The sequence below is a fragment of the Ammospiza nelsoni genome, chromosome 5 (genome assembly GCF_027579445.1).
Source record: "Ammospiza nelsoni isolate bAmmNel1 chromosome 5, bAmmNel1.pri, whole genome shotgun sequence".
Classification (NCBI taxonomy): domain Eukaryota; kingdom Metazoa; phylum Chordata; class Aves; order Passeriformes; family Passerellidae; genus Ammospiza; species Ammospiza nelsoni.
Genome location: NC_080637.1, coordinates 39,095,284 through 39,217,179, shown reverse-complemented (window position 1 = coordinate 39,217,179; position 121,896 = coordinate 39,095,284). Strand labels below are relative to the sequence as shown.

At 37.6% G+C, this 121,896-nt stretch overlaps 2 protein-coding genes across 2 annotated transcripts; both read right to left on the bottom strand.

Moving 5' to 3' along the window:
- Positions 1–9,320: 9,320 nt before the first annotated feature.
- On the bottom strand, positions 9,321–100,922 carry OTOGL (otogelin like). Its single transcript, XM_059472559.1, has 57 exons — positions 100,844–100,922; positions 99,846–99,885; positions 98,712–98,760; positions 96,567–96,624; positions 94,767–94,865; positions 93,978–94,132; positions 91,171–91,292; positions 89,811–90,016; positions 86,970–87,097; positions 86,233–86,339; positions 83,947–84,053; positions 83,126–83,251; positions 82,312–82,420; positions 82,032–82,078; positions 80,523–80,668; positions 78,813–78,936; positions 77,076–77,253; positions 76,205–76,329; positions 74,214–74,423; positions 73,225–73,390; positions 72,073–72,147; positions 71,479–71,531; positions 70,636–70,798; positions 69,842–69,949; positions 68,667–68,805; positions 54,813–54,947; positions 54,215–54,361; positions 52,421–52,540; positions 50,090–50,206; positions 47,209–47,365; positions 46,658–46,684; positions 45,051–45,218; positions 43,207–43,485; positions 42,461–42,578; positions 41,209–41,288; positions 37,509–40,321; positions 36,662–36,839; positions 35,639–35,781; positions 34,965–34,988; positions 34,734–34,826; positions 33,924–34,113; positions 27,854–28,068; positions 26,629–26,770; positions 26,112–26,297; positions 25,390–25,602; positions 24,442–24,546; positions 24,025–24,132; positions 23,560–23,661; positions 22,205–22,309; positions 22,076–22,116; positions 21,061–21,124; positions 19,934–20,112; positions 19,466–19,570; positions 17,843–17,962; positions 16,201–16,246; positions 11,965–12,044; positions 9,321–9,521 (listed from the first exon to the last, which is right to left on the bottom strand). The coding sequence occupies exons 1-57, from the start codon at positions 100,920–100,922 to the stop codon at positions 9,321–9,323; spliced, it is 9,720 nt and encodes a 3,239-aa protein (XP_059328542.1).
- Positions 100,923–106,151: 5,229 nt separating this feature from the next.
- Positions 106,152–109,913, bottom strand: RPS16 (ribosomal protein S16). Its single transcript, XM_059473055.1, has 6 exons — positions 109,827–109,913; positions 109,683–109,738; positions 108,874–108,975; positions 108,063–108,159; positions 106,476–106,523; positions 106,152–106,348 (listed from the first exon to the last, which is right to left on the bottom strand). Exons 2-6 carry the CDS (start codon positions 109,728–109,730, stop codon positions 106,203–106,205), a joined length of 441 nt encoding a protein of 146 aa, XP_059329038.1. The 5' UTR covers positions 109,731–109,738; positions 109,827–109,913; the 3' UTR covers positions 106,152–106,202.
- Between the last annotated feature and the right edge of the window lie 11,983 nt (positions 109,914–121,896).

Below are 121,896 nucleotides of genomic sequence, written 5' to 3'. Positions count from 1 at the left end.
ACATAAATAACATGAATGAAAAAAATCCAGTACATTTTGTCCAAACTTTCGCTCTATTTGCTATTTTACTTTTTTTTTAATTAGAAAAACCAACAAACCAAACAAACCCACTATTAATTACTGATACCTCCATATTAAATAACATAGAACAACTCATTGCTTAGATTGATAAAATATACTTTTTGACTCAAAGCATCTGCTTGCTGGTATGTCAGAATATAATAGTCTGGATCCTCTCCTTTGGCCAGTTCAGTCCACTCCATCAAAACTATTCTAGGAGGCTTTTTCATTTGGTCACAGTCTACACACTGTGCACCCTGTAACACAAACATACATGAATGCAACTTAGTAGAAAATGCAGCAAACATACCTCCAACTAAATAATTAAACTCTGTCAATTTTAATTAATTTTACACAGAACTTGTCAGCTAGCAGCAGTTTTTACATGGATCAGTATCACCAGCTCTACTGTGTGACATACAGAGACTTCCTAATATTTTACATGTTCTGCAGATACAGGTTCTAGTTTTCTTTCTCTCTCCAGAGGTGGAAAAATCATGTCAACTGACCCAAATATGACAGAAACCTGTCATCATTTTATATTAGAAACAATGTCAGAGATTTCACTTGCAATGTTCATACTGCAACCACAGTTACAGGCAGACAGGAGTTAGAGATCTCAGTCCTGCTCTTACATGTCAAAACTTTAGTGGCGTCACTTTCAAAATTTTCAACTATTTCAGAATAATAAACAACCACTTTCAAGAGGTAAAGAAAGAATTTATTAAACATCTCCCTAGCAATCTAGTTTAGCCATGGCAATGCAAATTTCATTCAGTGCTTCAACTTCTTGCAGAAGGGAGCTCATTCTAGACACAAGACTTCTGCTTTTTTTACACTATTTTTTTTACAATTTTGCCTGCCTTCAAAGGACTTTGGCTCAACACCTCAGATAAACAGCTTCCTTCTCTAAATTTAATTTTGAATCAAAAACTTATGGGCTGCTTTGATCTAATTTAAGATAAACCGGAATCACATGTAACATTCAAAGGAATCGATGTGGGTGATGTCCATCCCTATCAGAAAATATTTATAAAATGCTGCAGTTCTGTCTTTTGTGGTCCATTTTTGATTTCTTAATGAATTGAGATGACAAAAAATGCCATCTTGGTAATGAACTTAAAATCTAGTTTAAAAGAGTAAACCAAAATAAAAAATCACATACGAACCCCTAGGACACTAAAATAAAAGTTAGGAGTTTTATTTTATTATTATATTACTTTCTGTTGTCCTGTAAAGCAATCTACTATGCAAAACAAAACAAAACAAAACAAAAAAACCAAAAAAAAGAAAAACCACCAAATCCAAACCATAAAAAACAAAAACCTCCATTATTTATATTTTTTAACATAACTTCCTTTAAATAATGAATAACTAACATAACTATATCAATATCTGAATGTTCAGAGTTCAGATTTTACATTGTGAAGTATAAACTTTGTAAAGCTTATAAAGCCTTTAAAGTCTATAAATCCTTTAGAAGACGGTATATACCCCACCTCTGGAATAAACTGACACAATGGACTTATAGTATGGCATACACAAAAGTGTTTAAGGAATATTTTTCCAGGAAAATTTAAGATTTTTAATTCAGGGTATTGGTTGCATAGCTGGATTGCATTCCCTGAAAACACAATCTGTCTAGCCCAGACAATTCAAAGGATAGCAAAATCTTATTTTGAAGATAAAGAAATATATATTTGCCAATAATTGAATTGACCATTTTTGATAATTTTCCACCAGCAGCAATTGTATGCCATTTTACTATACATAAATACATCCTACTTAGACCTAAAAATCAAGAAATGCATTTTCAAGTGTGCACAAAAATTCTTCCATACTTATACCTAATGAGAGGGATTTAGAATGTTCCCTTTTGTTGCCAGCACCTTGTCATCACATTTTAGGCCCTTATCTAAAGACTGAAACAATTTTAATAAAAATAAAATTATTAGATTGTCCAAAAATACCTAAGCTTCAGATCTATCCCCAGGCTAGCTACACAGGAACCAGCAGAGCTAAACAACAAACAACAACTTATTGACTTCTGCTATCAACTGTGTCTCAACATAACACCCAAGGAGGCTTCTCAGTCTGAAAAAGAAGCACTTGAGGGGAAATACAGCAGAGATCAATAAAATCTTAAGTAGCCAAAATGTACAGAAATTAATTTTCATTTCTCTTCAAGTACAAGCACTGTGATGGATCAAATACAGCTGGTATGCTCCAGATTTAAAGAAGAGGGGGGGGAAAGACAGTTATTCACAAAATAAATAGTTTATCTGAGAGGAGTACTAAAATGAGTACTAGAAGTTTTAAGGGGTGTCAGAGGAAGCCCATTCATGTTTGCAGAAGTTCAAGTTCATAGCAAAAACCACAATGAAGCTCACAAATGGCACTACAAATGTACCCATCTCAAGAAGTCCTTAAGCTGCAAATGGTGGAAAACAGACACAGTATACGTAATTTTCTTATGCTATTCTTACAGTCCTCCCCAAGGGTCAGTTTTTTACATTGTAAGAGGCATGATAATTACCTCATTAAAACTTTTAATTCACACCATACCTGTCTAAGAGGTGACTTAAAGATGCTGGGATCTCTTACTTCTTCTGAGGAACAACATTAAACCCAAAGCAGCAGGCAACAAAGCAGATTAAAGATCTCAAAAGAGCTTCCAACTACTTAAGTAGAAACAAGACTGGGAATGTTCAGTAGCACTAAATGAGAGCTCCCTGTGAACAGAGAGCTAGAACACTGGGGAAAAGAACAGTCCAAACACAAACCATCAACTTTGACTAGTTATCCACCCCCAAAAAACAGAGTATTTTCCTTACCTTAAATAAACATTTTAATAAAAGCAGAAGAAGAATTGGTTGATCCATAGAGAAAGAAATGTTATAGTCCCAGTATCTCTTAAGTGCTTGTATCACCACAGCTTCAAAGCAAAATCATGTCAGAATATCCTAAGAAGGGAAAAACTAATACACACATTTATACTTCACATGGATACAGAGGTAGCCAATGGTGCAGCTGAGATGTGTCTTTGCTTTGGCCCTGCCTTTTCCCAAGGCTCATCTCAAGTTTCCTGAGATCCTTTCATTTCAGTGACCTGTGGATATGCCTGTTGTTCACTCATCATTTAAAAATCCCTCAGTATAAAAAATTATTTTTAGTTTCTGTGCAATTACCAGATCAAAGTTCATTGCAATCAGTGCTAGCCCTCCCTTATTTCCCTTTAGACTCTGGTTGCTTTCTACACTACACCTTTCCATCCAGATGTCCTGTGCTAAGTGTACAAAATAAGCCTGAAAACACTTTTCTGCAGAAACACTAAGCACAGCTGCAGAACCATTAGTGTGCCTTATGACCTTAGAAAGGTCCCACACAAAGTCACCAGTATAAGCAACTATAAATAAGAATAGACAAGAACTCATAGCAGTAAGACCACTGAACTATTTCCCAAAGGCTGCTGAACAAGAACTTGGCTCAGAAAATATGTACTGGGTGACATTCATCTTTGGCTAGATCTCAAGCAACAATTTCAGAGTTGAACTTACCTCAATATAATTCCCAGTGCCTTAATATTCCCTTAAATAACATTTTTAATTAAAAAATATTTTCCACTGTGATCTTTGAAATTAAATCTGGTTACTAAGCTGATAAAAATTGTTTACTGATTATAAAATTAATTAAAAATCAATGTCATGGTATACATGTACCATAAAAAAGAGCAACAATCATATTATATACTTTGTATTTTCTTAGGTGCTCTCATCACATCATACTTCTTTCTTGAGATACTATCTTGTTTTTCAGTGTGCTGTTCCTAATTTTTACTTAAAAATTAGGAATTGTGGATTGTGAAATAAGGAATAAAATTTTCAACTAAAGCTTTATTTAGAAATTGTAGTAAACAAGGCAGGCTTACTCTCACCAAAAAAATACCATTTTGGAGCTTTTATGTTATCCAGACTCAAAGACACACATAGTAAAACAAAAGCTGCTGCAATGAAACCCTTGATCTCAAAACACCGAGTCAATCCCCTGTCAGAGCAGCAGAGCACATGGGTCTAATCAACTGAATGCTATTTTAGCTACCAATGACAAAAGTAAACTACTGCCTATTCAGCTGTTTTGCAAAGCAGACATGCTCTTTCTTTTTTTCCCAGAGCAATTTGTAATCATCAGGCACACAGGGAGACTTTATTAACAGGGTGATTTTCAAAACACCAGCAGGAGCCCTCTCTGTGTTAACCCTGATAAATTAAGTGCGCATGGCACATTCCACCTTAATCAAAAGAACACTCCCCAAAACATAAGTACATTCCTTTTATTCAGCATTTCTAGCGATAAGTCATGACACCATTCACTACTGGTGTTCTCCAGAGTGTGAGTACATCACTACAGAAGCATCTTTTCAAGCTCCTCCACAAAATGTACTCATAAAATTAGGAACTACACATAGAAGACATTTTTTTCAGACTATCTCCTTGGAGCAAGACTCTCAAACCTCTCATCTTAGGGAATCATTTACCACTGATTCCATCTAATATAGGACTACCTAATTGGTCTTTATGTAGAATTTTTTTCCAAATAGACTAAAATGGCAGTTCCTAAATGATCAGTACATTGCTGCCAAGATCTAATCAATGTATCTTATTTGTTACAGTCCAGTGTCCTTCAGCTCTGAATATGTCTTTCTTCCCTAAAATCTGGTGACCTGTTAATGGAGAGATAATTTTTAAAGTTTTCTTATTCTATAGACTGGTTGCACATTCCACTTGGCATTTAAAGAAAGTTTAGACAAAATTTAGTACACACTGTTGTGCAGAAACCATCTCCAACCATAACCTTTTCTCAAAAAAACCCTTTTTTTCTCTTGCAATAATGTGCTGAAGTCTACCCTTCAAAAGATTTTTTAACTACATTTTGTGATTTTTTTTTAAATATATTCCAGAGAATAGTTGGGAGTGTGTAACTGTACAAATTTTCTGCTAATGTTCTGGCCTTCATGCTTTGTCCTCCATGATGGTTGCATTTCTGTGGTCACATGTGACAACTCATTTATGTTTTGTTCCCTAGAACACATTTATGTAGGATTTTTCCTTTGGACATACACCCATACATGATTACAGCAGCAGCAGCATCTCAAGGTAACATCTAAAAAAAGTTTTGAAGAGACAGAACTTGAAAAAATTGGTTCAAGTCACTGTTTTCCATTGCCACAGTGTTCCTGAGCGGCGTCTATGTGTTTATTTGGCAGTAAGTTTTTACACAAAGGTGAATCTCTGTAGTTTATGGAAATTGCAGTTGTCCTTTAAATTCTTGCAAAAGGCAAGATGGAAGAAAAAGAGATAGGAAGAATTATACAGAACTAAGGCATAATAATAAAATAATTATCAAAAAATAATTACAGTTGCTATAAGCTAAGTTTCTGTAAGCTAAGTTTATCAGCAGGGCAGAAGTTCAAGACAAAAAAATAGTGTCAGGAAAAATGGATTGTGAAAGAAGGAGGAAAGGAGCCACATCTGAAACAGAATTTTGTCACTGCTGAACAACACAGTGGCCATTTGTAATCCCAGAGGGGGTTGCTGTAAATGCCTCTGCCTCTCAGTACATTGTGTGACTTGTTACTGTGCTTTTAACTGTGTTCAAACACCAAACCTCAGGCCTGATCCTGCCCTAAAATTTCACCAGTATCAGGTGCAATATACTTGGGAAGAGCTCTGTCTGCAATGTGGAAATAAATCATGCAAATGAATTATGTTTTACTGCTAATTTTTAGTATACAGATTTGGCTAGCTAAAAATGGGAATATTAGCTGCCTGTATAGCTGTACTCCCAGATTTTATTAATGAAACCACACAGTAAGTGCCTTATACCTAATATTAAAATCTGTGCTTCAAATTCTAATTGTATATTGGGGCTGTAGTTGGTCTTAACAAATTACGTGGTAAAAAAGGCAATGGAATTATAAAAGTCTAAAATAAATAACATGGCAGAGACTTACCATTTTATAGAAGAACATTCAGTTACAATCTGATTCTAACTGTAGAGATACTTTCATGTTAATCCCTAAAATATCTGTATAGTTTTATGGCTAGGCCTTTATAGTGTAGGTTTTCTTTTTAAGCACAGGTAGAACAGAACTGTAGGAACGAAGGGCCCCTGGAAGCAGTTACAAATGGGACAAATGACAAGGCATGGTGGGACTGCAGCACAAGGCCTCCACTGCATGGTGCACAGCTCCTTGCATTTCTCAATGGCAGTGTGGGAGTTCAGGAGCATGCCTTCCCAGCTTTCCTTTTAGGGCAGTAGGAATTATGCTAGCCTTAATTTCAGAGCAGGTAGAAGGGAAGGAACTCTGTGGCTGTTAAAGCTCTTTTGGACAATAAGAAACAACTAATTAATTTTGGTATTTGACTAAATAAGATTTGAGTTGGATCCAACTCAAAAACAACAAAAAAAGCTACTTTCCAAAGCAGCTCACAAGACACCTGCGCAGACAGAGTTAACAAAATTTGAGGATAGGGCAGAGTTGAAGAGACACGAGAAAGCCAAGACAAAACCGAACTGCATATGTGGTTACATGTAGGTTGCAGACAGAGGAAATGTGGAGCAGAAGAGTCCTGCCACACTGCAGGCTCATTCAAGCCTTGTCTCTGGTGCAAGGCCTGCAAGGGCTCATTCGCATTACACAAAACACATCACATTCTGCCAGGGCCACCTTCCTGGAGGCAAAAGGGCTGGGTGGCCCTCCAGGAAATGGTTCCTGGATTTTAACAGATGTTCATTTTCTGACAAAGCCAAAGCAGCCTAAGTTTGAAGTTTAACTGTAAAATGAAAGAAAATCTTAGAGCTCCCCCCTATCCAGCTCCACTGAAGATGTGAGATTTTGCTGTAGGCTCCAGGGACAATCCTGACACAGTCCCTACTGATTGTTTTATCTAAAAAACCCAAATTATCTTACTGAGAACAAAAAAAGTTTAATAGCATTTACCTTATTTCAGGTTTCATGAAGTTACTTTTAAACATAACTTCTTTTATAATTTCCAGGCTTTCCTAAGGTTTTGCATTAGCATTCATCTTAGTGGCAAAGCTTAATTAATTGCATCAACATTGATTTATTATTACTCTGCAAAATAATGTTTATTAAATTATTTTCAATCACAAACACAGTTCTAAATCTTAGAAAAGCAAATGGTCTGCATGGTTTATAAAATACCAGAGCTGTTCAATTAAAATGTTTGATGATGACACTGAAAAACTATATTTTGAGAACTTTCTTTTTATTAAATACTAAATTCGCTTAGTAGATTTGGGCCAAAATGTTTTAATGCAAGTATAGGATACCTACTTCTATCCCAAAAAATCAAAAGTATGGGTTTTTTTAAAGTTGTCCTTTAATTTGCTGTACAAGTACACCAACATCACATCTATGACTATGATTTAACTTTTATTTCTTGCCTGCATGAAAAGTTTCTATGCACAAATTCTGACAGGAATATCAGAGAATATTTTGGTTCTAGGCCCTGGTATGTAATACAACTTGAAATATCTGCCTTACAAATATAAAAACATGCAGATGAAGCACAGGCTTCCTCCAAGTGTCAGTGTAAGATCACTAGTTGATCATTATTTAATCATTATTTCTTTATAATGGTTAAATGTTTTGCTGATATTTTACAATGGATTGTTATTTAATTTTTAAACCAAGTCAATATTTTTAATGATAGGGATGAGTAGACGGATCTAGTTAATAACAGATTTCTCTGTACAAGCTATTGTCTTTATTAGCCATCAGACTGAATGGAGCAAGCAATTAAAATTTGTCACACAAAGTAGAAAAATAGCCTTGGACTTTAAGGCAGTTTTATTGCTTATATTTCACTGTAATAACCCATCTGATAATCCAACCTTTTCATCATTAAATTATGACAGCTTGAAATCAAAACTGTCAGAATATTTTCAAACTTACAGACTTAAGAATTTCAATTTTGACACAGTTAAAAGGAAAATTGATGAGGAAAATACTGTCATAATTAATATAATTTTCATTCAGTGAGTTTATAAAGCAAAGTAATCTTCTAAAAACAAGTTTAAACTTGTACCCTTTATTTTTAAAAGCAGGTTATGTAGTATGTTGAGTAAAAGGAAGATGATATTCACCTTAAGGTACTGAATCATCGATATTTACAGCTTGATTGAGCATGAATAACTCACCTAAGTTCTTTAAAACATTTATTTTATCTGAATTTTTTCCTGGACTCAAAAATTATGAATCCTGAATTCAGGCAATAGTCTAAATATCTGTATTGAAAAAAAAATTAAAAATACATTGAACACAATCTTCAGACTGGAAAACAAAGACAAAACGCATTATGAATATTTAAAATGTGCAGTATTGTGGGGGTTTTTAAATAAATATATATACATATAATCTTATTCTATACTAGCAAACAGCCAATTTCTTTTCTGTGAAAAGGGAAAAAATAGGTATAAAATGGAAACCTTCATAGCAGAAATGGCTTTCAGATATTTTTAACGCACAAAAGCTATCACTCTTCAGCCTTTGCCGATTCATAATTAATATTTATAATATACATAAAAATTAAACATATCTAAGTTTCAAGATATTATGATTCTGCTATATACTCTGGAGGTTTCCATCAAGTACTTACAGATCACAGTCGAGTTGTACCTCAGTGGCTTACAGTGTAAGCAGAATCCAATCATTGACAATAGCTAACTGGACAAAGGATAGATTTTTGAGCAAGGTAAAATTGTTACAGTTGAACCCACTATTTTTAAAATAAATTAATTCAGTCATTTTCAAAATCCTAATATACTTCTTTCCAATTTAAACATAGGACTGGTGATGGTTTTCAGCTGGAGGCCTCCAAGTAAATGAACTACTGAGAAATTGTTTGAGAAATTCTCTACTTTGATAGGTATCCATGATCCAAAATTTTAAAATACTGGAAATACTAAACAGCTTTTTTCACCACCTCAACAGAAAGCCACTGAGTAGAAATAAATGATGGATAAACTACATCTTGTTCAACAAGATTTATATTTTTCTTTCTATTCTTGCCAATATTTTCAAGGACAATTTGAAGAACAACCATCTTTGCTAAATTTGGGAAAAGTTACATTATAAAGCATAACTGATGCCTTTTCTATTTCCCTGCAGAGTGCTATACCCATCCATGACCAAAAAACTGTGTCTGGTGAAAGCCAAATCATGTCCACAGCAAGGTTCAGTTCCACTGGCACGAGCAGTCTATGGGCTCTTGAATGACGTACATAATTTCGGTGCCATTTCCTGAGCAGCGCAAGGGCACAGTCACGACTCGTGTTCCGATTTCTCGACAACATTTACAGAATCTTAGATGGCTATCAATATTGACATTGTAAATTGTTGCAGATGGGCATTTGCCATCACATGAAGCCACATTGACCTATGAGTAAAATAGAAGAAAATAAGAATGAGAATTAAAACTAGAAATCTGAAATTTTATTATAAAAATATTGCATTTCAAACTTCATTGTGATTAAAACCCATTTTTACATTTGAAAAGGACTCTGGTCTTAAAAATTATTTTATCTTCTAAAATTCATTCATTCTAAGTTTAGCCACATTTAAAATATTTTTAATTAAACTTTTCTTTATTGTTTAATCATGTGTTTTGTTTCAATCTTGTGCTATGGATACCAAAATTGAATCCCCATTGATAACTTTGGAACAGCACAGGTGAATCCATGTCCTTTTCATGTTCACAGATAAAAAGTTAAATTATTCTATGTAAAATGAAGGGAAGTTTATCTTTCTCCTTGAAAGAGAAAAAGCATATCAGTGCAAAAGCTTTTCCCTTTCTTATTTGTTCTGATTGTGACTGAGGGCTGTGTTATCACTCAAATAAATATATCCAAAAAGTACGTGCAGTAACAAACCAGCTTGGGCACAAGCTATCCAGAAAATTATTTGTGCTCTAGATTTCAGCAGCGCAAAGCTTTCTCTTACTGTTACATTATGTGAGGAATTTTCTTAGCTGATATGTTGACAGGGAAAAAAATACTTTTTAATTAAACTTAAGCAGAGTTCAAATGCTGGGAAATCGAGGATGGCTATACAAGGTCTAGTTCTCTTTGTGACAGACTTAAATCTCATTTCTTCTGCAGGTGATGCATATGAAAGATGCTTTGATCTACTCCTATGCCTGTGATGAAACTCCCCATACCTATACAAATTAGACTAAAAGATTACTTTTATAAGTTTGAAATTACCTGAGATTTGGCAGGAGTAAAAAAGACTTTTTCCTAGGCACTAGCAATCCCAGTTATTAATTATAAAACATAATCATGCTCAGCCCTATCCAAAGTTTGACAGCAGTAGTCTGGCCAAGAACACGTATGCAGTTTCCAGTCAGTCACAGCAGATACCAACATTTGATAGGGCAAAATCACATGATGGAAAAAGAGTGCCAGTGGGGGAGCTGGAGAGGAGAGGGAGTTTAGGGCATGAGGACATGAAAATCTGGAGGTACGTCTGTGGGAAGAGTAAGGGAACCTGGACTGTATGAAGGATATGCAGCCACCAAGGAAATTGGGAACAAGGAGATACTGGGAAAAGGGGGCTCTAATAAAGGTGGGATGGTGGCAGGTGTTTTTGGAAGGTAGAGAGGGAGGAAATAAAGAAAAGTTTACAACAGAAAGATGAAAAGGAAGGCCTTATTTGATGTACCATTCAAGACATGACCTGGCCAACATTCCTGTTGCTCCTCTCTGAACACTTTAGTTCTGCAGCAATGTAGAGGGACCGCAGCTGAACAGAGCCCTCTCTCATACTGCAGAACTTATTCATAAAAGACACTAGAATGAGCTTGTTTCCACTGCCTATCTATTTGCCTAAATGCCATAATTTTAGCCTTTTTGTCAGCAGGAAGGCAGAGCTTGTCATAGAACTGGATGAAAGGGCAAGGATCTTTTCACCTAGCTTAAAAAAACCTATGAGGCTTGACTAAATCTTTCATTTTAATATTCTTTATTTAGTCAATACCATGTCTTTATTTTGTTGTATTACTGTCTCTTACCCTAGGTTGTTGAAGTAACACTGAAACTCTCCAGACTCATCTCTTAACTATGGCAAATTACTCTAATTTCATCTATTTATACTTCCTCATTATCAATCCTTCTAAAACTAAATAAATACACCTACAATGCATTCCTACAATTAAAATCTGAACACGTCACCACTGACCTTCTATCAGGATGGCTTTTAACATGTGATGACATTTTGCCTCTTCCCTAATGACTGCTTAGATTCTCCAACAGAATCTTGCCAGAAGATTTTTGGAAGTCTTGAGATACTTTGTCAATTGCTGCCCTTTCAAGTGCTACATGAGAAGCACATTTGCTGCTCAGAAATTTCCTAGGGTCTGTAGATGGGGCGACACCAAAGCTGAGAAATAAGGTGTCTTAAGCAGACCCATAAATAAATGGCATTATGAATTTATGATATGGAAACCTATGCAATGTGAGGGAAGACAGAGAGCATAAAGGTCTTCAAAGAGGAATACAGCAGTTTCATCACATTTTAAGTTGGAACATTTCTGCTCCTCTTTTAGAGCAGGATATTATTTCACACTAAGGAGTTCAGTGCCTCCATTAGTTAAAGTAATTTTAGTCAGTATTTTTCATCTGAAGCCAGGTGTTCCTCCAGGTGGGAGGGCTCAGTAATAGAAACACCTAGTTTTACTCCATTTATGGTAGGATAACATTCCTAGAATCAAGTTTGCTTTTGAGGAGAAAGCAGCACATTTTGTTGCTTGTTGTTAGCCATAACCAACTTTCTAATGCTTGGCTTTTCATGCCATAGGCCCAGCATTGAAATTTTATGCTTACCGGGCTTTGACTTATACAGTCATTTTTTCTTATGGTTGTCCTAATTGTCATTTTCTGGCAAATCCTTTCTTCCTTTTTGCCTGATAAAATACAAAAAATGCATACTGAATCAATATATCTTCTGTAATGTATTTGCTTCTTTAAAAAATTAAATATATTAACATAATTTAAATAGTTACACTTTGTTTTCAATAATGTACACACAGAAATTGTTATTTCCATAATTTTCTTTTTAAATATAATATAATAATACATAGATGCTGTGCAGTATAACCTATTTTTTTCAATGGCACATGTGAGCATCAAATGCCCCAAATAAGCTATACAAATTTTTTAAAGTATGAATATGCTTCATAGTTTATAAAACTATAAGCCATAAACAATTAAACTATGAATATATTTTTAGATTGAACATATGACAAGAGAAATAGATGCAATTAGAAAAAATGTATTGAGTCATTTTTAATAGTATTAGAATTAATTCTGTTTTATTTGGAATGTTGAATGCAAATAGGATTTTGGTCCCGCCTTTTAAAAAATTATCAAAACTTAACATCCAAGAAGGCGAAAGTGTGAACGTGATTACAATCTTCATGCTATTTTTCATGACTAAAAATTAAATGTAATTATATTATTTAAATATATTTTGAGAAATATGTCCTTTTATGAAGCTGTGAAAGAAAGACATGCATTTATTTGCTAAATATGGTGCACTTTTTATCACCAGAGCTGAAACATGTAGCATATGAGGTCAGCATACAGGTCTAGGATGAGGGAAATACTGAAATTTTATATTCAGTCCTGGAGATATTGATAGGAGGGTTTTGGGGTTTTTTTATTTTGAAAAATAAAACTGTACAGTGAAAAGCCATTTTTTAACATATTCGAAGTCATAATACAATACTGAAACAATTAAACATATAATTTTTCATGCTTCACTCTGTATCAGACCATTATTACTATCAGTATAACAGCAGTTATTTAGATCTCCTTATCCACCACCCATCAAAATGATCTGGTAGTTTTGCTGTGTAACCATTCTGGACGAACAGTATATAAAATAATAAGCACTATTCAGCACTTTCTTGACCTTCCTTCAAGGTTGGGTGTACAGAAAAGCAACTCTTCTGTTCCCCAGAAGCTTGAGAGCACTTTTATAAGATAAATGATCTCTGAGTAACGAAAATATTCTGCAACCACAGCTCCATTAAGTACTGAAAATTAAGCTGGCTGCAGAGTACAGCTAGATTTTAACAGGTGCCTTAAAGAATCAAACTAAATTCTCTTACTGAACGAGCAGATCACTACAGGAGAAAAGTTGTTAGACTATAACATCTCACTTTTCCTTCCTCAGAAACACTTAAAAAATTTCCTGTAATGTTTCAATCTGAAAGTGTTTGCCAGCTTATGTGTAGACAGTGCAATCCTTGTACTGCTACAAGTCATACAGAGATGTATATCTAACATTTCAGCATACAAAGTGCTGATCTCTTACAAAAGCTCTGCTGCTATACTCTGCTCTCTCCAGCCTTGAACTGTAAAGATCTGCATTTCAGTATCAGATGTGCTTTGTTTACTCACTCCTTATTTGAGGAAGGAGTTTTTGTGACTCATCTATCCTAAAAAGCACAGAATTATGAGTGTACTGCAACAGTTCTGTAACATTCTGTAACATCTGGTATAAAAACTGTGTATTGCCATGGAGTTGCAATTGTATGCGTTGTATCCCCCTCCCCACCCCTGGCCTCAATATTTTTGTAACTCTGTAAAATACATTATTTGTGACAAAGAAGAAACACAGCATGAATCCATATCTGCAAAGGTGAGACCACACAATAACACACATTCTTGCTCTATTTTAAGGCAAAACGATTTCCATCATTAAATTTAGAGACCTAGGATCAGATTCAGAATCTCTTGGTAACAGAATTCAAAATTATGATTTTTTTTAAAGTAACATTTCTTATTAAAACTATCCTGTACAGTAAGTTCATGTGATAAAACCAGTTTCAGCAATGAGCAGCAGAAATAACCATCAACAGCATATATCAGAAATGGATGAACCTAATTCTGACAGGTGCTGAGCAGTGAATCTTAACCAGGTTTTAGAAAATCACTGATTTGGGAAGGCAGCAGAGGATCAGCATCTCTCAGTATCAGGCCCAGAACCATTAACTGCATGGTAATATCCAGTAATGATGACAGCTATGACACATATATCAAGCAGTTCTTATATTATTTAAAAAAAAAAAAAAAAAAAAAAGGAAAGAAAATACATTATTAAAAATAATACCTGGTTCACAATTAATACTATCAGTAGGCACTACTGGACTAATGGCAAAGGGTAATAGACCCAATCCAGAACCTGGCAGAATCATTAGGAATAGAAGATTCTCATGAAATAAAAACATTTCTGTATAAATGGTACTTCATTAATTCTTACACTGCCAACTGCAATTTTTCTTTTAGCAAAAGATGATGAGCTTTCCTGTAAATCTTCTACAATTTATAAACTCTGCAGCTGCTTCAAGTCTCACTAAAGATGGCCTGTACTTTATTATTCTCCTGGTTAACACAAAACTGGAATGCTTACTTTTAAACCAAACTTTTGGAATTAGTCTGTCTATGGCAAGGTAAGAATTAAATATATGCACTCGCTTTGCATGCATTAAATCAAGCTCTTTCAGAAAAGTTATTTGCTCCCATTAAAATCCCAATGTGTTGCAAGCTCTATTCATAAGTACTCTTATCTTAACTGCTTCCCCACAGGGCACATGCTTTTAGTTAAAAATAAAAATAAAATAGCATATAATTGTATGAATGATATCTGGCAGTTTTAGCAGCCACCTCAGCAAGTATTTCTGAAGTATAACAATGCCTTTCCTGAGGCCACAGAATATGGCCAAAATTATAAATCTTGGTCAGCAGAGAACCAGCAGTCAATAATTTTAATAATTTTTAAGACTAATTTTCTAAATAATGACAACCAAATTTTTTGGGGGGTAAGGGGGGCAGATTTTTTTTTTCCACACAGTTTATCTCATGAGAGAAAGATTATTGATTAGTAAGATTTTAGTAAAATTCTGGTGTGTTACTTCTCTACGGTGATTCTCGATAATAAAACATATTCTGTTGCATTAAAATAGCTTTAATTTTCCATGTTTTGGTTGCAATGGAACAACAATATTTGCAGTTTCCTTTTTAAGAATCACATAGCTTGGAAGTTTGGCATTGTTCTGTATTTTATAAATATCACTACTTCCCCTATTTCTCCAACTTATATTCAATATATTGCACTTCAGTTTTACATAATAACAGTGCAATATATGGTTATAAGTCTGCAACTAGCTATTCAATAATATTAATTAATATTGTTTGTATACAAAAATTCCAAAGACTAATTTGCTTTTACTCTAATGTTGAACACAAAAAAGGCCAAAACAGAGGGTTAAGATTTTCTGTAATGCTGAACATGTCCCTGCTCTACAGAATTACTTTTAAAAAACATAAACAGATATATACATACACACGCATGCATAATTATATAAGTAGATAATAAAAATTAATTCTAGTCAAAACTGCAGAGAAAACCAGTGTGTTCTCAATCTATTTTTAAAATTGCATAAATTGTGAAAGCTTTATGTCATTTTGAGTCACATTTAATCATATTTTAAAGTTACACACAGAAAATGTTAATGTATTACCAGATATTAAAAGGCTGATTTTATATAAGCATTGCTATCATCAATATTTCTCTAATTTTTCCTCATTTTGGATTTAAGAAAAAACATTTCAGTATTTTGGACCTAGAAAATATGTATTAGGCATACAGAATAAATTGCTAAGTTTGAAGATGCATTGCAAAATATCATTGAATCAAGAATCACTTTTAAGAGGAAAATTCTTGTCTTTTAAGGTGAAGATCATATAGGCACTATTTGAGAGCCAACTTAAGAGAATGTTTTAATTGTTTTAATTGAGACAATTTTAATCTTCCATGGGTTATATTTGGAGAGATTTGATTATACTCCAGAACAATAATGTTAAAAATCACCAAGTCAGCAGCCAAATTAAGCAAGATCTCTTAAGAGTTGTTAGGTAACTACAACAATTTTATGAGATTTGCAGGGGGAACTGCATGCTTTTTCCCTCTTTATGTCCCAGCAACAGAGGTTAAAAAATAAGCCTTCCAAAACCAAAGCTAAACTAGCACATATTGCAGCCTTCATCACTTACAGGTCTTGCAGCAGCCATCATTATACGTCTGCACAATTCCTCCATTCTAGGAAAATAAAAGAAGAATATAGCAAAAAAGTCTGAACCTAATGCAAAGGGAAATTGTATCTCAAGATATTCCACATTTTAAAGACATCAAACTAATACAAAGTAGTGCCACTGAAATCAACAGAATTACACAGATATGTATCAGCTGAAGGATTGTTTCATGAATTATTTAGTGCCTTTGACACTGAAAATGAGCTCATCATGATGACAATTTCAATTGTGTTCAGTTGACATCTGATTTAGTTTCTTTTGAAGAAATCATTTCGTTTCTATAAGCATGTTTTTATATAATCTACTATCATCCATTTCCCCACCACGGAGATTTATAAGGATAGTTTCAAAAATTCGTGTGAGTAGCCCAGATCTGCACATCAAGCAGACTACAGAAGATTAATAGATGCTATCTTTTGCTGATGTTATCTTAGGATAACAAGAGACAAAAGACAGACATTTTTCAGCTTCTATCTTTTCATGCAAGCATATATTTTTTACCTCCTTACATTGAATATGTTGTTCAAGAACTTCTTAAAAGACCACTTAAACTCAGATATTCCTGAATTATCCTGAATTGCCTGTGAGAAAAATTTTCTTCTCAGCTAATGCTCAGCCTATGCTCAGCGTCTCTCAAAAACAGGTCAGACTGATTCAGAAAGTTAATTTTAGGGCTCTGTTCTTTAAAATCTTAACCTAATAGATCTGAATGGTGTCAGAATGGTTCCAAGGAAGAAATTCAAGCATTAACTCAAAGTAGTACAGGCATTATTTTTAAACAGAATACTTTCTTCAGGACTGGAAGAAATAAGAACTTTTTTAAATAAATGGAAGGGATAATTAGGACTAGTACGAAATGCATAATCTGTAGCCAAGGCAACCATGGTACTTATCCTTTCTACATATATATTTACTATTATTTGTAGCTCATATTAAATATAAAATGTACTGCAAGTGAAAAATTTGGCAGGCATTATAAATTTAGAGAATTATTAAATTAGAAATTAAACCATAAACAAATATACAACCTTTGTGAAGAATACACGTTCTTCAAAGCAGTTGATATGGATAGGCCACCTTAATATTTTAAAATATATGATGTAGGTAGATACCCTGGATATTTTTTGTTTGGTTACACAAATTTTAGTTTAAGAGCTAATAAAGTTTATATATACTCAGTCATCTCCCTAACCATTGCACAACTTAAGGGTTTTTTAATATAGCTGACATTTATATGGAGCATTTTTTTTTTATTTATAGATCTGATTTATTTATTGTGTGTGTTCTATGAACTTGGCAAAGTATTATTCCAAAATAAGGCAAGACATAGCGATTACCACTTTTTATAGTGGTATGTCAAGCATGATTCCAGTTCTAAAAGCAGTCATCAACAATACTCAGGCCAAACTTTTACACTCCTCACAGATAATTTGTCAGTTGGAAAGAAAACAGGAGTATAGGAAATGACTGCAAATTGCTCATTTACATGTTTTTACTTACCACTTTTTTAATTTAAAGAAAGTGCATGAAGTTTGCCTGAATTTTGGCGTGTAAGTCAAACTCTGGAGCAATTATTGTCACTTACCTTACTCAAAGTACAAACCTTTGTACACTCAGTGTCATTAAATGGGGGGCAGACAACACTTGATCCCAGTGCAATAACCCCTGCAGCAGTCTTAACACATTTGTAGTTGGTGCAGTTGGAGGTCCAGGTGCTTCCTTCCTGAATATACAAAACAAAGCTGTTGTTAGGAAAACCAAAACACTTCAGCTTTATTTCCAACCTGAAATGTCTATAAAAGCAGTGCCCTCATGCTGTAGCATCCACTGGAGTGGAAAGTCTGCTGCAGACCACGAGTAGGTGGCAAAAGGAAAGACCATCCTCTAATTACAAGAGGCTACTCCTCCCTGGAGCCATGGCTCTACTGCCCATGCTGAGCATGCTGCTGAGCATGGGTGCCCTACTGCAGAATGAAAGGACTTTGTGCCAGTTCAGTCATTTCTTTTGCTCTGAAATCAATTGGAATTATGAACCAAGTCATGGCCACATCTAAATTTCTGTGCATGCGGATGCTGGAGCACACCACTGTAAATTTTCCAGCGTTCTTCTTTGTTTCTTTGCTGCTGATTTACGTCCGGCTGATTTATGTCCTGAGATAGCTCAGGGATGACATTTGCTCGGTTTCTCGGCTGTTTAGGCTTGTAGGTCCAGGGAATTCTCAGGGATGGCCTTGGAGAGCCGACGCTTCAAAGGACGAGGAGAGACTTCTGATCTTGTCTCGGTCTCGGTGTTTATTAATTGTTTATCTAAAAGATTTTCTTTCAGCCCGACAGAGGTCTGCACAGCAAGTCAGCCATGGGCACACTCTCAAGCCCCCGGGCGGTCGCTTATCTTTATACCCAAAGTTACGTGTACAATATTTATCATTTTACTCCAATACCTTCTACCCTTATTAACCGGTGCACTTTTAGTAATGACCAATCCCAAAGTGCCACCATCACCACAGAAGATGGAGGCCAAGAAGAAGAAGAAGAAGGACAGGACACGCCCCAATTCCTCCATCTTACTTCTCTAGACCCCCCTGTACCAAAATCCTAAACCCTGTGTTTTACACTTTAACTAACTTATCCCTTCACCATTCACCCAGTGGAATCCTCCCAGTCCTCATACAGGTCTCATCTCCTGTGTAGGATCAAAATCCTGCCACCAGACACTTCTGGCAACATTCCAGGATTCCCGAGCCCCCCAAGGGTGGTCTCGGCCTCTCTGCACCTCCATCCTGAGGTGCTGAGATCCCACACACCACCAAGACCCTGAACCCCAAAACCTCAATTTGCACTTCTCCTTTTTGTAGTAACCAGCAGAAAGAGAAGAGTGGCCCTCGGAAGAGGGGTACATAGAAGTCCTGATGTAGACTTAGAAGCTCTCAACACCTCTAAATAGCAATACCTAATATAGAGTCACAATTCTGCAGTTAGAGCATATCCAGCCTTAAGTAAATGATGACATTTGCAGATCTTTGCAGGAAATATTAAAAGCTATGAGATATTTACATGTGTGAAATGGCAGGTTCCAATCATACACCAGAAATAGTCTAAGCATGTAATTCGCAGTAAGGAGAAGATGAAGCAAGAATGACTGCATGAGTTAACTTAGAAATGCCTGTCAGACTCCTGTCTATTGTATCATTACAGTTACTTCTTATCTCTGTTCAGAGGCACTTACCTCATACAAAATCAGTGTTCCATTCTCTGTATGAAAAGAGCAGGACACATTTTGACACATACCACAACATGTATCGTGACTGAAGGAAGGAATATATACTTGATGCTGGAAAGAAATGAAAGGAAATAGACAAGCTAGTACTTTTTAAACATACATTATATGAAAATTCTTTGATTTCTGAAAATAAAAGCACCAAGGAAAACAATGGATGGATGGATGGATGGATGGATGGATGGATGGATGGATGGATGGATGGATGGATGGACAGTTAAGACAGATTTGTTTACATAGGCTGCTAGAAACTGCCTCTCAAAATAATTGTGCAGACACATGATACACATCATCACTGCTAAATTCTCAATTCTTGCTGAGTAAACAGGACTAGCAAAAGTCTTCACTACAATTTTTATCCTAGTTGTGCAGTTGTGTTCACAAATTGCATAATTCCTGCATTTTAAGAATACTCACAGCTTCACATTGCTGGGAGCAGTTCATCATTGTGAAATGCATGGCATTGTAGCCTGTCTTCTGATCTTTTTCTTGTAAACACTGTACAGTGTAACAAAGGTCTCCATCCAAGTACTGAATCACTGACTGCCCAGGATTCAGTACTGTGACCTCTTGGAAGATGCACACATCATCCTTCTCTAAAACCAAAAGAAATAGATGTTAACGGGGGGGGGGGGGGGGGGGGGGAAATAATCTTTAAACAAATTAACAGAAGCACTGGTACGACAGAAGTAGGGCAAATTCCTATTCACTGCAAAAGTATTCTATCTTTTAGACTAGATTGGTTTGTGGTTTTAGTTACCAAACAAGATGGGGAGGAATGATAATTCAGTTTTAGAAAATGCTTCAAAATGCAAAACTGCCTAAAACTGATAGTGTTCCTACTACAGAAGTAAAATGTCTGTTGTTCTTATTTTAAAAGTATTCTAATATTTAACATTGAGCTATTCTGCACATCACACAATGTGGCCCTTCTGCCAATTAAACCACTCAGCAAATACCTGTGGTCCAGTAATCTGTTCAAGCTGTACTGTAAATATGTGCTTGGCTCTTGGAGGCAGTTCAGCCTGGGCTGCTGCCAGGACTGCAGCTTGCCTCTGCACCCCCATGCAGAGTGCAAATGAAATCTGCTGTACATGGGTAGCTGAGTGAGCGAAGGGAGCAGAGCTCTGATCTTGAGCTGGCTACCTCTTGTGCTGGCTGAACAAGTCTGTTGCTCTGGGCAAGATTTTTTCTCATTTGTGTTGAAAGCAGACTAGGAGCAGCTGCCCTGCTCACACTCAGCTACTGTTCACAGCCTGTTTCCTTCTTGTCTCTCACCAGAGAGACTGTACCTGACTCTGAAAGCATGGGCAGTTCTACAGCACTCCCACATTCTGCCAGAGCAGGCACAAAATGGATGGCATAGCAGGCAAAGCACCATATTCAGAAAATAAAGTATCATTGCATAACTACAGAGACACACATCAAATTAAGATAAAAGAGTGTTTACATTTGAGAAGGTGACAATGACCTTAGTTCTGCTTTCTTTGCACACACTTTTAGCTAAAAAATAAAACACAATTATGAGGAATATAAAAAGTTACCACAAATATAGTGAGTGCATCCACAAGCACTGGAAACACTGCTATCTATTTTTTTAACTTCTCCCTGTGTACAGAAAGATAAAAGTTTGCAAAGTCATGCACAATTAAATGTAGTGCTACACAGACATTTTTTCTCTAAAAATGTAAAATATTACTTTCATTACTTCCACCCCTGGTTTCATAAAAGAGGAAAATTGCCATGTATTAAAGAACAGTAGCATATTGAGAGTTATTCAGTGTATTTATCTCTTAAAGCAGAAAACATCATTTTCTGTAGGGGTACATAGAATAGCAGAGTCAATAAACAGCATTTTTTTCCTGAGACACAAAATTATTTCTATAATGAGTATATTAGCAAAAGATTGCCTCCTAAGGATTTTCTTTCAAAAGATAGGTGAAAGCTATTTAAATCTAAAATTCCTTAATACACTTTATGTTATGCTGTCTTCACATGAGGAACAAAACTTCAGGTATTGGATAAGGAAAATATGGTCACTATAGCATTAATGGGAATTTGAACATACAGTCACATTTTTTTTTCCAGATCACATCCCTATTATGAAAAACTACATGAGGAGCAAAGTATTCATGACTGCTCATATCAGCAAAATTAAACAGCATGAAATAATTTTAATCAAAAGCATAAATTATTAACAAAATTACACATTTCTTCAGATGATACATATAATCATATAGCTCATACCTCATTAATTATTTTAAAATGTGAATTATTTATGTGGAAAGCCTTACTAGCATATTGTTTCATGTCAACACTGAACAGGATAAAATTACAGTAGCTTTTTTTCTTTTTCCACCTTACAGCACACAAAGTGAAATTTCTCCAAGGAACGGTTGACAACGCTGTGCAGACACTTGGAATTACATGCTTGAGCTGGGACTGCAGGGCAATCCCACCCTGTCCCTGTTACTCTTTACAACTGAAACAAGGAGTGTAAAAGAGAAGAGTAAGACAGCTCAACACCATTACTAACAGTATTTAAAAGACATCACGTACCAATTTACAGGTCAGCATGGTAGCATTTTCACAACTACATTCTGAGGAGAGAAAGAAATCTGTGTTAATCAATTAGCTAACTGTTAGCTTTGATTAAGAGTTGTGACTAAAGAATAAAGCTATAATTACCACAGTGCCATTCTGGACAACATTGCCCGAGTATTTTTTCCTTCACAGGTGTCATGTCATCTGTGCAAATCATAGGAGGCTCAGAACAAAGATTTTCGTCACAAACTAAATGAGGGAGAAAGACATATAAGAACTCATTCAACTTCCCTTCATATTTTCCAGCTTACATTACTTTCGATAAACTATTTTTAAAATAATTTTATTTTATATAAAAGTTATTGTGTTTCTTAAGTATCTGAACTATACTTGGAATGAAAAATGAAACAAAAATTTTCAAAAGTGATTTTAGTTGTCTTAGAACATGTTTAAATTTTCAGAGAACATCAAACAGGAATCATTTAATATTCTTCCTACTTCAGAGTTACTCAAGAAAACAACCACTACCAAAGACATCTAAAATCATAATATTTGGGAAACATAGACTTGATATATACTGTAAGTGCACTTCTGTAAGATAACAGGGAGCAACTGCTGTAAGATGCTAATAAGAAAATATTGCCTCCCTTATCAGAAGCAGCTTACTGGCAAGCACTAAGATCTAATTTTCTCCCGGCCAGAAGTGGGAACAAAACAATGCCAAAAGGTCTTTGCAGAAAATTTCACCTGGGTAAAACTGCTAGGAAAAGGAAAGGACCAAAATACAGAAACAACCAAAGTAAAAATTGCTAAACTCCAAACTTAGTGGAAGTCAATTTAATTATGTGAAATTAGCCTGAAAACTGCAATAGGATGAAAGTTAATCTAAATTAAGCAGCTGTACTTTTAGATGTTACTTAAAAATGTATTGCACAATTTATATGTTTTATGAGACTAGGAAAAGGACCAAGTTACACTGCAAATATTTTTCTTGTGCCTGCTCATTGTTTGAAGAGTAGTCAACCCAGCAGTATTTGAAATCCTTGGTCTACTCCTTCCCCTAGGAGCTAAAAGTGCAAAGAAACTGCCTAAACATTAGTGACTTGTACAACAGAGGAAAACCAGCGTGGAAGCTGTTTTATTAAATGTGTTATAATATGTGAAAAACTGTGTATTTGTACTCCAAGGATGGGATTCAGGGCCAGATTAATATATTGGTATTTAAATCACTGTGAAGACAACCATATTTCTGTCTGGTGAACTGAATAACTGAGTCTCAGTCTGAGTCTCCAGACTCCACTGATGAGGTTTGTTAGACCACCACTGGGCATACCAAGAACTTTGTGTCAAATTACGTACCTCTACACTCTCATTTTGACCCCTCAGTCTGTACCGGAAGCCCACTCTAATTGCCAAACCTAAACAAATCCCTGCAGAGCCATGCACTGTCTTTTTTACTGAATTTGGTGATGTATCAAACTCTCAGCAGTTACACTCACCGCAGTAGTAATGAGGACAGCAGTAGTGTATGGTATTAAGGTCTACAGTGAGAATTTCCCCTTCACTACACAAGGGAACAGGTTCAATACAGGATTCACACACTAAATAAAAAAAAAAAAAAACCAAAAACCAGACATGTACAAAGTTTAAAATAGTAAAAAGTTAGCACATATGAATTCCATCTAATTGACTATATGAAAAGTAATACTGCATTTGTTACTCAGATAATAGAACTTTTAAGCATTTTATGGATATTAAAGCTAAACAAAGTTCAAATATGATGTTCAAAATTGTGTTGGAAAAAAAAGATCCCCAAACCCAAGAATAATGATCCTCCAGTCCACCAGATCTGTGTGAAGTCTCACTCCAAGAATTCCTGCCTTGGGTTATTTTAGAATTATAGTCTGGTTTTGTAAATATTTGATATTCTTTAGCTCTCCATAAAAATATTTGAGGCATCTTACCACAGAGATGAGAGAAACAACAGGGGTCCTCCTGTTTTGCCTCAACAATAAACTGATCTTCTCTGCAGTCAGGCTGCGAGGCATTGAAACAAACTGAAGGATCACATTCTGTAGGATGTGAAACAAACATTGTTTTAAAAGAAGTCACTGAAACAATATGAAAAAGATAAAAAAATATATTCTTCATATGCTAATTAAAATAAAATACCCCAAATTTACTGTAAATAAGATGTAACACAAAACACAAAGACAAAAAAATACTAGAGAATGTTTAAAAAAACACACATCATTGCCTGGTGCTATTTACAGAGTCCCATTCTGTTAACAACCAAGACAACTTGTAATGCAAATTTTCTTCCAACATATAATACATGTATGGAAAACTTTCCACTGACTGTGGTTTTGTATTTCCCTTACCACATCGGTACTGTGGGCAGCAGGACAGGGGGTGGTAGCCTGCCACTAATTTTTCATTGGGTTTGCATGTTGGAATAATGGCATCACACAATGACATGTTACATTCTGTGGGATAAAAAACAATTTTGATGTCTTTAGACAGATACTAGTGCAAGTCCTATAGTTCAGGCTATTTATACCATCTAATGCAGAGATCCACAAAACAAGAGCAGCCCAAGTCAGCTTAAAGTTCACTCCATACCATCATGTAGATTTTTGTGCTCAACCCAAGCAAGCAGTTATATCCCTCTCCAAACTGGTAGTTACTTGCTCTGCTCCCTGTGCATGAAGCCAGCTATAATGTCCCACTGATATTCCTTGAGCAAATTGACAATACAGCATTGGTTACAGGCATCTAATTAAGCAAAAGCACCACATCAGCTGGACCATATGTTCTCATTTTCCTTGAATATGTTATGAAGAAATTAGTATATTTTTCTTAGTATTTTAGGAGCAATAAGCTTATTCTTTTTCTTAACAACCATGGCTAGGCAGAATATTAGTATTCAGTGATCAGGTCCCAGAAAAAATCTTCTGGGAAACAGCAATAGATCAGACACTGCTCATCACACCAAAGTACTAGAAAGAGAAGCAAGCAATCTCTCATGACGTCCCCAAATACCAAGATACTTCTATCACTGAATATAAATCAATTTATTATTAAATTCTATGCAAGAGCTTTAAAAATATTTTTAACAGAAGTTTTGTTGAACTGGTGGACTTCTAAGAAAAAATTTCAGTGAATAATTCTTATAATGAATAGAAGCCTCAATTTCTGGCCTAACCAGCCACAAGTACTTGAAAATTAATTCTAAAAAATGTTACCTTGAATCTTAAGTTTGTCATCTGCCTGTGAATGTGAAGCACTTATTTTATACTTCTGTTACAGAGAACAAGTTTGGTACATACCACAAACTTTCTTGGGACAGCAAGCTCTCTCTTCAATGACATGGAGTAGAACTTCCCCTTCTCTTTCACAGACTGGTGGTGGATCCTCACTGCACTCAGGTTCTACAGCAATAATGCTTCCATTTTCTAAACAGCTGTACATGCAGCACCCTCTCATGGACCCATTCCAGATCTCCCCAGCAGAGCGAGGTTGTCCTTTATTATCTGTACATGCTGGAAGAGAAGAAGAACCCTTTCTATCCCTTCAACAAGCAGACAGCTCCCATTTCCTGCAAGCAGCTGTGACTTGCATAAAATTATTGCATAAAAAACTATGGCTGTGGAGCATTACGATAAGAGTCCAAGAAAGGATGATGACCTTAAAAGCCCCAAAGGAACAAATGCTTTTCTATGGGTGAAAATGGGTGAGGGCAAGGGACAGAACCTGCCCATGTTATTCCTTCCTAAGTTCCCAAGGGAGGAAAGCCTGGGAGCTATAGAAGAATGGCCATCACTTTTCCCCCAGCAGAGGCACATCAGCACCAGCTCTTAAAGCCAAGTTAACTGAAAGCACAAACTGCTGTAGCTTGAGAAATGTTAGGCTCTGTTGAAGGGTCCTTTACCAGATTCACATTTACTGGGGATTGACACAGAACTTAAGCTTCTCTCTTACCATGAACTGTTAATATAACTGTGGTTAATATGATCATAAGTGCAAAACTACTCTGTCCTACTGTACTTACTACATTTTTCTTCTGGTATACAGAGGTCTGAGTCTGTTCTATGCAGAATGGTGCCGTTTTTACACACACAATCTTCCCTTAAATAGGAACAGGGAGAATCCTCATAGAACCATTTATTCAAGCACGTCTTGGCTTCACAGGGTTGCACACAAGGCTGGTATTCCTTGCCCTCAGGGCAGCTCAGTGCTGCAAGGAATTAAGAAAGGATATTGAGTGTTTCTGTATCCTTTCAGCATTTCATTGGTTAAACAGGTTGTAATAACAAGTGAGCACAGAAAGCACACATTTGTACTTTAAACAGTACTTTAGGTAAGCAACAAATTCAATAGAGATTAAAATTAATTAATGACTAAATGATATATTCTCATCCTAAGAACTTGTACCCTGATTTACCAACACTGTGATAAAATGAGATTTTACTTACAAGAATAATAGAAAGAAATATAATTTTAACTTATCACTAGAAGACCTCGTCACTAAAGCCACATAAGCGTACAGAATATGGCTATCTGCTTACAACAGTAATTAGGTGTCCTCCATTTAATGCAGATGTTGTGCTTGTTGCATAAAGCCACATATGCAGAAAGTGCATCACACTCATAGTTCCAAAAATTAGTACTGTTGATCCACATCTTCTCACAAAATTCCTGTGGTGACACCTAGGAATATATTGAAATTGGGAATTAACAATTATAAGGACTTCCTGTAACTAAAATAAATCAGCAATTAAGATAAGTAATACAGCCCCAAGGGAAAAAATCACTAACAGTGTCTAAATTTAAAAATATCTTTTTTGTCAGAACACTCATTCTGCAAAACTTAAACTGCCAGATGTAGTGAGATTTTTTATGTGACAATCTCATTAGGATTGCATTCTCTCTCTACTGATCAGCATAAAAAAGTACTGATCATTACTTTGAAGAGCTTTTCAGCATAGCCCTGTCAACTAAAATTGAACAATCTCAGCTAAACATTGCTTCTATGCCTTCAGTACAATCCTGCTGTGAATGAATTACCTCTTACTCTGTTTCTGTGCCTGTAGGACCTGATAACCTATTTTACACATCTATCTCTCAGAAAGAAAGGGCTCCTTGAGTAATTAATCATTTTTATTTTAAATTAAGTTGGAAAAGTCAGTTATACCTCAGAGATTTGGGGCTTCCTCATTTGCTGTTCTGGAAAGCAGATGTGCTGCACTACCAACCTCTAGTGACCTATAGAGGTCTACTCATCTCTATAGCTGCATGTTATAGCTAGATCCCCATTAGAAAGTACAATTTGTAGAAGTAAATTCTAATTATTTCTGTAAGAAATGCTACAAAATTTTCAACATAATATTGGCTATGTCAAAATATTTTAACTGGAAATTTCTTTAGTCCAATAAGTCTGCAACTGCATGAATTCCTGTTGTGCGGAGCAGAAGCATGAGGCTTTTTTAGTGATCCTCATCAAGCATTTAATAAAAATAACATCTCTAGAACATGTTTATCTTGACATGATAATCCAGTGTGTCCCCTTTGAAAAATGCCCATTAAGTAATTTCAAAAAACAGCATAATAGCACAGGGATCAAAATAAATGTGTGTTTTCAATGGACAACATGGCATTTCAATGGACCCATTCCACTGTAAAATTATAAAAATAAGCAAAACATTAAAAATGTGCATGTACCAGTCACTCTTTTCTTAATTATACAGCTATTACATGAGTTGGTCCTGCAGTTTTTCTGATCCTCATACTCACTTTCTTATGACAAGGGATGAAAATGCTTCTGTTTAACAGTTCCATACAGTATGTGCAGTTATCTTCAGTACAGTTTCTTACTGGCCTCCTAGTTGTTACATCAAGTGATTTCTCAATTTCCCAGCTCTTAATGAACATTTCAATTTCCTCCATATTTGTAATTATGGTCATGTTTTGCATTTTCAGGTCATCACTAGGATCTCCATTACACACCCCTGGGGACAGAGCATCGTATTCAAAAATTCACAAACATTCCTTCATTCTGGAAAGAAAAACTACCTGATCAATTATGATCAACACTGCACCAGGTGACCTGTGAAACTCAGTCACCTGAGTAAATAAATTAAAGGAGCTGTATGTCCACTGTAGTTCCAACCTCCTGCTTGTGATTTTCGTTCTCAGCTCAATGGCTTGCTAAAACAAGTAGAACTCATTTTACCTTTCACAACAATTAACTTTTGAGAAAAACTGCTACCAAAATGTGCTGTTGAGTGTATCAAATTCACTGACATGGTGCTAGATTCTGATCTCATTCTACTGAATGGCAGTCAGCTCCTTGGCAGTAATAGTAGATGGTTTTGAGATAAATTGCTCATCACCAATGATTTCACACTGTATTGAGATTTAATTGAACATTCTAAATGAAAGAAGTTATTAAAAGAATCTTTTGATGAACAAATTGCATTATCTAGAGAAAATATTGTTCTTACTGAAGTTATTAATACAAAGCCACTGTAAAAAAACTGTAGTAGTGTGTTTGTTAAGTTTATTGTATAGCTCTCCCATTTTGTATTGTTCCCCGCTATGTTTGCAAATGGTTCTGCCCTCCCCAGTTTTCCCGCCATTGGCATAAGTTTTCAGTTGAGTTATATAATTCCTCCTCCCCCTTATTCCCTTATTTGTAGACTCTCTCTCCTCCCTGAGCCCAGTCAATCACCCCCCACTCCTCCCAACTTTCCAGAATCTTCTCCTCTCTGGGGGTTGTGGTTGGCTGTGGTCCCGGGGCCCCTCCTTTACTTTGTATTTATTGGTTTCCCTTTTATGTCAATTATGTTAAGTTCATCCCTCCACCCTTCCTGATTGGTTCAATGTAAACCCCTCCTTGGTACACCCACCCCCTTTATAACCTCGTTTCACCCCCATTTCTTGGTCTCTCCTTGGGGTTCTTCCTTCGGATCCTTCCCCGGGGCCTCTCCTTGAATGTCATCTTGGCTCATTCATTAAACCGGTCTTAACCCCATCGAGAGTCCAGCTCCTTCTTTGCAGTTGCACTGGTGGTGAGACCGGTCCATAGTGCGAGCACAGCCCGAGGCCCTCAGACACCAAGGGGTGCTCGCACTGAATTGCAGCAGGGTGGCACTGAATTGCAGCAGGGTGTTGGCCTGCCCACTGCTAGCCGGACACTGACCATTCCAGGCCAGATACACCCTCGCTGCAAGTTGGCGCCCAACGCGGGGCCCTGAGTGGACTGCTGGACGTCTGGACGCCAGGTCACTGGACCCCACGGACCAGATTTACAAATCCTTTTGGCTGCCAGCTACTCCTGGTAGTAGCAGACCCCGTTCTAGGGGTAGCACTCCTAGGAGACCAGAAGCCACAACTCCAGGCATCTAAGGAGGGCTTCTGCAACTGTGACCACCCCCCCGAGTTTTCGTTGGCAACGCCGCTGGAGCAGGTAAGCCCTGGCCCTGAGCTGAGGACTCTCAGGGCTTCCCCCCTGTCTTTTTAACTTCCCCTAGGAGTTCATGCCCTGCTTTGGGGACCGCTCCCAACCCTTTTTCCTTTGAGGGCTGATACCCAGGTCTTCCAGGGACAGTCCTCACCCCCTATCGTTTTTTGCTTTCTCTTCCCTGTGAGGTCTGTATCCCCAGACTTGGGGCCAGATCCCACCACCCAAAAGTCCTTTATTTCCCCTTGTTGAAACCCCAGACTTGGGGACAGCGGGGGGAGCAGGGGTCCGGCGGTGTGTCTTCTTGTTTTAGTTCTCGTTCCCCTTGGGCGGGTTGAGTTTCCATCAAGGGTTTTTGCTCCTCCTAAGGCAACCTTGCTTTGAGGTACCTTAGGAGTAACCATGGGTGCTGGTCTGAGCAAATTCCAGAAAGGAGTTTTTTATGTTATTAAAGGTTTATTGCTTGGGGGAGGGTTTGCTGCCCCCAAGAAAGAATTAAAGTTGTTGGTTAAGTGGACTTTTTCGCATTTTCCTGAAGTCACCCCAGTACTTGTAAAAGAGTCACAGTTTTGGGCAGCCGTTGTGGCAAAATTAGATAGTGAAGTCAATTCCGGGGAGACACATTTATCTACTGTGGCGTATTGGGTGGGCAAAGTGCTAACCACACTGCGCCCACCTGGGAATTTGAGGAAAAGCCCATCTCGTTTCGGTTTGCTCCCCAGTTCTCCTGGTTCGTGTGTTCCTACCCCCCATTCCTCTCCCTCTTCCCTTCGGCAGGAGCCCTCTCGAGGGATCCTTAAGGCCAGCAAGAAGCAGGGGGTCCACCCTGCCCCTGCTCCCTCACAACTGGCTTGGCCTCCCCCTCCGAAGAGCCCTGGCCAAGCTCTTCAGAGCTCTCTTCCCGATCCTCCTGTACCTCCTCTCCCCAAGTCCCCGGTTGTAAACCCTAAAGTTGTAAGGTTTACTGAAGTTCCTCAAGATGGCTCCCAAGGAGTCCAAAATGGCAGAGACCGCATGGTCTTTCCCGCCTTTGCTCCTTCTTCTACCCTGAATCCCTTTCTCCCTAAAGCCAAACGCTTCCTTTCCCATGACCCGTCCTCTTTTCCCATAGTTCCACTCTCGGTTCCTCCCTCTGTTCTACCCTTTTCTCCACTCTTGGTTCCTCCCTCAGCTCCTCCCCTCGCCCCACCCACAGTTCCACCCTCCATCGACTCCTCCCATGTCCCACCTCCTTATTCCACTCCACCTCCTAACTCCACCTTGGAGGTGGAGAAAAATGAGTCACCACGCCCCTGCTGGTGCCCCACCCAGAGACCAAGCCCCGCCTCAACCTCCTCCAATTCTGGTTCCCACGCTCCCCCTTCCGGTTCCCACGCTTCGTGTTCCGGGGGGAGGGGGGGGGGGGGAAGTGGATGACCGGAAGCTGGGACAGGTGCCTTTATTGGAAGCCGCCCTGGTCACTTACCACCTCAGCGGGGAGGGGAGTGCTCAGGCCCAATGGGTGGCTATCACCCAGGCCCGGATCAAGGAACTGTGCAAGGCCCAGAGGGAGTACTCCCGGGAATCTGAATATTTCCGGGGGCTCCTTCGGCCGGTCCTTGCACAGGGAGATCTGGTGCCCGCGGAACTGAGGGCTTTCTTCTCCAGCCTTTTAGGCCTGATGGAATTCAGGGTCTGGGTGGGAGAATGGAGGAGGGAGATTGTGGAGGTTCTCCCAATACTTTGGGGGAATCACTCCACATCTCATGACACCGAGGGCTTGGTGATCTCAGAAGACCATCTAGTGGGCACCGGGCAGTGGGCAAGCGGAGCAGCTCAGGCCAAGGCATTGTTTACTGTACAGCTAGTTGAAACAGGGAAGGCTGCGGAACACGCTTTTTACAAACTAGAAACAACCACCTCCCACACGGAAGAGGAAGACATCAGGCAGGGCACGCAGGAAACTTACCTGGCGTTCATGGAAAGGTTGTACAGATTCGTCGAGGCGCAGGTTCCGGGGCAGAGGGAGAGAGAGGAGATGTTGAGACAGATGGCCTACTACAACGCCAACACGGCGTGTAGGCAGGCCATCCGAACTCTCCCTCGAAACCCCCGGCCAACAGTGGAGCAAATTATTGAAGTGTGCGCCAGGGAGGTTCCACTACAAGACCCGAAAGCGCGCCCTAAGAGAGCGTCCGTAGCCTTCGCGGAGTTCCCAATGCCTGAAGACCCTGAAGCCGAAGCTGCCGCCACTGCCGGACCAATGACACCAGGGTCTGGCAGAAGAACAGTGGCGACTCACCCTTGTCACCTTTGTGGCAAGGTAGGGCACTGGATGCCCCAGTGTCCTATGCGTCAAGATTATATGGAGTATAGGAAGAGGAGGGAAGAAAAAGAGAGGGAGCAAAAAAACTAGAATTAGAGCGCAGTCCCTCTCTGCGCGTGGACAAAAGTGTGGCGGGCATATTAACATCCAGTGGGGAGGGAGGAGAGAAGGGAGAGCCGCCACACGCCTTACCTGACTTGTCTTTTCTAATAACGGACTTGACGCACACCTGTGGTATTCAGCCCCAACCTGCACTTAACACCTTGTTCTCTGCTTCCCCATACAGGCTGCAACTCACTAGGGATCTACATCTCCCCAGTAGTGATTTACAGCTGGTGTCTGTCGACCTCCAACATCCCAACATTCATTGTCTACCTGAATTCATTATTCTATTGATACATAAATTAAAATACATGATCTCTTTAAGCATATTACAAGTGAGTAATGCCAAAATTTAATCTTCATACTAGTTTTACATCTCAGGAACTGATCAGGCAAAGTTCCTCTTTTGTTTCCACTTTCCTTCTGCACTGTTAAACATACCCTAAGACCTTGCCCTCCTGTTTCCAGCCCTGCAGTCTGATGCTCTCCAGGGTCCTTTGTTAGAACTGGACTAGCTTGGTGTGGCAGGCTATTATTCTTTCAGACAGCATAGAGAAATACCGAAGATGGCACTTAAATAACAAGTGGTTTACAGTAGCACCACTTTCCTGTATTCTTAGCTCTTCTGCTTCTTGCTGCAAATCACAAACTGCTGGCAGTAGAGCTTGTAAGGCCATGCTGCAGAACTGCAGAATCAATATAGCTTTAAAAATAAAGCTAATTTACCACACAGTCCCACAGCTTTTTCTGGTATGAGAGGAAGAGGATTGCAGAATCCCAGACAGGGACAAACAGTAGAGGACAGGAAAGAAGCACTAAAGAAAACTTCCAACTTTACTGCAAAATATCAGGTAGTAAAACAGTATTTTAAGCTAAGTTTGGATTTGTCTGCATAGCCTTCCTCTTTTTGTCTTCTCATGACACAAAGAGGAACTATTCTATAATTCTTTCGACATTTGCTCTCGTCTTGTCCCATTCGTTCAGAATGCATAGAGAAGATGGCATGATACTGGGAAAAGATGCAGGGCCAGCCTTGACCTTCTCTCAGTAGATTTAGGAGAAGTTTCCCTTTGTTCAAGCAGAAGACAGCAATTGATTTTAAAGTCTTGGTTTGTTTATGCTTATGCTTAAAGCATATCTGAATTGCTTTGCTCGCTTTTAAAACTAAAAGCAGTTTAAAAGATTATAAGAAGTTAATTTCCCTTTTTAATATGAAGGGTTTGTAAAATTACAAACCACTACAAAATGAAAATTTATTATAAAATTAATTTTTAATCACCTTATACTTTTATATATTTACTTGTACTTTTTCATATTATTCCTTCTTTTATATACTTCCTTATACTTTTCCATATTATTTCTCCTGGCAAAGTGATAAAAAGGCTTCAGGGAAGCTTGAAACATACTACATTTGCTATGATTGTAATTCAAGACTGAGACACCCCAGCACAGTTTTGGACCTTAGACTCAGCCTCAAGAGGTCCAAAATCAGATTCTTAATTTACTGTCCTCACAAGACTTGGACCCTTCCCAAGGTACAACTTTTGTCAGTATTTTCATAGCAATAAGCTGCCACTGCTAACATCAGACTTGTCTCCATATTCACTGAAATATACTATCACTACCTGAATTTCTTTAGCATCCACTTCTTCACTAAAAGTTGTCTTTTTATTTATTTGGCTTCAGCAAAACTCTTAAAACAGGCAAAAATAAGTAAAAGAAACCAGTAATTTTTTTAAGGTTATTTGGATACAATGTGCTGATCACTACTTGTTCTGGAAAGTACTTTATTAGCACACAGTGCTTTCAAACAGAAGATTAATTTATTATTAATTAATTAATAGTATTTCTCAGGCTCTCACATAGGATTGTCAGCATAGTTAATGAGGGTCACATCAAGAGCTATAGGGACACCTGGTCACAGACACAAAGGGGAGTTGCAAATTTCAATTGGGAAGTTATTGAATAAGAAAAAATTGCCACCATGGCCTCACCACAAAGTCCTTCTGTCTTCCTCGTTGTGTTAGGGTGCAATCCATACTGTATATCTATGATGCCTGTAACGTGAGCCCACTTGATGCTAATCCCACCTGGGGTATTAACCACATACATTGCACCAGTATCCTGAACATTCAGTCCTTCTCTTGAAAATGGTAATGGTTGAATTTCAGAATCTACAACTACCTAAAAGAAACCAAACACATTTTAGAGATAAAGCCAGATTGCAATGATGTATTTTATATGTATTTCCATTTTATAACAAAATACTATTTTCACAGCCTCTCCCACATAAAACAGTCACGGTGCTTAGAGAGCTTAACACTCCTGCCACTTCCAAAAACTGCAAATGAAGTAGGCATGAGGAAAAAAAAATCTTTTGTAATTAGTGAAAGAATAAATCTTATTTATCACATATCATATGATGAAAGAAAACCTCATTCCAATTATTGAAAGTCATCTGTTGTGACTTGTTACTGACTAGCAAGGAAAGTAGCTTAAGTATTTATCACCTCTAGGGTTCTAGGGTTTCTGGAAATATAGTCTCAGGCATAACTGCTTTTGTAGCTTCATTAAAATCTCAGAAGAGCTTTAAAGTGACATGCAAAAATGACATTTAAGTGAAGCATGGTACCAGAAATGTAAATTGTTTTGCCGCTGGTACACCATGAATTATCGGGAATCTAATCTAAAAAAGTAATCCTAATCCTGTAGTGTTTTATTTTAAATCTGAGTTATCACATTCTACAACAGAAGAGCTTTCCAGCTATTTTTTAAGCATACACACACTGCTGATAGATACTTACTTTTCTTGCTAAACGATTGATAAGTATTTGACAAGTGTGCGTTGTGACATTTAATTTCTTAAAACAGAGTCCTGAAGTGTTTGCAGGTGGCACCTTGAAAGAAAAGTGAAAATAAAATTTAGTTATTATTATTTTTCTAATTCTGTAGCAGTGCTATTGGAATTTTCTATATTAATTAACTATGTTTTATATTAATGCATTTTAAAATCAGCTAAATAAGCAAGTACTTACTAGTTTTCTTATTGAATTTGCACTCTGGAAAATATTAAAAATAAATTAGAAGTTCAATAATAATCAGCAGCATTTTTATTTACAAAAATAAATTACCTTTTTCTTTGTCTTTAATGTTCTTCTACAAATCAGCTAAATAATTAAACTAATATATTTTATTATAAATAATAAAAAATACACACTTTTCAGCTAATTTAGTGCATATGCAGAAAAGTTCTTTCAAATTACATTTCTTATAAAACTAAAGTTAGAACTAAAACTGCAGACTTCTAAAGCTCATCTGCATGTGTTCTGCATTCCCACCTCTAGATTGCAACCAGGAAATGAGAGCAATTTAATAGAAAACATCTAAAATAAGGGAAGACTGTTGCCTTTAACTATTTCCTCCTGAAAGGAGACATGCATTGAGAAGTTACATCACCTCTGATAATTCAAAAGGAATCTACATTTAAATTTCCTTAGAACATAAAAATTACTATTTAAGTCAATATAAAATTCTTTTATCTAGACAGAATTATTAAGCATGCTTCTTGAAAATTAAATAACTTGGTATTTAACTGAGTGTGGCTTTTCTTTATAAGTTTTAATTGACGTATTTTTGCATAATTTCAAACCTGTAACACAAAGAAATTCAAGGAACAATTATAATTATTGCATGAATGCAAGAACCTTACCTGATTAGCAGGACATTTTTCAATGTGAGCAACAATAATTTCTCCTGGTAACTTGACTAAAACATAGGAAGCCATATTACAGAGGGCTATGTTGTTTCCATCAAATGTAATAACGCTCAGTTCTGACAGTACAGAACACTGACCTAAAAAAGAACTGTCATTTAATGAGGTTACCACAAAACTGAATACAGAGTATTTCTAAAAACTTTCGGTTCTAGCATTATTTGCTTTTGCACATACATTCATAGATAGATAGACAGATGCCCTTGTTCTGCAGACAAGATACTGAGCCATAAGCCTAATTAAGTGTTTAGTTTACTCAGTGGAAATGCCTTAAGCTGCTTCAGTGTGCCCAGGGTATGGAAAATTTTTTAAATTGGTGACAATTTTTACTTAAATCAATGTTTTACAGGCCAGGTTAATGAATCTGCACAATGTGAGATAAAAATATATGCATAAATATATATCTATTTTTGAGATACTGACAAGGAACTTATCTGCCTTATCTTGAAAAAATTATAAAGTGCAATATTGATTTCATTGATTCTGCAAGGTTTTCAATATGACTTCTCTTTAGCCTTTTTTTTCCCTTGGAAGGCTCATCCGCCAGTTTCTGCAGTGTCTAAGCATGAATAAAAACTGCAATTAGAGATAAACGAAATATGGGGTTCTGTCTTTCAGAAAAGCTTGTATTTAATTTATTTTTCTTCATAAAATGTTTAAATCCTAATATTTCTACTGAGAAAAATTCTGAAAAGTCTTAGCTGAAAAATACTGGTGTTCATGCTGGAGATGTCATTTCACTGTTTCCATTAAAAAGAAAAATATTTTCATTCTCCAGGATACCAATTCAAAGGTACCAAAATGTTCAGTATATTTCATTGTGCCTTGCTGATGAATAGCTCTTATTAATTAATTCCAATATTTAACCTCATATTCCCATTGTAATAACCCTTTAACCTATTACTTGACATTTACAGATCAAGGCACCATATTTTATTTAAAAATAAAAGAGAGACTTACAGGGACATTGCCATTCTGGACAACAGCTGTCAGTGTTAACTTGAACAGGCATTCCTCGAAAACCACAATCTGGCTTCTGCACATCCTTAGGGCAGTTCCTTGAAAGATTGTATAACATCCAAGCCGTATTCACACATACATACTGACTACATTTGTCAACAGGTTCAAGGTATCTTGGCTGTCATATAAGGAAAAAACAACTAGAGTCAATTTTAACTTCATTGGTCTTATCAAGTCCAAGCCATGACTTGTCCACCCCCCAGCTCTCAGAAAAAATAAGCACATCTACCTGCCCCTCATCAGGTATTTTGGAATGATTTGCATTTGTGTGGTTGTAACCAGTGACAATGGTGCACACCCACATTTTTCCATCCAGTTTTAGTGGAATACTCTATGTAAAGCATTATGCATTGGAAGTACATGTTATAATTAGTTAAAATCTGAAGCATTTTAAGAAACATAAAATCATGCATTCCCATAATTTTAAACTCTATGACAAAGAAACAAGTGGAAGAAGGGAAAACGGGGTAAGATTACTCAGAAACATCAAAATTCCAAGGATTGTGGCTTTTTCAGCACCTCAGAAATATATTTAGCTATCTAGAAAACTCATATATCTTCAAAGAATTTTTTTCAGAGCAATATATCCAACTTACAGGATGTACCAAGGCAGTGTAAGAGCAGCAACAAAACTATCCTCTAAGAATAACTGAGAATTTTTATACAAGTAAATTAAATAGAAAATATGAACTGATTTAAATCTTGGGTATTACATATGTAGAATAACAGAATGGACTGAAAAGAAATATATATGTTAACATACAGGGGAAAGTAAGAGTGATCATACCACACACTCAGAGGATGTAGATATCAGTGTGTGCATCATCGTGCCAAAGTAAGCCTTGTCATCTACAGCCGTCGTCTCTGATGAGGAAGGCAGAGCCATTCCACCACTAGAAAGAGACAAATCTAGTATAGCTCTGGTTTGCAACTCTGTGGCCTCTGTTACACTAAAATAAGGCGTAATGGGCTTCTGTGTTGGGATTTTGGACCTATCTGATGTCACTACATCCAGGACTCCAGAAATAGAGATATTTTTGACTGAGGTTGTATTTCTTGAAAAAAGCAGACTCTGAAGTGTGGTTACTGGCAAATAAGGTGGGGAGGATTTGTCAGTTGTGGTTGTAGCATTTGTCTTGGTCGCATTTTTTTGCTCATGTGACATCTGACCATCTTCTGAAATATCCACAGTGTTTTCAAATGAAGTTGTATATTTAATTTCTGATGCTATGTATGAGGTACTCTTCATCTGTGATAGTGGATTTGTAGTACCAGTTGTTTTCATTATATTAATCTTTGGAGTTTCTCTAGTGCTCTGTGAAGCTTGAGTTACTGCAGTTGTAAATAAAGATTTGTGTGTTTCTATGGTGGTAGGAACTGAAGCTGAAGCCATGTAAAAATCCAAATTGACAACAAAAGAATCAGCAGTTTTAGTAGTAATCCTTGAGGCCAGGGTGGTGGTCCCTGAAGTAACTAATAAACTGGCTGAAGAGCTAGGTAGCATTTTTGCATAAATATGAGGTGCTTTTGAGGATGTAGCATTCACTGTTGTGTTCCTGATCATTGGTGTAGTGGATTGAGCGATGATTCCAGCTGGTATGGCTGATATTGTTCCTTCTTCTCCTGAAGAACTTACCGAAGAACTCTGCTTTCCTAGAGAAACATTAGAGATATGAGTGGTCTTAGGAGGAGGTGAAGGCATAGAGGGCTGGCTTTCTAAACTGATTTCAGAGGTGTTAGGTGTTAGTAAAGAGGGCATTACAATGGATGTTTTTAGTGCTGCTGAAAAGTTGGTAGAGAGACTTATTTTTAAAGTGAATTTAGAAAAATCCACAGAAGTTGCAAGATCTATAATTGGAATTTTTGAAGTTCCTTGTGTATCTAGAGACGGAACTGATGCTTGGGTAGCACTTATATTTTGTGTTAGTGGGGATGTGCTACTAACTGTGGGAATCAATGAAGAACTTGTAGTCTGAGATGTCACATAAGATGGCTCTGATGTTGATAACAAGGTTGTAAGTAAAGATAATGGCCTTGTAAAAGAAGGATTTTTGGAAATGGAAGTACCTGAACTTTGAGCCACAGGGTCAGTTTTCAATTCTGTATCTGAACTTTTTGGGTACTCTGTAAGTTCTGAAGTGGGTGTAGAATTTAGAGGTAATACCAATGTCTTGAGAGGGAAGGCTGAAGATGTAACAGATTTCTTTGACTTTTTAGAAATAAATGATAATGAAAAGAGATCAGTGTGCATTATTTGCTTATTTTCTGTTGAGGTTTTACTCACTACAGACCTATCAAAGATTGTTGAATTGATTAGAGGAGTGGAGGCACTAGAAGGTACTGTATAAAAACTTTCGGAGGCAAGAGTGGCACCTGGCATAGCTTTGGGCTTCAGGGAGGTATACATAGAATGGACTGGTGTAGATACTGTGCATGTTGCAGCACTTGAAGTGTTTTTAGGGATTTGAGAAACAACTTGAGGTGAAGATACAGTCATTATTGGCAGAGCAGCAGAAATACTGCCCTTTTTTAATGGAGATGTCTGCTCTGGAACAGTTGTTGAAGTTTGCACTGAAGATGAAAGAGACTTTGGAGGAAAACTGGTTGAAGAGCTAACATTTAATGATATCAGAGAAGTTTTAGACAAAGGTTTTGCTGTTTTGAAATATGAAACTGTGATTAATTGAGGAACACTTGTCTCAGAGCTAGAAAATCTAGTAGTCGTAGGAATTTGAGGAGCAGCTGAAGTCAGTGCAGAACTGGGTGTTGGGTACACTGCAGTTTGATTAATGCCAGACCTAGTTCTAACAGGTAGAGTAGATATAGGAGAAGTAGACGTTCTTAGTGTCAGTCGTGGATCTAGAAGAAATACAGGTCTTGTGAAAGTTTCTCTGTCAGCCCCCAAGGCAGACAAAGACACTTCAGAGTGTGTTTCTGCTCCCTTAGAATGACTTACTGAAGGACTCCTACTCTTCCCAATCCCTGCAGGCAGCTCAGAAGTGACCAAAGATATCTTGGAGGCTAGAGTTGTTAGTGCTGAGGAAAGTCGAACTGTTCCTAGCTGAGTGGTTGATGTTTCGAGTGAAAATGGAACTACCACTAGGGAAGTGGGTGTTAATAATGCAGAATGTGCTGGAACAAGACTTGCACTGAGCAGGGTTGTTTGAGTTGTTATTGTAATGGGTAAAGTTATAGATGCATTAGAGCAGTCAGTACATGATGTGACTGCTGAGCCTTGGAAAAGAATTGGAAAATCTGTTGAAGGGATGGGTTTGGAAAGGACAGTAGGGCGGGCTGTGCTGTGAAGTACATCAGAAGGCTCCACTGTACTTGGTAATGAAAATGTTGAATAGGTGGCTGCATTAGAAGCTTCCAATGAATAAAAGTCTGTAATGGACTGTGCTGACATATTCATTCCCCTTGAAGCTGCATTTGCATTTATGGTTATTTTGTCTGTCACACCGATGAGAGTTGATTTATTCCTTGAAGTAACAAATACAGGGAGTGTCTGAGGAAATCTCTCTGTGGTAGGACCCATGTGAGAGGTTATCAGTGAAGGCTTCAGTCCAAAGTCTGATTCTGTAGGTGTCACAGGTATGCCTAAAAGGAGAAATGTGTGTTTAAATGTCCTTTATGGATTATTAGTAAAGAAAAATAGCAAATCCATCTCTACTCAAGTCCCATTTAAATATTAACAAATCAGATCTTGCCAATGGTTCCAGGTCATCTGATGACTGAGGAACTCAGCAGATGTTTTCTAAATGTTTTCTGATTTTCTCTGCAAATGAAGTAGTTAATTTTTTATATTGGTGAAAATCTTTATTTTGCAGAGCAATTTTGAATAAACAAGCCAATTCCAGGGAAAATCAGTAAATCCAAAATAGTAAAATATTTGAAATAAGTACGTTACATCCTTAGAAGGTACTATACGAGACAACTTTGTACCAGCAAATATCAAGGATAACATATTTAATTCAAAATTTGTACAATCAGATACAGTATTAAAACTAAATTTTAATATTAAAATAATACTCTATCCCATGGAATAAGGAAATAATATTATACCTTTACACACCAGAAATTATGAAATAGGTGAGCTGAATTTGTTAGTGGTGTGTCATCCTCTGAAAAGACTGAACTTTTGCTACAGCTGTATGTCTTTCATTTGGAATCTCTCCCTTATATATGTGTAATGTACTAGCATTATATAGTCAAATATAGTTGTTCTGAGTATAACATAATCACAAAAGGTTATATATAACCCACTATTTGAGAAATATGAGAATTCAATGTAAAATATAACTTTTTGAATGCAGAAGCTGTAGTTTGGATGACTGGGGATGAAGTCTATGTCCAAGAGGAACAATCTTCAACAGAAATATGTTCTGAGAAAGCTTTTAATTTTAAAAAAATTACATTTGATTAATTCTTTCCTAGGATCTTGGAGTAATTCATAACAGTAGATCAACATTATAAAGTATACTCACAGTCTTCTGGATAAACACATCTAAGTGTGATCTCATCAAGGATCATGTTTTTGGGACAGTATGGCATGCATCCTTCAACCCTTCAAAATATTGTATAGTCAATTCTAGAGCCACAGTAGAATTATAAGTTAATTTTAAATTATTTTACTTTGTCTAAACAAACCATTAGAATGTCTTATCAGAGTTCTGAGGACTTTCCTATGAAATTATGAACATAGAATGTTGAGGCATTTCAAGTTCGCAAAGTTATTTGGCAGCATAATTCTATGTCCAAACTGTTAACAATTATTTGCATAGGCTGATTAATACGATGTGTGGACCATTTTTCTTCCCCAACCAGGTGTAAGTTTAGATCCTTAAACAGAAATGTATTTCACAGAATGATGAACTTGTCTACAAGACTTTTATTTTATCCAAATATGTTCATTTGAGATATTAAAATATTTAGATTGACTCCATACTCCATAAAGCCTTTCTCTTGTGTCCTTTCAACATAGGAGAATGCAGACAAATCACCATATTCCTATGTCTTTTTTATTCTGGGGGACTTTTCAATGGGAAAATCATTACATTAACAACCAATGTTCCCATATGGAAAAAGCTAAGAATACCAACAGAGAAAATTAATCATGTTTGTAGTATTACTAATTATAAATTGCATATACCTAGGGAGTCTGGAATCTAAAATATCCTTTCTTTTCCACCACATTGTGCCTTGAGCTTTTAGGCATTTTTCCTGTTAGTTTGCTGTGGTTTCATAGAGACCAGGGGAGAATCACTGAGACACGAAATCTGAATAAAAGTTCCCTCTTTTTACAGGAGAGGGCGTATTCCTCCCTTACTATTCCTACAATTTTTGATCTCTGTCATATAAACACCAGAAAGATCTAGTCATTTTAACATCATGGTGCGTTGGTTTAGGATGCAGCTATAAATCCATAGAAGGAAATAGCCTTCATTTAATTTAACAGCTTTCTACTTAACCACTACCAGAACCTAATCCTCTGGGCTAAATACAAACCCTCTTATTCTTGTGTTGGAAAGTGCATCTAAATGGAAATACATACTGTGGGAAATGAGAGGCTTGGTACAAATGATTTCATATGACTTGTGAGAGTTTCTCATAAGAATCATATTGCAATTTGGATAGTAAAACTAGATGGATATTGCAGCAGCAGTGATTTTCAGAAAGCATATGGTATGCTTTTTACGAAAAACAATCCAGTAGTAATATGAGGTTAATTTTACTTACAGAGGAAGAAATTTACATGCTGTTCCTTCAGGATCACTACATGTCTTAAAACAAGGATTAGCACAAGATTCATATCGCCATTCACACATCCTTCTGTAAGGCACAGAAGCACTGAGTTCTGAGAAGGAAAGAAAGGTGTTTTTTAGTGATTCAGTAGTCAATAAACAATTTAAATTTAACCCTTTTCTATAGCATTCACTAGGATCTTCAGATAAATGAAAAAATTAAAACCAAATAGACAAAATTTTCGGAACTTTCCAATAGGTGAGATTTTGTTTCATTTAGAGTATTTTAAATTTGTTCAAGCCAAAAGAAACTTCAAGCTTTGACAATAAAAACAGCTATTAATTTTGACAATATACTCTGTTTCAAAACCTAAAAGATCAGTTAAACATATTGAAGATACTGTTGGTTGTGGATGCAACACAATTACCAAATTAATTTAAAATAATAGACATCTATAGATTACTAATGAGATATTAACATACATTGTTTTGTAATATGCCACTTTCATTTTGAAAGAGCAAGCCAATGAATACACAGTTCAATGATAAAGTGACCATTCTATCTGCAAAAGTTAGAAAATAATAGCATTTTGAGATGGAATGGAAGACAGAGAAAAATTAAAAATAGGATAAAATATTTGTTGCTTTTGCTGATAGTAACAAATAGAAATACAAGAAAGAAAATGCTCTGAAGGCAAGCAGAAAAAGAATGTTTATCCCTGCAGATTTTGCAAAATTTACCTTCAATACTAAAACTACTGAAATGTTTGAATTCCTCCGAACCATCATACTTTTCCACTTTAATGCTGGATGAGGTGAGAATGATGAAAAAGCCTTTTTTACTGTGCAGCTCGAAGGCACTGAGCCCTGGACTCCAGAGGCCCTGGTGGTGGAAGAAGGTGGCTCGTCTCTGAAAGGAGGCATTTGCCTGCCACTGCTCCAACCCGATGGTTTCATTGTCATGTACATACAGAAAGTAGTTGGGTCTTTCAGCAGATTCAAGGGAAACAAGAGACAGAGCTTCCACAGAAGAAAAAAAATAATAAAAATGGTAAGATTTTCACAGAAAACAACATGTAATTGAGATTAAATCCTATATATTGGCTGCTAAGTGGCTCCTTTTTAAAACTGTCTTTTCACAAAAAAAAAAAAAAAAGCTTTATGTTGCACAAAAGAGAGTTAGAAACACAATGCAGGGTCTAAAAGAGACTCCAAAGGATCATATAATCCAGAAACACCAGGGAACTTATCAGTTAGACCAAAATTGCATTCAGCCAACTGCTACTAACCTTCAAAACTGATTTCTAGGCAGTCTCAGAGTGGAACTTGCATATCTTGGGAGTTTTTCTCAAGTTTGGACAAAAGTCTGACAGTTTAGCAGGACCAAAATTTCATTAGTAAATAATATCACATTGTCAGAACATCGAGGTCAGGTATTTTTTTATATGCAGTCATATCCAGAAATCTGTGGCCAAATAAGAGACCTGACCTCTATTTGCTCTACCCGAGCCACAAATCAAAAAAATTCTCTGAAAATTTCTCTGAAAAAATTCCCTGAAAATTTCAGGCGTTATAAGAAGACTGACTTCATACTCGATTTTCAACTTGCATACGGTCTTGAAGTTCTTTAATCTAGAGGAATATTATCTCATCCCTCATTTCCATATGAAATTCATCTGTGTACTGCACAGATATAATGAATTATTTACTTCCACTTTACATAGGGATTTGACAAGAATGAATTAAATCTTCTGTTTTATGTATTTTTCATTTTAAAATCACATCTAAAAACCTAATTTTACCACAGCAATAAGCATTCAAATGTTTGTAAACTTAATTTGAAATTTTTCTGTGGAGAGAGCCCTTCTTTATGTTGATTTTTGAGTGTTTGTGATTTTTTCAACACATTAAATTATTTGAGAAAGCAATGACAAAATCTTTATTGATTTAATTGGCACAATCTTCACATATGTGAAGAAAGAAAAATATGTATAGAAGGAAAAATATTTAAACAGGTTTATTTTTGTTGTATAGTTTGGGTAAGTGTCTGATAAGTAAAACATAGAGCTTAGGATTAGCTGTTCACCTAAGAAACTACCTTCTATGTTGCACAGAGATGCTGCTTGTTAACAATGCAGAAATGGATAGATCATTCTGAGTTGCACATTTTCTAGGTCAGGAAAAGTAACAAATAAGGTGGAAACACAAGGTAGAACCAATTTTACTGGAGGCAAAAATATCCTGCATTGACCTTCAGTGTTGATATTTGCTATACACTTGTGAAAAATTCACCAGTTTCCAGTTATACAAACTAATTGGATTTTTTCACAAAGTTACTCTATTCACTTGTATTTTGCAGTAATTCTAAAATAATTTTTGAAAATTCAACTTTAAAGCTGGAAGTGAGGTTTTCTAATACTAAAAAAAATAAAATTTAAATCCCTCCTTCATTTTGAAATTGGCCACTTATTCCAAAAACTAAAAATATCTAGACTACTTTAGGACATTTAGAAGATGTAGCAAAAATCATTCATATAGTTTGACATACATATCTCACCATTAGCAAAACTGCTGAGAACACTTACATAAATCTTTATCTTTGAAAAGACCTGGAGTTATCATGAAACTGAAAATTACATTTCCATGTGCTCCAGTTCTAGGCAAGGGAAATATGCTTCTGCTGGATACATTAGCCCCTATAATTGTGTCATTCACTCCAAAACTTGCCAAAATATAGGGTCCTTCACCAAGACCTATGGGAAGAAAAATTTTCATCACATAATATACAAAACTGAAGTCTTATTTTCCACTTGGTTCCACTTTGTAGTGGAAACATGCATAAGTCTGTCCTTGACTTTAACCCTGACAGGCAGCTAAGCACCACACACCTGGTCACTCACCACACGTCACGAAAGAGTCAGAGGGGAAGAACTGAAAAAAAATAATGGCTGAAGATAAAGACATTTGAATCATGGTTTGGTTTGAGCTTTGTTTACAGAGAAACAATGAAAAAGAAAAGGAAACCAAATAAAACAATTGCAAAAAGAAAACAAAGAATACAAAGCAAAGTGATGAAAAAGCCAAAATTCTTCACCAGCTGACCAACATCTAGATGAACCATAAGCAATGGTTCATAAGCATAACCATAAGCATAAGCAGTCCCAGAAAACTTCCCCTCCAATTTCTATTGCTGAACTCAACATCAAGTGTTCTGCAACATCTCTCTTGTCAGCTGGGGTCAGTTCTCCTAACTCTGCCTCCTCTAACCTCCTGTGCAGCCCTAGCTTGCCTACTGGTGAGAAGTGGGAAAACCTTAATCTATGTAAGCAGTAGCTACAACACCACTGTCATCACAAATACAAAATATATTATTAAATTCATGTTAACTATATGAAGAAAATTAGCCAAAACCAGTACTCCCTTCTACTTTTTTCATAGAGTCATAGAATAATTAAGGCCAGAAAAGACATTTAAGAGCACTGCCATGATGTTCACCATTAAAGCCATGTCCTCAAACCTTTCTGAGTAAGATAAAATTCCCTATTAAAAAGTAATTGGGAAGTCAGCTATACCTAGCAAGATGTTCATGCTACTACTGTAGTAGGCTAGACTGGAGGAGAAAAATATAATCTGTATAATGATCCTCATTATGAGATGCAAGTCATCCTAGTCATCAAACAGACACGTTAAAATTCAGGTTCATTCATTCATTGCAATTAGTCAACTTTCCCTTTTCAATACCTATTGCTGCCTATAAAGTATGTGCACAGTATTCAAATATTAGAGGGAATGACACAGGAATTAATTCTGTGAAATTAATATCACTCTCATCCTAAGGCACTGTTCTTTTTACAGTACAGTATTGTGAGACATGTGCACAAAATCCCATAGCCCATCAATGTCCAAATATTGTAGGTCCCAGCTCTGAAATGTACAGTACAAACACAAGGAAATGTCCTCCTAGAGCTCTTCCTGACTGCTACCATATATTGTAGGATGATGGATCAATCCACCTCCCTACTGAACATTATGAACTTATTAATGGAGGCATTAGGGATTGCTAGGATCATTCAACACAGCTGGGCCACAAAATTCACTCATTAAAAGTAATGTTAAAACTGCATACACCAAGTCAAAGAAAAAGCCCGTAAATTAATTGAGTTTTTAAACAAGAATATCAAATAGTACGTACCTTGGTTGTAATATTCACAGTCATAAGCTAAAAGAAAAAAAGCATATTATTGTTATTGTTATTATTATTACTGTTACAATTATTATTAGTAGTAACAAGAGAATCCGTGTATTTCTGCATCCCAAAAATGTAAAGCTCACTTTCAGGAGAGGAAGTTTCATGTCCCATAAAGTATTTCAGTCAGTGATTTTATTTTCTTAGACTTTCATCCAGTGACAGCAGACCTGAAGCAGGAATTATTTTACAGCTAAGAACCCTTCTTGCTGTCAAAGAAAAGAACAGACTGGGTCTCTTTGGAGCCCTACACAGGAAAATGGACATCCAGCCTTTCCCACAGTCTCTGCACCAACACACCCTAAGCACAGCCGGCCCTTTTCAGCAAGACAGTGAATTTGGGTGTGTAAGGATGACACAGCTAACACAGAGAGAGCTTGAGAGATGTGAACTATGTTTATTATCCATCTACTCTGTCATATTTGTATAACTGGGCAGGAAAAAGTCAGAGATGCCTGTGAGATGAGCTCTGGAGCATGGCCAGCCCAGGTACATACCACAGAGCAGAGGAGATCGCCAGTGAATCGCTGCTCCTTGCTGGCAGCACTTGTGGGCATAAGCTGCAATACTGGTACACAGACACTCACAGTCCCCACCAAGATTGCAGTTGCATGTGTCTGTGTGACAATTTTTGATAAAAGAAGTCACATCAATCTGGGAGGGGAAGAAACAAAAACAGCTGACTTAATTTCATGAGCTGTACATATTCCAGTTGCAGCATGAGTTTTACTTCTGGACTGACTGAAAGCACTAAACACAACAATAAGGTATTTTCCAAAGTTTGGGCATATTCCTACACAAATTGCACACTTCAAATGATCAGCTTATACCTAAATTAAAGGTCAAAAGAAAAATTGAAACAGTGATTACTAACAAACATGCTTGTCTACACACTTGCTGCTCATCCATTTTAAAGAACTATTGAAACTGGCAGTTCTGCTTTTATAAGGCAAACACTGCCATCTGTAGTCATCCTGTCAGTTTTGCATATACAACAACAAAATCAGAGCTGTGACTCTGATTACCAAGTTATTAAAGTAATAATTTATAGAGGGGAGATTTCCCAGGGGAAGAAAGCTTGGGACCACTGGTGACATTGTGCAGAAAAAAAATAATATTTCTGCCCTTATCAAGATTTTAATATAATTTGCCCACATTAGATCAGAAATCCACGTTCTCTAAAATCCTATCACAATATTTCATGATTTTACACGATACACTATTTCTTGAGTTTAAATCATCTTTTTTGTAATGTTTAGCAACATTTCCAAAACAGTGTTCTTACTCAACACATGGACTGTTTAAAGCAATGCTTCTCTTCAGTTTAGTGTCTGGTCTAGCTCAGCTCTAAAGACTCAAATGGCACACGTCAGATTACAGAAATACCACCACAGTAACAAAGCACTACTTATCTAACATGAAGACAGCTTCTCAGCTGGCAGTAGCTAGAAGCTGGCAGGGACTGGATCAAGGGCAGAGAGATGTTATTGTGCTTTCATTATTTTTCTTGTTTTGAAAGCAGGGATACCACTGGGGATGTGGGGGACACACATGAGAACTAGCTCCACTGAAAGTGACAGTAGTAGCTTTGTAGAAATCACCTAACGGCAAACTGGCTCCAAATATCTCAATCTGTCTCTCATGCCTGCAGAACAGCATCTCTCCATGGGTCAGCAAATTACTGCTCTTGTAACAAACTGGGAGCCTTAGGCCAAAGATCCTGCTGTTTCAGGATTTAGGAGGAAGACCCTTTTTTCTCCATGGTCAGGCTCCTCAGATCCTGCTGAATTCAGTGCTCATTTGGGCAACTGCAATCCATCAGTTGCTGCTGGGCAGAGATGCAAGATTTTGTCTCCCTGCAAACTGGTGTTGCTGCCTTAGTTGAGCTGCAAGGCCGCCGGTCCCTCAGACAGGAGGTTGCCTGCATGCACTGCAGATCTCCCACCCACACAGCAGGAGCAACAATAAGCACGTCGGAAACCCCCATCTTTGTTTTCTGTTCTTTCCCTGCCCTCAGTGTCAGTCTCTGCTCAGGCTTTTTTCTTGGCACCCTGTTCCCCACCCAGCAGTCAGCTGCACATGCCCTTGATGGGAGGTCACTCTACATTACATTTGCAGGAGCTGTACTTTCACATGCTGATTAATGGGTTCTAAAAACACATGAAAGATGTTTGTTTTACAGACTCTCCCATACAAGACAGATGCACACGTGCAGAAATACTTGACTACACATTTTGCACCTGGCATAGATTTTTTTTAGATAATTATGCAAAATTTCTGGCATAATATTTGCAAATTCTAATCACAACATGGATAAGATATAGAAAATGAACATTCAAGGGAAAAGATCTTTCCAAGTTGTTATAATAATACAGTTTCTTAAAGACTCTCAAAAATTCAATTTTTATTTATTATTTGCCACTTTGAAAATATGCTCATCACTATGTTCTCAGGCACATGCTCAAAAAATTCTTTACATAGTAACTTAAGTCAACATTAATAAATCCCTTGGGTTAAGCTGCTGCAACCTCCTTCACAGGCAAATTCCTAACCATGTTGATATTCAGCTTCAGTCCTGAAAGTCAGGAGGTTCAGCTGAGACAGCTAATGATCTCACTTAGTATTAATAATCATGAAGAAATTAAAGACTGAGATGAAATGTCATAGTGGTTCTTGCTTGTTCAGGTGTAAAGAAGCACCTAAATACCTTTGGGAGGGTAAAATTAGAAATAGAGAAAAATGTATAAAGCACGTCTTGCATTGATAATGGGTGGATTAAAATGGAATAAAAGATTACCACACAAAATAGTGTCGTGCCCATCTCGTCTAGACTGAACTGAAGGACATTCTTGTAACTTTTAACTCGTACTTAGCCAGATATTGGGAAAACAAGGATACCAAACCTCAGAGTTTTGATAAAACCAGATGATAAGCCGCCAAACAATTAAAAAGCTCGAAAGCAGAAATCTTGCTTTGTCATATTTCTTTATATAAAACAGGAAACAACAAAATAAAACCATTTGAAGTAAGCTGTAGGTGCATTACACATATACTTACTTTAGAATCCCTCAATTTATACAAATTTACAATTTGTATAACTTAGCTTCCTATATAGATAAAAGGTATAAATAAAAACTAAAGAGGCTAGAACCTTGATTATTCAGTAGACTAACTCAACTCTGTTACCACTTTTATGTTTAGATTCCAGTCTTGAAAGGAGCAAGGAGCTCCGCACAAATATAGCCCACCCACACAGAGATACTTGCAGGGCTTTACTCTGTATCCTCTCATTCAGACTGAGGGTATTGGCAAGAAGAAATTCATTACTGGAATTTGATTATTTTCATAAGAGCAATCTTGGATATTTAATAAACTTACCACATTGCGACAAGGTGCAAAAAGATCACTGTATAAAATTGAGCATTCCTTTTTTGCATAAGGGAACTTGCTCTGATGTACTTCACATGGTCTCAGTGTTTCATTTGGGCTCTTACACTTAAAAACAAGCACAAAACCCACAAATATTTTATAGGTAGGTGTGTTTATCACAGACTCAGGTACATCATAGTAGCATATAATTCAATACTTTCATAATCAGAAAATAAAAAATTTCAATTCTATCTTCTTCGTCTTCTTTCCTTGATTTATTTTTATAATTGAAAACATTTGCTCTAAAAAAAAACTTTTTGTTTTTTTTCTTAAGCACTAAAATGTTCTTGCTGTCTGCTCAGTGCATAAAGACAAAATGTTTTCTTTGTGACACATTATAATCATTACCAGAGCAACCAACTGTAACATCACAAACAAATACGCGGTCCAAATCCATCCTGGGTGGTTTTCACTGACTTTAAATGGAGTCATACTACAGATGGCTTTAGCTCTGTAAGTTCAAATAAAGAAGCAGTGGTAGGAAGGGAACAACTCATTAAAATATAGAGTCAAAGATCATCATGATAACTCAAAAAATGGATGAGATACAACTGGATCACTTCTAGGATCTCTTCACAAAGAAAAAAAAAGAACAGAAAAATATAGGAAAGGGACACTCAGGTTGGAGAACACGAGTTCATCTGAAACCATGCTGTGTTGGTGCAGCAGGCAAGGTGGGTGTAATGCACCAGGAGGGTGTGACAATGAATGCACAGGCATTGTTGGGGTGTCCCACAGCAGCCTCAGCTGCAGGGCAGTCACCCACATATGCTGCCCTCCTGTGCGGGTGCTCAGACGCTGCTGTGAAGATATGTGCTGCCACTCCTGGGAAGAAGGAGCCATTCACAGTGCTGATACAAGCACATTTCCCAGTAGCAGAGCTGGATTCTAGGCCTCCAGCTATCAAATATCCCTTTAAAATATTTTGATTTTTCAGAAATGGTGACCAGGACACATCTTTACCATAGGCCAAAGACCCTTTCTGAAAAAATCCTGAAGGCCTACTGCAGGGGCAGATGAAGTGCCAAGTCTGTGTGAGCACAGCCAACCAGCAAGACCAAAGCTGAACTTAGATCTTGAGCACTCTGTCAGACATAGAGATCAGGAGATTACATGAGATTTTACAGATATGTATCTCCACCAAAAAGTAAGGTGCAAGTCTTAACATCCTACAAGTTAATGTGCTATGCTAACACTATACATCTTTTTAAGGGAGCCACCAAATCAATACATTGAAAAAGAAAAATTAATGAACTTAATATCAAGTATTCACACATTTGTTTATGTAGGACCTTCTAGATGAGCAATATAACTCTACATATTTGCCTTGCCTGCTTACGAAATTTAAACATTTTATGTAGAATAAAATATATCCAAAGGGAGATATTGAGGCAGAAAATCCTCAAAATCTTTATTCCAAAGCATTCTTCCATGAAGTGAGAGATATTTGGTCGATTTCCTGCTGTGTCAAGGAGAGAACAGATTAAAAACTGGTCCTGACAGTCATGCAAAAGGACTGCGTTACAAATAATGATTTTTCAGGAGGTCCATAAGGTTATAAAAGTTTACATCTTCTCAGCACAAATTAATGAAATACCTATTCTCCTATGTTATAAACCAGAGTTGGACCATAAATGTGTGTTATAAACCATTTATAACACCAAATGGTGTTATAAACCATTCACTCCCTACAGCATCCTCCTACCTTCTCCTCAGAAACCAAGTTTCCATACTGGGTTGTGCCTGTTGCTGTTCTGAGCCTTTTCTGCCCATTCCTTCACCACCTCTGCTTTGTCAGTTTACTCTGTTTACAAAGTGCCACTAAAATAAATCTTCATTTTATTGTCAGTGTTTAGAAAGAAGCTCTTCCAGGCCTCTTTTTTCCAGCATTCAGATTCTGTTTACTTTCAGTATCCTGATGCCTTCCAACCCAGAGAAATTACAATTGTTTTCAAATTGGGATGAATCAAAAATACCAGAAGCATTGTACCCAACTTTGTAGAACACTGAAATGCAGACAGCTATAATTATCTTTCACAGAGGAAAGCATATCCTTCCCTAAAGAGATCATTTGGTGTCATTTAAATTCTGCATCTATTTGCTATGACATACGATATTATTAACACATTTCATATCTACAGACACAAAAATTAAAATATCCTCTTATACAGTGACCATAATTTTAGAAAATACCTTTACATCATGTGCACATAATGTGCTCTTTTACAAATTAAAATGATTTTTTTTTTCCTCTACATTCTTGTTCAACATGGGACTTACCTGTCCTAATACCCAGCTGTCTCCAAACACCTGTGCATTTCTCACCTCCATGTTGTTTGATGTAGTCAGATCATTTGAAGTATATTTGTCAAAATTTCCACACAAGCCTGCCAGTTTTCCCTGAAAGAGAAAAGAATTTTTTTCATACTTTTTTCAAACTTACAGTCGATAATTGGCACAAATTACACACATGGAATATATAAATTTTTACATAAAAAGGGTGAATGTAAATCTGACTTATCCTTTGAAAATATCTGACACTCTGCTATGCCTGTAGTTCCATATTGCAAATATCTTTTAACAGAAATCAGTGGTTTTCTTCCTTTTTTCCAGAACTTCTCCTAACTGCCTGCCTGTGAAAACAGACTGGAATCTAGTAATATTTTTTTCTGAAAGCTCAGTAGTGATTCCAGTCCAAAAGTCAAAAGTTTAGGTGAATTACATCATGATTGTGAAGCCTGACTAGTTGTTGTCATTAAAACTTGCTGCCTCTAATTTTAGTTCACAATAGCTAGAACCTTTGTAATAGCAATTATAAAAGAGACAGCTGCAACTTTCTTTTCTTGGGCATATGCTGCTGATGGAAAAACTATGTATACATACATACATATATAAATATATAGGAAAATAGACATTCCTGCACAACAATAAAAAGTAGAGCTGGACTTTTAGGGTGTTGTGGCTCACTCTAATGAGTTTTTTTTTTCTTAAGGTCTGCTGCAGACATCTTACCGAACTGTAGCCTCTGGAAGAAACAGTCATTGGAAACAGAAAGAACTGGAAGAATTTGTGTTCCTAAATGCAACCTGTAGAACTCAGCTCCCAGCTATCTTACTCAAAAACTGAAGACCTTTTTTTTTTCTCTATGTGTATTGATGGCTGACAAATCAACTTGTTGGTGAATTAAGTATTTTATGGCTATTTGGACAGAAGCCTATAATAATTTTGCTCTAAACCTGCATTAGATGGTCATTATAGCTTTGACTTACACTTCAAAAAATCTGATATTGTATTCTATCCTAGCACGCTTTTTTTTCTTTTGCTGAATAAGCTCCATCTTCACACACATGTTCATGTTTGAAACAAAGAGTAATGTAATTCTGAATTGCACTGATAGGGTTACTCTGCCTGCACCCAATGACTGAGTTGCATAGACACAAAGTTAGATGATATAGGAATAGAAAAGAGAAGAGCAACTGGGCAAAAAAGGAGCCTTGAATCCCTCCTCACATCATGACTGAATCCTGTCACAATATATCCATTAGGTTTAAATGTAAGGTTTTTTCTAGATCTTTTTCTGTATTTTGTGTTTTTTGGTTAAAGCCAACATGTGACTCCATCTGTTCATCTCAGAAGCCTCTAATACATCCCCGGTTGCAGTTCCAATGTCAGTCTAATTCAATCTGTGCTACAAACTTGCCATCCTCCATGTCACTGGGCACAGAAGCTTCTTTTACATTGGCTCTAGCCAATGAAAACATACAGCGAACTGGGTAACTCAAAAACTACCCCTCACTTCCAGCCCCCAAAGTTATCTTTGAGTTAGAGCTGAATCACTGCTTATCTCCAAAACTACAGTGAATCAAACAGAGTGAGTGTAGGTGTAGAAACCACTCCTTCTCGTCAGAAGTTGCTTTCTCCATCTCTTCTTACCTGGGAAATACTAACAGCTGAACAAGCTGTATCACTGGGAAAGCTAGTCTTGAAGAAAAGACTGTCACAGTTATTCAATAAAAGATGACATTAGGAATATAGAGAATCTACACAAAATCTCAGGTTTATATTTTGGCTCACCTTCCATCGAGGTCCAACTTTTACATGCATCATTGTCTTCTTATCCCACAGAATTGTAATGTCCTGTTCTGGAAAGTGTATCACAGTATAATATCCAGCCTTCCAGAGCTGATAGTTAGATTTGTTTTCTTGCGCCCCTAGGGTCTTCTGACACAAATGAATATTAATTAAGATCTACTAAAGTAATGCTACCAGATAACAGCAGAGTACATATTGAAGAATATTTTAGCATCTAGCTGAATCAGTAATATTAATAGAAGTGTTGCTTAATACTTTGATATTTTGTATTTTCAGTGATTCAAGTTTGCTTCGTACTTTGGTTTCTCTTTCCAAACCAACTGGAAAGAAACTCATAAATGCCAGTATGTTTCATCTCCTTGAGACTTTTGGGCAATATTCTTTGCATGACAAATAGAACTTGAAAAAAACAATGGGAAAAAAAAAGTGTGTCCTGGGACCTGCTGCTTTATCCAGGCCTAAACACTGGTACTACATTAACTCAGACTAGAGATGCTTTCCAAAAACATGCTCCTTTAGAGCTGTAAATTTGCAGTGCTTATCTTAAAGGGCAACCAAAAAAGGAAAGAAAATAACTAACCTGCTTCTCAGAAGGCTCGCTAAAATAAATCTCAGTGTCTCCAACAGTGATGAAAACATTCTTTGAGCAAACAATATCATTGTCAAAGCACTTTTTGTTCTGAGCAATTATAGATATATTTGAGTTATCTGTGCTCTGCAACATTAAGAAGAAATCATTTTACTGATATATTCAATTGCATTTCACTCCTGCAGATTTATTCTCTGTTTATCATCACAAAAGAAAAAAATATATATATACTTAAGAATTTACACACATTTGAAATTAAATTTAAGCAAGTTACCAAATCAGGAAATGCCTTTTTAAATTCTAAACTGAACCCACAAACTTTGGAGTTAAGCACCAGGAGCTATTATATTCAGCTGTCACTATTCTTGCTGAAGACTTCACAAACTCAGAGGATCAGGCTACCCCTAAAATAAGAGTCTGGTTTAGGCTTTTAAAATATGCTTTTACTTGGAAGCTAATATTTCGGCACAGTGTGGTTGTCGAAATTGAGACATGCTATAAAAAGAGCTTTATTTTTAAACCAAGGTACATGAGATCAAGCTGTTTTCATGTTTTTAAAACCAAGAAACCTTCCATCTGTCAGTAATAGAGAGGACAGTTTTTGTGCCACCACACATCAAAATTCACAAAACCATGAGTCATACTTAATGTTATTGGAGGGGGTAAAGGTTTCGGCCAATATTTTTGTTTGTAGGGTGGGGTTATTTTAACATTTAGAAGATTTGAATATTTTGTTGTCCTGATTTACTGGTGTTTTAGTACTTCAAACTCAAATGTACTGCCTCCCCAATCCCACACCTTTTGGCTCTATAGCCCATTCATTACTTTTGCATACTAGGCACAAAAAAAATCACCTTTGCACCTTGGCTTGACACATCAGTTTATTCACCTACAGCTTCTGTGGTTCTTCTGTATCCTGAGGGAAACACATGTGCACCTTGTAATTCCGCATGCTAAGATTTTACCTGAACAAAGGAGATGAGCTGTCTTTTCAGTTGCTAACACTACCGCCAAAAAAATGAAGTTGAGCTATTCCTATTTCCTATTTTAATTTACTTCCCTATTCTTTTCTGTAGCAATCCTTACAAATCAACAAGCAGCCATAACTATAGAAATTACTTGAGAAAGTTAACTTCATGACATTAATATGAGCCACTGTTAATATTGAGACACTGTTTCTGAATCTGGTTCAATTTTTGAGTAAATTCAGTCCTACAGTCATCAGATACATGAGACAGACATGAAATAATCTTGGAAGTGGTAAGTAGCACCCACTGACTAATCCATTCTTATATGGGACACTTGGGTAGTGCTGGGGAAAAAAAAAGGTTCTCTTCTTGTTAAAACTCTTCTGGCTCCCACCCTCTTTTGAACATACTCTCTGAGACTGTGATTAGATGAAACTAACTGGAGGTGCTAATGGGCATGGTGTGCAAGATGGAATGGTGGCTCTCAGCATCTCCCCAGTCCTGGGAATTACTCGTGGCTCCCAGCAATGCTCTTGAAGAGCCCTACTTGGCCACAACGAGAGGCTGTGGTGTCTGCCCACAGCATCTCCCCCAGAGCTTTGCTCCCTCCTGTGGTCAATGTACCACTGCCTTGCCCAGTGTACCCCCAGGAGTTGCTGGCTACTTACTCCTAACTGTTTCTTGCCTGTCTCACATTTGTCCCCTTATTTATTCTGTGCTGATCAGAATTCAAGAATTAAAAAAAATCATTAATTTTTCCTCATCAGTGAGAAATACTGCATGTGCGCTGTAGGAAGCAGTTTGTGTATTTTTTCTTTATAAAAGTCATAGCAACCAAACTCTTTAAAAAACACTTTCATTCTAAAATCAAAAACAAACCCAACCCCAGATGATGGAAAGCATAGAGGTATTTTTTGCCACACAGAAGAGGTACTACAGTTTTGCTACCCTTAGTCTAGCATGGCCCACAACCCAGAGGATGCTGCTACCTGGCATAGAAAACACTCTACAGCAAGCGAGTGCTTGTGAATGTGATGAGCACGAGTTGTGGGAGGCTGCCTGCAAGCTCTATGTTACCCTAATGCCAGGGCTTAGGAAACAGTTAGTCCAAGCTAACTTGCCAGCAGTTAGCTTGGAAGGCAACAGCTACAGCGGGTAAAGCTGTTCACTAACTGCTTAGTGGTAAGGGGGTGTAGGAAATCAGATCTCCGTGATTTAGCAAGGGAACTCAGTTTAAAACTATCAGAAGCTTCAAGGTAAAGTTCATCTGTTCCATTCTGTTGTAAAGTTGTGTTAGGTTGCCCTCAAAATAAAATTGGTCACTACCTTATTGGGAAATCCACTATGTTTTAATTAAACCAGGCCTGCTGCTGGAGTGAGTACCAGTTATTCCCCTCCAAGTCAGATAACAGCCCAGAGCATTTTTTGATTTATTGGATGCGATGTGGTAAATTAAAAAGGAGACAATCTCGTTAGTTTGATAGATAGGATGCAAGCTGATACATTCTGTGCTGGGCAACTGAAAAGTGAGAAAAGGAGTTACTCCCCACCACGGCTCAGTGCAAAGAAGGACTTTGCTTGCAGTCTCTGGGTCTATTTGATGCCTAGGACATTGTGGGCTCTTTTCTTTGCACAGGTCACTCCTCTTCAGTTACCTTAGTCTCAGCAAAAAGGGACACTCTGAGTTAATAGGGAAGCAATGTCTTCCCTGTAAGAAAAGAAATTAGGAGCTTGATTTTAATTTAGGATAGTCAAATCAGGCTAATTGCCCCACAGTAAAAATACACCTTTTTTGGCAATGAAGACAAGTCCTTGAGGCAGCAGCGGGTAGCTACATTAGCTATGCTAACTGAAACTGCTGCCTGTGCCTTTTGACAGTCCAGGCCAATCCCTTCAGCTGAACAGCATCAACATAATCAAGTCAGAAGTTTTTGTATATAGTTGGGGTTTGAGCCAAGAGCACAAACTGAGTTATATTTCAAGTTAACTCTGCAGTACAGAGAAGCCTGGAGCCAGGAAGTGTTTTGCTGACCAAAGCCAGAACAGGGAGTCCTGAAGACATGTGAAGTACTTCCTTACTTGTAGGACTGCATGATGATATTAAATTACTAGGAATTATGCAGGACAGATATGCAAAGAGATTGTGCTAGTAGTTCAATAGAGTTATGAGTAAATCAGACGTTTAACAAAAAAGGGCTTTGTATTAAATCCTGAATCTTCTGTGCTTTCTCTTTTTCTAATAAATCTTAGACCTAAACCCATACATAAAAATATCATTATGGATTACATGTTTCTTATGGCTCTAAGCTTTCACAAAATTATTTGCTTTATATATGTTTACAAAATTATTTACTTGCTGTTCTCTCCATATAACTCAATAGACATCTTTCCGAGCAATACAATATTAGACAAATTCAAATTTGAATGACAGTTTCTATCACAGTCTTCAAATTATTCTGTAGCTGCTGCACATGCAGTGTCTTCTTTCAATAAGGAAGAAATAAAGTGCAGTTGAAACTTAGCACCTAACTATTACCAGTGCAAAAGAAAAGACTATTCAGCTAAAGTGAGGATTGTCTTCTGATGTTTATATAAGACAGGGAGGTCTTAAGCAAATCTCAAGAGTTCTTAGGGAATGTGATGGTATAAATGATAATGAGTTCCATCTCTCTAATCTGCACTAAATCCACACAAATATGAAAACAAGCTTTTGTCACTAGCACTAGAAGAAATGTCTGAGTAGGCACTAGGAGCAGGTCTAATGAATAACAAGGTGGGGGATTTTTTGGTTTTGTTTTTTTCTGCACAGTCTCTTTCCAAGGCAGAGTCACTCTTTACCTTTTTAGGTAAAATGCACCCAGCAGGGGATGTACTCCAGTTCATCATGTGGAACCTACTTATGCTGACAGAAACTAGAAATAAAATGGTTTTCCCACTGCAAGAGTATCTTCCCACGTAAATTACCATATCCAGCCTGTTCCAACTTAATATCAGTTTCTTTGTGATAACATGGAGTTGCCAAGCAACAGAAAAGACAGAGTCACAGCTCTGGGCAGTCAGTCAAAAGCTCATTGTCAGTCCCACTTCTCAGGACATTCTTTTTCTAGACTCCACTGCACTTTTTTTCCATATTTCTTCCTAGTCAAAAAAGCAAAGCACTGCTTTCCTTTTTCTGGTTTGGTGTTCTTTTGGGGTTATTTTTGGCAGTGCTTGGGAATGCTAGAGTTTATTTTTGTTAGAAACTTTCTATTTCAATATCCTGTTAGAAATTTTCTGTCCCTTTTAACCAATAACAATTATGTGTAGTGTGCTCGCATTGTCAAAATGCAGCCTGGGAAAAGACAATTTAATTGGCTGTATTTATTTCTTTGAAAATTTCATTAAAATCTCTCTAACTGCTCCATGTAAAGACTAATTTTTTCTCAATATCCATTTACCTGATTTACCCATTACTTTTGGCTTATTCCTTACAAAACTGCAAACTAGGGTGGCCATAAAGGCATATAAGGACACCCTGGGAGTGGGATTCCTTTTGCTTTAATGATATTTTAGGTGTTTTTATACAGAGCCACAAAAAGAACTGCAAAAAGCTCTAAAAATATTGAAAAAATGTAAAGTAGTTTAAAAAGTAGAAATTGCTTTCTCCTTCCTACATATTTTCAGAGAGATTCCATAGCTCTGTTCAGATTTAATATTTCAGGAGATTTTATGGAAAGTCAGAATCAGCTTGGTCATGGTTTATTGGCTCATTTCTTATGAAGGAACTTGGCATTTGAAACTATTACTTCTAGGGAGCTTGATCTGGGAGAAGTAAAACGTCTTAGCCCAGATTTAGTGATCATTTGGGCATAAATACAGAAGTTATTTCGGGGAGCAGACAAATGCCTTGGCATCTAACTTGTTCTTGCTCTGTTTCCTGCGCCATTTTTCTATGGACTTGAGCTCCAGATAATCAGTGAAAATGCATTAATTATGCAAAACTCATTTTAATTTACACTAAGAAGCATCTCTTGTTGTAAAGCTTTCTTTGTTTTGCTGCTGCACCTAATTTCTTCTGCACCTTGCCAGAATTATATATACAGTCCACGTAACTTAATTTGATCCCTGGTTTTACATCCTGTACTAATTTGTATCAGCAAATATTCTTCCCCACAGCTATTAAAAGAATGGAGCAATGTTGCTTGGAGTCAACAGATGGCACTGAAACACATTGTCTCACTTTGGGAAGAAATCCACATGAAAGTTGGGAAAAAATATTATGGGAAAGATAGTGGATGATCATCTTACATAAGAGAGAACAGAGAGGAAAGGAATCGTAATAGCACTTTTTTTCCAACCAATGTTATGTATTTTTATACAACTATTAAAAATAAAAACAAAAATTAAAAAAACCCCAACATTTAGGAACTAATAACCTGAGAGCCAAATTGCTTATGCAAATGCACATTAATTTTTTTTTCCTTTACATCTTTTACATGGCTGCAATTATTTTCACTCAAAATATGGCAAAGAAGCCTGCAGTACACATGTAAGACATGAGATATTTCTAGCTTTGAAATATCTTCACTTACAGTTGAGTACAAAAGGAGAGAAACATGTCTGAGTAGATTCACAGATGAAAATTCAAGAGGAGTGAGATTATTCCAGCTACTGAATTATCCTCAAGCAATTTCCAGATGTTTGCTAGTGCATCCATGATAACTCTTGCCTATTTCTTTAAAAGTGACTTCTGAAATGGATACATCTCAGGCAGAACAAATTCAAAAACTGCAAAATATCTATGACAAGTATGTTTATGAGTAAGTATGTATATATACAAGCAATAAGAAAACATTATATAATATTTTCTTTATGCATTGATTTTTCTTCTAGTAGATTTTACTGCAATATAAAGCTGTTGTGTTCTGAAGGTTTGTCAACAATAAAATCCAATTTTTTTAAAATCTAATAATAATGAAAATACATTACAGTACATAATTTATCTACTTAAAACAGAGCCTTGTTCTAACTCCATGTTTCTTAATTTTGAAAACACCACAGAGAGATCACTGAAAAAGTTTTGATTTTCTTTTTTTTTGTATTTTAAGAGTACTATATTAAAAGGTTTGAGGAAAAATAATTTAAAGCAGATTTCCTTTTGTTTCATTTACTTAACTTTGCCTGCTTGTGTACCAGATTTAGCTTTTGCACAGGTCATATTACTGCAATTCCTTTCTAATTAAAAATGAGACCTTCTGAAGACTGAAGATTTGGAAACATTTGAGTATTTGTTTCCAAGTGACACATTCTGTAATATGAACTATTCTGGACTACAAATCAGCAGCACAGTTCATGGTGTTAGTTCTAATATCTAAGCATGTATTTACATGTATTTACATGAGACCTCTTAGTGTTGTTTTATTAATAAGTGCATGATAAATGTTAATATTTTGTCATTGGTTGTAATGATAAAATGCAAAAGGAAAACAAAGGACAAGAGCTCCAGCAAATGATTGCAGAAGCTAGAAAGCTGAAACTTGCACAAAGATTTTAGGTTTTCCAGTATAAAAAAAAAGTTAAGCGTGTTCATTTGCACTGCTGAAGTTTAATTTTTATATATTCACAAAAAACAAACCTCATATCCTGACCTTAATCGGAATAAATTGAATTCACAGTTCTCATATTTCACCAACACCCAGAGTCAGAGGCCATAAAGTAAGCAGCAGCTGCAGGTGACTGGCCCAAGCAACCCACCCCTCCAAACACAGAGAAGGGCTGGGTGCTACTGCTGCACACACAGCTCTGAAACAGCAGCACGTCATTCCTGCCTTTGCTCATCTTTTACTGTGCTGCATCATCAACAGTCCACAAAGCTGAACCCACCAGAGGCCCTCAAACTCAGGCAGCCATTCTCGGAACTGCCTTTTCAGGCAACCATAAGAGTAAAACATTCTGGAGCCAGTATAGCCAAAGAGCATTTGGATAATGAACATTAACCAAAATCAGAAATTCAAGGCAAAAGGTCACTAAATAGCAAAGTCCTCAGTAAGGGAATCCAGCTTCTGAATCACACTATGCACACACCACCTCCAAATTGCCATTCTCATGGTAAGAAAATTTCCCCCAAGCCTTTCCTGGAAGCCCTCCATGCTAATCTGCACAAATTGAAAGAAATCTTTCCTTTGTTGGAGAATAAAAGTGATTCATTCACTGCATAATTTAATGGTCTGGAGAATCAGGTGGTGGAGGCGGAAAGACATGTAGAGGTAATTGAGTCTGAAATCATTGATCTGAAGAAAATGGAATCAGAGCATAAATCCATTGCCAACTGTAATCAGATCTTTTGCTCACAGAAGGAATGGAACAAATAGAAAAACAGGTACAGCTGAAGACAAGATGGAAAGGGATGTCTCCCAGAGGGAGCTTGCTATTGACCCTTACAGGACTTCCAGAGACCCAAAAAAAAGAGTGCATCCAGAAAGGTTTCCTCTGAAATCATGGGACTAATGAAAAGCAAACTGTTGGTATTCTTTGTAACAAGAGCAGGGCAAAGTATTCACAGTAAACAGGTTTTTCACTGAAAGAACTGTCTTTCTTGGGTACACATTTTCATACAACACATCATTATTTCTACACAGTTAGTGCTGCAATAAATTATTTGACAAGTGTTTTAGGTGGAAATATTTTGGTACATCATTTACTCATAAAACTACACATGGGAATATGGCTTGAGGATTAGATATGTTAATTAAAGAATTAAAGGTACTCTGATTGAAACCCCATGTACAGTTTTATTCCCTGAAAAAATGAAAATTACTTTTAGAGTCTGGTGTCGAATTTTAAACATTTGTAATTTCAAATTCAACATTATTTACATTCCCATTAAAATCTCCATAATCTATTAAAAGAAACTATTTGTCTTAACTCTGAATAGTCAGTTTGACAATGTTGATTAATCATGAACCTGTAGCTTTAATTCTCTGTAAGGCGACTGACAGCAAGAAGAATGTATTTCTTTTGAAAATAGGCTATGAGAGAGACCATGCCAAATATTTAATTCCACACCTTTGCCAATTTCATGGATCTACAGTCTGGATACCTTGTACAAATGATGTTGAAAAAGAGCTGCACAAAAAATTACAGATATTCAATAGGGGATCATAGGATAAATCCTACTTCTGACTCCTCAGATGTATCAAACGAGTAATTGAAAAATTGTTGCTTTTTGTGTGATTGCTCCAGCTTATGCCCAGTCATCATCTGAAAAATTTACCATTCAAGATAAATATATCAGCAAATAATGGATAAAAGATTATCAGTATGTCAAACAACCTCTGTATTAAGCACTCTAATAAAAGTATAATTTAGTAAGAACTTTGAACTTGCTTCAAGTTACAAAAGAAGGGGAATGCAAGAGAAGAGTTCCCTGGCTGTATTCCCCAGAGCAGTCCAGGTATCTAGTTCTGGGGAGTGTTCAGCATAGGAGAATCACTTGGGAAATGATAGTGGTGATTCCTCAGCTGATGTATGTTTTGTTAAATTAACTTAACAAGTGAGCTCTTCTTTAATGTCTGCTGACCCATAAGAGTTACATCTGCACTTCTAATTGGCATACTGGTATGATTATTTTATCAAATGGTTCATAATGGTTGTTGCTTTCATAATCCTTCAACTTTGGCTTCAAAAGAGTTTTCATGATTGCATCAAAAAAGCTTAAAAAGGTCAGTTTAAAATGCTCAAAGCCCCAATGGCAGGTGAAATGTGAAAATATTTTTAACGTATACTTTGAATTTAAGACTCATCTATTAAATAGGAATACTTGAGGAAGAGGCCTTAGTTACACTGACCTTCATCTTTCAGGATATAGGAACAAAACAGTCCATCCCTTTCTGTGCTTTAGGATCTTCCTGACAATGTAAGGTCAGTGGAAACCAAAGGTTAGTGCATATATTTCAATGGGGATTTTGGAGTGTTTTTTAAAAGACAGATGAACATTGCAACAGAGTGCCCTCTCATTTGAGAATATTCTGATAGGTAGCTTATCCCTTTGAACTACTGCTTGAAATCTGTCCCAGAGCAGAGAAAATATTTTTTTCTGAGAAATGCTAATAATTTTGGGGGGAATATTTTTTCTGAGAAAAAATTTTCTTCTGTTTCACAGAAGAGAACATGTCTGAGGGGCTCCAAGTGCACTGACCCTACAAGCCTTAATAAAAATGCTTAGCTGCAGGACTGAAAACCACTACAGAAATAAAAAAGGCCAACATTTGTTATAGAACATAGAAAGACACTCATTTTATCATAAGAGCAGAAGTCTATGAAACAGGTAAATGGAAGAAACAGACAGAAGCTAGTAAAAATTTTGCCAGAAAAATAACCCCATTTTTTGGAGGAAAAAATGTAGCATCATGAAAGACAGTAAAATAAGATAATAAGCAAAAAAATGGATGAAAAAAGATATTCAAATATTTTCAAGTAAGAAACTGTTTGACTTTGATTTTATAATTCATATTTAGATTAACAAAATGAAGTGTTTACATGACCAACACTGATAAACGAGCTTGTCTTCTAAGATTTTTTTTAACCTTCAAAATAACCAAGATTTTAAAATGTTTAAAAAAATATTGATGTCTTGTCTGTGAATGTCATTCATCTATACAGGGACTTTACATCTCAGTGAATAATGTAACTCTTAATTCCTTTATAAAAGTGAATTTGTCTTTTCATGAGACCTCACTGCCCTAATATTCTTAATTGCTGATCTAAATATTTTCTGTCATTTTCTGCCCAATGGACAAATCTGTTGAACTAGGTATAAAGGGTTTTTTCATACACTTACAGTCACCTTAAACAAAAAGGCCTGACAGGAGACAATGATGTTGAAAACAAGCAAGTTTCATAATTGGCTGAAAGCTTATACTTGATTTTTCTCCCACAGCAGCACAAGGGCTCCTTATTAAAAACATAATAAAGGTAAGGATGAGCTCTTTGTTTGGTACAGTGGGATATGATGACAAATTAAAGAGTTGTTCAAACAGATCAGATTTAGGAAGGCCAACAGCCAAATAAAACAGTGAGGGCTGGTAATATGGATGGGAAGAGCACATTATCATGCCTCTGGGGATGATGGATTCAGATTATAATTCTTGCACTCAGTTCTATATCTGGGAAGAGCTCATATGCCAACAAACTGATTGTAGCTATAACTTTCCTTATTGCCCTGCTACAACACCTTTAGGTGTTACTTCTGTTAGTAGAAACAAAGCAGTCCACTGCTTACAGGATAAAGGATAAAAGATAAAAGGAAAAGGACAAATTTATTACAATTTTGTGTATATAATACTACAACAACTTTAGCTGCTTCAATTTCAGGAGTCTGGTGAGAATTTCGTGTTACCCATAAAAATCAGCCTCCCAGCAGCTCTGCAAACTAGCATTAAATAAATAGGATGTGTATTAGCAGCTGTGAAATCTATGATCTGTGATACCTTACAGGCAGGAAACTTGAAGCACACAGCACACACTCTGATGCCAGGGGGTTTGGACTGGAAGACCTTTAAACTCCCCTTCCAACCCAAATCATTCTGTGATTGTGCTAAAAAAAAAAAATTGGTTTGTAGAACAGGTAGCACAGTTTAGATGCTACTGTCTTAGATAGTTGTGCCTGCCAAGATGTTAGGCAAGGAATTTAAATTTTGCAGTTGTATATACACTTTTCCACCTTTCATCTGGCTTCTCTATTTGGTTAACAAGCTAAAAGAGACAAGGCTCTCTTACATACCTTCTCAACACATAGTAGCTCAAGGTAGACTCATATTACTTGGATACTACTATTTAAAATGTCACAATATATGGGAAGAGGATTATACAGAGAGAGAGCCATGGAAACCCCTGCTCTAGGAACAAAAAATAGTACTTCAAACAAGAGCAACCTCATCATGCTATCATGTCTGTATATATATTGCAGCTAAACCAGATCAGGATGTGGTACAATTGTAGTGTAACTGTGTATCTACAAATAAAAGCAAAGGTGATTATCATTCAGGCTGCCACTATGAAGATATCCATTACATGTGTTTCATTTCTTTTCCTCACATAAAATTCCATTCCTGCATAATAGTAGTAATTTAGTGCCTAACTTCATGGTAATGTAGTTACAGGGTTTTTTTTCTGTTTATTGGTTTGCATTTGCTTGTTGTTGAATTTCCTTTTTTATTTTATTATGTAGTGTTTTTTGCCATAAGATCTCCTGAAGCTTTTGTTTCAGCTGTTCAGACTGAATTTTTATCATCAGACTACTCTACCTCAATCCTCACATCATCTTTTCAAAATTGTTTCTGCTGCTGAGTGCAGGTCTCAGCATGGATCCCTGTGGGATTTCACCAGGATTTCTCCCTTTAAAATATTTTTTTTTTTTTAAAGGCCAATTATTCTTGTGTTTTAACCTCTGACTTGCAATTAGTTCAGCAGAAGGTAAGAAAGATGATGAAGGGACGGGAGCATATCTCTTACAAGGAAAGGATGAGGAAGCTGGGCCTATTCAGCCTCCAGAAGAGATGACTGAGAAGGGATGTCATCAAACCTTATAAAAGTCTAAGTGAGGGTGGCAAGGGATGGAACCAGGCTCTTCTCAGCCAAGGAGCAGGACAAGAGGCAATGGGCAGAGAGAGATGCACAGCAAGTTCTGCTTAATGTAAGGAAGGACTTCTTTACTGTGCATGTGACTGAGCACTGGAACAGATTGTCCAGAGAGGGTGTGGAGATAATGAACAACTGTCTGAACACAATCCTGTGCCACATGCTCTAGGATGACCCTGCCTGAGCAGAGAGGTTGGACCAGATGAACCTCTGTGATCTCTTGCAACCTGACCCATTCTGTGATTTTGTGAATTTGTGTCTCAAAGAATGTTCATTCTCATCTTATATAAGAGTAGTTTCAAAAAATACTTCTTGAAATCTTTGTCCAAAAGATTGAGCTAAAATACACACATATTAACTTGATTACCCTTATCCATATATTACCTTCACAGAATAATTCAGAGGACGCATCATGCATTAATTTTTTCTATTAAAACAAAAAAAAAGGTAGTTCAACACTTCCCCCATTGCAATTTCTCTTTATTAAAATTTCTATTAAGTTCCTTCATATATAGATCAGACTTATTGCTCTATTGCTCTCTTCCTGTCAAATTCCGCCATTAATTCCTTTTAAAATATTTGGTCATCCTGCCATCTTCCATTCCTCTGATTCCAGGGTTGCATATCCCATAGTTCATCAGGCGTGTGTTTTAGTTCCCTCAAAATTCTGGAGCATCTGCCATAAAATCACATCCTTTGTTTCTTTTTCTTTTTTTTTCCCCCTTAAAAATTCTCTAAACATTTCCCAGTCAAAAATCAGCCCACAGATACATCTTCTGTTCCAGGCACGATTATGCAGTGCCTAATATGTTCTAAAGAATCCTTCCATAAAGGTCATGAAAGTTTTCCATATACTAAAGAAAGAAAAATTGTGGACAAATTGGATTATACTTTCTCACCTTAGCTGAGCTTGGGAAAAAAAAGAAGCTTGAAAAGCTGAAAAAAAGTCTGAGAAGTCTGAAAAGCAGATCTGTGTAGGCAGCATTTTCATCATTTGTGTCAGGTTCACCTGAAGAATGGCCCATTGGCAGTGTGCCACGTGCCTTAATGATCTGGCTGCCAAATTTATTCTTGGATGCCAAATGCTCCCCATGGTTTGTTTCCAGACAGGTTCTATTTTACACAGTAGAGTGACAGGTGATATTTGATTGTAAAAGCCAAACATTCCACTATCATACTAAAGTTTGAAAAAGGAGCATAGATTTGTCTTACAAACATCTTTGAATGAATGGCACAAGAATTAAGAAACTATGACCTACCTTTCCACATCATCATAAGGCAAGATGATTTTATAGGTAAGGTAACCCCTATTTTTTGCATCTTAAAGGAGGAAAGCTTGTACAAAAAGAGTAAGGCTTGTACAAAGGTTCATATATCTCTAAGAGTAAGAGCTCTTTGATCATATATGATACATGACAGGAATTTGCTGTGAGGTATTATTCTTTTTCAAATCTCTCTTTTTTCTTTTTAAACAAACACAAAAAATCTGGAACCAATGTATTTTATTTCACAGCTGTGAATACTCTACTAAAACATACTTGAAATAAACTATTTGCAGTAGTCTTTGTTGAGAAATTATGCTTTATTCTTAAGCTTAGACAGTCAGCAAAATGAGTATTCTTCTAAACTTATTACTGTAACTGAGAACACAGACAATCTTAAAATAGCAACAATCATAATAAACAATAGTGGTTTTAGTAATAGACTATATTTTTAAATTTCAGTAATGGTATTTTTAAATAAAAAGCTAGCAATGTACTCTAAATGTGTGCTATGAGGAACATAAGCATATAGCTGCCAGACAATCTCAATGAATGATTTCACTGTTGAATTATGAAATCATTGTGTTTGATATTATTATACACATACAGTCCAGATCTGCTGCAGATCACGTTCAAGAAGAATTCCAAACAGCCTGAGCTCATCACTAACCCTAGGCCAAGCAGGGCTTATAGATAATTATTAAATAAATCTATGGATTATACCTGGTTTTTACAGTTTCTATAGTGTTATTCTTTGGTCATTGTGAAGGTAGAAGAGAAAACATGGATTTTTTCTTTTTCTCTAAACCATAGAGATATGCAAGAACACACCCACATACCATTTTCAAACAGATGAGCACAAAATGTCTTGTACAGGTTCTTCTTTCACATCCGTTCTACAATTGTTTTCTTAATGTTTATTTCTATAGATCAACTCCTGATGTTCAAAATACTTGTTTTCTCGAGGACACAAGAAAACATATGACCAATCCTCTTACCTTTAGCAGGTAAGTTTGGCAGTCACTGACATAATCATACTCCAGCCCATCGAAGGTGTAATAGTGTCGGTCTCCATAAATGGTGCACACAGCAGGGCAGGGGTAACTGGTGCAGTTGAAGACACCTCTCCGACAAACACTGAAAGGAAAACCAACAGTCAATGTCTCCACATAATGGCAGTCTTCTGCTGGATATCTTGAAGAAAATGCTTTCTTGTGTTCTTTATTTCAAATCATACAGAAATTCAGGAATGGAATAAAATTCTCAGACCTTGAAACAGAGAGCTATACTGTGAATTGCTTCAGAAGATACTGGTGATGCCATGGCAAGTACTGAACATTTTGCCATTAGCCCATCTGTGCAATAAAAATGCATTAAAAATAAATGCAAAATCTCAAAGTTTGCAGGGCTTATGCAAATATTTCCATCACTGCCTCCAGTATAGATAAGGCACAATGCCACAACATGCTCATTCATAAGACATCAGTAGTCTATTTTTTCTGAATTTTGATTAAGGTCTGCAAATTTTCAAAGGAAAATACCTCCAGTTGCTACCTGTAAGATTTAAGGATATCAGACAAATATGGAATAAGTTTAAGAAATTAATGCTGATATTTTGCAAGATTACTTTTCCTGTCAGTTACATTCAGTGGCTTACACAAATTCATATGAAAGCAGTACTGGCATCCTCTATTTTTGCTTATGTAAGTGTAAAACCTCAGTTGATTTGCCAGTGTAGTATTAAACTGATTAAAAGTTGCCATGCCAATTTTTTTCCCATTATTAAATATACACTTAATTGATTATAGATATTTTGGCTAGGAAATAAGCATATCTCTCTTTTTCTCCTTGGTTGTCTTTCATTATATTCTATTCTGCAAAATGCCACATCTTCATTTCAGAGACTAACAAATATGTGTGGAATTAAGCATTTGTTCTTGACTGCTTTTTAATTTGGATATCTTCAGCTTCCTTTTCAGGTCTGAAAAGACACTCCACCAAAGTCTTCCTACCTATCCAAGCCTATCAGTAAGCTTAATAAAAGATATATCCTCTAACTATCTATAAACACGAATATATATTTTTGATTTTCAAAGTATGCAATGCATTTTCTGTATCAGCTTCACTTTGGGTCTAGATCCATTTGATTTGAAAGTGTGCAGAATGAACTCACCAGGTGTAACATGGAGTAGCTATCACTTCTCCTGACAGAAATTCTCTGTCTTTCCAGGTGCATGGACAACTGTCAGGAATATAACATTTCCCTCTGTGCTCAGCCATCCTTCAACAAAAAAAAAGTTATTAAGATGAAAGAGTAATTCCAAAAGATCAATGTACAGTATATTTGACTCCTAAATCTGAAAATGAACACAGGAGGAGGAAATGGAAATGAATGGAACAAGTGGTGATTGATCCTGACACAAATAGAAGTTTTTAGATTTTATACTTGGATTTCACCCCTACCAAGCTCAGCTGACTCTTTCTGGGCACCAAATCCAAACACACAAGCTGAGAAAACAAGAAAAGGACAGAGGGAATGAAGGGAAATTGGGCAGAAACCAGTCCATACACCTGCCCTCCCTGCCCCTGACTGGGCACCGGCAATGTAAGCCTGAGTAGAAATTTAGGTGAGACAAAGACTTAGGCAGCAATAAACAGAAGCACAAATGGTTTCCATCACAATATTTTGTCATGTTTGCTTTTACATTCAAATAAACTAACTGTGCAAATGGTGGAAGTCATCTCCTGTCCAGATAGTTTCAAATACCAGCCAATTGGAATAGTAGCAAGCTGGATATCTGATGGCCTTTTAGCTGTTACTGTGTGTCTGTGACAATTTATAGAACAATTGTTTCAAAATTAGAAGTGTGATACCACTGGAATTTAACAAGCAAAAAACACGTGCAGAGTTGAATTGTGGAAAATATGCATTTGGATTGTGCTTCAGGTTGGTCCATCAAAGCTTACCCAGGGGGGCAAATGCAGCCACTTGCACAGGGTGGTGAGGGGACACAGGAGAAGTTCATGGCAAGGTTCGCACAAGAGATCCCACAGTTCACACCCGCTGCTGGTAACCCAGGCACAGGAGATCTGCAGTCATAGTAGATTTTTCCTTCAGGGCATACGTGAACTTCAAACGCAAAATGAAGGTTAAATAAGATCAACTGCTTTTACACTGAAGGTTTTCTATTTGTTTTTGTTCACAATCTATTTATTGGGATACAAAGGGAGGTTACATTACAGTTCATATAAGAATGCAATTGGAATAAGAGTCGATGGCATAATCTGTATTACAGACACATAAAATTAATATGGGTACTAATGTTGAAAAACCAATAATATTAGGCATCTGGATGTATGTGTCCAGGATCTCACACATAGTCCATTCTTAATGACAGAATCATTACACCTTAGGCAGAAAAAACCCTTAGAAGTGCAACAATTTTCAAAGTACTTCTAAATACATTAGAAAAGCATTAAAAATTTACTTGTTAGACATCAATGTCTTAAAGCTTCCTAAACATGGACAGTGAGCCTAATTATAGGTATTCCCATGAGAACACATGGACCTAGATGGCACATGCAATTATTTATTTCTTTTAATTTTCCAAGTGACTGAGTAGCAGAATTTGCTATAGAAAAAGAGGGAAAGCTGCCCAAGACTATTTGTGCTCTTAACCTCCTATTTGAAATATTTTGTGATATAAATCATCTCATCATTTAAACACATATGAGGAGAAAACCAAATCAATATTCAATATCAAATTCTCTATTTGTGCAACTTTTATATGGAATAAGACTGTAAATTACCTCTGTTTTCTGTAGTGGCTTCAATACATGTCACTGTTCCATTCAAACATTGACTAGAAAAAAAAAAGGAAACTCATGTTTGTTCAAGAAAAAATGCTTTGTAGTCACCATGTTAAAAAATATTATACAATTCAACCTTATTTAAACAACAGAAATTAGGAGGAGAAAGAGGATTAAAATCCAAAAGCTTGAGTTCTGCCCAATATTGTCTTGGTAGTTTCTAATTCCTGATTTGTAAAGAGGGCCTAAATTCATAGTTAATGTACTATGCAATTTCCTAACTTCCACTGAAAGAAAAAAAAAAGCTGAGTATGTCAAACCCTGTGAGAATGGAGGGCCAAGTGATTTAGGATGCAGGCAGTATAACACAAAACCTTATCCACCACAGCTTAAAGAATTTTCCAGGTATTTTGTTAAAATAATCAGGTACATAATCCAATTTATACTAGGCTCTCTTATTACTAAGTATGCAAAAAAAAAAAAAAAATCATGATACAATAAACTTTCAATCTACATGAGAAAAATTCTCAAACCATTTTAAGATGTGTCCAAACTGTGATACAAGAAAGATAAAACTCTTGCAGTCAAACCTACCAGGAGCCTGTTGGCGTAGGAAGGATTTCTCCAGGCTGCAGTGCTTTGCCTTTGTAATGACAATGACAGCCAGATCTGTTAAAAGAATATTCATGCATTTAGGTAGAAAATCAAGAATAGCAATGGGATTTAAGGGCCCTCTATCAAGCTGTTATGATATGCAGGTCTTACCATAACATTAACTTAATTCATTAGCTCAATCCTTATATGTACAATATTCTTTGAAAGACAAAAATTTAATGATACTCAGACTGTATTGAAGTCAGTGGCAAAACTCATATCATCTTCAGCAAAGCCAGGATTTTCCTCTATCTCTGGACATTTTATTTTGCTGTTTCTGTGCAATATTCTAATAGAAAGGACTTTTCCTTTTCAGTCATGGGAGCAGAATGAAAACATGCATTTCCCATTCAAAGTATTCTTAATATCATGAGGTAGAGCAATTATCATAGCAAAATCCATTAACTGTGTGATAAGAGCCAGACAGGTTAGAAGTAGCAATAAAATAATCTAGAAACAATGAAAAAATATGTGAATAAAAAGACAATTCACACTCTTTAATAGTTTAAAACAGTTTTTATCCCTACATTATGAACTTCACTGATCTTCCCAAAACATATGTTGCAATGAATGGAAATAATTCTGTAACTACCCATAGTGGTAGGCTTTAAAATTTTGGGTTTGCAATATACAAAAACTTTTTCCTCTCAGTGACTATTTCCTCCCATTTAACTGAAGAGCTTTGCATTGTGACACAGAAAAAAGACACTTCTAGCCACTCTTCCCATACCATCCCTTTCTTTGTGGATTGTTGCTTTATAGATTTCTTCTCACTTTTTTTCAAGTGGTAAAAACAAGGTTTTCATATGAAAATGCTATCCCATGAATTAAAAAGTTTCACTACCCTTCTCTAAAGCTTGAGAAATCTGCTCTAAAGTGAAGCAGATACATATACACACAGTAACAGAGGACTATTGACTGGTAAAACAGAATATTAAATCTTTACATATTGTTTGTTACACAATTGTCAATATTTTTTGTTATCTTCTCTAGGCAGTCTGCATCTTGAGGGAAACAGCAGAAAAGCTACTTTAAATCTTGCTGGAAAGAGGAAATTGTGTCCATACATATATTCTACTTTTTATTACTTACATTGATACACAAAAGTTGACTGACTCTTCAAAATACTTCCCATCAGGACAATTACATCCTTCTGCACAGTCATCAGCACAGATATTTGCCATGGAAAGTGAAGCACAGGAATGTTTACAAAAAGAAGAGCACTGATGATAAAGCATACCACTGTGACACATCACAGCTGGAGGAAAGAGAGGGAGGGAGAAAGAAGGGAGAACAGCATTCTGTTAAAATCTGAAAAATGGAAAACAAAGTTTTGTATCATGGAAGTTCAAGAAAATCAAAGCAAAGTGGTCTCTTCTGGCACTGGGTTTAGTTGAAAAGCATGAGAAAAATATGCCATGTTACCAATTTCTGAAGTTAGATATATTAAGATTAAGGTGGGTTTTTGTTAAAATAATTTTTAACTGGAATCATCAGTTTTGTAAACAGTAGCTTTCTGTCCTTTCCATATGTCAAATTGAGCATCTATCTAGTAATTCAGTCTTCCAAGAGGTCTAGCTAAGGCTGAGGCATTGCTATATTGCTTAGAAACAGAAATACAGCAGTTGGACTTCAATTACCCTTGTGGGTCCCTTCCAATTCACGATACTCTAAGATTCTGTGAAATGCTTTGTTTTAAATCATTACTGTATCACACACCCTGTCCTGCCCAGTCTAGGGAGACCCTGTCAATCCCCCTTAGGGAATGGCTCCACTCCTGCCACTCCCTGACTCCTTTATCCTAATAGGGACTTCCATATGACTTAGGGCTTCAAAGAAAGAATTCCATTTCTCTCTGTGAGCAATAGAAAGGGCAGACATTCCTATGAGGCAGCTCAGGAGCACCGACTCTTATACGTAATGTAAAGGCTGTTACCATTCTCCCCTCGTACATCATTACACCATGGCACAACTCTAGTTTCCAGGAAAAAGAAGCCAATCCTTATATTTTGTGGAGTGATTGAAATTTGTAGAGTTTTACACATTTCTAAAAGACATTCCATTATGGAAATGTTACTCACCACAGTAAGAAACATGAGATCTGAAGTCAATGACGACGCCGTGCTTGCCACAGACATAAGCATAGTGTGCCAAAGCGTTGCACAGGCAGCTGCTTCCACATTTGCATGCGTCAAAGCGGCAGAGCTGGTAGTACAGCCCTGGACTGATGTAGGCATGGCAGGGAGAAAACACCTCTTGGTTGATGATATCACAGTGAGATGCATACCCAGCTAAGAGAAGGTGACGTTGTTTTAGCCAGGTCCATTTTAATATAACAGTTAGTCAAATCAATAGCACGGAATATTAAAATCAAACATAGCCAGGCGTGCAATATAAACACTTGCATACAATTCTATAGTTTAAAATTGATATTACAAACAACTCCCTCAATAGAGAACTCTACTTAAGATAAAAATAACTGTATTAAAACTCAATACTAAGTTATGCCTTCCTCTTATAACACAGGAAATTTAAATGGCAAAATAATATACTTCAAAAGAATAGTTAGAGTCCCCCAATGCCTGAAGTATGGTTTTCCTACTTGACATTCATTTAGCTTTAACGTCAACAATGGCCATGTACTTCCTGGCATGTGGTCTCAGGAAACATTACAAAGGAGATCTTGAGGGCATGCAAATCCCAAACTGGCCATACACCTTCTAGCAGCAACAAACCCTCCTCCTGCCCTCCAGCCACTGAAGCAGACTGCCTCCACAAGTGGTGGAATAGCTAAGGAACTCTGTGATGTGGATTATATTTAAGCCACTTTTGCTGCTAAAAGAACGCACCTCTCCTTCAAACTCCATGTTCATTTCCACAGACACACATTGACAGAAGAATTTCACATTTTTTGGACTCTCTCAGTAAACTAGATTCAAGGACTGAACTTAACAACTTAACTCAGTTGAAAATTAACCTGACAAAATAAGTAACCAAACAATCTTTTTTTTTTTTTTTCCTTTGTTGATCAGGTCACTATCATCTTAGACCTGAAAAAGATGCCGGTGCTTGTAGCATGGTGTGGATGACTTCACTCTCTGCTGCTTTTTCACAGTGATTCTTAGAGGATCATGGTGAAATTCAGTCTGGAAAGGACCCTCAGAAAGCCATGCAGTCCACCCTCCTGCTCTAAGCAGCACAAATTTATGTCAAACTCCACCTTCACTGAGCTAGCACAGAACTGAGGGTGAGGCATGAAGGCTCTGAGCTGATCTGGCTGAGAGGTCTGGCTGTCTTGAGAAGACAGACAGCAAGGAGTGTATAAAAACTCCTAGGATTCCCCACATTGTTAGAGATTTACTGTTATTCTAGCCTTGCTTCAACAGGCTTTAAATATGGATAAATCCCACATGCATAATGAGATCTGATGTCTGAAATGTTAAAAATATTAGACTACATTCTGTCAGAATTGGCAACTACAGTCTACCCATTGTCTTCATTAATTGAAAAGAGCAGCAATGCAAAAAGGAGACAGTGAAAGTTCAACACAAACCATAGGCATGCCAACCAGCCAAAACTAAATCCTTGCCCAGGAATTTGAACAAATTCAAGGCTCTCAGATTGTCTGCAACAGTTTTTGTCAGAGATGGAGGATTAAGAAATTTTTAGTGCAATAATCATGCGGAAGCCAGAGACAGGACTTTTGGTCTCAACATTGTCTCCTGTACTTTCTTTAACAATCATGCATCAATCTTTCCTGTCAACTGGCATAATTTACAGGATCATAAATAGCTAAAAAGCTGCATGTATAGTAATCAGCAGAATTTAGTGCTCATAGTCAGTACACCCAGCACTAAATTACCAACTAGCTTTTATTTATCAAGTACTAACTTCATTTTACATACAAAATGTATGGGAAAATGATCTTTGCTGATGCCAAAAAAAAAAAAAAAGTGCACATCTAAACCTGAAGATGAAATACATGTATGTGCAATTTTTTTCACAGAGAACAGAAAAACTGTCCCATAATAATAAGATACAGCTAAGTCCAGACTCCCCTGTGAAAATGTACCATTTTGCTGATTCACATTGCAGGGATCAACCACAGGAATATTGATAGGCATGGAGCAAGCTGAGGAAACCTTCCATGCATTGGCATGAAGTTGTGGGGTCCCTTCTATCATCCCTGCTGGAGATCTGAAAAGGAAAACATCAACACTGCAAGCATCCTGTTGACCTTAGGGTGTACATGGGTGGGGATGCAAGTTCAATAAAGAGGCTTAGGTTTATAGTCACATTGAATAGTCAATGTGCCAAAAGAATTCCCATCCTTGAGGTATAAAAGAAGAGAGGGCATGTGAAACTTTTTCCTCAATATTTTATTCCTGTGAAAATGTTCCTACATTCTAAGTCTGCTGTGCAGACAAGTTTTGTGACATTATAGCTTGAGGAAATTTGGAGGAAATAAGGTTAAAAAGTAAGGAAATTATGCCCTTCTAATTAAAATATTCCTGTGGTGCAGAATTACATTTTTTTACATTAAAACTTGATGTGGGGAGGAAAATCAAACAGTAGTAAGTGTCAGCCATGTGAGGATGATACAAGTATTATCACCCAATCTTTTTCTCAGTGCTCATATATTTGCTCTGAAGAAAAGGGAGCAACAAGAAAGGGAAAAGTGCATTCAAATAACATCATCATCCAGAAACTTCTACAAATAATATGGTAGCTTTCTATAATTACTTAAAAAAAACACCTTAAAATGCATAAGTTTTTGACTTTCATATTTATAAAAGTGACTACCATTTTAATTAAGACATTTTATATTGGTTAGTTTATTAACGTTTGAGCATGTTAATGAAATTCAATTATCAGATGATTATGTTCAACAAAACTTTTCACTTGTTATTAAATACAATATAAATGCAAAACATGAAACTTACAGAAAATCATCTCTTAAATTTCCATTGTAAGTTCCACATAGTCCTAATGTTCTTCTCTTCCATCTGACATCAACTTGAACATAGATCCTCTCTCCATCTTTAGCAAACAGTATCTTCAAACCAAAACTAGTTTTCAGTTGAACAAAGAAAGAAGATATATTCTGAATTTCAATAGCCCCTGAACATAGCAAAAGAAGAAGAAAAACAAAGTCACTGAAACCCAGCTTCCAGGTTGTACTGGTTTACCCATTAAGCAAAAAAAAATTTGAAAATTCAGACATAAAATGAAAAACTATGCACAACCTCACCATCGGCCAAATATCCTCTCCCATTCTCTATCTGAGCTTATTTCCAGTAACAACACAAATCAGGAATTCCACCTACTGTTGACATTTTAAAAATGTCACAGCTTTCTGCACCTGTGAGTTATCTAGAAACCATGCTTGCACCTCTCTGTTTGGTTTTTTTGGCAATGAGAAGGCAAGACAAGATACTTTTTTCTTAGTATCCAGTGATATTACAAGAGTGAGTAACAGATTTCTGTAAAGTATATTGAATCTTTAGATAGCAGGTTCTCTCTTACCACTATTGACATGACATCAGTATAGCTCCTTCCTTGGACTGTATGTGAACTGAGCCCCTATCAAATTCCCAGCTTTCCTTCCCAGCAAATCCATTATGTGAGGAAATGGAAATTTCACAGTCACAGCATTCATTTGCTACACATTGTTGGGCTACTTGCAGCTGAAGGTCTAAAGTAGATCTACCTTCATAAGCAGCCTCTACACATGCACACACACACAGATTGAAAAGAGGAAAACAAAATCCTTAAGGATGTCCTTAGGGATTCAGACTTATTAGATACACACAATTATCAAGAATGTGACACTAAAATAATTTTCATAAATTATATTTGTTGCAGACTGTGGAAAGAGACAAGAAAATGAATAGGGACTAATTCAAAAGGAATAAAATGAAGTTACCAATCAAATTATGAAGCAGAAGTGTCAACATAGAGCATAACTGAGCTATGAAGCTCATTGCCGTAGGAAACAGTACTGTGACTGGACAAATTCAATGAAGAAAAGACCTAACTGCAATCACCACCACAGGATTCCCTAAAATCTGTTTTGCAGAAGGCTGGGTAAGAACTTTACTCTCACTTAACTCTTTTAGAAAGAGACTAAAATTCCACTGACTGGTCACTGTAAATTTCAAAATTTAGCAGTATCATTTCTACTTTCAGTGCTTAATTTTATAACATGCTTTTAAGGCTGGTTTATTTTACTATCCTTTCCAAAATGATGAAGTAACCTGTCTGAAATCACAACATAAGTCAGCAGTGAAATCAACATAAATCCCATGGAGCACGTGGATTCTTTTCCATTCTATTTAGTCTAAAAAGCTTTAAACAAGCTAGACCTTAGCACCAAGATCACTTCCTTTCTTTTTCTTACCTCTCTCCCCCTAAACACAAACAAAATGAGTGGAATTTCTAAGTACTCTATAAGATAAGAAATGCAAAGAAATGAGGGCATAATGAAGAATTGTTTTACAGATGATAAAAGTAAATTTCTATAATTATTACTAATGTTCTAAGACGTAAGTGATTGTATGCTTTTATAAGTTATGCTTAAAGAAATTCCTTTTTCAAAGACTGATATTATTAAAACGTTCTGAAGCATTTAAGAGACAGAATGTGAACTCTGGTAATATTCTTCTTCATGCACTTCTTACCATTGAGGTTAAAAACTTGGTTAGGGACAGCTTGGATTTGACCATATCTTGTGAGAGTTACTTGTTTCCTCACGTCATCTTCAAGAACCAGTGTTATAGACTCAATGCAGGCATGGTCAAAGTTCTAAGGAGAAACAAGTTTCACCATCAGAAACAGACAATGACATTAATATTACCATGGAAAACAGAAGCAAATAAACAGGGGGGAAAAAAGCATATAGAAAGGAAATATCAGAACTGTCATCAGGTAAATCACTTGTAAACTATCACTCAAAGCATTAAACAAGGCACTCAAAATTGTATGTACAACATCATATAACATTGCTTATGCATAATCTTCATATGCTAGGAGAATGCATTTTAGGTATTATGGCAGTATTATAGAAAGTGGACAGAGGTCCCCAGGTACTGATACTGGGTTGAAAATTCCATACTTGCATGGCCACTTTGGGTACTGGTCATTGACGGGTTAATCACTGGTAGAGCAAGGGTCTGACCCGATCTAAATCAAGCTGCTGCAACCAGAGCACAAATGCAGCAACACAGGAGAAAGAAACTTTGGCACACATAAAATGTAGTGATGATCTCTGATTGCAGATAAAAAGGACATAAATTCTCCAGTATTATATTACAATAATTTATAAATATCTGACAATTGAAAAATTGTGACCTATAAACCGTGTCACATGCATCATTTTAGTGTGCAATCCAGGCAGAATTTATGAACCTAAATACAGGACAAAAGCCAACACCGAATTAGCCAAAACCAAGCATCTCATGCTCCCCAGGGTCCCTCTGTTTTCATCCAGAAACTTTTCAAGGTGCCTAGAGCTCTACAAAAGGTTATTACCAGGGGCAACCTTATTTTTAGTGGATACCTAACCAACCCTTTCATGCTTGAGGCCACCTGAAATGCCTCAAGTATGAAATGGTTGGTTAGGTAGCCACTGAAAAATAATAAAAATAACACCTATGCAGGAGAAGCAGGTGCTTACAAGAAAGGTAGAGAGGCACCAGATCATGATCAAGCTTTTGAAAGGAGGATATGAGAGACAGTCCCAGAGTAGGGCATTGCCCCCTGCTGAGGTGTTCAGACATCCCCATCCTCAGCATATGGTCAGTGAGTCACAGTCTCAAGGCCCCTTCTCCTGAGAGTCTAACAGCACCATTAAATCCACTCTCAAAGGTAAGTACTCTTTATAAGCACCTTTATTCCTAAAGACTGTTGTTGAATATCTGCCAAATATTTTCAAACAAGTATGTGTGGTGCCTAGTCTCATGGATGGTTTTCTAAAAGACATTGTTCCAACAAATAAAATATGTTATAACATATCAAATAAAATCTAAAGCTAGCAAAAAAAAAAAATTCTTGCCTAAACAGTGATGTATTAAACCTACAGTTCTGCCAACAGCAGCTTTTCCAAAGCCTGACATCTGTTGGCGCCATAACTAAAGGTGTTTATACAACTTTGGTATGCATAAATGAGTAACTCTTTAGACTTGATCCCTCTAAAGTTGCTATAGCTTTTACAAAGGGCAGTATAACATGTAGCAACACAAACAATAACAAAAACAAGAAAGCTGTAAGATGATTTCAGTTTATATTTTCTACGTAACATTACCAAGTAGTTTACAGTAGAATTTATAGAAGATTGCCTGAAATATGGACGGACCTGATGGTTTCAACATTTCAAAAAAAATGTATCTTACCTGTCCACAAGGTGCTTTTTGTAAAGTGATTGTGAATTTGTTTTTTCCAGTGCCTTTTACCAAAATGTACTGGCAAATCCCAAGAAACGTAAAATGGCGTCCATCAAATGTTGTGAAATGAGAGCTGCCTGTGATGGAGCACTCAGCTTGAGAGAAAAAGTATAAAAAATGTTCTCTTACATAAGAATGTATCATTATTCTGCAAATCATGTAAGAGAGGAGAAAATAAGAAACTTTCTCACGATTTCTAAATATAAAACCCAGGCTGACTAATCCATCCAATAATAATGACATTTAGAAACAAATTACGCTAGAGACATCTATTTCCAACAGATATCATCTCATAAAGGGCACATCCATGGGCAGCACCTTTTGGTTCTAACTAGATGAGATGCCTGTGACTAAAATACAAGACTTTTCTCTTTACTACAATTCAGAAGTATCCTAGAATCCTTTGTCTTTTTTTTTTCCAATGACGCAGTATGAAAGAGGACCTCTTCTCCATTCTTCTAGGTATTATGGAACTGCTCGCTACCACTGGTATGAAGGGGATGCAGGTGTCATCAGGGCACACATTTTGGGGTTTTTTTCCAGTTCAAATCAGGAATGCACTGCTGAAGCAAATCTCCAGTTCATCCGCACTTACCACACTTTCATTCACACCATGGGATAACATCAGAGCACACAAACTAGATCCACTTTGGCTGCAGGAGGTGCTCTGTTGGAGCACATCTAACCTGCTCCCATTACTTACAGCAGCTCTGTCCCTAGGACCAGGCCAAAGTAATTGTAATAAACCCTTCATGAGTATACATAACACACACAAGACATAGGGAGTGCTTCTCAGTGGCAATTGTTTCATATTACAGATTCACATTGTCAAGTCTTGCTTAGCAACTGTTAAGCCTTATTACCTCATTCAAAGAGGGCTCCCTAATTTGTAAAAAAAAAACTTTCACAAACTTCATAATATAACCTTGTCTGAGGTACAGAACTATCAAGGGAGTTTCACCACCTGCCTGCTGCATGCTCCTCTGTGTAACTCATTACAGAGACACGATATCTTTAAAGATAAGGATGATTATTCAAACATGAACTGCTATTACAAGAGACAAAATGCAGTCAACAGCATCAGAATGATGTTTTACCTATTACTTACAATAAAGTTGCACCTGAAAGTGAAGAGATCCTTATACCTGGCCTAGGTACTGCACAGGCAATAAAAATACGCCATCTGTGGCAAATAACACTGAGCATAAACAAGAGATAGAAAACAAGAGGTGGATAGCGCAGAGGTAGGGGAAGCACGTGGGAAAAGGCAGAATGAGTATGATCAGGCAAATAACAGCTTCATTCCAGCTGGCCCACAGCTACTGTCAATATCCACCTGCTTAATCTTTCTTCCTAAACTGGCAGCCAAAAACTTTGGATCATATATGGTTCTGGTGTCTTCAGAAAAGTTTATCATTTTTGTCATGAAATGAGAAAAGAGTAATGAAATACAAATACCTGGACAATCATGATCAGTGCAGTTCCAAATGCCACCAACACAAATACTAAAAAGGAAAATCACACAACAGTAATAATGTTCAGATTTTTAGCAAAATAAGTAGTTTTGAGTTAATTAATATGCCTTGAATTCACACAGAATAGCCTGTATATTTTAGTGATACACAGGCCTCAGACTCTAAAACATAAACACTAACTATTGTTTAAAATTTGTGTGACTGTGTTAAACTAACTATGGACAGTAGTCCTTGGGAGATGAAACACACAGGCTTTCACATACCAGTTGCTACATTCTTGTTCAATTTTTGAGCCTACAGGGAAAGCAGTTCCATGATAAATACAAGGACAATTCGACAAAGAGATACAAGTTCCATTTTCCATAATGAGACCTGTTGGGAAAGAAGTTAATTAATGAGATATAAAAAAAATTAGCCAACCCCAGATCACTGCTCTTCCCCCATCTGACTCAAACTTTCCAATCTCCCAGGGGGTGATGTTATCAGTCTTAAACAAGGACCAGCAAAAACATCTGCCAAGTGAGTGCAGAGAGCTCAGAGCACAGCTCCCTAATAAGAAGTTGCCACTCTGTATTGTTGCTTTATGAAAAATGTCTGCCTTAAGCATGTAAAACTGTACAGACTCAAAAATGAAAAGATTCTGAAATCTCACTATCTTTAGTCTGTCTAGAACTAGGATGGTTCATAGTCCAGTCAATAATTTTTGTCCCATAGAGGTCTCAGAAACTTTGGTTTCTTGTACAGAGCATGACACATTCTGTTTAAGGAAAATTTCTATACATTTTTGAATAATTCAAATAAAGTGGACTAAATCTGTGCAATATCCTAGTGTAGGAAGCACTAGTAACATCTCCAGATTTTAACTGATATTGCATGCTGAGGCACCTTTGTAATCTAGATAAATGTTTATCACACAACAAAGGGAAGAATCAGAGTGACAGTAACAACATCTAGGGCAGAATTTACAATATGCATAATTTCCAGGCATTAACTTTAACCACAGTCTATTTAGACATCATTATGGTGTTGTATAGTAGCTTTACACATATTTTTTGAAATAACATTGACAATATTTACCATCTGGACAGTAACAGCCATCTAAACAGTGCAGATTACTGCCAAGACAATCCTTTTCAAAGGTGCAAGTTGGTGGACAGCAACTGATACAGTCACGGTGAACAAAGGTGTCTTCACACTTCTCAGCTACAAAAAAAAACCCATGGTATACTGAACATTAGTGCAATTTCTCTTTCCATGCTAGAAACTCCATTTCTGTCAAATAAACATTGTGCAGCTCTTCTGGTATAGATAGGTAATCAGATCAAGTAAAATGGGTGTTTTGGAGGAGTTTTAACTGATGAACTATGGGGAAGCTCTTGTCAATATTTAAGTCTCTCTTTAGCAAATCCTTATATTATCTCTCTAAAATAAGTTATAGCTTCTGTGACATTCTGTGAATATTTTCATATCTCAGCTAGTTCTAAGCCTTGTGCATGAGGATGAGCTGCAATTGATGGGTGGTAGTGATAACAAGGAGCTGGATTAACTATGTTAATTTTGTTATAGGGCCAAGAGAGGCTGAGAGGTCTTCTGGGACAAAGAGCAAGAGCAAATCTCCACAGATGTTTGCTCTTTGTCCTAGAATATGATCAGCACACATGATTTTTCAAGAAATCCACAGAAACATGAATTTTGTATGGATCTAAATCATAGCACAATGGAATTAAAATATCCCTTGAGCAAGTCATTGACTTTGTTGTTTGCCAGCAAGAGTGAAACTGGCTGATGAGCTTGAGTATCAGGTTTGAGTTCTACAAGGAAAAATGTTGTCAAGACGGAATATTTGAACTGAATACATGGGATATCTCAAAGGTTCATGCTTTTTTGAAGAGTCTTACTACAGGCAGGAAAGTCATCCCTCCAGTCCCGCACCGGGGACCCAGCGTGAGAACATGCTCTAGCGTACTCTGTCACTGCCCTGCAGTATGTTTCATCATCATCCACTCTGAAATGATAAAATAAGAGAATAATCAAGGAAAACAAATCCCATCTAAAAATTTCTGCCATGTGACATGGTACAGGATATTTCACGCATAGCTGACACCACTCAGTCATAAAGGCACACAGGGAAAATATAAAAAGGAATGAACTAACATTGTGGTTTTATCATTTGATCTCAATAAAAGTTATTTCATTTTAATATTACCACAATGAATGAAACCACTAATCTATTATTTTTAAAAAGAGTTACTTGAAGTGAAAGAGAAGCAGGACATTTGAAGACAATGGACAACTCAACAGTCTCAAGATCCCCATCTCAGGCTTCTCCATCCTGCATGGCATAGAAACTCTGACTTACACTTAAAAAGGGCATTCTGGTTCAAGTGAGAACTTCAAGTCTCCAATTGCCTTGAACTTAGATGAGAAGAACCCTATTATGGACTCCTGACCTTGTGCTGAAGTTCTCAGAGGCAGAATTATTATCCACTAAATACTGTGGACAGGCTCAGGGCAGCACAGCCTTGGGCAAAGACAAGATTTCTGCCTTAGTCTATACAGAAGAAGCTGTACAGTGCATTTTTACCAGAATCAAATAAAAAGACATTCATTAATATGTAGGCAAGTTCAAATTTTATTCAGATGTAAGTCACATACGGTGAAATACCACCAAACTTTTGTTACTGTGAAAGTCAAACAACTCACAACATTCGCTGTGGAAGATCTGGTGCCAAAATCAACTAGTCATAGCATGACATTTCTATTATAAGCATGTTTATGACAGATCAGCTGAGTTTGTCCCTTAGCACACCAGATCATGCTTCCAAAATTAATCGTCTTAAGAATATGTTGTATTGTGTTTGTATTCTGCTTTCAACACATCTATTATCAAATCAAACACCACTACACTCTTTGTTGCAGTGATCAGAGTCTCTCCAACTCTCCTCGTCTAATCCAATTAAATGGGTCTTAATAGAAAGAATACTTGGACTATACTATGGCCACACAAAAAACCTTCATAAACTGACACTAAGCCACAAGAAGAGAGGTTTCTTTATAAACAAAATAAGCCTAAATTAATGAATTTCTGAGACATAGAAACTTCAAGGTTTTTAACATTCACAAAATTCACAGCAACATGCATCAGATTGTTCACAAAAAATCCAACCCTCCTTAATACCACAGCAGTGATTCAATATCCTACTCGAAAAAAATTGGCTTTCATTATTCTTCAAAAGTCACAGTAAATTCCTGAGTTAGACAGAGACCATACAGAGGCAACTCATCTCTTTTCTGAGCAACACCAGTGTTTTCCTACAAACACAAATTCTTCTATCTTGACTCAATGGTAAATCAGAAAACCAAACATTCATCAAAAATTGAACTAATAAGTTGTAATGCATTATACTGAGGGATCCTTATGTTTAGTCTTGTGATCCTTTCTGTGTGCTTTTGATTAAACTGGTGCAGCTCTGAGAATTAAATATACTGAAAAAAAACCTCCTATTTCTGACAGTTACTTCTTCATTTGAAAACCTTACCAAAAAGAAAGTGGTACATTGCCCAATTATCCCTTCAATTACCAGAGTACAATTTTAACTTGAATGACTAGAATTAATTAGGATACAAAGTTGCCTACCATGCCAGCAGCTGAGGGGGTGTGACTCCCATCAAAGCAACCGAGTTCAATTTATTTTGGCAGCTCTGAATTTAAGTAAATGGCACCATTTTGTAAAAATTCTACTGATTTGAATGATAGTTGTTAGTCATAAAAACCAGTCCAGCTCTGTCTGACAAATGGCCCAACTCCTCCAGTATTGTTGATATTTCTTCCTAGTATCATCTCCACATAGTTCTGTTTCTGGGCCTCCAGATAAAAGTTTCTTGGGTTTTTTGTGATTAGCAACTCATTTTTGTCATGAGTGATTCTCCATGAATTTACCTTGCACTTACTTGTCTAGTGTTTCCTTGAATCTATGTAAGCCCTTAACAATCAAAATATCCCTTGTCAGGCTGGTTTTGTGCCCTTTGTCCCCACACAAATCACCCCCTGAGAAACCCTGTCTCTCATTTTAAACTTGGTTCTTCTCAACTTTCCACAATGTTCTTTCATTCTGGTCCCACACAAAAGACTGAGCATTCATTTCATGTGTCAAGATTAAATACACAAGAATTCAAGTACTTACCTGCAAAGATCATTCATGCAACTTGAAATGTAAGAATACGGATCTATACTTTCATGACAGCTGAGAAAAGGAAACTGTAGGAATATTTGGCACTTGAAGAATATGTCCTGAGCATTAAGGAGAATCAGTAAATGGAAGTTAGCCAATACTTTCTGAACAAGCATCATTCTCTTTAGCTTTGTCTCCCTAGTCTAAGGTCCTTTATGTCCCCATTAAAATTTGAGCATGGTGCTGTCTCAATTTACTATTATATCTCTTTCATTATTCTTCCTAAAATTTTTCCTCTGTGCCTAAGCCTTCTTGACTGCATGCTGGTCCTAAACCACCTGGGATGAAAAAGTGTGAAATGACAAAGAAAAATATTTTGTGTCAATGCAGTAGCTGACCTGCAACTATTTCTGCAGTATTTCACAATCTCTAAAATAATGAGGTGCAAGATGCCAGAAACTGAACCCAAGTTTGATGCAGTAATGAAGAGCTCTGCCAGCAGACTGGTGCCACTTGGCACATCCAATCTGAGCCTTTGTACTTTTAAGCTAAACGCATGAAGAATTTCAGGCACTCCCCTAGCAACAGCCCTGATCTGAATCTTTCCCAAAGCCTCAATGCATTTAAGGCCTTTTCAACATTGTGTATATTGTTAGATTCTTGTACCATCAGTAGGCAGTGAAGATTAAGAAAATACATGTATACATATGCATGTATCGATGTATATACATAAAATATAATTCCTTTACCTCAGTGGATTCTGCATTGGCTGAGCAAGGACTGGAAAAATCTGAGGCAGTAGGGACACAAGCTATATCATCTGAGGCTTGCACAGCCCAGCTATTTGCAAATTCAGCAATGTCTTCTGTATATTCACCTACTGCATAAAAACATTGGGAGAACAACAATAAAAACTTGTCAGCACAAACACATAAGACAGCTTTGAAAATTTTAGTAATGTTTCAATGTGTTCATTATCTCAATTATCTCAGATGATTTCTGAGGACAAGTCATAAAGAAAAGTAATATCTTTTTTATTTCAGGTTGCATTTTATACTACATTTAAATAAAAATACTGAAAAAATACATGACAAGGTGTCGGCTTGGGTTATTTTAAGCACAATCACTGATAATTTCATAGCAAATATACAAATAATGACAAGTGGAAGGCATTGAATACTTAAGAAAAATACATTTCTTTGAAGCAATTTAAGTCTTTCATCATGTTTCACAAAGGTCAGTTAGTGCTATTATGTCCCTCCTTTTCCCTGATTGCAGAAAAACACTACAACACACAGGCACAAGATGCCCAGCTCTCCTCACAGCACGAGCACAGGAGAATTAATGAACAAGATGCATGACTGTAAGTCATGGCAACAGGCTTAGATACAGGAACATACTAGAAGGTTGGCAGTAAAAAAACAGACACAAAATTCCCATATACTTGCAGCAAGAACTAAATATTGTATTTTCTCTACATTCTTTATTAGGTTAAAAACAGTATATTGCCTCCACTATGAAGAACCTGACAGTAAGTCTATACTATCTATAGACTTACTATATCTATATCCATGCATGGCTAGGAGACAAGACATTGAAATGAAATCAGATAGAGGGTTTTTTTCCACAGAGCTGTACTATAGAAAATTGAATCTAACTTCTAGCACAAGAAGTACAAAGTTGGATACTGAAATGTGGAAAGCCACAAAGCACACTAATGAGATACATATACTTGGATCTCCACAAATAAATGATTATAATATCCTAACCATCAGTCTGTTTTGCTTATGACTGAGAGAGAGACTTAAAATATTTCTTCCTCTCTGACAGAGTAGTTCTTTATGCAGAAAACCTTTCCCAAACACAAAAGGTTGGGGTTTAATCTAGAGATGAACCTGTTGTTATAACTCTGATTCTACAAGAACATTAAAAATACTTTATGTACATTTTGACATGGCTTGAAAAAAACGTTTAAGTCTTAAAAAATACCACATAATAAAATCATTGTCCTTGAAACAGTTCTATACACAGATACAGTCCATATTAAAGCAACACAAAGGTGCTATTAAAGGTGAAGATAAGGAAACAAAAAATGAGTTTGTTTTTAAACTGTATTTAGAAATGGAGTATTATATGCCTCTCAGCAGTTTATTTATTTAAGCATAACAAATAATGAGCATTTAGACTCTGGAAGATTCAGGATAGATGTAAGAGTTACCTTTACACTACTCAGGGAAGTAGTTTAGCTGGGAGAGAGAAATCATTATATCAAATGATTGATAAGATTTAGAAATTCTTAGAAAAATGTTGCAGCTTGGAAGGGATCTGAATTAGCAGTCTATTCTTTTGAAGATCTCAGAATTCCATGCTTTGTATTTGCAGAGTCAAGGCACCATGTTATACAACTGATTCAAGATTAAATTCATTTGGTTCTCAGTCGTTCACTGCAATAATGCTACCATGTGGGATAAAGAAAAATGCTACATGAAATGATCATGGTGAAAAAATTCAGTTCCAAAAATGAAGACAAGTATGAGCTGGAAATCTTTTATAACAGATAATACATCTAAAGATACTGAAATTATTGAATTTTAGAGATCACATGAATTCATTATTTCCTCCAAATATTATTTTTCTCTATTATTACACATCAGTAGACTAAATTGGTTATTAAACATACTGTACTCTGGTGAACAGAAGTTACTGCACAAAACTTACTGCTCTCATGGCGGAAAAGCTATGAAAAATCCATACTCGGGTAGATTTTTAAAGAATCTGCAAAGATACGTAGAGTGAGCATTCCTTCCTTAAGGAAGTTTTAAAGCTCCACCATCAACCATTAAAAAAAGGGAAAAAAGTTACTGTGGGATACCTTCTGTGACTTAAACACACGCAGAGTCATGGGGCTAGATTCTCTCAGCAGTTAATGATAACAAGTAAGACAATCTTATTTTGTTTGTATAAGAGAGTGAGAAAAATCCTCATATTTTCAAGCCTGTTCTTGTTAGGTTTTTTTTTTCCACATTAGTTGCAATAAGACAAAAGTCCCTGTGGAGTCTTCCCTATCTAGGCTACAGAATACAAGTTTAAAAAGTCATCTCTGCCTCAGACACAGCACAAAGCAGCTCCTCATTCTAGAGTGTAGTCCAAGGCCCTTAGTCCACCATACCAAGAAGGGGATACAAGAACTCCCAGGAAACACCCTAGAAATTTACTTATTTCAACTAGGATTTTTAAGATGTTGCTTTAAGAGAATGACTCAAGATGGTGCTCTTCCTCTCCATCTTTAAACACAGAGAAAACCATAAATATTTGTTTATGTATTTATTGTTTAAAGGCAATAGGATAAAGATACCCAAAGTGCTTAGCTGAGCAAGAGGTTTAAATGCACATACAAGTACTTTCCTGAACAAGGACCTTTTCCCTTTGCATCTTTAATGATGAGGAGAAGTAAAAGTAGAGTAGCTATACTATTTTACTGAAATAACTGAAACAGGACTGACTTTTTACAACATTCTATTTATACAGCATTGTATTTAAAGTGAACATGGAAAGTGTTCACACAAAGTAAGGGTAAGCTATTTACTTACTGTTTTGAAGTATCAGATCATCATACTTATTGCCATTAAAATTTCCACAAAGGCCACAAGGTTTTCCCTTATGATCTTCTGTCAGCTTAATATAAATACCAGAGTTGCCATCCCAAGCAAGAGAAAAACCAAAGGTAGTCTTCACAAGAATATAGTCAGCCAGTCTCTCAATGAAAGCATTTCCAACTGTCTGAGGCAATATTAATCTGGAAAAATATAGTGTACATCAAAGGTCTCAGATGAGATGAGGTTCATGCTAGAAAAATACCACATAAATCACCTCTAACTCAACAAGCACTTCTTCCTGGGTGTGCACAGTCACTCCATTCAATTCTTCATCATGTTTTTACTATCTTATATTTACTTCTCTATGTCAAACATCAAGAATGAGTGCTTTCTGCTGTATGCACCTATCAGTTGTACCAATTATAGGCTTAAAAGAATAATGCATCTTTGCTTTCAAAGCCTGGCACACCGCATTGAGGAATGCTTGAGTTCATGAGCATGCTGCATTGGGCAAGAAACCACCACCAGCCCTTCTGGGCGCTGGGTCATCACTGGGTTAGACATCTGCAAAAGGAGGAGCTTGCAGTACAGAAAACACCCCTGACAAAAAAGTTGCACCTCTTCCTCCTTTGGGGAAAGACCACTGGACAATAATAAGCACAGATCTAATCCCAGTCTTCCAAAGTTGCTTCTGTTGGGTCGAACGTATCACCAGAGGTACCATTCTCAGATACTAAAGGCATTACAAAGAGGATGGCAAAAGCACCTCAACAACTTTCTTGAAATTTCTGTACTTTATCAATCAGTAAAATATACTTAATTTGCATAAAGGATGCCTTAGACACATCTTTCTCTTACAAAAAGAAAGGTAAATTTGGAGGTTTGATGTACCTCAGAGATATTTTGTGGAGTTTTTTTCCCCAAAGGGGCTTAAGATCTTTTTTTTAACCAATTCAGACTCATCTAGAAGATGATCATGTCTTATATTAGCCATAGCTACCAAGAATAAATAATGATTGACTTGTTCAAAATGCTATCTGGATGCACCAGGGATTAGCTGGGACTGCCTGACACAGACTTTGTCTGTAAAAAGAAGGAATAAATAATTGTTAGGTTACAGCTGAGAAGCTGAACACAGTCAATGCAGTGTATTCTATCCTCACTCGTGTATGACATCAGTACTGTCACAGCTGCTCACACTAGAGCACTATCAGCCCCAATACAGAACAGCAAGGGATCAGTAGAGGTACAGATCAAATTATTTTATCTGGATTGTGTAAGAATCCTCAGTTTCCCAAACTCCACTTTATCTTTTTCCCAATAAAATATTAAAACTCACCATTAGAACACTTACCTGATTCCATTTTTTCTTACTTCATGTCCTGAAATCATTATTTCTTCTTGGTTTGAAAAAAATAAGCTGATAGACCTATGACAAGTATATACTGAACCATAACAGTGAGGACTGTTATGAACCTTTGAGGGAAAAAACAGACACACAATAAGAGTAAACGCTTGTCTTCAATAATTTTGTACCATTTTTATTAAATTCATATATGATATTTCACATTTTTATGCTCCAAGTAATGAAAGAGCTTTAAAAATAAATACCTAGAATATTGCAAAGTCACAATTACAAAGGTATGCAAAACTCAAAGTTCACACTACAGAGTACTACTGAGAAATGCAGCAACTGTTTAATAGTGCATATCATCACAGGCCAGTGGTCTGAATACTGGATAAAGGAGTCAGGCATTTTACACTGACAAACTTCAGAGACACTGTAGTGAGCTAGCTTATAGAGGCCAAAGGTGGAGCTTGCTACTTGCACTGAAGAAACACCCCTACTTCTCTGTGTCTAGAGATCTGATCTATAAAACAGGATTACAAACCATACAGAACCTCAGTGTAATAGCAGCACTCTCCCTGCCAGCTGAGACTGGTACAAGCTGAACTACAGCATGGCCTCCTAAACCACTCAGGATTTCTTGAGATTTTGAAGAGCTCCCACAGATTACAGCAACCATCTAAGTTACATGGACCTGTTAAAATCCATTTTGCATTGGCTTTCCAGCCCTGCTAATGAAGAAAGGTAGACTTTTCTGAAGTGTGCTTTTCTCCACTATACATATGAGCCAGGGGATTGGCTTAGTCATATACCAATTTATCTTGCTCAAATACAGTACTCTAAGGACTTGAAAACTGTGGGTTTGTGCTTGAGCAAAGCTTACAGTTTTCATTAATCTCAGGGGGAATGAGCCACCCAAACCTGTAGGATGTCCTAGTGTGCTTCAAAAGCTCATGAGCTTATTTTAGACACCACTGAAGGAAGAGAGAAATGTGTTTTACATCTTAGATGCCTATCATTTCCCAGAATCAAATATAGACAGAGATTAAATTGCTCAAATATGACTTATGTTAGTTTGTGTGTCATCATTCTTTGAGAAGGATGGGAATTTCATTACCTATTTACTTGACAGTGCTGTTAAGCTAAATAAACTTGTAATTGGGAACATTTTACCAACATAGTGATGGAGGCTGTAAATGTAACTGTTTTGAAGAAAACATCTGTGAGTAAACACATACAGTGCTCATGAATACTTGAATAAATCTTCCTTGACTGACACTAAATCTGGAAGTAAAAATCAGTTACTGTTTCTCTGGCTGAAATAAGCTAGATCAGGAAAAGCATTCAGAGCTTTTACATGTATAAAGATAATCATAATTAAAGACAACATAAAAGTTATTAGACCTGGCAAATGGCTTCTATGTAAACCCATCCCAAGACAGAAACACAATAAAGGAAAATCAAAATAATCCTTATGTTTTCTTCTCCTCTTTTGGGGTTGATTATTAAAGCCAGAAGGACCATAATGTTAGGATTTGGCAAGGTTTTTGTCTCTCCATTGCCCAGTCTGTCTACAGTCTCACATTACTTATGACTTTGCTGAGTAAACATTTTCAGTTTTTAGTAAAACATGACATTTTTTCCAGCAATCAAATAGAACCTTCTCTCTTTCTAGAGCCACTGGAATCCACTGACATATTGATTCCAGATTTTAATATAGTCTTGGACTTTGCTACAGCACTTTCTGAAAACCTTTAAGAGGTCACAGCTGCATATAGAATCCAAATAATTAAAATGAAATTGTGAAAGGCAGGTGTAACAGTGTCTCTCTGTAACTTGAGTAGGTAGAAATGGCAGTTTTAATGGTAGATTTATCTTCACTAAGTGCTGTTATCTGAGGGAAGAAGAGGTCATCTGTTTATAAATGGAAAACAGTCCTCAGAGCAGAAATCAGCATCTAGATCTGCCTTCATGCCTAAGACCACTGTACACACATGGGCTCAAAATGAGGACCCCTCTTGTCGCCTCTTCCCTGCCCCATCAGCACCAAATCCCAGCCATTGTGAATAAGGTAACAGAATGATCTTGTATCCCCTCCCCACAGTAACCACCAGCCTGACAAATAGGGCATCTCTCTTCAAAGAGGGTATAGGTTTGAACTCTCCCTGACCCACAGTCATTAACCATGGATACTCAGCAATTTGAATAAATTACTAAAAAGAGTGCTTTCCATACATAGGTCAAGTTGAAAGCTTTTGAGTAGTTAATCTTCTCTGCATGACGTAGAGGTAATCCAAAATTAGAATGCAAATCCCTCGAGGGGACAAGATGGGGAGCAAATCCCATAGGCCAGGGATACAGATTCTCATAGCATGCCAATAGCTGTGAATTAGGGCCTAGCACGTTCATGTTCCTCGCTACTAGGCAAGTGATAGCTGTTTGCACTTAGCAACTCAGAAACTCAGCAACTCAATATTTTTTTACAGCCTGGTAGCTGAAGTTTATTAAAGTTTCTGGAGTCTTGTTTAAGACCCACTTTAGCTCCCACAAGGGAGAGAGCCAATATCCCATTAAGGATCGAAGGAGAAAGAAATACTGTTTTTAATATACTGACTCTTTTGATTATAATTACATTAGTATTTTGAGTTACTGCATGTAAGTTTAGGCTTTTCCAGAAGTTTCCCACATTTCCACAGTTTTATATTTAAGCAATTAATGCTCAGTTTGATACATTTACTGTCTGTCTACTTATTTTACTTATTTATTTTTATGTTTACTTACATACTTACTTCTAATGTATTTTACATACTTACCCAAACAGTGTATTGGGGCTCCAGAGTACTGCAGTCTTTTGCAAATATATAGGAGCAATTCCCTGGGAAGTAGTAGTAGATGCCATCAAATGTTTCAAAATGATACTGTCCCCATGATTTGCAAATCCCATCTCGGTCCTTGCCAGTGTTAGGTACTGGAGAGAACACACTGAGTTTACAAGAAGCGTGGTCATCAAAAACTAGCTAGTGCAAAAGATCGACTTACTCCTTCAACTTTATAGACAGTACTCTTTTTTAGTCCTAAGTCTGCAGTTTTAGCCATGTGCAATCATAATTAAATCTTTATTTGCTTCAGTGGAGACATTTTAATTACAAGTAGAAGCAAGGGAGTTAGATATTCTGCACATCCTGGAAGACAATTCTTGTTGATCCCTACACACAGCAGATTCCAGAAACTAGTTAAATTTAAATAGTAGGTGATTTAATTGGCAATAAACCACTGCTTATTAAAAGAAATGCAGTGGTTTTCGGTTATTCAGCTAACTTAAAAAAAAAAAATCTGTCTGGCTACTAGACAATACTAGACAATGGTCTATCTGTTATGGTATCTATATATCATTACAGCCCAAGTGCAAAATGCAGACATTTCTGATGTTGTTTTATATATGTCCCTAATAATGCATATAATTTTAATCCTCCTAGCTACTGGCCAAATTAGAGTCCTGCTACAGAATAATCACAAATATGCTGGTAACAGTAGTTTTTCAAAATCTGCATCCTAAATCTTCCTGAAAGCTGATACTAAACTATTTTGGCCCAAAAACTTACCAATTTGGCACCTGCTTCCTTGAGCCTGGAATAACTGACAGTCACAGTCACCTCCCTCTGTGCAGGCTGCTCCATTAAGGCACTCCTGAGGACATGAACCTGCAAGGAAGTGTTCCAGCCTTTTAGTAGATACAGTATTTTTCAAAGAGGTTGAGAGATCCTAGCCAAATTTTTTTATTGTTAAATCATGAGCTGCCATATTAGCTGAAAAAATTAACCAACCACTATCTCCATTTTTTAACATATGCTTAATTTAATCCTTCTTATTCCTTAGTTAAAAGAGAAGTAAGGTTCTCATTTGGTTTGAGACTTATAAACTAACAAAGGAGCAAAAGGTCAACCTCCTCCAAGCAAACAAAAGGTCAAGTTCCCATGTAAAGAAATCAAATCCCAGTCCTGCTGATCTCAAAATATACAGGACACAGATCATTCTAATTCCCTAAATTCAGCATCATTTATACATATATCCAGCTTCTCCCTCCTAAACCTTACTGCAAAGGGTACATTCAGTTTATGAACAGGCCAGAATATATATTTTAGAGTCAAAATCAGTCCTAAACAACCTTCCCCACATTCTAAAAAAAATAGTCAGCTAAAAGGTTATTTCTGCTTCAGAGGTGACTGGAGTCAGAGACTTTAGATTCCATGGGAATGGCTTATTTTATGTTATAATTAGTAATTTTTTCCAAAAGCATTAAATGATTTTATAGTCTTTTTGAAAGCTATGAACTCCTTGTCATTTACTAATCATTCATTGAGTTGGGTTTAAATCATCATTCCCCAAAACTAGAGAAGAAAGCTAGTCCCAAAGCAAAACTTCACCAGTTTTTTGCAGAGAGTTGCTTGCCTTCTTGGAGTAGGATTAAAACTCTACATACATTCAAAATTTCCAATGTTGCTGATGGGGATTAAAAAAGTGTTGCACAATGCAGGAAGTAAATGAAATAAACAGGCCCTTCCACTTCCAGTGAGGCACAGCAAAGCTGCTAGTGACATTAAATGGGAAAAAAAATGGGACCTTTACAGTAAAGGGACAAAGAAGATACCAGTGGTTAGGAATATCATCTGTCATTGTGAAAATTCCTTTCCATGCTTAGCTTTGAATTTTTTCCATTTAAGAACTGCTTTCCAAATATACATAGATACTCTGAAAATACCAACAAAGCAAAAACCATTGTTTCTATAACAGCCCTAATGGGGAAATCTTTTGCTGTTTTTAGAATTTTTAGTTGTAAAATTGCATATATTCATTTACATAGAAAAATGCAAAAGAAGGCACCTGCCTGGGCATTTTCTAAGAAGGATACCAAAATTCCAATTGAAGTTGCCTACAGTGAACTCTTCTGCAAAAATTTCTGTAACTTAAACCTGCTTTACATATTTGTCCAATGCTTAAATCCGTACAGGAGCAGCTTCATGCTCATTTCCTGAGTATTCATTTCCCTTTGCACAACCAGTTATAAGACTCTCTGATACACCTACATCCTCTGACAAGGCCAGAAAAAAAGTGGCAGAAATTAAAAATTGTTATAAAATTAAACTTTAAAAAAACCCCACAAAATCTCAAAAGATTGGCTTTCTTAGGTGTCCAGATTTAGTTTTTAAGGCCCTATTTGGAAAGTACCATTTTAACAGATTTTTTTATATATATATTTAACATGAATAAAATGAGAAAATGAGACAGGAGAGAATTTTGTAGTGGCACGAAGAAGAGGGCTTCCACAGCCCATGGTAACACAGAGGAGGGAGGCAGCATTTTCAGGGTTCTCTCCTCCTGCAGATGAGGGTGACAGCACTGACCTCCTGGTGGACTCCGCATCAGGGTCCCATGATGGTGCAACCGAGAGGCAGATTGAACCTGTCAGAGAAACATAAAAGCCAAATCAGGGTGTTTGTGGTTTAAAAATTAATTGACAAAACCTGAGGCCTTGCACTCAAACACTGGGTTGGAACTTTAAATACAGAAGAGTAATTTACATCTCAGCAGTGCATGGCACAGTTATGGTTGCTACTGGAGGGATTAGCAGCCTGGGAAGAAGAAGCACAGTGTCTTTTGAGAAGATTGGAGAAAGATACAGCTGCTATGTGAGATCACTACTGGCTTCTCATCCATGGCGTTCAGTTCCAGTGAATCACCAAGGTTCCACATGGAAAGTTTTGCATTTATGTTTGGAAGGAAAAGAAGGGGAGAGAGTACAACCTCCCTTTTTCATTTCACTCAAATACCCATTGTTGAAGGGCTCCCTCTATTGCTTCCACTCCCCTGACTCATACTCCATGCTGCACCCAGATCATCCCATTATGGCCAGTCTAGCTGCAATGGATTTTGTGTTCTCCTTGACATCCTTCAGAATTGCATTTTCGTTCATCCCAAACAAAACAGAAAGCAGATCTGCCTGATCTGCCTCCTGTTCAGAAGCAGGGAGCCTCACACTGTGAGGAAGCCTTGCATCTGGCCCAGCCCTCTGATATTGCAGCTTCTCACATCGCATTTTCCCTTCCAATGATCCCATTCCAGACTGCAAGTACTCTGGGGCTTCTGCCCCCACTAGACTGACTGGAAAGTTTACCAGGATTGAAGTGCTGAGCACTTCAATGTTTCCCACTTACGTTTATCCATGGCCAGTTTAAGTATCTTTCTTTATAAATCTGGTCCTTTTTGCTTAAATAGCTCTTCTTTCCTCTGTTTGTTATTTATTTCTTATCTGATGTTCTATGAAAAAACAGTTACCTTCTGCAGTTCCCACAGACTTAAGTGCCAGCCTTCAGCTGTACAACTAAGAAATTTTTTTAGTCTTTGCTTGTAAACTAATTTCTTTCTTCCCTCCTGACTCCACTCATTCTCCACATCTCAAGTTTGAACTGATGGATCTCAAGTTAACAACAATGTGCAAGGAACATTTTAGGTCTTGCCAAGGTCTCTTACAGCTCGCTTTTTCAAATGGAAATATGTTGTGGGATGCTTCCAAGTAGTACAATCTGTTTAAAATCAAACTGAAACAGATTTCATTGAATCACCACCTGGAAGGCCCCTGCACCAAAATCCCTGGTGCCCACGGTCCAGTGCTAGGTGCAGTGTCCCTTCCCTCCCTGCACAACAAGGCCCATTCCCATTTTTTCTGATAGCAACTCCAAGCCACCCGCCTCACAAAAGCTGCTTTAGGCCTTTGCGCTGTTTTGCAGAGCATCCTTGGTGCAATAGCTCTTCCCTGCTGAGGGCCCTCCGAGGACACCTCCAGCCCTGCTTCTGCCAGGGGCTCGGTTACCTCAGGGCAGTGTTTCACAGCTGCCTTTGACTCCCTAGCAGCACACACATCTCAAAGGGCCTTGGAGAAAATCACCCTGGTTCGGCCTGCAGGCTCCCCAGGACACCCTGAGGCGGGACCACCTCTGGCTTCCTGCCTACCCCCTTCAAAGGGCTTATAACCCCTGGCTGGGCTCCATAGCCCAAGTGTGTACAAGTGGGGGAACAAGATTCCTCCATTTAGGATTGAATTTCAGCACAACATTGCTGGGATGCAGCACTGAGGCAGCGTAGGGCCAGGGCGATGGGAACCAGGGCTAGGCCGGAGCCACCGAGGGCACCATGTCCAGGAGGGAGCCTTGCCAGTGGCACAGACATTGTGCCTCTCACAAACACAAACAGCTTTCCAGGTCCTGTTCACCCCCACAAAACACAGAGAACGACCTGGGTTTATTTCCCATGCTGTGTGTCAGTCGGCTTGGCAGGGTAGGTCCCTGCTGAGTGCTTTGCTGAGGGAGAGTGAAGGCATTAGGTCACGGCTCAGGTGGGGTGAGCAGGTGGGGAGTAGCTGCTCCTCCTCACTGTCCTCCTGTTACCGCAGCCCATCTCCCCACAAAGGGTCATTTGTAAGGATGGCAAAGGCCCAGAGCAGAAAAGGAGGAGGGTTTCCCCACCCTCCTTCTTTTGGAGGTATAACCTACCTCGGCTGTTACAAGATCTCTTTTCTGTCGAGTTGCATTAGACTCAGTTCTGGAAGAAAACAAAAGGGATCTTGTATTATCAAAGGTCCCTGGAGCAACCTGAATAAGCAAGTCCCCAGAGAGAAGTGTTTCTCTCTGATTACCATCACTTTATCAAAGAGGTCTTTCTCAGGTTAACATTTAAAAAGGTGATTCTTTTTTTTTTGTTTTGACAGTATCTCATTTTACAGAATTGGGCGGCACTCCAATCTCTGCTTGGACAGGGAGATACCTGGAGCTTTGGGGAGACATAAATAGGCAAAACAGACTTACACAACAGGATACAAAATTGTAAACCAGCTTCATATTTACTTCATGCTGCATGTCAGTGGCTACAAGTTCCCCGGAGTGTTGCTTGAATATACTCTGATGGTGCTTTTGATAGCAAGAGTTGACTCTCCAGCTGGAGCCGACTTTAATTTGTGATTAAGTTTAGAAACAAGAGCATCAAACTATAAAACACACTTAGTTCTATCAACACTTCATGATGGCATATCATTTGACATGCCTGTGTGTCCACTAGATGTATTAGAAAGTCATAAGATACACAAAGCTACGTCCAACTTGATGCCTCCATTGAAAATGATGGCATAGATCCCATTTAATTCAATGGGATCAGGAACATTGCCTAGTTTGGGTTTTGTTTGGATTTCAGCTTCTATGTGAAAATTAGTATTGAAAATGTTTACTTTAAGGCTGTATAGCACTTACTTTTCTGTGCTTCAAATAGCAGCTAGGATTTTGTCATGCAGTTAAAACTGTAGATGGATACTCATTTAATGTATTTTTCCAGTCATGAAATCATGAACTCATGCTGTTTTCATTCCATTATTCCTCTAAGCTTTCTCGAGACCATAGAAGTATCATTTTTCATAAGGACCTCCATTTTTCAAACAGAGGACCCATGCCCATTACGTAAATACTTGGGAAAGAGTTGTAAACATTCTGAAAGTGTGTTCTACATCCAATCTACATGTAAATGACATTTTACACATTGAATTCAAGGCTATATTTTGCTTTCTAGCTTTCACTGCATTGCATTTGCTCATTCTTGTTATGTTTGTAGGACTTGACAAATAAGGAATAAAAACTTACCTCAAAGTTCTTCTCAAAAGAGGAAGCTTGCAATAAGATCCTGTAGATTAAAAAATCACAAAGTTAAACTTTTTTTTTTTTTACAGCATCACTCTCCCCTTGGCAAGCAATGTCAAGTTTAAAACAACATTATTGAATTTTGGGGTTTAAGAATCCTGAGTTTTCCAGGGCACTTTTGTAGAAACTCTGTATCCAAGGAATGTAGAACTATATTCATTCCTTCCTAAGAATTTGATCCTCTCACACAGTCTTTACCTGCAGGTTTCATGGTTGTAGTTCTGGTACCTGCTACCATGAAGAAGTAAAAAGAGCTCATAGTTCTTTAGATGCACAGAACAAAAAAATAGAAGAGGTAAACAGGTAAACAGGTACACAGAGCTTTCCAGAGTCAAACCTCCAGGGTTATAATACTTTACTGACTGTTGCTTGTAAGACTGAATTGTAAATAATTTTAATGAGCCTGTGCTTAAAACAAGCCAGCAAATAAACAAAACCAAACAAAACCACAAAAAACTTTTTCATATTATATTAGAAATATTTGTAATTGTAGCAAGGAAACTATATATGAGATCCAGTTGCATTATATAGAAAGTAAGATGATTTCTATAACTAGAAGAGCAATTATTTACCCTAGCAGTCTAAAAATGTTTAAACAAACTTCAGGTGCAGTCTGTTCAAATAAAATCTTACCTTATTGAAAACCATGAAATGCTACTCATCTGACAATAACAGCAAGAAAGGCAAGAAAGTTAGACTTTGTTCATAAATAATTGTTTTCTAACAAATTCAGATGTAAAAAATGGCTCTTAAAAAGAATTTATATTTTGGTTTCTGCACCTGTGAGAGAGAATGATGATATATACTTGTTTAAATTGCATTTACAAATTCCAGCAAGGTCAAAAAAAGAAGATAGAAAAAATAACCAGTAATATTAAAATATTTAGAAAAATATTTGTAGAAATTAGGATTACCACAAAAGAATAGAATAAAATTCTTACCTTGCAAAGTGGACAGCAGTGAATGAAGCAAGAATATACTCCACGGTATCATTAAACTGAGCTTTCCTACAATGTTCATTTCAGTATAAGTTGGAAAAAGAGAATTTATCCAAATTAATGGCTTTGATTACAGGGCATCTTACAACTGTGTATTTCTACAGTGTGTTTAAATCCTTTAGAGGTTAGATAATTGGACTCATTACTTGAAATAATGCAATGTAAAATAGGAAAAGAGCAGGAGACATCAAGCTTGGTAGCTACATACAGCTTCAGGAGCCTTGCGAGTGTTGCGTACAACTTCCTGGCTGCATGTCTCTCATTAGCAATGCATGGTAGCTCCTCAGCACAGTCTGTATTAGTTACACTTCCAGCAGACCTGCGAGTATTACTCCCCTGTTGAGTTGAATTGGTCCTTTATAACACAGCAGACAATGACAGAAATGTTGCCATGTCATGGTGGTTTGAGAGATCCTTCTGTCGTCACACACCTTTGTGTGCATTGAGGCTTGAGCAAAGGGCTATTCTCTACTTCTCAGTACAGCAACATTTTTTTGCAAGACCCTGAAATAATACCACTGTATAATTATAACTACATGGTTTTACATATTAACATAGTAATGTTTTTTCTCTGTCCTGAAAGGAGAGAGATGAACTTCTATTAAATAATACATCCAGCTTTTTAAGAATATTCTGGATGCCTTTCTGGGTATAGTTTGCTTATAGCACAAAAGAAGGCTTCTCAGAGGATAACTATATTTTGGTCTTAATAAATCATGTTATGAACACTTCACATTAGGAAAAAGGAGAAAGAAGTCAACAGGGCCAAAGGGTTTAATTTCTAATTTTCATTAAAATATAAATCTAAATTTTACCAAAATTAAAAGTTACCATGTTTTAAAATAAAAGTATCTTACCTGCTTTACCATAATGTAAACAGAATCATCAGAAAGCACAGCTTTAAAGACACTTATAATGATACTTTTATTTTGCAAAGCCTATCTTTTGCCGACCCTCCTTTTTTCCTAGGAGGTGCTTTGTGAGACCTCCTGAGCATGCTACAGAAGGTGTGGTTAGACCCAAAAGAATTTTAGAAGTTGATGAATTCTCTGAGTAAAAAGTTCTCCCATCCTTCCTTCTAGCCCCTTTTCCTGCTCCCCAGATGGACACACAAATGAAAGCAAATGAAAACTCAGCCTCTCCAAGCATGGACAAAAACGAAACCCTGGGTCCACACAGCAGCCAACAGCACTGGTGGAGGTTTGGGATCACTGATGGCACAAGGGTACTTATTGGAAACTGATACGTAACACCTTGCCCTGTGTTTAAAATTTAAGAACTATTTTATTTTTAAGAACTATGTTGGATCTGAGAAGTTGACATTCCCATAGTTGCATTTCAAGAGAGATTTTTGCTTTGTTTTTACCTCTATGGGAGTAGTTATGGTCTGTTCCCCTGGATTGGCTGTTTGTCTGCACCTGGACTGCATCTCTCAGCTCAGTTGCACCTGCAGTATGTGATCCAAAACCACTCCACATCACCAAGAGGAGCAAAAAAAGTAAATTCCTAGGCCATATGGAAACATTGTTACAGTCACTCACAGACCTTTCACTCTTATTTGAGAACTTATAGGAAATAGACTTTCACCATCTCATAAATCTATTCTCAAGACTGCTGTCAATATGACATGAATCTAAGCATTACATCTTCCAAATTCCATTACCAGTCTCTCTTGCTGACCGTTATCTTACTGTCAAGCTAAGTCTGGTTTAGAAACTCTTGGAAACTCAAGCTCCTTTGAGAAATCTCATCTGGGATTCCTCACTTTCTCAAGAGTGTATTTCTCACTATGCTTCATATGCAGTTTCACAACTAAATTATTGTAATATTAATAGAAATTAACTCTTTTGGTTTAACAGGAAAAAAAGCTATCCAAAATAGCATTTATGTGAGTTTTGTTTGGTTTTGGGATTTCTTTAACAATTTTTCTATAGCAAAGTTGGTATATGTAGTATTTCGCAGTTGTTTAACTTTTAATATTTAAAAACAGGCCAAGCCTTATTATCTGCAAAGGAACTTTGTAAGAACTAAAGCAATAGGCTTCATAAAGTTTAGACATCTCAGCCCAAGGCAAGGTAGGAAACACCAAAGTCCCAAGCACATTAAGGATGTCAGCTAAGGAAAAAGAATTATTCAACCAAGTACTCTGAACTGTAACTCAGAGGACTATATTAAGAACGGGATTAAAAAATCAAACCAAATTATATCAAGTCAACAACACTTAATATCTACACAAGTATTAGAATACTAACTGACTGGCACTTCTGAAAAACTTGAAAAAATGCACTAGAAAATAATTGCTTTTGTAAGAAAACAAGCACAATACAGAACGCACTTGTCCCACACTTTAAAAATGCCAGTGTTACATTTTTAAGTTACAGATTTTTTCTTAAAAAATAAAATTTAAACATTTAAGGGGTAATATATTTGTACATTGAAGTCAAAATAAATTTTCTCCACATCTTCCAACATAATGTTTCAGAGGGCTTAAATTTATATACAGATCACAATGTTCACCAGGATTATAAACAATGGATAAGGAAATAACTGCCTTCAGTGCCGTGGGCTGGCAAGCTAACACTGGTTGGAAAGGAAGTCCACTGGCATTGCTAACAAAACATTGTATTTGCAATGAAGAATTCAATTTTGTTAATTCAATTTTGTTGTGCACAGATGATCTTCCTAAGGATCAGCATTGGTGAAACTAAGGAAAAAGCCAGATGATACGAGGTGAGGGGCATTTCCTCTTTTGTGAGAACCACCTCCCCAGCTGCTCAAGAATCTTCCTAACGGTTTGAAGATCAAACTCTTACAATTTCTCCGGGGATGTGTTTCTCTGGCCAGAGTCGATGCTCAATGACAAGTGCTTGATTACCACCCCGGAAGAATCAGGACAGGAGGAAAGGAGACATTTTTACAAACACCTTCAAACTTAACAGTGGTTACAGTTTCCCAATGAAGTAAAGCCCTCTAGTGGGTGGTCAGTAAGCAACCTCTCAGAATAAAAATCTTCAGCCATCCAGGCAGACTGTCCAACTCTACAAACATTTCTCATTTAGAAAGCGTGTGGGAATGACATCACTCTGCAGGATTAATGGGGAATTTTTATAGGATCACAGTTCCGTTCAGAAAGCATTTATGTTAAGAGTCTTCTGGTTGAAGAAAGGACGTGCAGATATCATCTCTGAATATATTAGTAGCAATGCAAGTTTTATTTTCAGCCTTTCCACAAAAGACCAGCAAAACAATAATCCCCAATTGTTACAAGCTGTTCTGTGAGCAGAAAATGTTCATCAGGCTTCCTCGTAACTGTGAAATACACCCCTAAGATTACTGTCATCAGGTATTCCATCTCCCCCTGCCTCATTAGGTTTCCCACCACCACAACTTCGCTTCATCTCTTTTCCCCTCCATCCCACAGATGTAACAGCCAGACAAGAATCAGTTTTGAACAAGCCACAGCATAGGGTATGTATGTGCCAACTGGGAGGCCAGGAAGCACCTCCTAAGCAATGAGCAAGCCATTGCTTTTCAGTCACACAGCCAAACAACTACAGATTTTATTTTCCCTCAGCTGAAGCTAATTAACATGAAGACACAATTTTTCACAAAACTCATAGGAATTCAAGCGATCAAACTCAAAGTTCCTTCTGCATAGCATCTTTTATTTGGAAAACCAAGCCAGGAGGATGAGCAGGGCAGTTTTCAGCAGCCCAAGAGCTTAGAGTGCAGGAAAGGAAGCCTGGCATCTTGCCAGACAGGAGTCTGGGATGGAGGGTCCCATTTGTTTTGTGTAAAACCAAATAGTCCTGGTATGTAAATTGGTGATAGAACATACAACGGTCTCCTCCGCATCAACAGGAGCATGACAGGTTTGAATACAAGCATTGCATTTCTATTTCTATCATGGAATGCAGTTATTTTGCGGCAGAAACTGGCAGCTAAAATGGGGAGATGGATGCAGAATTTCTTTTTTAGAACGAATTTTTTTTGCTACACATTTAACTCTTCAGTAACTGTGAGGATACCTTTAATACTCTTCTACTGAAAAAGCAGAAGCTCATGACAAATGCTTAAAATTAATAAAAAGCTGAAACCATCTGTTTATATTAAACTAGAGGAAAAGGATGGATTTTACTATTCATTTCAATTCCCCAACACACAGGGAAGCTGGTTTATGTTGACAGAGTACACTGAAAAACATTTCCCATTAAGCAAATTAGAATCACATGCTAAGAGAAAAGCCCAACATTTAAAAATCTCAAGCCAAGGTACTCCTATGACAATTCCAGTAGTGCCACACAAGCATACAGCATCAGACATTAAAATACCAGGCTTGGAGAGCAATACAGCAGTAGCTGGGTTCTCAAAAGCGCCTTAATCCCCAGTATTTCTTCCAGCTCCACTCCAAACTGGTTTACAAACACACGAAACAGCTCAGGGCTGTACTCACACTGGTTGGATCAGTTTGTACCCACAGCCTCATTCCATTACTTGCATCTCTTCCAAAGGACAGAATGAGTCTTAGTAAGACTCCTGTTGGCCCATCCCACATTTACTCAGAATTTATTTTTTGTCCTTGGGTAAAAGGACAGGATCTGAAACTTCTACACTTGATATGCACATCCTGCAGCCAATTTTAAAATTACTTTCCAACTCACTTTTTTCACCCTCTCTTCCTCCAAGGCTTTCAAACTGCCTCACCTAGCTCATAATATTAGTTGTTACTCCTCTCGGCTTGTACTGTGTGAACATATGGTTGAAGGACTCATCACTCAGACCTAATCTTAAAACACCAATTCCTTGATCTATATTTACAAAACACTAAGTATTTTAAGTTTCCTACATTTAGATGTACTAGTCCAGAACTACTCAATCTCTGCATTATCTGGTAATGCAAGAGCTCAACACACTGCCCCTCCCCTGCCCCCACAATTATTTTGGTTTTGACAACGTTTTAACTACCAGAAGGGTAAAGACTGAAATGGTCCATAAACCACTGTGTTGTTCCATGTGCCTGCAGAATCCAGGATGTGAGCCTTCTTTATGTTTGAATAACCACACATTCCTCAACAGAAGAAAGATTTTCTTTTCTCCTAAAACCCTACCAGAATTACTATGAAAGGATAAAAAAAGAACTGCCATCGACCCTCTGATACTACTGTAACACAAATCCCTATGTGTATCAATCTTAACACACAGTGAAAAAATCTATTTACCCACCCAAGAAAAGGCAATTTAGAAACATGAAAATTATCAAATTCTTTCTGTTTATTGACTGCCATATGACTAGAGACCAATTTTAACGGTAAGACTTCTGGTAACGTGCACGAGCACCAGGTCCTCCAAATTTCTTGGATTCACAACGGCGAGGATCTGCAACAAGCAGAGTCCTATCATACTGGATTAGAATATCCTTGATCTCTTTCTTGGAAGCTTCATCCACATCTGTTCAAAAGAGAAAAAAAAATCTTTAGTTTAAGCAGTTTCACATGGAACAAATTGTTTTTGCAATAAAACCACCAAAAGCCATACACTTCCACTTAAAGCTAATAAAACAATCAAAGTTACTTACATTTTTGATAGTAAGCCACCAAAGCTTTGGAAATAGCTTGACGGATAGCTGGTAAACAAAAATAAAAGATCAGTAACAATTGCAAATCTATTTAAAATCCAAACACAAAGTGCCAGTTATCTGAGAAATGTGCTATTTTGTTCACTGCCAAATTGTCCTTTCTCTCCTTAATATCCCGTCCCACATAGTCCACGTGACCCTTACTTTGGCAAAGCTTAAGAAATCTGTGCCAGGCCACCCACAGTTCATTTGTCGATTTGACAGCTGCCAGCTAGCCAAGATATTGCACAAGGGCTGTCAGATCACCTTCTCTCCCGAGTACTAATGTAGGTTCATCTTCTATCTACAAGCAGTCAACTTTCAAAATCTTACAAATACAGATCTCTGACATGCCTATATTTTTCAACAAAGACAAAATTGATTGTGTGTTGGATGACTAAGGATGCAAAAGGAACAAGAGGATGGTCTTGAGTGCTAGAACATGGCAACACAAACAAACTAGCTCAGTAACAGTAATCAGAGCTCAAACCAGGAGAATGGGAGAAACTGTCAGGATGTCATTACACTTATCTGTGAAAATATTAACACCAGGATTTTGATGAAAATATGAATGTTCTGAAAAACACATGGTATCAAGTTTAGGCCTGAAATTCGCCTGTTTTTTACACAGCCTCAGCTCCACTTCACTAACTACATTCAAATTAAGAGCAGAACTCTTAAGAACAGCTAATATAAATATATTCCCAGCCTTCCCTGCAAGGAGAAAACTGCCTAGCTTTGCTCATACTGGATAGATGCTTCTGAGCAACACGGAAATATACAACTAAGAATATAATTTCTAATGCTAAACCCCTCCTAAAATCCTTGTGCTCAGCTGCCTTTAAATTAGCCTGTCACAATGTACAGGTAGCTCCCATGCATTTCATCAAAACTTCATTTTGCTTCACTCAGCTTATTCTGTTGCAGCTTTGCACATAAAAATATAAAAAACTACATTTGCACAGTGGAGAAAAAAGTTTGGCAAGTCACTATTCCAAACTTCTTAAATACATGGCTGGATTGGGTCTGGCTGAGATGATTTTCCTGTGACAGCTCTAATCTGGTTTGTGTTCTGGCTACAGCCAAGCAGTGCTTGCACAGCATCAAGGCTGTGCCTACAAGATATCTCCATCACCACTGGGCTAGGAGTGGGCAAGATCTTGAGGTAACATAGCCAGGACAGCTGACAGCCAAACTGACCAGAAGGGTTATTCCATACCAGAGGATTTCTGCTCAGCAGTAAAACCAAAGGAAGAGCAACTGCTACAGGTATTGAGGCCCCACTTCCCGGGAAGTGGCTGAACATTGCCTGCTGATGGAACCCTTTAGTTTTCCCTTGCTTCAGTGCACAGCCTTTACTTTTACTTTATTAGTCTGCATTCATGTTGACCCACAAGGTTTTTCAATCTTATTTTCTCCCCTCCTCATCAAGATAAGGAGAGGAGAGACAGAGCAGCTTGGTGGGCACCAGGCATCCAGCCAGTGTCAACTCACCACAGTGGCTTTACCCACTCCAGCCCTTCCCAGCAATCCCACCCAAAACCTTACCGTAGATCTGTGCTACGTGGCCACCACCCTTCACACGGACTCTGATATCAACACCAGCAAACCGTTCCTTCCCCAGGAGGAGGACAGGTTCCAGCAGCTGGGAAACAAGGCACAAAGAAAATTCACTTGTAACGAGGATCAGAGCTTGTAGTAGCTTTACAAAATGTGATATCATTGAATCTTCTGAAAAGTGGAGCCTTGATTTTAAAAGCACACACCCAGGTCAAGTACACCTCCTACACAGTTCTCTGACATCTACTAGTGCTGTCATAAGACATTTTTACTGAAGTCTTTGGTTTATTTAAGTTTCAAATATCTTAGTAGCAAAGCACATGTACACGAGAATTAAGAACAAGAGAATAGTCTAGCTAAAATGCCATAATTACATACAAAAAGTCAAGTTCATTAAAACTGAAGACCCGAAGTAGTCTGCAGGTAGTTTTCTTCACAATTTATTATACTTTGTTGTTATCTAGATAGTTTCAGATTCTGTTAGCATTGTTCAGCAGCTACTGTATAAAGTTCTAAATAACCTTTTTAAAATGAGAGCTTTTAAGTCACCCATTTTAGTTCAGAAAGCAGATAGGAAGTGCAAAAAATACTTCATTTAAGTGAAACCTTTTAAGCAAAACCTCCCCCATCACAGAAGTGCAGTTTACTGAATTTTCCTAACAGCATTTGTATTTTAGGTAAGCAACCAAAAATTTTGGTACTTTCAGTAGGACAAAGCACTTGTCTCCATTGTGAAGCAACTACACATAAAAGGGATGTATAAAAAGGGATGCAGAGCAGAGGCTGGGTGGATGCTTACTTTATACTGCAGAGTTCTGGGCTCGATCATTTCCAGAGGTCTTCCATTAACTTTAATGAGGCCATTCCCTCTCTTGCAGTGGGCAACAGCCGTTGCAGTTTTCTAAAAAATCCAAAGGTGTATTAGCACAGCATTTCATCTTTGCACAAGCAGCAGGAATTTTAATTTCATTTTAACAATCGAGCAGTCCTAGTCTTACGCCCCAGACTAACATTATGCACTAAACTAAACAGTATCTCTCCCTACCCCTCCAAGTATTGTCACAGTGTTAAAACATTATCTTAATAAAAGTTTCAGGGTTTGATTTATAGTTACAAGACTTAGTGGTACACGAAGGTAAAACCCTTCCGTTCGACAACACCGTAGTTTTGTGGCTCGTGTTCTCTCAAGAGACTGGTACCGTGAATTATTCGAGACGCTGCATTCCATCCAACAGGAACTTTACCTTGCCGCCACCCCGTCACAACGTGTCCCTCGGATACCGGCAATGGTGAGCCAGGCGGCTGTGGATCGGGGCGACAGGGGCGGCCACCCCGTTACACTCCGATGAGAGGCCGCCCAGCCGCACCCGCGAGGTGAGCAAAGCCCTCCCCACAGGGACACGGCGCGCTGCGGCGGCCCCGGAGCCGGACACGTGGGCTGCGCGGCGGGACTCCCACCCCCCGCCCGCCGGCCCTCCCGCGGCCGAGCCCCGCCGCACGGCCCCGGCGAGGAGCTGCGGCCCCGACCCCCGAGCGCGAACGGCCCAAAGGCGCGGGCCAGCCCGGCAGCGAGGAGCAGATGGTGCAGGCCGCCGCCCCGCGCCTCACCTTTCGTCCGAAGACCTGGACGCTCTGCAGGGGACCCTTGGCCGGCATGGCTGTTCCTGCGAGAGAGAGGGAGCGGCGTGAGCGCGGGCGGGCGGGGGCGGGCGGGGGCGCGGGCGGGCGAGGCCGGAGCGCCCCGGCACTCACCCGTCCTCGGCGGCGGCTCCGCGGAAAGGCCGCACGGGGCTTCCGGGCCTCGCTTCAGGGGCGCCGTGCCGCAAAGCGCAACGCCATCGCTTCCGGCAGCGCGACAGAGAGCGCGGCCGGCTCCGCCCCGGCTGGTGCGCTTTGCGGCCCCGCGGCGGGCAGGCCCCGCCTGAGCTCGGCACGGCGGCGGGAGGCGCGGCGGGAACCGGGCACGGGGAGAGAGCCCGGGCACGGAGAGCCGGGCACGGAGAGAGAGCCCGGGCTCCGAGAGCCGGGCACGGAGAGAGATCCCGGGTACAGAAAGCCTGGCACGGAGAGCCCGGGCACGGAGAGCCCGGGCAGCCGCCAGGGGCCCGCTCCGCTGCTGACGCCGCGGGGCACTGTGCTGGGCCCCAGTCACAAAGCAGAACCCAGGTGGGCTTCTAATGTAAGGGGAGCAAAATGCTGCCGTGCCCGAAAGGCTCACAGTCGCTCTTTGAACTTCCTAGAGATGCAACAATACAAACTCCATGGCCTTTATAATTTTGAACTCTGGTAAGCTGGAGAAGATGAGGCAGTAAGCCCTGTATTCGCGTCTAGCACTGCACACTGACACATTCAGAAACTGCCTCATGCCCATTTAAATACTCAGTGATGGTTACATTTAAAATCAACTCCGAGTTTTCTTCAGATTTAGTGCACTCAGGGAACCCCATCAAATTCATCTTCTGTCTCCATCTATTTCTCTTTAATATCTGTCATAAAGCATGGAGTTTAAGTCACTTTCGGACTGAAAATATTTTACTTCTAATGCAGTGGTATATAGTCTGCAAAATTGTCTAGAAGGACAAAAGGAGAATCTGTTGATGAAGCGAGGTCATGCTTCTTAGACATTGTAAATGATAGAGATTTAAATTACTGTGATGATTAGAAAGTTGACTGCTCAAATAAAACAACCAGTTTCTTTGTCTTTGGACAGGATTTTAAATACTGAACATTAGTCATCAGTCATGTGAGGATTTAAACAAGCACTTAGCTTTATGCAATTGGAGTGATTAGTTCTGTTCAAGTGAATAGGACTGTGCAGAACGTGTAAGATTTAGCACATCTCAAACCCTCAATTGTACAAAGCTTTAACATGTGATCCAAACAGTGATTTATTTCTTCAAGGCTGTTTCCTAAGGAACAGTGTTTATGCAGTCACACGTGTCTATCATCCAGCCTTTCCCTATCATGGGAGGAAGGGGAATGGCCAGTTTCAGTTAGCTCTTGAGGATGAGTGGACATTTCAGAGTCAAGACAGGTTTTACATGTTTGCTGAAAACAGGTGGCTGGGCACCAGAGATCTTTAAAACTTGCGCAATGAAAGCAGCTGCAGGAGCTGGAATATTAAGACATTATAAAACCTTTATTTAGGTGAAAAAGAGAAAACATAATACCTAATTAACCCAGTTAGACCAAAGGATTCAGCTAATACTTATGGTCAACTCAAAGGTGAGCCATTAGTAATTCAGTTTTGCTGGGTGTCCAGGGAACTTCTTAAGAAAAAGAAAGCAACTCTAAATCTATTTCCTGTGTGGGCATTATCTAAGGTCTGCTACTGAAAGCCTGTGTTTTAATCTGAAGTATACCATTAAATAGGTAATTTTAACATGTATAAAACTTACATTTTGGGAGCATGCTTTCTTAGGTCCTTTAAAATTCATCCTCATTTGAATGTTCATCTGCTGCATGCTCTTCCTGGAACTGAAAACAATCATCCTAGAGGAGCCTGTGTGAAAGCTGGGGATATGCCTACATACATTTATCTTTCTGCCTTCTATTAGCAAAAGAAGACAATAACCAACATATAGTGATAAGTTGGCCTGGAAAATAAGGTTAAAGGCTTTGTGCTGCTTGCTCCCTTTGCTTTCTAGCATAAAAAAGGAATAAGAGCTAAGAAGTTGTAGGCTGTGTAACATTGTAAGAGTTAACTGGAACATGAATAGCACAAAACAAGGGGAAAAAAACCACACCAGAATGGAAAATAAACCCCTCAGGTTAGACACTATATTTCTACAAAATGTCCCAGTACCAACAATATCCCTGTTTAGTTTTACTGAGAGCAGAGTACTTTAAAATGTTAAAGTGTCTCAGATTTTAAAAGGAATACATGGTAAGAATCTGCAAGCACCACCTACAAAATGTTGTGTTCACTTCCTTTTTATTTGTGAAATAATTGCACCTGTGGAATGTAAGGCATTTGTTTGGTGGCCTTTTTTTTTTTCTTTTGTTAACCTAATTTTGCACCAGTGTGAGGACTCCTATAGGGAATAATCTGACCCAGAGAAATTAAAGCATGTTTGCTGCTAAACTGCTCTTAGCAGAAAGAGCATCTCAGAGAAAGCTGGCAGGGTTGTACTCATCTATATATAGGGCATTTTATTGTTTCCTAATAGAAGGAAAACTATTTGGATTTTACAGAAATCTAAGTACTTTATTTCACAGTCATTCTACTAATTATACGCAGATGATGTGTTGTGTATCTTTGTAGCAACAAGATTCTTACAACTACTAAATCTTTTATGTGGGCATTTAGTGAGGCTTTAAGGGATTGAGAGTCTCACTAGCTGACCTCCTCCTGGGGCTGCTTTGACCTCATTGCAGGCTATGCTGTGGCCTGCTCATCTCCCACAGACCAGCCACATGCAGTGATGCTCTCTCAGTTTTCTGGGAACAGTGAGGGTATGGCAGCAGGATGTAGCACTGTAAGGAATATCCCTGACAGCATCTCCACTTGTTTATTCACTTTGTGACAGGAGCACAAACCTTGTGTATATAACATGGCTCCACAGGGAGGAGGGCTGGAAGGGAATGGCAGGACGTGGACAGAGGTGAGCTGAGCTGAGCCAGTGAGCTGGGCTGAGAAGAGCAGCAATGAATCTTCCTTTGGAAATTTGCCAGTGTGGAGCATAGTACCACACTGCAGTCCGAAACCTGTGTCAGTCCACTGCCCACCAACACTGTCAGGCTGATGCAGTGCTACCCATGAATTTGAACATACTTGTTACTTGAATGCTCACACTTTATTTAGCAACACAGGAGTCAAATATATTGAAGATTTTTGTGACTTATGTGCTTGCGTGGGGTTTGTTTTTTCTGGGATTTTATGTAGTTTGGAATTTAAAACAGCAAGTGACTGGACTTCCATGTGAAATCGTGATGTTGATTCTCTGCTCAGATCTTGAGCTGTTTGAAATGAAATTCACGTGTAAGTTCAGAAGGTAAACATTCAGAGGACGGCGGTGTTTCAGCTTCCGCTTAGCACGGAATTATGTGGCTGCCAAGAGTGCAAGGCAACAAAGAGTCAAGGTCAATATGTTAACAAGGCCAGCTGTAATGTGCCTCTAAATTTCCTCCTCTTTAAAAAGGAGAGAAAATGCTCTCAGTGGAAAAATAATGGGAGAAATAGTGAGATTCTCTTCCTCATGTATTATCTAAAACATAAATAGAAAGGTAAGAGCTATGGCAAAATACAATCAGTTACTTCTATATATATTGTCATAGGATATAAAATTATTGTGAAAGTAAAAAAACATTTGGGGGAAATACAAAAAAACACTCTTCTACATAGTCCATAATCACATTTCAAAATATCCACGCCTTCTACCAAAATGTCCCAATTTGCAATTGATTGTACTTCGTAGGATTTTGTGTGGTTTTTTAGCAGAGTGGATAATTTTAACTAGGGAACAGATTTGTTTGGATTTCATGCATGATAAACAAAGCAAATTCTCTGAAGTTTTTACTTCAGACAGCAAAATCATCTCTTCAGAAGGCAGTGTTGGTCTTGTACAGCTTTCTATCTTTTGAGAATTAGTGGATTCCGTCACTATGAAGTATGAAGTATTTCAGGAAAGGAGATACTGACATCCCTTTTTGATGGCAGATTTTATAATCTGAAAGGTCTGGGATAGCAGAATATAGTTCTCATATTACAGTTTGCAACTGATGCATGTTTGATGATAAAGTGTAATTAGCTAATGGATCCCATTATTTCTGAGGCTTGCTTTTCACGGATTGTATTCATCCAGGCAGCAGCTGAAGAGTTTTCTAAACTCAGTTAGTGCAAGAATGCTGTGGCCAATGGAAAAATGTTTGATGCATGCCAGAAAACAAATCTTCCCAGCTCTTGGAAATATGTTCTGAAAACAGATATAGATCACACAAGATTTTCATAGCAATAAATATTTTTTCTTAAAAATATATTTCAAATCTAAAGCAAAAAATTTGGTTTCATTATCCTCCTCAAATGAAGCTCTGTAGCATAAGCTCTGGAACATAAGGATGTGAGTTATCCTGATTGGTGTGAATATTGTCTCCCATTTGCAGGTTAAAAATGTTAATGTTGCATTGAGATTGAGAACATGAGATGATTTGTAATGTAGAAATTGACACGGTGATAGGCTCATTCACACTGAAATTCAATGTATGTAAATAATTAGATATACAATAGTTTGCTTATGACCAGGCTTAGCATTGCTGCTTGGGAAAAATCACAATTCATGATTGTCTTGACTTTCATTTTGAATGAATAGGCTAGGTCTTTCAGTACAATAAACAATAGAAGTACAAAGCCCATCTTGTATCTGAACATACAAAGATTAAGGCTCATTGTTTTAGTTCTGTTACCTGAGTGGTTGCTGAAATCTGAAAAAAGTTGTGACTTAAATTTGCAACAGAATCCTATTTACAGTGGCTGGAAGTTTGTATAATCAATTAACACACTAACTTTCCAGATGGAAAGTTATGGCTCATTTTAGAATGTGTCTATATGATAGAGACTAAAATTGAATGATCTAGGATTTAGACTTGGAATATACGGTGGATCTCTCTTGCAGCATACAAGGCTTCAGTGAAATCTATGACAGCAAATTAGAATTAAAACTTCTCCTCTGCACTCACAGAAGCTGCTTTTAAGTATGTGTGCGTGAGCTCACACACTCACACTTTTGGATGTCAACAGGAATCAAAGCTGCAAGAAGCTGCCCTGGCAACAGCTCAGTACCCCCAAGCTACACTAACAAGCAAAGAAGTAAATAGAATCACGTACATGAAACAATTTATTTTTTTAGAACAGAACGGCATCTCCAAGCTTCCTGCTGTATTTTGCTGCCCCTGGAGGCTGCTTCTCAGTTTAGTTCCCATTTTTAGAAACTAAGCACAGCAGGGTCCAGTGGGATCCAGCTGCCCTTTCTCAACTCTTCTGCAGAAAGAGAAGTGCTGGGTCTTAACTTCTGCAGGGTATTTGGATCCTTTCTACTTTCTTATATTAAAGAAATATGAGGAAGAGTGACTGTAGAAATAGATACCTATTTCACACTTAAAATGCAAGATTTTTGCTCCAGTTGGCCTAATTATATTCAGATTGCAAATACAGTACTGCACTCCATGATCCACAGGTCTGTTCTTCTCTTTAAATCACACATTTGACGTAATATATGCAGAAAGTTCCTGACTTCTAATAGATAAAGAGGTGCAATCATTGTTATTGACTACAGAAAAAGCCTTAAATATGCACACATTTACTTTGCTGAAACATCAGTCATAGTTTAGAGGAGAAAGAGATAGGCTTCTGTGAAGTTATATTAATATCTACTGAGGTAATTTCTATTTCTGATTTTTAATGTTTGTTGTTTCAAGTGAAACATTTTCCATTGCCTGTGGTAAGAGAGCAGATTAGGCAGAAGTATCAGAGCTCATGAACTGTTGTGTACTTACTGACCTACCAGAGAACTGAGACATTTTCTTCAGAAACTGGAGCAGTTGAACTCTAAAGGAGAATGAACCCTTTTGGCAAGGCTTTCTAAGGGCTTTGGATGGAAAATCTTGTGTTTATGAAACAGAGAGAGCAGGCAGAAACATAGTGACTGTTCAGCTTGTAGAATTAAGGGAAAATAATAACACATTTTATTCACACAGAAGTGAACACAGCTAGCTTATCTGGATGCTGCGTGCTGTCAGGAATCATGGCATTGTCAAACACAGCAGAATACCTGTCTGGTGTAGGATTGACAAAGTGGTTGTTACCAATTAGCAGCTGTAGCTCAGGAACTGAAACAATTCTCAATGCCTTGTTACATGTTAATAGTTGATATGTTTTAAAGTAATCTATCCATCCTTGCCCTTTGTTCAGAGTCCGCAGAGAAGTTGTAGAGTCTGATATCTCCAAATGATTCTTCTGTAGTTCATTCCTCCACTGTTCCCAAGAGAATCTAGCCCATAATATCTACACACTAGGAGATCTGCACAGTTCACAGAAACACAAACACATGCAGTATTACAACACACGTATTAAAGTGACATTTTTTTACAAGATCAAAAACAGATAGAAAAAATGAGGGGCTTGGGAAAGCTTTTACTGAATAAAAATGTCTGTGGAGGCTTGCTCATATGTGGGCCTGTGAATAACACTCATGAGACTATAAACTTTAGACAAGCCAGATGGTTAGACAGCAAACCAGATGCTTTTATTTATGAAGACAAAGTTCACATGTTGTAAGGTACTTTGTTCTTCTACAGAAGGTTTCACACACAAAGTAAAATAATTATATCTGTATCCTATGATGATTGACTGGAACATTCATACAAATAAAGTCTCTTCCAGTAGTCCATTGTTCTTTCAGTACCTGAAGGAATGACCTGAAGTTGTGTCAGGGGAGGTTTAGGTTGGATATTAGAAGGTTTTTCACCCAGAGGGTGGTTGGACACTGGAAAAGGCTGCCCAGGGAAGTGGCAGAGTCACTATCCCTGGAGGTGTTTAGAAGAGGTGTAGATGTGCTACTTGAGAAATGCTTTAGTGTTGGGTTTGGCAGTATTGGGTTTATAGTTGGACTTGATGATCTTAAAAGTCCTCTCTGACACAGATGATTCTGTGATTTTATGGTTGGCACCTCTAGTTTTACACATGAAAGACACAGTTGATGCTGGCTTGCAAAGTCTTGTCAAATGAAGGAGTTTGGAGTAAGGTAAGTGTAGAAATACAAACTCTGGTGATTTTATACCACACAAAAATCAGTGGTTAGATTGGAAATGAATGCCAGATTTTTAAAATGTTTAAAATATATATGAGATGTAGATGCCTAAATCTCAAGGGAATACAAAACCTCTGCCTTTAGGTAACTTAGGACCAGAGTTCTGTTTACAGAATGACATAGATTAATAGTTTATGTCTAATTGAAAATTAAGCTTTTTAAAGTACCTCTACCTTTTGTAATTATGACTTCCGTTGATTATCATTGGAAATCTTTGGAACATTTATTTTCCATCTAGCATACTGCCTGTATCAAGGGGAGTAAACTTTTCTGTTTTGCCAATTCCATTATTTTGAGGGGTTTGAAAGGAAACAGGTCAAGTATCTCACAGACACACCAGGGTTGTGCTTGGGACAAATACATCAGGATATTAAAGATTTAAAAAATGTATTCAATTTGATTTAAAGAGGCTCTGAACTGTTATTCTTAGTTGTTCTTAAATAAGCACTTTTCCTTTTTTTTTTTTTAAGATTGGGGTTAAAAGCTCTTCAGTTTTGTTTATTATGCATTCTGGACTCAGTTGCTAGTTGTTTATTTTAAGAGTTAAAGTATTTTGAAAAGAAGGTCCCATATAATCTCTACCATGTAATTCCATTCCATAGTCAGCAGCATTTTAGATAAGTAAACCAAAACCATAATTTTTCACAATCTTCTGTCATCCCAAATGATCTTTAGTGATAATTATATGGTTTTGCCTCTTCATATCGAGCTGATAGAAATACTTTTTTATCCATAGACAGCATTCAGTTTCAGATTTGTTGATGTTCAATTTGACTGTACTTAGTGTTTATACCTTTTTCACTAAAATTGTAGAAAACTTGAAATTTTCTGTATTGTATTATTTTTTTAAATTTTTTTCATATAGTTCATATGTAATAGAAATAATATTAATAGTGCTTTAAAGAAACACTAAAATGTGATACAGCAATTTTTAATTTTGAACAAAATACTCTGCAGTTGTATGTCATGATCTTGACACATATTTGCCTTTCAACAGGTCAAAAGTCAAACCATCATTTGTGCAAAAAGAAAATTAGACCATCTCTGTGTGATTTCAGGCTGTGCATGCATGAATTTGCTCTGTGCAGTGATCAAATCCTCTGAATACAAAGACTTAAACAAACTAACCTATAGTTGTGACTGAACATGCACAGAGTCCTTGCCTTCAGCATCAGGAGCTGCAGTTTTAATTTAACAATTTCATTCAGTGCCTTTATTGATTGCTCACAATGAGGCCATTTGGAAACCGTAGCAACAGAAATCTTGCTTTATATAGAGCAGTGTCAGTGCAGGCTTGCCTGCTTAGAGGTTGAAATGCACATTTTATCTAAATTCTTCATGTTCCTGTTAATGTCTGTGAGTTTGGATTTCAAATTTGTTGGCATGTGTCCCTGAGCTATGATGTGACAACTGTTCAATAGGTAGCTCTGGTCCAAACAATATAACACTGCATGTATGCAGTTGCTCTTTCCCAAATGTCGAAAAGAAATAACTACTTTATGGGATGTTCTGAGTATGAAAAATGAATATCAAAAAATGCATTTTCTTTCACTATTCCTGCATTAACTCTCCAGAGGAAAGGCTGGGCAGAGGGTTTCATTCGAGCTACACCGTAAGGAGCAATTGATGATTTCACATATGACTCATGCATAACCATCTAGTGATCAGACCTCCAGTTGTTCTAATCTGATCTAGATTTGAAATCAGTTCACTTACAGTGACCTTTGCAACTTCTGTCATCTGTTTGGAGTCCTGTAGAATTCTTGATACTGAAGGCTTCCTCAACACAACTGAAAACTGTAGTCAATGATCTATTTAAGCATATTCCACTCCACATATGTATTCCTTCTATCTCTTCCCTCCTTGCCAATTCTCTCTGAACCCTTTATCCTTTTGCCTCTCTTTGCTTTGTCAGAGGGTTGTGACAAGCAGCCTGGAACAAACTCAGTGCTGATGTAAATGTGTGTGGGTGGCAGGAGATGGGGAGGGCCAAGCTGGCTAGTGTGCAGCCCAACGTAGCTGTGACCGTCCTTGTGCTATGGAGAGCGGGAGCACACTGGGTTGGCACTAATGCCAGATGCCATGGGGGTGAATGCTAATGTTCTGTGGCTTTTGCATCACCACCAAGCAAGACCTGCACCTCAAAACTAGTGGAAAAGCTACAGTGAAGTGTGTTTGTACTAATTCAAATCTGTCACTACTTATCTGTACTAAAGAACAACTAGAAATCAGCTGATTGTACTACTGTCACGGACTCAAAAATAATGCTTGAAAAAATATTGCTACCAGCTTTGACATGGATCCCAAAAGCAATGGTTTTCAATGTGACTCTGTCAGGGAGCAGGAGGACTGGAGTAGCTCCTTGAGGTGGGAAGAGTCAGGAGCTGAGCATGACCCCAACACAGGCAGTGCCTCACCAAATGGGCACCATCCTATCGGGTCTGAGCTGGGGGTTAATGATATTGTCCATTTCACTCTTATATTATTTTGGTTTTCCAAGCATGGCTTACTTTTTGATTTGTCTGTTTCTGAAAATCCTGCAAGCCCTCCACAACACCCACTTACCAAAAGAAATACTTACTGGCTTGAACTGTTGACAGTTTAGAATAAAAGTATTGTGGTTTGATTAACTCTTTGTGAGCTACAGCCCTTTTGAACTGTTGCATGGCTCCTTCAGTAGCCATAGCTGGCAGTTTGAGCAGCACTGCTCTAGCCAATAGTTTATTTTGTCAGCAAACTGCTTTGTTAATAAAAAAAAAGAAAAATTATTAACCTGGAAGTAAGCAGGCATCTTTCTTGAACACAAAACCATTTTACTGAGATTCCTGCTGGCATTAAGATAACCAAAGAATTTATTTGTAGTGAAATTGTCTCTAGAGGCCTCCACCACCCTGAAGTGTTTGCTGTGCTCTCCTTAGGCACGTGCATCCGGCGTCACCCACAACCAAGAGACTTGAAAAGAAACAGGAACCCGCCGATGGTGGGTGGGGACAGAGGCTATGGGGCTGCCAAAGGGAGCTGGTAAAGGTCAAGCAGACGATGAGAAGCAGAGCTGGTCTGAGCCCTCACCTACAGCCACCTTCACTGAATTCCACTCCCCATGAGAGTTTAGATTCCTCCATTGGCAAATTGTCATAGATGCTTGTGTGCAGGTTTTTTTTCCTTTTCCTGTGCTTCGTTCACAACAGGTTATTTCTGCTGCCCCAGGAGAGTGGAAGGAAGCCTCAGCTGTTGTGTTTCCCCTCCATCTTGCAGCCCAAACAGAACCCTGGCTGTGCCAGCTTGACTTGCACACTGGGGGCTCCCTCTGCCATCCTGCAAAGAGATATGGGGGATTTAGGGTTCTTGCTTGTAACTCACTCCACATCACCGAAATATGTGCCTTCCTGAACAATCTATACCCACTTCTGTATTTAGGATTCTTTAGCCCACATATTGAATGTTTTTCTCACACACACACGCACACGCACAGACAAATATGCATGTCTTGGTTTTAACACAGTTAAAATCCAGCTTCACTAGTTTGCTCAATCTGCTTTGTGGCACTCCAGCAACACAGAGCAACTGTGAAGTCTGCTTAATTGAGCAATTAAACTTTATGACCGCTCTGAATCCCTGAAGCAGTAAAAGGCAGGCAGAGTGCACTGGAAAATCTTGCCCATCCTTTGGAAAAACTAAGGAAGCACAAACCTCCTCAAACAAGCCCTCAACCCATGCAGAGGCACTGAGCATCACCTCAGGTCCAGCAGGGCTGCGCTGGCAGCAGGGTATCCAGAGGACAGGCATATGCAGAGATTAGGCAGAGTTCATCTTTGCAAAAATGCAGGCATAGCCCCTTCTTTAAAATGTGCTTTTCCTTGTCTATAATGGAAGTCCACTAAAGATAATAGTGCTTGAGATGTAAAAATTGCACCCTGATCTCATCAAACCCTTGTGCATGAATACAGAAGACCTGAAATCTGTGGTGATGTTTATAGGATCAAATCTTACTTTTCAGGAACACCACTGATGAAAAAATTTTGTCTTTAATTCTAGTAACCCATCTAGAAGAATAACTACTGTTAGCAGTCTCATCACCATTCTGTTAGTCTTTCTTGGAGAGCGTTGCAGTTGTTATTTTCTATACTAAAACAAGCGGAGTAGTCCAGGCACAGGAGGCAGGACCAGGAGTATTGCTGATCCCAGTATGTGCTCTGAGTCTACTCGTGACTCACTGGCTGACCTTGAACCAAAGATTCCTAGATCTGAGCATTACCTCTTTGGCAAAGCTGAGGTCTGGGCTTGAAGCTTGCATTTTAGACCTACCCCTTCAAATGTATTCTCTGCTTGGTTGAAACAGTTCTTCCAGACACAGGATGTTAAATATTCCAGGAAGGAGTTAAGTGGGTCTGGCTGTTTGATTCCCTCAGGAAATGGGAGCTACATTCTAGAGAAAGAAGGAACTGTGCATGGGCTGTGCATGCCTCTGAACTTCTCACAGAAAGGCTGAAGATGAAATACATAGAGATTGTAACTGGAATGTGACGTTATTGCTAATGTTTTTCAGCAAAAGCCATCTCTAGGATGAAGAGCTTTTTATTCTTAAGCAGGAAGATTTAGTTTAAGATTATGTAAGTAAAGCACCCACACAAAACCTGCTATTTGTTTTTCTCATTCCATTCACATTAAAAAAATATTCTATTATAAAAGACTTGCTTTGCACTTACTCTTAGGAGTGCAAGTACCTGGAAATGTCCCTTTTAAATTTTGTGGCCACTTAGTTACCACAGCTTCTTGCTATCCAAATAGACTCACTCTGTCAGGGCTGTGAGATGGGGAGAGATAAACACAAGGAGCAATTGTGGCTTCCTGCCACCAGCCCTGCTCAGAAAGCAAGAGCAGATGAACCGTTGCTGCGGCAGTGGTGGGAAGTTGTGGCCTCAAAGGAATAGGGGAGAAAAAAAACCAAACAAATATCCTGAGAGCAGGATAGATTATGTCAAATAATGTGCTCTCTTCTAGTCCTACTTTGCTTAGTC

Coding starts and splice junctions, on each gene's coding strand:
- RPS16 (XM_059473055.1), bottom strand. CDS start 109,730: ATGCCGGCCAAGGGTCCCCTGCAGAGCGTCCAGGTCTTCGGACGAAAG. Junction 108,976..109,682: donor TCCAGGTCTTCGGACGAAAG/GTGAGGCGCGGG, acceptor TGGATTTTTTAG/AAAACTGCAACGGCTGTTGC. Junction 106,524..108,062: donor CCACGTAGCACAGATCTACG/GTAAGGTTTTGG, acceptor TTTGTTTACCAG/CTATCCGTCAAGCTATTTCC.
- OTOGL (XM_059472559.1), bottom strand. CDS start 100,922: ATGAACATTGTAGGAAAGCTCAGTTTAATGATACCGTGGAGTATATTC. Junction 82,421..83,125: donor TGGCTGTTACTGTCCAGATG/GTAAATATTGTC, acceptor CTTTCCCAACAG/GTCTCATTATGGAAAATGGA. Junction 54,948..68,666: donor GCCAAACTTACCTGCTAAAG/GTAAGAGGATTG, acceptor TTAATGTTGCAG/AGCACAGATAACTCAAATAT.